General features: G+C 41.9%; 2 protein-coding genes and 2 long non-coding RNA genes across 10 annotated transcripts in view; all 4 read right to left on the bottom strand.

Annotated features, from left to right (window-relative positions):
* Positions 1-225: 225 nt before the first annotated feature.
* TCAIM (T cell activation inhibitor, mitochondrial) lies at positions 226-23,360 on the bottom strand. 5 transcript variants are annotated; one of them, XM_048951276.1, is made up of 11 exons: positions 23,257-23,360; positions 21,437-21,508; positions 14,875-15,010; positions 14,188-14,341; positions 13,047-13,293; positions 11,765-11,887; positions 9,635-9,732; positions 7,117-7,208; positions 5,127-5,359; positions 4,461-4,592; positions 226-1,509 (listed from the first exon to the last, which is right to left on the bottom strand). In XM_048951276.1, the coding sequence occupies exons 2-11, from the start codon at positions 21,463-21,465 to the stop codon at positions 1,284-1,286; spliced, it is 1,470 nt and encodes a 489-aa protein (XP_048807233.1). In that variant the 5' UTR covers positions 21,466-21,508; positions 23,257-23,360; the 3' UTR covers positions 226-1,283. The 5 variants fall into 5 exon arrangements, with proteins under 5 accessions (XP_048807233.1, XP_048807237.1, XP_048807234.1 ...); XM_048951280.1 differs by lacking the exon at positions 23,257-23,360 and adding an exon at positions 22,889-23,237; XM_048951277.1 differs by lacking the exon at positions 23,257-23,360 and adding an exon at positions 22,809-23,237.
* Positions 23,361-26,395: 3,035 nt separating this feature from the next.
* Positions 26,396-71,168, bottom strand: TOPAZ1 (testis and ovary specific TOPAZ 1). 3 transcript variants are annotated; one of them, XM_048951765.1, is made up of 21 exons: positions 70,715-71,162; positions 69,572-69,686; positions 65,933-68,375; positions 63,129-63,196; positions 61,289-61,419; positions 60,086-60,147; positions 57,666-57,778; positions 55,023-55,108; positions 54,368-54,505; positions 49,135-49,198; positions 47,890-48,041; positions 47,524-47,616; positions 47,118-47,233; positions 45,599-45,665; positions 44,211-44,385; positions 42,611-42,711; positions 38,988-39,153; positions 37,958-38,122; positions 31,348-31,551; positions 30,615-30,798; positions 26,396-29,524 (listed from the first exon to the last, which is right to left on the bottom strand). In XM_048951765.1, the coding sequence occupies exons 3-21, from the start codon at positions 68,302-68,304 to the stop codon at positions 29,311-29,313; spliced, it is 4,671 nt and encodes a 1,556-aa protein (XP_048807722.1). In that variant the 5' UTR covers positions 68,305-68,375; positions 69,572-69,686; positions 70,715-71,162; the 3' UTR covers positions 26,396-29,310. The 3 variants fall into 3 exon arrangements, with proteins under 3 accessions (XP_048807722.1, XP_048807721.1, XP_048807723.1); XM_048951764.1 differs by having other exon boundaries at positions 69,572-71,168; XM_048951766.1 differs by lacking the exon at positions 69,572-69,686.
* A 20,894-nt stretch (positions 71,169-92,062) lies between these two features.
* On the bottom strand, positions 92,063-97,058 carry LOC125695910 (uncharacterized). Its single transcript, XR_007378095.1, has 3 exons — positions 96,988-97,058; positions 96,618-96,668; positions 92,063-95,856 (listed from the first exon to the last, which is right to left on the bottom strand). It is a non-coding gene; the product is annotated as an uncharacterized LOC125695910 (long non-coding RNA).
* A 6,323-nt stretch (positions 97,059-103,381) lies between these two features.
* LOC125696377 (uncharacterized) overlaps positions 103,382-144,179 on the bottom strand; it is a 56,322-nt gene continuing 15,524 nt past the window's right edge. Inside the window, exons 3-5 of the long non-coding RNA XR_007378332.1 lie at positions 110,845-110,946; positions 105,345-105,432; positions 103,382-103,425 (exon numbers count right to left, since the gene is read on the bottom strand). This is a non-coding gene — a long non-coding RNA (uncharacterized LOC125696377). The remainder of the gene's footprint in view (positions 103,426-105,344; positions 105,433-110,844; positions 110,947-144,179) is intronic.

Genomic DNA, 144,179 nt, shown 5'->3' on the forward strand with positions numbered 1-144,179 from the left:
AGAATTACCAATAAATGGACTGAAGTAAAGGCCCAAGATCATCTCTGCTTCTGCCTCTGCACTTTATAAAAAGACAGGCTTGATATCATAATGGCTTCTTTTATCACTGGCACCAAAGTGACTTAAAACTGAACCTTTCACAACAGGGAAAAAACAAAAACAAAACAACAGGGAACCCCAACAACTACCTTCCCTCAGTACAGATGTAAATACAAGACAGATCAATATCAGACAAATCTTTTTTATTTTTTCTTTTGCCAGTTGTTATAGGTGAATTAAAGTCCAGAACCGTTAAGCTGTTAGTTCTTCTCAAAGGATATTTTTCAAAGTAGTAGCTCACATACAAAATACATCTTAGCATGTATTACAATGAAAAAGTGTTGACAAATTCACACTTTGAATTTTATTCAAAGAATAAAGTACCAGTAAAGATACACATTTGCTCTACAGAGCCTTACTGCAAGCTCCTTGCTCTCACTGAGAAGTACTTACTCTTGCAGACAATCCCACTCAGACCAGTGCTACTTTTCCTTAGATGATCCATTAAACTACTCAGGCAGTAAGTGCTGTGAATGGGATTTGCAATCTGTTAGGAGTGCCTGTTGAGAGGATGGTCTGTATTATGAAGCAAATGCTGGAAAACAACTGAATGACAGCTCCTTTACAATAAACGCAGACAGCACAACTGGCATACGTTGAAATTCTAAGGCAACAGTATTGGACCAGCACATGAAACTGTACTGCAGACAAAACTTAAGCACTGTTTTCTTCTGCAGAGCAGTCATACTCTGATTTTTATTTTTCTAAATTTAAATTTATTAAGAGGTAGCAATATGGAATGCCAATACTGCCACCAGATAACTTATGTATTCAGTTCCTGCATTGAAAAAAATCCTTTATGACAATATGTAGTGTCTCATTCGAATAGTATTCCCCATGTTTAAGGACGTCTATCTAGCAATACTTATGTATATTAAAAATAAAACACGTGCACATTTCTGCAGTCTTGCAACGTAACAACTTCTCATTGGTAACTATAAAAACGCAGTTTCGCACTGCTACCGTACACCAGGACTCCTACAGCAGTACAGAGAATGTACAGATCTCTTACCTACAGCTGGTAATACTGTGCATTGTGCAAATTGTCCAATCCCTTCCGAGCAGCAGTTAGAAGAAAATTTGAGGATATCAAAATACAGATTTAAATAATTTACTCTTAAAAACACCCATATTTATAGCCTCTTACAGAAAATAAACAATTCATCTGATTATCAGATATGTCCTCAGCTTTTCCAGTTCCAAGGTATACACAGGTCTCCATCCTGCAGCACGGAGTAGAAATGTGAAATGCAAAGGTGCATGCCTTGTAGGTACGGCAGTGATTCTTCCAGCAGTCGCTTACAACAATCTATCATCTGTGCGCTGGTGACGCTGGGCTCCTTGTACAGCCGCTCCAAAGAAAACTTCTCAGCAGAAGTATCCATCAGCTCTTTTTCTGTAATCATCATCCTAGCAAATAGAGATGGCGTACACAGACAAAATTAGAACTTCTGCAAGTATGAAACTTAAGAAAAAAGCTGGACTACATGTGCTCCCAGGACTGCACAGCAGCGTGCCCACACACTTCAAAGCCTTCAAAATCTTTTTTTTTTAAACCAACCAGGTAGTCAGAGAAATACCAAGAAGAAGAACCCACAGAGGCTCCATTTTTAATATGAGATAGAAGTTAATAACCATGAAAGTACAAGCTTCAAGAGTAAAATCGTATTAGTAACTACCCTGCCTTCTCAACTGAGACCAATGATCTCTGTAGGTCTTAAAAAAAACAATGGATGACAGATACAATCATCTTACATGTATTACTAACTTACTAATTGCAGGAAGCATACAGGGTAGTGAAACAACAGCTTACAGATGTTTGCTCTTTTTTAAATTCACCCCAGACAAATTCAGGCTACTCAGAAAAAAGTTAATCTGCAGAATCAAGAGTGTCTGAAACTGTGGATCATATGATCTGAATACAGTGCAGGTTCAGAAAGACTGTAGCTCAGGCACTGTGCCACATTAACACAGCTACACCTCTTCTAGAGTCAGCTGGTGATCAGAACACTGCTACACACTGAGTTTACAGACTCCCACATCTCCTGCTGGCTCTGGACTGGACCAGACCTCAAAATGCAGAAGGACTGGAGCACAGTGCTGCTGTTAGGTCAGCTTGGATTCAGCTTGGTCTGACAGCATCTGCAGCATCAGAGGTGGGATGACTCTGTACCACCAGATTCCAGAGCTGGTGCTACCTCTCATCTAATGAGCACTACTGTGAGAGGAGCCCAAAACTAAGTATGGTCACAGCTACTGAGACCTGCGCTGAATGTCTGCGGAAGGGGCTCAACTCTTCAGCTGAGGTGAGTGCAGGAGCTGCTTGCAAGAGTAGTATCCAAATTCTCCAGCATATCAAACCATACAGAAGCCCAGCTACTTTCCTTTCTCTCAGATTCCCTTTAACAACAACAAAGGAGGCTAAGGAGAATGTTGAGAAGTACAGAATGAATTCTGTCCAAGGAAGGATTAAATGGAAAAGGAATTTTCAGACTCAGCAATATGTTAACAACAGAGAAATATCACATATCCACACATACACCAAAAAGAAAAGGTGATAAATACAGAATAACTGTTTTATGTTACCTACGGAAGAAGAACAAGAGTGCCAAAAGAAATAACCAGGCTGCAGGTTTATAAAACAAAGGATACCTCATTCCTCCTTAACATGCATGGCAAACATAATCCAACTGCACAGTTTGCTGCCACAGGATACACTGGAGCCACAAAACATAAGCTGGCTCAAAAAAATAATTAGATAATTAAGAGGGGAGAAACGATCTAGTGAATGCTCTTAACATGAGATAGCGCTTCCAGCTCCAAGTATTTATTCAATTACAGACTGTTGGAAACTGGAGAGGAGTACAGAGTAAAAAGAACACCATAATTTTGCCCCATTCATACAGCCTTTCCAGAAGCTAAAAGATGACGGGGTACCAGCAGACTCTCGATATGACCAAGTATAGCTGTTCTCAATTATTTTTACACAAACCTGCAATCATCCAACAGACAGAAGAACTGAGATACTTAGCTTTGCCTCTTACATTGTTACAACGCAGCTGCTTATACTCTGAGGGGAGCCCCACATTTCTTTCACTGCTAACCTAAAGATGTCATTTTTCCTGGGCAGTCTTGATTATGAGGAGTAGAACAAGGGCTTAAGGAGAATGCATTACCAGGTGCAAGTGCATGCATTTGCTACAACACCCTCTCAACCTCCACAGACGTACATTTCCATCTGTCAAATATGGGTAGCTGGATAAAGCACCATTCATCAGTTATCATTCACATGGCTGAAATAACCAACCTTCAGAGCTGTGCCTGGCTTATGGAAAAATTCCAGTAAGCCTCCACGCTCTACCAAAGTCCATATCCCAAATGAATCTTCCCAAGGCACTGGATCTTAACTGAGCTAGAACCATAAAGCCTTCAGTAAGGCTCATTCTTAAAACAACCTTCAGAGAACATGCTGGGTCTACACATCATAGATATGCTCGTGACAAAGCGTGATGTTTCAACAGGTCATTACAGGATTTCTCAAGCCAAAAATAAACTTGCACTAACAACATGGGAAGGGACAGTGCCACCCAGTTACATATCAGTGCTTTCTTCAAAATAAAATCTCCACTTAGTGCTCTTAATCCTCACAGGTACATTCAACATATAAGGTCAGCAACAAAAGTACAGCTGTGCTGGATATCATTAATTTTGTGACATACAATAAGTGCTGGTTCTGTGACTCACTATAGCCATCCTCTCTTCTCATCAGCATCTGTGAGAAAGTACCAGGGAGGTATTTTTTCCATCATGCTACCCCTAGTTTTTCTATTCCCCACACTATGCACTAACTAATCTTTTCCTCAATTGAGTAACAACTAGAAATAGTAATTCTCTAGTCAGACTCAGCTGTTTCTACCATTTTCTTGTCGCTATAGAAATAAGTAACAGAAGTTTGTTGATTTTCTTATTCAATATCAAGGATTCTTCCAGTGGGGAAGGAAGGAAAGGGCAGAAAAGAAGGGGAAGAAGGGGAAAGCCTCTTCTGTAGTAAAACAAGAGCAACAAAAAACAACAACAAAAAAAACACATAGGCAAAAAACCTCTATTTCTGAAGGAAACTATTCCTTCAGTATGAAGGACAATCACTTCCTCAGTCATTTCCTAATCATCTCCTATTCGTTTCCATTCAATACTTCAATTCAGCTCAGTAAAGCTGATAGGTAGTTTTGCCTTACAAATAAGTTGCTTTTCCACCACGAGAGCAAAAATGCTATCCTCAAAGGTCTGGCACTGCTACAAGTGAGAGATACGGTGTGCAAAGATTTTCATGACCAAAAACGTATTGAGCTATAAACACTTACTCTTCCCTTCTTTTCAGATTCTCTCTTGCTTCCTGTGCTTTGGCAATAATAAACCATCGAAGGGTTGCTGGATCACAGGCTGTAGGGATGGTAAAGTGTCCAAATTCATGTAAGCTTGGCGTGTATCTATCACTGTAATGAAACACGATGGAAATGAAAAACAAGGTTTTTTTCCCCCCACGTAACCATTTGTGTGTATTACTTACAAAATTGATCCTGAGCATAAGAGTAAGATTATCAATGGATAATCAGAACAGTAGGTAAAAAATTAATCAAGTTTGGTTCATAAGAATACATAAACATCACACATAAGTCTTTCAATTACATTTCATAAGCAACACAGTCAACTATATTAAGTATACATACTCAGCATCATTATATATACAAATAAATGTTCTGACAGCACAAAACCTTTGATTTAACCCAGCACAACAACATAAGATAAAACCTCCAACTTTGACTCCAACTTGAATAAAATATGCATGATTTCCTTCAGCCTCTTTCCCTAATCCATGTAAAGGCACAACACACCTTTAGAAATAAGACTGACACACCAAAAATCTGAAATTATTATTAGTTTTCTTTTTAGTGAAAGCAATAACCAGTGTAATCACAAGAAAAAAGTACAAGTTCCAGATGAAATAATTCTTTCCTGCAAATACTCACCTTTCTAGAATCATTTGCAAGCCTCTCAGACTCTGTGGATGAAAAGGCAGCCGACTGTCAAGCAGTTTGTTATAGAAAGAATCCAGAGTGTCATAGTACTCTTCCAAAGTCAAGAGAGGTTGCAGCTCTTCTACATACATTACTTGTATGCCTCCCAGAAGTTGGCTTATCCGATCTTCCAAGAACAGCAGCCTCTCCTGAAGTTTATAATAATTTGGCAATCTCTCAAAAATCTGTGTGGACACATACATACACAAATACTTTTTATGTTACCAGGCATACAACTTAATTTTAAGAAATGAAAAAATTAACCAGAGAATCTGTACAGTGCAAAAAAAAAAAAAAAAAAAAAAAAAAAAACAACAACAAACAAACAGCAATGGAAACAGCAATCAAGGAATACGTGAAAAAAAAAGAAATATTGCATGTATGCATGTTGGGGTGAGATATAATGGAAAAAGTTCATAGGTGTTTTCAGTATTTATGCTATAAATACACCAATACAACTTGACAAGGTGGATGGATGTCCTCTATCTCTATATACACAGAATTAACAGCCCCAGACCTAAAGCAAGTTATAATCCAAGGCCTGCATAAAATGCGCATCTATTATATGTTGTCATCAAGAGTTCCTTTGCCATCCTAATGTATCAATTCCCCAAAAAGCAGAGATCCTGTGTCACTGGGAGTAGTTCCTTCCAAGGACTTGGCTAATAATGTAGCTTATCTGAAGTCTGGAGGAGGGAAGGAAAGAACCAGACATCTAGTTTACAAACCTCTACCAGAAAGGCTAAGATGTGATCGGACTTGTGAGCCACAATGCAGAATGTTGGTGACAGCAAGAAGGCTGTAAGAAGAAACTCTGTCGTAGTCACTACATACCACTGACCCAGCTATTAGCAGAACACAGTTTTTCATTCAAAAAAATACTTCTGCTGGGATAATCAAGTGATCTCAGAATAACCTCTTTACAGATACAAGAGAGTAGTAGAATCCTAGCAGCTTTTGGCAAGTTAGAAAGAGGAAGCATTTATCTCATTAAGGAACGGACTGGCTTTCTTTCCCCAGTATTAGCAAAATACTTGTATTCCAATGACTACCAATGCAAATCTCAGAGTAGAAAGCTTTGCATTCAACTCCAGTTTCTCACTTCATTAAGTACATAAATCATTCCATATTAACAAAACATGGTTTATCGTCTCCCTCAGTGAAAGGTACAGGCAAAAATCCAAATTGCCACCAGAGAAAACTTTGAGTGCTCAGTTTTCACATTATAACTGACTGGAACTCAGAAATAAAAATATTCTTATACTCTAGTTGGGTGAAACTTCCAACAGAAATTCCTCTAATTATCTCCTTTACATGGAAATATTTTTTGATAGAACTACTGCCAGCATTTTAATTATCAAGATTCAGGAAAAAGTCCTTAAAGTGACTTTGCATACAATGCTTTATTACATAGGATGCCAGAAAGTTTGCTGAATCTAAACTTTACACAGACAACAGCAGAATCTGCATATTCACTACAGATAAATTTCTGCAGCACTCTATGATCTGCCTGAAAGGACAAAGTGAAGAGATGGTTGGTTAGCAGCCATTGACTGAATAGATCCCTTCACAACTCCATTTAAGTCTCATTTACATCAACAATCAGAACAGAATTCCTAAATTCTTCGTGGGAACGAGCTCTTTACAGATGAAGAAATATTCTGCCAGTGCTTACTGCACTTATTGCTTAGAGACAAACAAATGCATAACTTCTTATTTCTGTGATTTCTTATTGCTATCTAATCAGAGATGAGACTGGTTTGTAGTAGAAGCAGCAGTAAAGATTTGACACTGATTGCTGTAAGATAAGATTAAACGTACAAGGTTACGCTAAGCACAGCAGTCATGTTTCTTCCTTTAAATTACTCATCGGTAATCAGCAACAAAATTTTGATTATAGTTCAAAGAAGGATGTCATAACAACAGAAAACAGACACCTTACTTTGGTCCAGTGATGGTGAACATCCATGGTCCCCAGCATTATGTGGCCTGCTGCACTCATACCTGAGCGCTCTGTGAAAACCACCGTGCGTCCTAAAGAGAGAAGAAAGCTCCTTACCAACTCTCATTACTGTAATCATTCACACAATCATGGAAGATTTAGGCACCCTGCTAATGTGTCACAAGCAACACATGTTCTTAGCACATACAAGATGAATAGCTGCTTTCCTTATTCTCAAAATCCAAAAAAGTGATTCTTGAAGGCTCTGGTTCAACAGTTTTCCATACAAACCTTAACTAGCTTTTGTTTTCTCCCTGTTTAAGCAGACAGCTCCAGTAGATTTTTAGTTAACTGGATTTTTTTCTTACAAAGACTATCTGTTAATAAAGAAAAAATAACAGCAAACAGCTCCTTCAAATAATCTGTAACAAATAACACACCCAAGGAAATGTGTGCTGTACACTTAAGATACACAGGAATACAGTAAAGGTAGAAGAACTATTAGCATAACCACTCAACACTGCTTCCACAAGGTTCTCTGCAGCATGCAAGCCATCAGAAATGTCTTCCTGTTCATTTTTTGCTTAAAGATAGAAATAACATAAAAGGCTCAGAGTAAATGTGTCTGGTTTTTTTTTTTAGTACAAAAATTCTTAAGAATTCTTCAGGGTAACAGCACAACTATTTGTCAAAATAAGCTTCCAAAAGAAGTCTTCAGTATAAGGTATTCATTTACAAGACAAGGGTTAATAAGAATATTTGAACTGTAACAAGCACCAAAATCAGAGTGTAAAAAACAAAACATAAATAAAGACACTTCATTACCATAAAACAAACAGATGACAATTGGCAAGCTATGCAGCATGAACATTAAATGCCTGTAACTGTCTAAAATCCCTAAATAAAATGCTGTGTGCCAGTCAAGCTAGGATTCTTGAGATCATAAGAGCAGGTATAGCCTTCATAAAAAAATCATAATGAACAACTGTAAGAAAGGGTTGTAAATCCACTTTTGACATTATGCTGTCCAAGAACTGTAAAGCTGAGACCGAAATAATTAATTAGGAATTTCTAGGATAGAAAAAAAATAGACGAAAAATTGAATATAATGGCTTCCAAATGTGAGACCAGTTATTCTTCAAATGTTCAGATGCCAAAGGCAGATAATTATGTTAAAAAAGTATTTATGGGAAAAACAAAGCTTCTGTTGAACCCATCTTTCTACCTAAGCATACTGACATTTGAGCCTGCTCTCAGCAACTGTGTATTCAAAATCTTTATGAAAGAGCAATGCTGACTACAAGAAATGGAGTGCATCATCCTACCCCAAGGCAAGATCAGCTGCATCTGTATGGTTACTGATGAGTATTTATTAATCACAGAATCCTAAAGTCATAGAAAGGCCTGGGTTGAAAGTGACCACAATGATTGTCTTCTTTCAACCCCCTGCTATGTGCAGGTCGCCAACCAGCAGACCAGGCTGCCCAGAGCCACATCCAGCCTGGCCTTGAATGCCTGCAGGGATGGGGCATCCACAGCCTCCTTGGGCAACCTGTTCCAGTGCCTCACCACCCTCTGTGTGAAAAGAGGGTGAAATATTCAATATTCAAATATGAATATGAGATATTCATATTGTGTGACTTCCTAACACCTAACCTAAACCTCCCCTTGTCTCAGTTTAAAACCATTCCCCCTTGTCCTATCACTATACACCCTCGTAAATAGTCATTAAGTATATTAAGTTATTACTAAAGATCTTTAAAAAAAAATTGAGACTACAACAGGCTCCCAGGACCTCTCCAGTACTTTACATCCTCAGCACATGTAATCAAGAAAAGCTAATTTGAAATCTCATACAGTTTAAATCTATTATTTATTTATTGTCCTACCCACTTCACCTTTTCAGAAAGGATTAAGTGAACCTCCAGATGAAAGCCACTGAGTATCTGAGGACAGGCATAAAATGTTACAGTTACAGCAAAGAGCTCCTGCCAGGGGTCAAACAGCTGTTTCAGTATCAGGTTTAAGGAATATTCGAGTTTTTCCTGAGAAAAGACTTCAGTGTAAGCATTTTATGGAACACACATGATAAGAGAAGATAATACAATTTTAAAGGGCTCCTAGTAAGCGTTCCTTATACTAATTCTTCAAAGATTTACTAGCATTTTTGTCTTGCATCTACCAGGGGTAACAAACTGTTGTTAACCAGTGCACCCTTAATTTGTTTTTACTGCTTAGACTACTGACTTCACCTTGCTCAGCCTGCGTTTACTGAGTAGCAAAATAAAAGCTGAGTGTAGTGAATGTCATGGGAGGATACTTGGTCACTTGAAAAAACAAAAAAACAGCCAATAGGCAATGTAAATTCTGACCAGCTTTTCAGTAAGCCTGACAAGTTTTCCTGCAGCTATCAAAAGCACTCGTGAAAACCAACAGAGTTCCTCTGCCACAGAAGACTCGAGTTAACCTCTGAATCAATACTATATTGGGATGTATGAAACAAGTAATGGAAACATACCTTTGACATTCTTTAATACTTCAGGTCTCTGTTGGACTAAGCGACCTAGACTGTGCAGCTGGCTACAGCGATGAGCAATACCCCAGCTTCTCTGCCACCTAAACAAAAGTCCAATTGAGAGCATTTCCTTCTCAACATTATAAAAACCAAAGAAAACAAAGCAATAAGTGATTTAAGATACAGACAAGAGGTTTATAGATCGAAAAAGCAACATTTCTCTAACACCTATAAAAGCAAAGACCTACTGAAAAGCTGTCCATATCCTATGCTATTTGAAGAGATAAAAGCCTAAATGCTATTGAACAATCTCTCTTGAAGGAAGCACCAATAACAACATGGGATAAAAAAGCAGAGTAAACCTCTCTAAGAGAAGCAAATATAAAAGCTGGTGGACATAACAGAGTTTGAAAATTGAATCTCTTGCTCAATAAGAGGGGAGTTAGTAAGTAAATAGCAATACACAACCCAGTATTTGATTCAGTCATGTGGCATGCAGTTGCTGTTTGCACATTGTGTAATGTTTGTCTAGAGGAGCAAATACTCTGTATTTGAAAGTTGTTTTTTTTTTTTCTGTCCTAGCTAAGAAACCTGTGATTCTTAGTGGTAAGCTGCTTTTTTATCATATTTTACAGTAGAAAAATCTTTGTTTCTATAATAATACCTTTGTTAAACCAAACAGTAGCCAGGTTTTACAGTGGTAACTTTAATAAATGTAATTTTGACATCTCTTCAATCACAGACACAGCAAAGCTATTAATTACATTTCAGAAAGAGCTTAGATCATAGTTGCCCCAGTATGTATGTATGTATATATATATATACACACACACACACATATACACACACACACACACATATATATATAAAAAAAATGTTCTTCTGCCAAACCTCCAACTGTTGAAAAGTGGGAAACTGGTATTCCCATGTTGTACTGGGTTTGGCTGGAATTGACTTAATTTTCTTCACAGCAGTCCTGTGTTTTTTTCCTTTTCTTTTTATTTTTTTAAGCTGTTGACAGCACACTGATGTTTTGGCTGTTACTGCATAATGCTGACACAGCACTGAGGTTCTCCCTCTTTTTTCTACTCTGCCCCCATCAGCAAGTATGCTGAGGACGGGCAGGATTTTTGGAGAGGACAGAGCTGATCCCAACTGACCAAAGGGATGTTCCAAGACCATACGATGTTGTGCTCAGTAATAAAAGCTCAGGAAAAGGAGGAGAAGACAGTGACATCAGTAGTTACAGTGTTTGTCATCTCAAAGAACCATTAGGAATTAGTGGAAGTCTCAAGGAATTAATTCCTTATTTTGGTTTCCTTGCACACAGCTTTGCTTCATTTCACTTGTTAAACTTTTATACTGATCCACAGGATCTCACTTTTGCTCCTCCTATTGTCTTCCTCCAATCACACTGGTGGTATATGAGTGAGGGGCTGCCTTGCGTACTCAGCTGCTGGCTTTGATCAGACCATTACACCTCACCTAGAGAAATCCGTGACTGGAAAAAAACACTCTTTGGGATGGAGCAATTGGCACTGCACCATAGCACTTAAAATGCAATTCAGTCCGTTATATGTCATCCTAATAACTGCCTACTGTTGCCTAGCAATACTATTTTGATACCATATATATATTTATACTATACTTTCGGTAGCACTAGAGGGGGATATAAAAAGGTGGCTTACAGATTCTATCTTCTCCTCAGCCATCCTAAACATACTCATGGAATGAAGCTAACAACCTCATTCTTCAATTTTCAGGCCTCTAAACATCAGCATTAGACTGGAGGATGACAAGTAGCAACTTTCTATTAACATCCTTATTTTTCAGGTTCCTGGTACTTGAATTCATTTCTAAATAATGGAAGGCTAATAACCCCTCAAAAAAAGAACAAAAAAAACCCAACAGTGAGTCTACACATAAGTCACAAACGCTAGCTCTTTTTGAATAGATTGCACCAGGAAACTTTTGTTCTACTGGAAATCTTCTGGAGAAGTCTTACCCAGTATAATAATGTTACTATACATGAGATACAGCTGTTCTGTTGAAAAAAGCCTTTAAAGCTTGTGCATGACATTACACACTTGCTTTGACTGCCTTCGTGCAGATACAATGGATGTAATTTACTACCTGATATCTGAGAGCTGGAGTTGGTGAGAGAGCTCAAACTTTAAACGTTCTAGTTCTTCCCTAAGTGGCAAACTCTTCTTCAGCTTTACAACTGCACTCGCTTCATTACCATCCAACCAGGATCTAAGAAAGAAAAAAAGTAGAATGCTGTATTCTCTCTCAGGCAAACAGTAATCTAACCACCATAAAATGTTAGCAGTAAGAATTCGAGTTAGAAGAAAAAAAGTCTTTTTAAAGTAGAAGACAGAAGCTGAAACAGTTGAACACTTCCCCTTAAAATAGTAAGAAAATGTCATGGCTCTTGTTCTGGGGACTAGGCAATCAAATTAAACAAAGCACTTAGACAGTGTTACAACAATTAGATTTTGAGAGTTGTGAGAAGTAGCGAGCAGCAGATCAGTGCTATTTATTTAGGACAGCAGCTTCAGAACTTAGTGCTTTAATGAATGAAATTCCCAATCGTATCTTAAATAAACAAACAAACCCCAAAACGATCCTCGTAGACCATCAAATAAAGGAGGTGGTACTGAAGGGCCAAGTTACACAACTCTTACAGAGCTGGGATGAACACAGATTACACAGGTCAAAGATTTACTGTTCTTTTTCCAGTAATCGCAACAATGCGACTCGCAGAGCACTTCTAAGGCTTCGAATAAATAAACCATTCTATTTGTAGGAGAAAGTTACTCTTTAATTTAGCCTCATACAGAACTCCAAGGGGGAAAAAAAAATAACACAAACCTGAACAAAAAAGGTTCATTGCCAAATGGCTAGGTATTGAAACAAGACTGTTAATACATAACTGCCTGCGTCGCTCCTTGTAAATGTGTAAAAATCACTAAAAAACATTGTCTACCTGGTAATTCTTGATTAACTGTTTTACAGTAGCACAAGCACAGCAGTTTTCCTTGGGAAATGCTATGTAGGATAATGGATATTTTTTGCTCTGAAGATGCTACCGTCAGAATGGTAAATTTATTTCAAATTGAATTAAGTCTCACTGCTATAAAAAGGGATTTTGAGACAGCATTCTTAGTTTGTTCTCAAAATCACACATGCAGACAGTTCATAAACAACTAACTTCTAAATTGTCGTGCATTTAATGCAAGTTCAGCATTTACAATTGCTTTAATTTAAGGTTGGTACCCAAAACACCACATTAGAAGCACAGTGCTATGACATCTGGCAACTTCAAACATTCCAATCCTGATTTTCATGTATTACCTCCTTTGTGTATTATCATCTTACAAAAAAACCATAATCAAATAAAAGCCTTACATACATTAAAGTTGTTTCCACTCTTTGGGCTTGGTCAAGTTCTTCCTCAGGATCCTTGAATCCAGTAAATGAATAGTAAGTCTTATCCCATTTGATAGGTCTGTTCGGCGTCCTTTTCGCCTCCTTATGGGGCTGAGAGTTCACACTCAAACTCTGAATATGCTCTGTAGATAAACTGCAGGAGTTGAGAATATCCAATACTGTGCTCAGGAGATCTCGTGTGTGCAAAGTAAAACTGACGGCTCGAAACCCTACAAAAGACAAGTTTCACAAAATTAGCATTATTTAACTGACACTGCTTTAAATGCTTTCACATTTCTCTCATACAGGAACTAAAGCAAAGGTGCACATAGGTAGAAATTACTATTGCGTTGTTTTTTCAACATTCACTTCAAAATTGAAAGCATTTGAACCTTTAAAATTACACATTCCCAAAACCATAAACATTTTAAAGCAGCTGAATGATTGGATAAATTGAAAACCTAGCCATAGATGCAGTAAAACCCATGAGAAAGTGTTTTTGCATCAGCTGTGGCAGTTCAACACAGAATTCCTATTAGTACTCATCATCAATTTGCATAGTTTACTACGGAAATGCAGTGGTGTAACAGCTCTTCACAGACTATGAAGAAAAGCTTCAGAACAGAACACTGCACTTGCACAGTGGACAAAACAAAGGTTCAGTATCATCAGATAGAAAGCCAATACTGGAGTAAAAAGCAAAAGCTTCTGAACTGCTCATACTGCTAACTATTTTCTTGAGTACAGTACGATTTTGTTTTCCTTTCCTGAAGTCTCTCACAATTAGCTCATGCTTCTTGACTAAGATACAGAACATAAAACTCTTCAGTTAAACACTTAAGTGGTACTAAAAGCACAACAACTAACTGACAACTATGTTTTCCACTTCATCATACTGTCACTTGACCTCAACCTTAAATTCTCATTCTTTCAAAGCTTTTAAAGTTCAAATTGTTTAACTACTTGAGATAGTCTTAACTGGTCTCATCTAATACACATTTTCATGGTTTGAAAGTCATTGAATTTCATAGTTGAAAAGTCACTGTGACTGCACACAGTTAAGGAATGGCCTTTCTTAAAGAATTTTAATACAGGAAGATACATTCTGCATGATATAAAAGCACCTGAAGTACTGAAGGATTCTTGAACATTAGAAGAGTTTGGTTCTCTTTCTCTTACATAAAAGGTAAGCTGAGTTGGCTTAAAGGACTGAAATCCTGGTTTCTGTAGATTCTCCAAGTAGCCATTTAACCTCTTCAGAGAGTTTTCATTTACTGCCTGTTAAAAAGAAAAAAGGAATTACAAATGTGGCCAGTTCTCATCTAAGCCTCTTCAATCTCACACGTAGAATTTGTTTTTACCATCTGCCAGCTGCTCTTATTGAACAGTCATACAGATCATATTTTCAGCATAAATGAATAATTATATTGCACAAATTCATTGTGTGATGTACATGCTTGTACATTCCTGCACAAACTTCATTTTTAAGGCACTTAGCTTAAAAAAAAAAAAAAAATCAATTGATTTCAAATGTAACATACAGCCTTTCAAGCAGTAAGTATTATAAATCAGACTGGAAGAATTTCATACTGTCATCACAACTAAACAGAAAATATAACCTGTGAATTAGAAAGAAAGAGTTTATTTTTAACAAGAATAGATGCCTTAAAGAAACAATGCCTCCTTTTGCTCTTCTGTAACAACTATTTTCAGCCCCAGTGCTTTCTCCACTCTGACAGCACAGAAAACAGATCACTCCCATCTTTGACATATGTCACATTTACAAAGAAAGCCCACTGCAAGATCTTTACCCTCTCTTTGGGATGCTGGCCAAAGAAATCTGGATGCACAGCAAAGTAGAAAGGTTTGAGAGCATGGATGGCATCAGCTCCTGACAAAGTTCTTGACTGGATAATGCATTGTAGCAATATCTTCTCCAGACATAACCTAACAAAGTAATAAAATGTTTATGTATGATGCAATCAACCACATGACAAGCTGATATAAATTACATTAGAATGTGACAGAATGGAGTAAACATTCTCAGTTGCAAATATAATCATTTAAAAGTGTTACTAGAAGTCTGAGGGCTGGATTTTTTTTACCCTTGGGACTCACCATCCTGTATTAATACAGAGCAAACCTAATAGGTTCCAGACACAGTGGATGCTAAAGGCTGATTAAAGACATTTAAGCACAATAACATTTTCCTCTAAAGTAGGCTCAAATGGTAATTTCCCAGTCATGTAGTTAGAATGATGAAGACTGCCTCCAGTGGTACTTTTTGCAGACATTCCTGAAGCTGCTGCTAAAAACCAACCCTTATATACTTTTGAACTCCCAAGTTAAAACCACAGCCTTCCCATTTTTTTTCCAAGCACTACCAAAGAGTATTAAAGTTTACCCAGAAATAATCGAAAAGGTTCTGCATTTGAGGACCATATGGTCAGACCATTCAGAAACAAATTCAATCTCATTTCCCAAAAATACCCTTTTAAAGGCATCTAGTAAAAGATGACAGCACTTTTTTGTCCTTTGATCTTCATGCAAAGAGAAGAAAACAAGGACAAAAAGGAATTTCAGTGGTATAAAAAGATGACTGCTTCAAGTAAGAACTGAAAGAAAAGTTCTAGAAACAGAGAAAATACTTAAGATTGGATCTATTTGCTATGTGTAAATTAAACAACAGTTCTGCAAAGAGCTTACTTGTGTAACAGAAGACTAAAACTATGCGATAGTATAGTAATAATAGTAAGCAAGACCATCTGTACAAATTGCTATTCACTCAGCATCCTATACTGAATAATAATCCTGGACACAGAAACACGTGAGACTATTTTCTGATTGCTCTTGTTAATTAAAAAAATACCCCCAAAGCCCTAAATCTCTGCTCAGACAATAAGCAGTCTCTCTCCTATGGGGAAATGTTAAATGACAACAGTTGAGTTGTCAAGTAGATGCTATGACCCTTACTTTACCTTTTTTCAGTCAACCTTTCCAGCTATTCAATTAGAAATGTGAAAGCAGTTAAAGCTAATGGTTTCTGCCTCTAAAAGGAAGGCAAATATTTAACTAGCAGCTCGCTGAAAGCAGGAAAAGTTTTGTAGAAAAGTGGGAAGGAAAACTTGTAATGTAAGAAGATCGATGGCATTTCCAACTGTTTTGACTAAAGACAATTCTTCAGAGTGTAGATTAAATGGAAGATAAAAATCACATCATTTAATACGGGCAAAAATTTCTACCTCTTTGATGGCAGCACCTGAGAAAGACTCCAAGACCAGTGTCCTGGTATCAGCGAGGACTGAATTCATTTCCTTCCTAGTAGCTGGTATAGTTCTGCGCATAGGATATTTCAGCTCCCCATGCTGTCCTAAAAAAAGGGGCTAGGGAGGGGTGTGCACAGATAGCTTGGAGGGGACAGAAACAGAACATCTAACCCAAACTTGCTAAGGGGTTATTGCATACCATATTGTGCTGTGCTGAACTACACAACTGGGGAAACTGCTGCTCAGAGACCCGCTGGGCATTGGTCAGTGAGCAACTGCATCACTTGTTTTGTATATTCTTCTACTGTTGTTATTTTCTTTTCCCTTTCTGTCCTGTTAACTGTCATTACCTCAACCAACAAGTCTTCCCTTTTTTCTGATCCTCTACCCCATCTCACTGCGGGGGGAAAGAGTAAACAGCTGCATGGTGCTGAGCTCACTGCTGGGTTAAACCACTGTGGGTGCCCAATAGGGAGCTTGAAGGCTGAGGTAACAACAGATCTGACAAGAGACTGTTGAAACAAAACTGTATTAAACATTACAGTAGTTTAATAGTTGTTGGTGACAGTGTTGATCCTTTCACTCTCAGATCAGTCATGCTTGTTCTCACAGTTGCATTATAGAACACTTGCTGTCTGTGCTCCCTCTTGGGCTGTTTACTATCTCACACTGATCCTATATAACACTGACCTATGTTAAAATTACTGCCTGGGAGATTAATCTGGTATTTGCATTCTGTATTGCCATCATCTCCGTACTTTGGGAACCATCTCTTGGAAACTATTAATAATTACACTCTTTACTGTGTGTTGTGTTTTAACCCAGCAGGCAGCTCAGCACCACGCAGCCTTTCACTCGATTCCCACCAAGCGGGATGGGGGATAGAATCAAAAGAAGTTAAAACCTGCGGGCTGATACAAAGACAGCTTAAAGGACCAGAAGAAAAAAAACACAACAAAACACCAAGAATATACAGAACAAGTGGTGCACAGTGCAACTGTTCACTATCTGATGGCTGACACTAAGTCAGTTTCTGAGCAGTGACCCAGTCCCAGCCAACTTGCCCTGGTTTTGCTATTCGGCACCACACGGAAGTGGCATCTCTTTGGCCAGTTTAGGTGAGCTGTCCCAGCTGTGTCCAATCCCAGCTCCTTGCATCCCCAAACCCATCACTGGCAGGACAGCATGTGAAGCTGAAATGCACTGCTCAGCAACAAGTAAAATACCACTACGTTACCAATGCTGTTTTTCTCCCAGAGCCAAAACTTCGCATCATTCTAACCACTATGAAGAGAACCAATTCTATTCCAGCTGAAAACAGGACAATATCTACCCCTTACTCCCTATCATTAACATCATACTCTGGTCCCACATTTTCCCATATTTCCCAAATAGGTACTATCATCCTTCATGCCTTCTGATACATACCCATAGTATAATTCCCATAGACTACAAGGCATCTCTCTAAAACGTCCACTGATCTTGTGTGGTTTTGCCCATCTTTGGGCTTCATCTGTCCTAACAGTCCGTCAGCTAAGTAGGGAGGATGCTGGACTGCTGCATGCTGAGGCCAGCTCTGGTTCCATCAGAAACCCTTCTTCACGAATCCGAGTGATTCTTACAAAGCACTGAGCAACCACCATAGGGATGGCATAAAGCACTCTACAGCAATTAACTTCACAGAATTCAAATTGCTGGCTATTCTCACCCAACATCAAATCCCCCAGAGGCACACAGAAGGATGGGAACATCCGGTGCATCACTCACTAAGTGTATCCTGGTCCTCCTGCAAAAGAGATCCCTTGATGGGTTTGCCTTTGCTCAAGGCAAGAAGAACCCAGACTGTCTTACCCAGCACGTTTTGCCTGTGCGCTACAGGGACTTTAGCTCCTCCTACAGCATGTAAGAGTTTCGACTGGGCAGAGCCAGCTCAACTCTCAGATCCTGAGGGTTGACTAACAAGGTGGCTTTTGCTAAATGCAAACGTGTCCAATGTTTGAATGCACCAGCACCCAGTTTCTAACAGATCACTGTACCACTTTATCTTACCAGAGGATGGTACATGATAGAGGATGCGACCTCTCCGCTCACTGCCATGCTCTTTCACCCTGGTGTCTATCAGGTTATTTCAGAAATGAGTCCTGTTGCCTGACACAGCTCTTTCTAGGACGCCACGCAGCCCAGGACTTTCCTCTCAAGACCCAGGACGGCGTTTTGGGCAGCAGCACGGGGCACCGGATATGTTTCCAGACAACAGGTGGCTGCTTCCACCATTCTAAGTACACGGCACTTGTCGTGGCAGGTTTGTGAGAGTGTGACATAATCAACCAACACCAGGCCTTCCCTGGTTTCTATTTCAGCCATTGTCCTCCATACCGGAGAAGCATTATCCACCTGGATTCCTTTACTGAAGCACAATTTCATACTCATATTCATATTCTGTGCAATAGTGTTCATGGTCAAGTCTACCCCTTCATCTCGAGCCCACCTATACACTGCATCCCCTCCTTGGTGGTCTGAGGTGTCCGTAGGCCTACTGGGCTAAAAGTAATTCACCTTTCTGTTGCCAGTTCAGATCCACCCAAGCCATAGCAATCCGAGCAGCCCAACCCATTAACTGGTTATTTCTATGCTCCTCAGCGGCACAACTCTTGGGTACAACGCTGCCTGCTGTTGACCACTAGGGCCTCACACTCTAGTAAGATCAGCACATCTAATCTGCCTGAGGAACTGCCTCCTGAAAACTGGAGCAGCTGTTTTCTCGGAAGAACCCCCTTCTGAGTTTGCATGTCTTCACAATCCACACATCCCTGTCTCTATGGCCAAAGTACATTTTTCATCCCACTTCCACATATCCTCTCTAGGGTCATGCAGGTAAAATCCCAGAGTAGTATATGTTGTGCACCCACTCTAACCTCCCTCTTGAGCAGAGAAATGTTTTTTCCCCCCACACACCATCTCTCTTACCCTGAAGAACTGTCATGATAGGTGGAGCCCATAGTTATAGACTATGAACTCTGTGTACATTTTAAAGGGATGGCCCACAGCCTATTGGAATGATATCTTCACACACACATCAAAAGACAAGATGCAAATTATATGGAATGCTGGGTGAAAATTGCCCTGCTATCAGTTTGAATAGAGTTAGGTTTCTTCCTAGTTGCTGGCATGGTTCTGTGTTTTGGCTTTAGGATGAGAATATTGCCAATAATACACTGATGTTTTAGTTGCTGCTCAGCAATCAAGGACATTTTGGCTTCTCTGCCAGCGAGGAGCCTGAAGGTGCACGAGGGAGGCAACAGAAGCAAGACAGCTGACCCAAACTGGCCACAGGAATATTCCACATCATGTGGTGCCATGCTGAACAACAAAAATGGGCTGAGTATGCCAGGGTACTGTCACTAACTGGGGACTGGCTGGGCATCGGGCAGCAGGGCAGTTAGCAATTACATTCTGCATTATTTGTTTATACTCTTTTGTTAAAATTTTTTCCTCCTTTTCTCTCCTATTAAACTGCCTGTATCTCAGCTTACCAGCTTTGCCTTTCCCCCCCCCTCCCCATCCCACTGGAAGGGAGCAAGCCATGGGCTGCGTGGTGCTGAGCTGTCTGCCAGGTTAAACCACAAGTAGCCATCATCTTCTTATTCACAATATCAGGAAGAACTGAAGTAGTAAAGTAGAAAATAATATCCTGCTTTTATAGAGTGCAAAAGCTCTTAACAAGAAAGTGCCACAGTTGCTCAGTGACAAAGGAAAAAGCTGCATCTGCCTTGGCAAGAAAGGAAGCAGAGCACCCTGGATGAAAAGCCCACTTCATATGCATCACTATTTGGATCCAGAAATACAAAACCAATTGCCTCACTGAGGGAAAAGCAGCCGTTTCTGCATATTTTTCTTTTGCAGAAAGTGGATACAAAGAAAAAAACCTCTTTCCAGCAAAGGAAAAAAACAACAAGTAAACCCAATGAGTTATCTATGTGATGGCAGCTTTTGATTAACAGCCATGTAAGAAACCCACTTCCTACTAGGTGCAGCTACCAAGAGGAAGAAGGGGGTTTGTTTCTCTCCTCATCTTGCTTGCATGCTATTTCCCATATCCATTCTCCAGCTATGCTGCACACTGCTTTCAGTAGTTAGGAAAAAAGTTCCAGTGTACCTGGAAACTATTCATCACTTCCATCTGGTACTGCATACAAGCAAGATGGCCAAGTATGGACAACTTCAGTTTCCTTGTTTTGTATCTAAACAACACTGTCGTGCTAGTAGGAAGGCTCAGGATTCCAGCCAAAAGTCTATTTTGAACTCGCTTAAAAGAGAAACGCTCAAAGGCCAAAATTAGTCTGCGTGACAGAAGGGTATATTCACTCACTGAAGGTGAAAGACACAACTCTGAGGCATCCTTCAAGCAAAGTGACAAAATAAATTAATTAAAATGGATGTAGAGAGAGAAAACGCAAGAGAGATGCCTATGGCTTCTTACAGAAGCAGCAATAAATTATTCCAATAGCTTCATTTTGATTTAAAGAGCAGAGAAAGGCTTTGCGTTAAAATCAAGGTCACAACTACTTTGAGGACAGCCATCCCACACCATGAAAGATATGAAACACAATCTCTACCAGCACACATTGTGCAATCGTGCTCCAGGGTAGATTTAATTTATGGATTGAATAATTGCCCTCAGCTCTCTTTTCACTTCTTCTTTACATCTCTCCCAAATTTAACTTTCAGCTTATTGTTTTGGCACTGACAAACTTTGTTAAATTAAGCTCGCTACTACAGATACAGTCACGTATTTTTAAACTCTGAGCTTTAGTAACTCAGTAATACACTGGATATCATATTCAGGTTAAGAATACCATTTCCTCATAACTAAGCAATTCTGCAGCCCTTGCTTTGTCTACAGCCTTTTTGACCACTCACTTGAGAACAAGCACACAGATTTTGGGGATTTTCAACTGTGCTGATAACCTCAAGCTTCACAGATGAAAGAGCCAATGAAATAAGCATTAAGTAAACAACAGCAACAAAAACAGCCCATCAATTTTGCATACATGCAAATCACAAGCAAGCTTGAACATACACCAATTAAGTCAATAGCATTTCTTACCTTCTCACAACTCTCAAACAGCAAAACATTTCAGCAACTCAGTGCTCCGGAAAACTTTCATCCATCCAATCACTTAAAGGGAAAAGAAAAGAACCCTATTTAGTAGTGGACATCAGCATCTCTGCCCATCACTTATCAGTGCATGTTCTAAATCCTGTCGGTAACTTTTAAAGTCAGACAAGCAATACATAATAGACAACTCCAGTTTTCACATAAAAACGTTTCCTGTTTTCCTTGCAAACAGGGGGTCTTACAAACGTTCTGAATTCCTCCTCCAGATTTGATCTGAAGAGGAATACTTAAAGACGTTTTGGGCAGGGAAAGTAAAATCCTTACTGATTCAGGATTGCACGTGCTTCCTACTTCTTCTGTTATTCAGAAAGGAAAAAAATAATGCTTTTCAAGCATCAGCACATTCTAATTAATGAAACTCCACGTTATTTTTCAGTCCTCTAAGTTCAAAACCTTCCAAATAAGTGTGTTTTAAAATGCATATGCCAAGTATTTTTTGGGACCACAACGTAAAGCCAAGGGAACAATAGCACCTGGGAGCATCTTGATAAGTTTTGAAAGAAAACAGTGATTTCTGGACTACACATCCATAACTGAGCATTTTCCAACGGCAGACAAACCATTCACCTATCGGATTATGTACCACCTATCGGAGTGCAACCATGCACCTAATAATCGTTAGGGATTAGGATCCCTATTGGCAATGTTTTCTTCCCAAGCTTTCAGGGCACTTCTGAGAATACTTTTCTTCATGCTTTTCAAAGTAAAGTGCTATTTTGATGCACCTGGGAGCAAGCCATTGTCTGAGAAATGCCATCCCTGCTTGCCATACAGCAGGATGGTTGCTGTGACGCTGCGCCAAACAGCTCAGCTTATACTTGCGTTTGTGTCTTGCCGACACAAATACGCATAATTAGGGCAACACTGCCACATATTTCAAGCAGGAGGTAAACACACACTGAGCTAAAACCTCCCCGGTTTATAAATCCCGTCTCCTGATTTCCAGCCAGGTGGGCCAGACACCGACCCTTTCATTTCCAGCGTCCTACCAACAGCCCCGAGCCGTGAACTGAGCGCATTGACGAGCTCTCCGGAAAGAAAACGCTTTTCTCTCCCTGCGCTTTCAGGGAGGATTTGGACGGAGGGCGGAAAAACACCGAGAGCCTCCCTGGTGTGTGCCGGCACTTTACGTAACCAGACCAAAGCATCGCTGTTTCTTGTCCGCGATGCCCTACGAGCGGCTCAGGAATCGTTCCGTATCTCAAAGCTCCGCGCTCTTACACAGTTCCACCTTCCCCCCCCCACCCACCTCACCTACACGCCAGCTCCCAGAAAACAAGTCACCGATCGCGCTGCGGACCTTCTGCCCAAGCCTTCGCCAACGCGACGCCGCGCTGCCGCTTCCATACCGCGAGCACGGCGGTGAATCGGGCCGTTTACCCGTGTCGGATTCTCGCGGCAGCACGACGGAGAACCACGCGTCAACAAAAGAGGCGACCGCGTTCGGAGTGCGGATTCTAGCGGTGCTCGCCGAGAAAAGGAGGCTACGGCAACCCGACCGACGGCATTTTTTGGGGCTCCGACGGCGCGGCCGAAGGTTCGGCCGCGACCGAGCGCGTCAGGACGGGCACGGGGCACAGCCCCCCGGCGGCAGCGCGCCGCTCGCAACGAAGACGGCACCTCCGGGCGTTGCGCCGTCAGAGCACGCGGCGACGCGACGGACAGAAGCGAGCCCCGCCGCTCCTGGCCCGCCGAGCGGCCCTCTCCCGCGCAGAGGACGCCGAGCCCCGAGCCGCAGCCCCGCTCACCGCCGCGGCCGGACGGCTCCGCCGCCCTCCTCCCGCCGCCCGCCGGGGCTCGGCCCCCATCGCCCGGCGCCGCCCGCGGCCCCGGAAGAGGCGGCTGGGGGCGGGGCGCGGCGGCGGCAGCGGGCGAGGGGATTCCCGCCGCGGGAGGGGTCGGTGCGCGCATGCGCCCTCGTTCCACCGCTCGCCTCCGTCCTCTTGCGCCGTGAGGGCGGTCGCGCAGGCGCGGCCTTAGTTCCCCCAGGGCTGTGGGGGAGCGGGCGCTGCGGTGCGCAGCCTGCCCGCCCAAAAGCGACGAGGGAAGGGCTGCCCGCGGGTACCGCCACAGTGGGCGTTAACGCATACCTGACAGTAACCTACAGCCTTCGGGACTTTACATGCGCAAAACCTCACCTTTAAGTACACATGCTAACCCCTCTCCCCCCCACCCCCCATTTTTTTCCTTCTATTTTTTAATTCTACATAAAGAATTATGGTGTTGCTGCTGGTGTTGAGCATTTTCACAAAATGCTTTAATTCTGGGTGAGGTGAAGCACACAAAAGAGCCAATGGTTTCATGCCTGACCCATTAAAAGCAGCAACCGCTCCCATAAACCTGAGTAACAATCCTGCATCCATTCCTCCCCCGTTTCATCCCATCACAGATATGCAGCCTTTTACCTCGCAGCATGCCTACAGCTGTTACACTTTCCCTTGGAAGTGTTCAAGAACCGTGTGGATTTGGCACCCAGGGACGTGGTTCAGTTTGCAACATACCTTGTTTTAGTCAGCCTAAAGCTGTAGGACTGATCTGACCAACAGACCTTCTTAACACCCACGTTTGGCTTCAGCAACCGAAACTCTTAGTCCCTGTTTCTTAACCTCTTACAGTCCCCAACTGACTGCAACAAACTCTTCACCTTTGCATTTTTTAGTTACTCTTCTGCTCTCACTCATGCTTCCAGAGAGGTGATGCACAACTGCCTGAACACTGCCAGCAAAAAGCTGTCCTCAGGAGATGAGAGGTGGCTGCCCTGCCCTGCAGGGAGACCTGAACGAGAGCCACCTGAGGAGCAGTTCTGGAAAGACGTTTGAGTAACGAACCTTCTGCATTCTCACGTCCTTTTATCTACTGATTATTTTATTTACTTAACGGTTCTGGAAATCAAGCGTTCGAACAAAATACCTTTTCAGTTGTCATGTCCTTGTAGTCATTCATTCCATGGTGAAATCTCAGATTGGATCTGTATCTCTCAAAAGGAAGTAGAAGCAATGGTTCTAACGTCAGTTTAATGGTTTTCTGTAAGAACCAAGCTCCAGATTGTTAGCTCAGGAGTAACACAAACTCCAAAGCATTGTTTCCTTCTAGTGTTGAATGCTTTTCTCTAAAAAAATCCCCACAGAAAATATGTAACTATTTTCATACAACGTGGATCATAAATTAAAAGACTAGTAAGCTTTAAAAAGCACACTGCTACACAAACTTCTTTTGACCCTCCAAATTCTCTACCTGCACACTGTAACAGGATCTTACTGTTGGGGAAAGATGGGGAAAAAGATCTATTGCTGCAGAGTAGAACAAAGAGAGATTAACTGTTGGGGAGTGTAGCTATCTGCATGCAACCCATTGCATTTCTGAGCAGAAGAGGCTAAAAAGTGGACTGACAAGGCTTAGGAACTATCAGTAGCTTGGTGAAGCTTTAAATCAACAGTCTCACAACCCTTGGGGATTTGCATAATTTTCATAATGTGAAGCATGTTTTTGCCTCCCAATTGAAGCCATTGGTTATATAAGCAAATTGGTTGCATAATTATGCAGATGGAAAAATAAATTTAATTGATTCAATAGAAAAGCGTGCTCTTCATTTGTTTGTTTCACCTGGGATTTCTTTAAACTCAGGAAGGGAAAATATAAATTGGGAGAGATAAGCAGCAGGTGACGCTGCCAGATTCCTGCTCCATTGTGCAGGTCCAGGACAACGACCTTCTCCCATCCTTCTGAGTACAGGGATGAACTCCTACTTTTAGCCCAAAGTCTCACCATTTATTATGAACACTGCCACCAGATTCAGTGGGACCAGCACTACGGCTTTATCTATACCTGGTTCTCCTTTGTGGGTTTGACTTGCCTGTTTGACATGACACATCTCTGCAGGAACAGAGTCCAGGCGTGTATGCCTGTCAGCAGAAAGGCTGTGGGTCCATAAAAACAAAGGAGTACTCTATACATTCAAATGATTCCTATCAAGTGATATACACATTTCTGTGTGGAAAGCGTGGTTTTCAAAAGATATCATTAACATGGGAAAGTGTATTTGACTGGCTCTCTACTCCTACCAGAAGGAAACTTTTAACCACTATGATAAAAAGTAGCTACAGACAGGGCCTTTTTCTCATTGCCCCCTTATTTCTGTCCTGATCCTCAGCCGGAACATAGTCAAAAAGTGGTATCGACTTCTCCAGTCCCATTTCACCCAATGGCACAGAAGCTGTGAGGCCAGCAGTGCCACTATCACGTTTTGATCAGGTCATTTCAAAAGAGTTATGCACAACAGGTAAGACTGCAAAATGTAGACTTGAGATGTGCAACAAAGCAGACGAAGATGCAAAATACATCCAGAGAATGTGAAGGCATAAAAATGTGAATTAGCAATAGCTCTGCCTACACATAGGCATATTTTCCTAAGCTGAGGAATACTGCATTAATATTTTGGTAATTAATGTGTGATCACAATATCAGAGAAACTTCAATTTAATGTTCCTCCTCATGTAAAAGTCTCAGTAACACACTATTAGTATTCAGCAGTGAGCTGAGCACAGCACATAGGTCTGTCCTTTATATCCTCCGCTCCAGTCTGCAGTTAGAACTGGAAGCTGGCCATACCCACAGCTGGGAGCTTCAGCCCAATTTACTCATGAGCATTTGCTACATTATGTGCTATCGAATGGCAAAAAACTGCATAGTCTGTCTGATTTCACACATTCCTAACTTCCTCACACAGCATATCATACTCCAGATCCTTGTAGTAGCTATTAAACTCTTCACTTCTACATTGCCATTGGCTTATTCTCTGGCATACCTACGAATATTAATTACAGGGATATGAATGGAATTAAATATCTCAATGACAATACAGATTCACAGACATTTTTGGGTATTTCACACAAAGATTAAAACATTTATTAACTTCTTAACAACTCCAAAATGACCCTCCCTCCCCTCTTCTTCTACAATATGAAACATCGTATAAACCAACAAGTTCTATTTCCAACTTCTCGCTTCTTCCATCAAAGATGTGGGTTTTGAAATATCCTCAAAACTATCAATGCTTTGAAACAAAACTGTTCCAAGTCTTCCAAACGACATTATTCTGTTTTAGTCATAAGAAACTGTCCATACCTGCAAAAGTAATAGTTCCAAAAATATACACTGTAATCAGTGAAAACTGAAGAAAGATTTCCACAGAGAAAGACATTTCTTGTGTTTTCACTAAAAAAGCAGTGCAGAAGCACAGCTTTTCTAGATGTAGATACTAAGTGCAGCATAGGATTTTTTTCCCCAATTTTTCTCTCTCCATCTTCAAACAGGCGTACATCTTGTCTCCTACATGGGGGAAAAAATCTAATAAAGCAGTTGTTTTATTTCTAACACAGAGGTTCTTTCATCTACTAAGAAAGTAACTTATACCTGGGGAAAAGAAAAGACATGGGTACTGTCTATTGTAGCTGACTTGGCAAAACTGTATCATTTTTGTTGTAAATAACTTTATCCTTTGGAACATTTCCTCATCCTTTCAGGCCTGTTTCCATTCCGCACTGGAGTTTTGCTCACCCATTAACTTAGCAATGGAGTTTCTGCTGCCAAAATGCTACTGAGAATGTTGATCAATAAACCTTTCTGAAGTTCTTATACACATCAAAAAGACCAGATATGTCCAGTATTCCGAGTGGAATCAAAAAGTGTGAAGTATAAGCCTTATAATAAACCTCTTTACATTGCCTACTTGTTTATCTTGGTGACAGAGAAAAAGCCAGTCCTGACAGAAAGCTGGATTCTGATGCATCAGTTACATCTTCTTAACTTCTGAGCAATGATGAAGGGAGCTCACTTTGCCTGTTAATATAAGACATGACTGAGATTGCATCACATCAGCTGAAGATGATACTCAGAAGATGGAGACAAAACACTGCATAAACTTTCCACAGTTCCAAGCTAAGCTACAATGTCAATGACTAACCTCCGAAATACAGAACAACTTTATTTTCCTTTTTTTTTTTTTTTTCCTGGGGATGATCTAAGCAAAAATTCAGGGTTACTTATAATGGAAAAATAATGCTGTCTCTAAAACATCACAAGCTTTGAATCTGTAAAGATTACTAGGAGTATTTTGTCCTTCTGCATCTCTCAAACATAGTATTAGTCACATCTGGCACTACTTACAGAAATGGGGGATTTAGCTGAGGTTCAGATAGTTTCTGTCTAATTCCAAGCAGGATTAAGCTACAAAGGATTTCACTAAACAGAAATTAGCAGAAATGACTTCGTTTCTCACTGCTGACTACACTGCTTGTTTAGTTTGTTGAAATCACCAAATGGCAGAACTCAAAGACAAGTTGAATTAAGTGTCAATTGTTCCTCAACAGAAATTTAGAGGTATGAGGCTTTCAAGAAATGTCATCTGATTGTTAGCACTGAATCTAACTTTTTGTTTTAAGAAGGAAGGCAAGCGAGATCTCTGCAAAAGAAGAATATGCTGCCAAGCTCTCTCCTCCAAACAAAAATACATCAACCCCACTCCAAAATCCTCAACAACCATCCTGCACAAAGATCATGATGACTTTCCCAATTCAGACAAAGGACACCTACATTAATGCTGCTAGAACTGAGAAGAGACTCATGCTGCCTCAAAGGAGGGGAAGACTTCTAAAGCACTGTGGGCTTAATGCCATCATACTGACTGTCACTTAGGACAGAACAGGCTTCAAAACCTGTAAGCTTCCATATGAAAACGAGCAGAAATTCTCAGCACAAAAGATCTCCAATGGGGATGGAAAGCAGACCAAAAGCTGTACTGTCGTGTTTGTGAAATTTGATTCTGGACACTACAAAAGTGGAAAGCTTGGACAAATTTCAGCTTTAACAAAAGTGCCATCAATTTGCCATTTAGTCCTTTTTATGAGGCTGCATTAGTAAGTGAACTCTGACTGAAACAATTCATGTCCTAGATATGATTCAGGAATTACAGGTGGAAAAATGAGCTCCTGGAGTAACAGGAATGCCAGAACCAGCTTGCTAGAAGCCTCCATCTCATCATACAGTTGGCAGAAACTAAAAAATGGTAAAATTAGTTGTCAGAGGTGAAGGCAAAAAAACACTTGCCTCTAAGAGCACCATCAAGGGAGAAGTGAGTTTTCTTTTTCAGTGAAAGGGCACAGCTATACAAACGGGAAGCCAAACAGATGCTATTATCAAGACACAACTAAACCTTCAGCTAAAAGCAACTCAGGTAGACTCACCATTCTGCAAAAGAAAGGTATCCTAAGTCAGGCATGTCTAATGTGGTAAATGATTTTCAGGTCATTTCATTTTCACTACTTTTTAATGGGCTTTTGGAATAAGACATTGAAGGTCTACGGGGCACATGGATGGGACAACATCCTCACAAAACCATATAAACAAAAGAAAAGAAAACATATTGTTTCTACAAACTATGAAGCAATGTGGAAAACCCTTCACTTAATAGAAGTAGAAACACTCAACCAAAGTCTGAGAATCTCCATAAAAAAGGAGAGTGAAGGTTCTAAAGATGCAGCTTTTTTATCACCAGTGATGCCATCAAAAACATCTATGTAAACTGGTATCACAATCCAGACAGCTGGGAAAAAAAATTACTCTCTTTCTTACCGTCTGCATTATCATCAATATAAGTATTTAAAAGTACAACTGAGTTTTGAAGCCTTGCTCTAAGTTGGTAAGGCACAGTCTGAACACAGTGGTAACTGCCTTTAGTACTTTTTATTATTTGTAACAATGATTGCTTTAAGCACTAACCCTCAAAAGACTCTAGCAATTAATGACTACTGAAACAGCCAGACCTTCCCTGCCCATTTCATATTCTCCTTAAGCCATTTTAGAGCAGATGTGAGCTCCAAGCTGTACACTTCTTCCATATTAACGTTCACGGTCATATGCCGAAGAAAAAGCTTTGGATCAGATGTACGAGCAGCCTGGATGAGTTTCTCCCTTCCTGCTTGATAGTCACTGCTATTCTTAACTGCCTGGTCTTCACATCTGAAAGTGAATTTTCACAAATAGAAAATTATACAACATGCACATCCAACGCCTCATGCTTTATATTGGCAACAAGATAACAAAATCATTACAATAATGCTTTGTGTTCTCTGCACTCGTTACGGATGCTAATTTCTAGACAATTTTTAGCTGATTATTCTTAAGAATTTAGACAGTGAGGAGAAGTCATCTTTTTAACATATTTTACAGTACTGAAATGTAAAGAATTTAATGCCAGTGCAGAGCAGGTCTGCAATTTCCACATCTCGTGTAAAAATGCTCGACTATGGGCTGGCAAATGCAGTAAAAGAAAGTAAAACATTTTATGAACTTGAAATTGCCAGTATTTACGTAACATGCATCACTCATGTTTAGCATGTGACCATCTCTGGAATGAAGATGTGCTAAGCGTCACGCCTATGGTTGTGAAAGAGTACAACTTATTCATTAAGCAAAAAAGCAAAGGTAAAATAACAATAATGCTGAGTCAACCAATCTCATAAAATAAGTTGTAGGTATAGTCCCAACAAGAGTGCTTCGTGGTTTATGGACAAGAGGTAAAAGTAACAAAGCAATTTTTTATCTAATGGTACTCAATCTTGCAGGGAGGGGAAATAAAAAAATACACTGAACTTTCATATTGTTCTATTCCCTAGAAGAAGAATAAATTAAAATGGTGTCGTGTACTTCCCAAAGAATTGCCAAAAAATGTTACATTTGCTTTATTAATGGAGTTAGCTTTTTGACCGTGCCCTTCCCCAGACGTGTTCAACTACAATACCAGGATTCAGGTACTGAGCTATGAACCTACGCTGATTTTGAACACGCAGTAGTACACCTGTAATACATACATCATACTCAGAAAGGAAACACAGGCCAGCATTACTCTGGAACAACTGTTTTTCTGCTACACATATAGAAAACAAAACCAAAAACATGGACTGTTCTTCAACCAGTTTCGAAACAAAGGATTCAAAGAAGTTGAGAAACAAGGATTCTCCTTCTCAGCCAGTAGAAAATAACATGTCTTGTTAATTACATCTTCACACAGATGAGTACAAATAAAGAAGGTACATATCTGACAACATACCTTTTCAGTATTATTTGAAAAGTCTGAGTAGTAGCTCCTGGACTTTGAATAGCACTGGCATTTGAAACGAGGAATAATTCAATGGCCAACAGCATCTCAACCTCAGACACATAAAAAGGAATGGGCAATATTTTGTGACGTAGATTTCCCTGCAGTGGTGGGTAGCAACCCAATGATAAAGCAGCTGAGAATAAAGGCAGAAATGTAAGAAATTAGGATTACCAATACTGAGCATGGATCTGTTTTCTTCCTTACATTGCTAAGAATGTGGGGGAAAAAAACACAAAATCTTAAAGGATTTTACTGTTCCATCTGTGAAATGGCCTGTTTTGAGAAGACAACAGCAAGTATTTCCTCATAACAATCACTGTTGTAAATGTCACCTTTAACAATGATTAGCAATAATTCAAGCTTCAAACAGGAGTATAGGGAGATCTAGTCTGCCTAGATGAAAATGTGAAGATGATGGACATCTTTAACATTCCAAGGTTCACATTTTGAAATTCTGAAATCGATCATTTAATTTAACTACAAGTACCTTTATTTTGTGCCAAGTAGTATTCACTGACTTGTATTTCCCAAAACTCATTCTGGTTACAAATAAATTCCCAATGGTGACACAAAATGCTGTTTTCTCCTTACAACAAATACTCTCACCCACTTCGCCCCAACAGACTGAGCTGTTAACGTTTTCCAAAGAATACCAGAGAAGCATGTCTGAAAAGCAACTTACTTTTGTAGTAGGTTCGAGCTTTACTCCACAAACAACTTCTTCCCAAGCCTGTGATTAATCCTCTAAGTAAGAAAAAATCAACAGCAATATTTTTTGAAAGCATGAAGTCTACTGCAGAAGACAAGACCCCAAGGTTCTTGCTCTCATAACAGGCACTTAACAGCTTGTTAAAAACGTGGCTGTACTGAGAAACGTCTACAGTATCTGAAATGAAATGAAAAATAGTTACCAGTGAATTCAAATACAATCCAAGCCTACTTGCAGAATCACTTCTCAATGCTGGGCATCAGCCCTCAAACCAAGCATTTTGCGAAGTGGAAAAGGCTGAGAAAACATACGGTAACACACGAGTCATAGAACGGCTGGGGTTGGAAGGGACCTCAAGGATCTTTTGTCTTGGGAAGAGAGGTGCTCCAGCCCTCTGATCATCTTTGCCACCCTCTTCTGGACCCTCTCCAACAGCTCCCTCTCTTTCTTGAACTGGGGGCTGCAGACGTGGACACAGTACTCCAGATGGGGAGTAACAAGGGCAGGGTAGAGAGGGACAGTCGCCTCCCTGTCCCCGCTGGCCACCCCTCTTCTCATGAAGCCTAGGAAACAAGCTGCAAGAGCACACTGCTGGCTCGTGTTCACTTGTTCAACACCAAGAAAGACTAGATATCAAGATACCAAGATATCTAGAAAGACTAGATAAAATGGCTGAGAAGCAAGATGGGCTGCTGGAGGAACCATCTGCACTGATTAATTGGGTAAAAGCTGTGGTGCAATCAGAAACACCTGATGAAGATCACTTCGTTAATACCTGGAATTTTGTTCTTGTTTTAGAGAACACATGCACATGTGAACATTGTTTCAAACAAAGCACAGGAGAACAGCTAAATGGGAAAATTACTAGCACTGAATGGGAAGGGATTTTACCAAGGACATCAGAAGCCTCCAGTTAGGCAGAGGAGGGCTATGAGATATCGCACTGAACTGCAGGTGAATTACAAAAACCAAAAGATCAACAAATCCAAACCAGAGAGACAGCTCCACAATGCCTCAGGAAGGAGGGACAAACTATTGGGACAGTTTCTTTTGACACTGAAAACCCTGACACAAAACTTAACTCAGGCTAGACAAGACGGGGCAGTTCGGGCAATTAGAGACGGGTGGGATGAGGCACCAGGTTGCCCCTGGCGACAGCATGTGATGTCACGCCAGGGTCTCGGCCACGGCAACCAGCCCACCCAAACCAACGCACACCTCTTCCCTGCTTGCCCCTGTAAGGCTCTGCAGGTGAAGAGGATGGATAGAAAGCCAGTTTTGCTGCTGCTGCTTCACTTCAGTACAGCAAACACCTGCCCAGCAAAGTGCAGAGAGTGGACACCAGCCTGTGGCACCCCTCACAATGAGAAACATGGCTCACGACGCTGGTGGCACATGACACTTTATGAGGCTAGACAAGACGGAGGCAGTTAGGGCAGTTAGAGACCGGTGGGACGAGGCACCGGGCCGCCCCTGGCAACAGCCCACCCAAACCAACAAACACCTCTTCCCTGCTTGCTCTGGCAAGGCTCTGCAGGTGAAGAGGGGGGACCAAAGGCCAGCCTTGCTGCAGCCGCTTGGCCCCACAATTGCTAATATTCGGCTCCAGGACAGCAGGAAAGTGCAGCAAGCGGACCACAGCCTGTGGCAGCCTTTACAATGAGAAACACGGCTCACCACGCTGGTGGCACCACACCAACATCCAGCACCCAGCACGATGAGATCAACGAGCTGTGCGTGCGGATCATGTGGCTCTGCCTTAACACCAAGGAGGTAAATACCAAGGACTGTGTGCCCAATGTTTGAATGTGCCAGCACCCAGTTTCTAACAGATCACTGCATCACTTTATCTCACCAGAGGCTGGTACGTGATAGAGGATGCGACCTCTCCGCTCACTGCCACGCTCTTTCACCCTGGTGTCTATCAGGTTATTTCAGAAATGAGTCCTGTTGCCTGACACAGCTCTTTCTAGGACGCCACGCTGCCCAGGACTTTCCTCTCAAGACCCAGGACAGTGTTTTGGGCAGCAGCACGGGGCACCGGATATGTTTCCAGACAACAGGTGGCTGCTTCCACCATTCTAAGTACACGGCACTTGTCGTGGCAGGTTTGTGAGAGTGGGACATCATTAACCAACACCAGGCCTTCCCTGGTTTCTATTTCAGCCATTGTCCTCCATACCGGAGAAGCATTATCCACCTGGATTCCTTTACTGAAGCACAATTTCATACTCATATTCATATTCTGTGCAATAGTGTTCATGGTCAAGTCTACCCCTTCATCTCGAGCCCACCTATACACTGCATCTCCTCCTTGGTGGTCTGAGGTGTCCGTGGGCCCACTGGGCTAAAAGTAATTCACCTTTCTGTTGCCAGTTCAGATCCACCCAAGCCACAGCAATCCTAGCAGCCCAATCCATCAGCTGGTTATTTCTATGCTCCTCAGCAGCACAACTCTTGGGTACAACACTGCCTGCTGTTGACCACGAGGGCCTTACGTTCTACTCTATGATTTTATGATTCCAGACACCAGAGGGAAACGAGCACTGAAAAGAGAAATGCCAGATAAAGAGCCATTCTATATACAAAAGAGCAGATCAGCCATCAGGACATAAAAGCCAACATCCACGTCCACCTCTGGATGTGAAGTGTAAGCACAACGGTGAGAGACTGCAGAACCAAGGCAGCTGAGGGGAGAACCTTGCACACAGACGGCAGGATGAATTCATGCCAGAGGCCAAGAAGATGTGCAGAGCTTTGCTGTACCACAGGCATCTCTGCACACACAAGGTTTTTCACACACCAGCACAAGTGGGAAAATGCAGACTCAGCTGAGCTGTGCTTCAGCCCTGAATTTGGCTGAGCAGCAAACTCAAGAAAGCCGCAAGTCAGATGGCCTCAACACAGGCAAAGAGAAGTGCCAACCCAAACCTCTGCTGCAAAAACAGGCTGAGGCTGAGAAACCATCAGGCAAACAGAAGTGTAAAACAAAACACCTGGATGTGCAGGGGAGAAGAGACAGATCATTCCTAGCAATGGACGACCCCTTTGACATTGAAGACACCGAAGATACGCTTGCGCTGCCAAAAAAATTGATGAAGCAAGCAGAGCCCACTTTCCATCGTGGCTCCTTGCCTGCCAAAGTTTGCCAGCAGAAGCAGCTTTGGAACCTTCCCTCTCTACGTACATGCAGGACACCAGCCGTGGTAGACCACAGCAGCAGAAGTATCTCTTCCACGGGCCACTTGTGGCCCATCCACCACTTGTGAGTTCTGAAACACAGCGGCACTTCATCTCTTCCTATCAAAGAAAACACGACACTGAAACAAAGAAAGACAGAAAGACAGTTGCAATAAAGGATGGACTGGAAGCCGGGACTTCACACTGCAGTCCAACTTTGGATGACCAGAGAATTACTAGCATCGAATGGGAAGGGATTTTACCAAGGAAATCAGAAGCCTCCTGATAGGCAGAGGTGGGCTATGAGATATCGCACTGAACCGGGGGTAAATTACAAGAGCAAAAGATCAACACATCCAAACCAGAGACAGAGCTCCTCACTGACTCAGCAAGGGGGCACAACCTATTGGGATAGTTTATTTTAACACTGACACAAAACTCTTACTGTTGTGGTTTGGTGATTTTTTGTTGTCAGTATTCCACATCAGCACATCACGTGGAGCAGGGGGAGTTAAAAAGTTAAAGTTCTGGTCCCATTTACTGCCTCCTATGGGCATTTTGAGTATCCTGAGGGGAGGGGCGGCATCCCCGCAGGACCTGGCGGGAAGAGGAAGCGAGGTGAAGCTCCGGAGGACCCCAGGGTCCGCCTCTCCTTCCTGCCCCGGCTCAGCCGTCTCAGCTCGCCGCGGAGCAAAGCACGTGCTTTCCCTCGCACCGCCGTGGTTTGACTCGCACTTTGCATACTCTCGTCTCTCTCATTTTGTTCCATTTGGTTACATTCAATAAATTATCGTTCCTCCTCAGATCGCTGCCGTTGTGTTTTCGCTTCGTTAAAACTATCTGCTAGCTCTCTGCCCTTCCCCCTCTCCCGAAGCGCACGCGGCCCGGGGCCGGCCGGGTCGCATGGTAAGCGTTAGTACAGCTTCGTTGTTTTCTCCTTTCCCCCGGGCCTGTGCCCCCTGTCACGGACTTAGATCTAGGGATAAGCCCGTGACACTTTGTGGGGCTAGACAAGACGGGGGCAGTTAGGGCAGTTAGAGACCGGGTTGCCCCTGCCGACAGCACAGTGATGTCACACTGGGGTCCCGGCCACGGCAACCAGCCCACCCAAACAAATGCACACCTCTTCCCTGCTTGCCGGTGAAAGGCTCTGCAGGTGAAGAGGGGGGACGGACCGAAGGCCAGCATTGCTGCTACTGCTTGGCCTCACACCTCAAAATAGGACAGCAGGCTTCACAATGAAGACCGCAGCTCACCACGCTGGTGGCAAAGCACCAATGTCCAGCACCCAGCAAGAGGAAATTAACAACCTGTGCGTGCTGCTCATGAGGCTCTGCATCACCACCAAGCAGGTAAATACTAAGGACTGCCAACGACAAAGGGCAGAAACCCAAGCCGTGTGAACCGGTGAGACAAACTGTGACCTGCTGGTCATGGATGTGACCCATTCAAGCGTGTGACAACTGAGCCACATGCGGATCAGAGTCAGCTCAGCCAGGGGCTGGTAGATGGGGATGGGGAACAGAATAGGCCCTGCATCATCCACGATGGCACCCTCACTAAGTTTGCAGGCGACACCAAGTTGGGAGGGAGTGCTGATCTGCCGGGTGGGAGAAAGGCACTACAGAGGGACCTGCAGAGACCGGATCGATGGGCCAGGGTAAACCCTATGAGTTTCAACAGGGCCAAGTGTGGGGCCCTGCATTTTGGTCACAACCAACCCAGGCAGCCCCACTGGCTGGGGGAGGAGTACCTGGAAAGCTGCCTGATGGAAAGGCACCTTGCTGTACTGATGGACAGTCAGCTGAATATGAGCCAGCAGTGTGCCCAGGGGGCCCAGAAGGCCAAAGGCATCCTGGCTAGGATCAGGAATGGTATGCTGAGCAGGACCAGGGAAGAAATCCTGCCCATGTACTCAGCACCAGTGAGGCCCCACATCAAGTACTGTGTTCAGTTTTGGGCACCTGTTTGGGTACAGAAAGGACACTGAGGTGCTGCAGCAGGTCCAAAGAAGGGCAACAAGGCTCGTGAAGGGCTTGGAGAATATGCCCTACGAGCAGCAAATAGAGGAACTGGGGCTGTTTAGCCTGGGGAAGAGGAGGCTGAGGGGAGACCCTATTGCTCTCTTTAAATACCTCAAAGGTGATTGCAGAGGGAGAGAGGGGCTGGTCTTTCCTCACTGCAGCTGACAGGATGAGGGGAAATGGCCTCAAATTGCACCAGGGGAGGTTTAGGTTGAATATCAGGAAAATCAACTTTATAGAAAGGGTGGTTAAGCACTGGAATAGGCTCCACAGGGAGGTGGTTGAGTCACCATCCCTGGATGTGACTAAAAACCATCTGGATGTGGTGCTCAGGGACATGACTGAGCCGAGGGTTGTTAGGGTAGAGGTAGTATTGCGGTTGGATTTGATTTTTAAGGACTTTCTGGCAACCCGAGCAATTCTATGATTTTATGATTCCAGACACCAGAGGGAAACGAGCACTGAAAAGAGAAATGCCAGATAAAGAGCCATTCTATATACAAAAGAGCAGATCAGCCATCAGGACATAAAAGCCAACATCCATGTCCACCTCTGGATATTAAATGTAAGTACAACAGTGAGAGGCTGCAGAACCAAGGCAGCCGAGAGAACCTTGCACACAGACGGCAGGATGAATTCATGCCAGAGGCCAAGAAGATGTGCAGAGCTTTGCTGTACCACAGGCATCTCTGCACACACACCAGCACAAGTGGGAAAAAGCAGACTCAGCTGAGCTGTGCTCCAGCCCTGAGTTTGGCTGAGCAGCAAACTCAAGGAAGCTGCAGATCAGATGGCCTCAACACAGGCAAAGAAGAGAAGTGCCAACCCAACGCTCTGCTGCAAAAAAAGGATGAGGCCGAGAAACCATCAGGCAAGTGTAAATGTAAAACGAAACACCTGGATGTGCAAATGAGAAGAAAGAGGTCATTCCTTGCAATGGACGACCCCTTTGAGATGGAAGATACACAGGATATGGCCACACTACCAAACAAAATGATGAAGCAAGGAGAGCCCATTTTCCATCATGGTTCCTTGCCTGCCACAGTCTGCCAACAGAAGTTGAACGAGCAGCTGCAGCAGGCCCCCTCGCTGCCAACCATGTAGCCTGCCGTGCTGCAGGTGGACAGTCCCCGCCAGCCCATGCCACCTGAGGCCCACTCCACCCATCTGACAACGTGGGCAAAACCTTGCTGCCTGGGCACCGAGAAAGGGGTTCTGCACTGCAGTTTTGTATCAATGCCACACCTCAAGGAATGGGACTTTTTTAGGACATCTAAGCACACAGTCTTCCAACTAAGCTAATACCTACAAGCAGAAAGAACAGTAGAGATTAACTGGTTAAACTGTCGGCTCTTAACACAGTATGTCTCTTTACTTACCGCAACCAATTTGGAAACCCGGCAAGTTCTGCAGAACTTCAAACGCCTGCCTGTAGAAATTCTGCCTCATGTATTTGTGCATTAGTGAAAATAACAGGTTATGTCGCTCCACGATGTCATTTTCAGTGCAGGGCCACAGTGGTGCATTGGTGATCCACTCTGACTCTGTGACAAAGAGCAGCAGTATTATTTCTATGTTTTAAAACTGCTAAACTTCTGACATTTGGCTGACAAAAGGACACTATGAACTGTAGTAGAAAACAAATCTCTCAACTTCACAGTAAATGTAGTTTGAATCATTACCAATTTGTCCCTTAGCACCAATACTTTTCAGATGTATTCTTAGAGAGTTAGAAGTGTAGGCAGAAATTCATTCAATAGTATACTAGTGGAATGAACTGTAAGCAGTGTATATAAATATATGTGTGTATATAAATGTGTATGTATTTATTTATATAAACTTGGATAGCAAATTTAGGTGATGGACGTTTTTATGCAACATCTTCTACTCTTGTATGTACTTTTGAGTTTTTTCTTTCAGTGGGGCTGAATTCCAGAAAGCCTGTAACTTCTTATTTTATTGAATAAAAATTTAATATTTAATAAAAGCTGTATTTACAACATGAATATACTGCGAGGGGGGAATAAACCCCCTGCAATCTTCCAAGCCTGAACTTTCTTTTGCACTGAATTTCACCTTGCTCAAAGGAAATCTCCATTGGGCAGGTCACTTCCAACTAGCATTCTCTTCTCTACCCCCTCCATTATGTTAACTTCTGAATAGAATGGCATGGACATTAGAATACTACGAAAACTTATCTGAAAAAAAGTTGTATTACTTATAGTATTTCTTTCACATATCAAGCAAAATGCTAAATAAAAAGATGGATCACATTTTATTTTTGCTGCCCTGGTATTAATACATTTACTTAATAACAAAGATGAACTTGTAAGTTTTAATTTAAGTCTTTAAAAAATGGGATTGTTCAAATTTAAATGCCAAAATCTTGTTCTTTTAAGACAAGCTCACCTCTCAACACCCACGTTGCTCCATCTAAACTTTCTGTTTCAAGAAAAATTTCTGCCGCATTATTAACAATTTGACATCTTGATGCTGATCTCTCTGCCCCAGTAACTCCTTTCAGAACTGTAAAATGTATCCGTAGTTCTTGCAATTTATCCAGAACCTTCCTTCCCTACAGTAATGGTGAGAAGAGAAGGGGGAAAGGTCTGAGAAAGCAATGATAGTCATAAACGCAGACTACTTACACAAAATACTGATGTGTACAAATCTGTCACCAAGTCTGTTTAGTAACATTATCCAAACTAACGGTGAAAAAGAAATGAATTGCACAGTAAAAATTCTAATGAATAGTAGTGGACGTTTTGATTCTGTAGACAAAAACCCCAACATCCACTGTTTAATAGCTCCCTCCACACTATTACCAATAATATTATTTCTACAGTATATGTTCCTAGACAGTATTTAAATAAATTTTGTAATTTATTTGTATTTGCTTACTTTAATGCATTAATATCTTTAATATTCTCAGCCTAGTCAGCCCTGCGTATCCAAACAGTAGTCTTGTTGCTTGGAGACAGATCTTCATGGAAGATCTTGTACCTCAAATCTGCATGTTTTTTCAAATTTCATCTGTTTTATTAACTTTAATCAATTTTTGAAAAGAACATTCTCCTTAGAACCAAGAAGCATAAATTTTTACCTTTGCATCAAAAATATGAGATAAAAGAGTCCAATATTCACAAAGGGACAATGGTCTGAAAAACACTTCTAGAGCTTTAGGGTATCTGAAATATTTATGAAAAGGCACAGAGTACATCCTAAACCCAAAATTACTTTGGCCACAGCAGGTAGTTCAAACACTTCATCCTATCCCATTTTCTGGATTGCTTTTTGAAAAAGCAAGATATAAGATCAAGTAGATAGTAACAGGAGTCCATAATAACAGGATTATGATATATAGATAGATACAATGGAGGGAAGCTGGTTGAAAATAAATAGTAATAACAGTTTTACTTCATCCCTGAAGCAGAGATCAATTTGGGAGTTGTCAGTACTGATAGAAATCATTCAGAGTGCAAACTCATTCACACTCCAATGTGGTCAGTGCAGGCCGTCTGCAAGCCTACTTGAGAATTTTGGAGAGTGATCTGTTGAGAAAACGATTTGACAACAAACGCAACATTCTCAAAGAATCTGAATCTCTCCTGGTGCAACTTGAGGCCATTCCCACCAGCACTATTACCAGTTATGCAGGAGAAGTGGCCAACCTCCACCTGTGTTGCAGCTTTTGCCCACTGCCCTTTGTCCTGTCACTGCACACCACTGCAAAGTGCCTGGCCCCACTCATTTGACTTCTGAATTCCAGATGAACAGTTATGAGATTTCTTCTCAGTCTTGTTTTCTGTAGGCTGAATAGTCCCAGGTCTCTCAGCCTTTCCTTGTACAGAGATGCTCCAGGCCCCTAATCATTTTTATGGCCTCCACTGGACTCTCTCCAGAAGTTCCATCGTTTTTGAGCTGAAGAGCCCAGAACTGGACACAGTAATCCAGACATGGCCCCACCAGGGCAGAGATGGGGAGGATAACCTCCTTCAACGTACTGGCCGCATTCCAGCAGGACCAGGATACCACTACTGCCCTTCCTGGCCACAAGGGCACACTGCTGGATCCTGGCCAACCTGTTGTCTACCAGGACCCTCAAGTGTTTTTCTGCAGAGCCCCTAACCTGGGCTAACGCATGTGGTTATTCCTCCTCAGGAGCAAGACCCTACAATTACTTTTGCTGAATCTCATCAGGTTACTCTCTGTCCAACTTAATACGCTGTCCAGGTTTTGCTGACTGGCAGCACAACCTTCTGGCATGTCAGTCTCTCCTCCCGGCTTGGTATGATCCGCAAACTTGCTGAGGGTGGACTCTATCCCTTCGTTCAGGTAAATGAAGACGATGTTGAACAAGACTGGGCCCACTAACTGATAGTTACAGGCCTCATGATCAACACTGGATGAGGCCTGGAGTATAAAGCATTCTGTGAAAAGTCCAGTCTCTTAGTACTGGTAATTTTTGGTATGTGATAGCAGGAAAGGATTGTAAAAGGTGAGGTCCAACTTTCTGCAAGATTCACAAATCCAAACCTGGTTAGAAGTATGAAATGAGAATCACAGAGTGGCTAGGATTGACACAATCTAAAGGAAGGCCGCAATGATATCTCCTTGAAGTTTTCTCTTCCCAAGGCTGACTGAACCCAATTCCTTCAGCCTATCTTCACAGGAGAGGTGTGTCAGCCCTGTGATCCTCTTCACGGCCCTCCTCTGGGCCCTCTCCAAAAGCTTGACATCCTTCCTGTGTTGAGGGCCCCAAACTTGGATGCAGTACTCCGGATGGGCCTCATAAGGGCAGAACAAAGGGGACAATCACCTCCCTTGTCCTGCTGGCCACCCCTCTTCTGTTGGAACCCAGGATGCTGTTGGCCTTCCATGCTGTAAGAGCACATTGCTGACTCGTGTTCAGATTTTTATCCACCAGGACCCACAAGCCCTCCTCAGCAGTGCTACTCTCACAGACTTCCCTTCCCAGTTTGTATATATACCTGGGATTACCTTGACCAAAGTGCAAAACTCTGCACTTTGTTGAACCTCACTAGTTCACAGAGGCCCACCTTTTGAGTTTATCAAGGTCCCTCTGGATGGCATCCCCTCCTGCTGCATTAACCACCCCGCTCAGCTTAGTGTCATCAGCAAACTTGCTGAGGGTGCTCTCAATTCCATCATCTACATCACTCATAAAGATGCTAAAGAGTAAAGACAGACCCCTGGGGAACACCGCTCCAACCAATTCCCTATCTACTGATAAGGACCCAGAGACCCAGAGTCAAGAGAAGAAAAGCACTTCTAGTAACAATCTGGGTGATGAGCATTTCACTAAGCGCAGTCAGTAGCAGCCCTGCTATGACTCTCTTCTGTCTTCTTGACCTTAGTCTACCCATTCCACCTGAAGTCAGGCTCAGAAGAATCAGGGCAGGAAAAATTCCTTGAGTTGGATGGTCTCAGAATAGAAAAGTATTGCCAGATGGAAGAAAGTAACATTTCTGCAGGACAGCGCTACTCGTCCAGACTCACCCCTACTGCAGAAAAGGAAAAGCTGAACCTGAACAATCAAGTTTCTAGGTCTCAAGACAAGGTTATAATGAACTCTATCCAGACAGAATTACGTTCATTTATTTGTTTTTGTTTTGAACTGAACTGCATTCTTCTAGCAGGCAGTACGAATACCTTGTATGTCTATCACTAGAAGGAAAACAATTTCTACAAACTGTGTGTCCTTTGCTGTAGGAAAGTCATAATTACGTATTACATGAAAAATAAATCAAAAGCATATTCATTCTCACAAGCAACTCCTTCCACTCTATTAACAAAGCAAACAAGAAAGAAATCCCAACACATGCGAAGTTCGAAGACTACTGGTCAGTATACTTTGGTCAAAATACTCTGATCCAGATAGGCAAGTGGGAAGGATGTTGACCATGAGAAGGCAAGTGGCACGCCACATTAAACTAGAGAAACAGTTTAATATCTAATAAATAAATGACTCATTCTTTTTCTTCAAGTCAGGTTACTATAATCCAGTGTACCTTTATCCACTGCAGTACTCTGCGATAAGAATTCATTACATTTATCCCAGCCCTTCCAATGAAAATTCTGTCTGCTTCATTACACTGGGAATTTTTTATTACTAGAAAGAAAAAATACAGATTATTTTTGTTTCTACCAGTAAAAGAACTTTAAAGAACTTACAGATCACAGCACTCGCACACATTTTCTGAAATACGAGGCATTAAATATAATAATTTTTTTAAAGTTTGACAACCAAAATTAGACTAAACAACAACAGTTTATCCAGACACTCTTTGACAGTACTCTAGTTTATCCATAAGCTGCCTGGGCATGCAATGGTATAGCTTATGAACATCATCATTTTTAAAGTAAGCTTTCATTTTCTGACGCATTTGAATGACAGCAATTACAGAACTGTGTAATTGCAGGGTTTTCCAAACCATCTCATTTAACCACTTTGGAAGCCTTGCTGGTACTGCAGAACAGTGGTCTCCAGTGTGGGGTGGTGCACACACAGTCCATTCAGGTATGGAAAAAAAATTTTTTTGTACCAAAGTTAAGTTAAATAAAATTATCTCTACCTCATCTTTTTTAATTTACATTTTTGTGCATGTTTTAGAATATACCTAATATATTAGCGCAGTGGTACATGTACATAATTTACAAATAAATAAATAAACATATGGTATGTTGGGGGCAAGTGTAAAATTCTTTTTTTTTTTACTGATGGGTTGCCTAAGAGCATGGAGACCACTGCTCTAAAGAAATAAGACCAAGTTTCAAGTCCCATCAAAGCCTTCTATGTGTTTCACAGCCAGATGCTGTGATAGCTGTTTTGTAGCATGAAAGTCTGTGATCAAAAAGGTTGTGTCACTTAATTGAAATAAGTCATCGGGTCTTATTAGTTAATGCAGGTTGAAAAAGATCTAAGTCATCCTTTACACAGAGCTGTAATATCCCACTGACACAGCACTGAGCCTCAGCCTCCTGCAATCTTACTGGGAGGAAGGATGCAGACAAGCAAATGAAGAGGCATATGAAGAAAAGGGGGACAGAAAACATGCTGCGTATTAAAAAAGCTAGAAGGTGTATTGTTGACGAAGCCCTTGTGTAAATTCTTAGTTGCTTAGGGTAACAAATAATTCTGAAAATCTAAAATGCTACAACCAAACCATAACAAAAGATACATAACTGATGTAACCCCAGTCAATGCATTTCTATATATACAAGTATATGAAGTTAATTTATGCTAGTAAGAGTGCTGCACTTCAGAGGACAATACTGAAATATACTTTCTTGCCACTGTTCTGAGAACATGACATTATCTCTTAAAACCATCAGTACTGCTTTCTCTCCTTAATAGGAGAAAGCTCAAATCTGTGCTCTTCAGAAGGGGTGGGCCTTTGACATCAAGTGTAAGCACCATGGACTTCACTAGAAAATGGTTTCTATTCATCATTTCACCTGTTTGTATTTGTGCCTGAAGAAATTCTGAATGTTGTATACAATCAGATTAACTAATATGAAGAAAGCAGTCAGTATATGTTTTGGCTTTTACCTCTTAAAAATTCTACTAATAGGATAAGTAATTAAGTGTTTACTTCAACTTAGTTTTACCTGCATCAGCAAAATCACAAAAAGGAACTCCTGGTCTGTCTTTCTCAGAATCTTTTGTTAGTATTTCAGTAATACATAAAGACAATTTCTGAAGATCATCAGAATTTTCACATGTAGCTCTTGCATTAACATACAAAGCTGCCAACTTGGCCCAATCATTCTTTTCCTTGCAATGCTGCGAAGAAGGCAAGTGACAAATATTAGCAAATTTGTTTCCAGAATACCAAACAGAAAATATAATGGAATTCAAGAGATAACTAAGATATAATTAAGCAGAAAACAGCAAGATTAATCTATAGCTCGTGTCCTATGAAACTACTGAATGTATTCCGATGACATTTCCCTTAGCTACCCTTTTTGAAAAGAAACAGATCAGAGAGTCTCTATCAGTTCACATGAAGAGTTTGTAATGAAATACAGATGTTTCTAATGATGCTATGATTCAACCTCAGTACTTTATCCTTTTCTCTCTGAAAATTCATATTTTTATTACGTATTTTCTCAAATCATTACAATTTTATTAGCACCACCAACCCAATTTCCTTTCATCAAGGAGTAAGTTAACTTGAATCTTCCTAACAACATGGACTAAAAATAATGTGTGGTCCTCATGAGACACTGATTACTCCGGTGTAACTCTTCTGAGGGTTTTAGGACTCAGGTTATATTAATGTGCTAATCTAATGGCATACACAGAAGAGTTAAATTTAAAACAAGTGGTTTGGGCTACAGATAACTGCAGTGTGCTGTGGTGCAACATCTGCAGGTAAGCCAAGTGAGCTGAGATCTGTTACACACGCATGTCAACAAGGATTTTGTCAACAATAGAGATTTTTGGGAACTGAGTGGACCAAGCTGCAAGCAGTCCTGATCCCCTCCTTAAAGTTTGGCTTCAGGATCTGTGCAGTAATATGTAAGCTATGCTACAATTGTCCATAAGAAATAATCTGTTCTTCAATCTGAAAAATGCAGAGACCTACTGAGTAAGTTACTCTCTAGCATTTTTATATTCTTCAAAATAACCCACCCAGTGTTACCAACTACATCCTTTTATAATTTGCCTTTTTATATAAGGTATGAGCTCTATCCACTGAATAAAGCATTAAACAATTTCTGGTGAGGAAGAATACATCACTACCAATTACAAGCACAACAAACAGTTGCTTAAAATTAGGCGTAAGATAAAAGCTACAAGTATGCAAATTAAAATAAAAACTGACATCACAGAAAAGTCAAAGACAGCTTTTCCCCTGCATTTTAATATTTCCCCACAATAGGCTCACATTAAAAAATATTATCAATAGATTAAAAAGACATAAAAATAGCTGTTTTCCATAGAAGTCATGGCTTCAGCATTCCAAAACACCTGAAACATGCACACACTGTACCTGAATTTCTGCCATTACCAAATTAAAGTCAAAAAGCCAGTCGCTTTTAAAATGCATCTCCTGAAATCTTCAATAAGAAAAAAACGTTAATGCTTAATTTTAACACATCCTAGTGAACTAAACTACAAGGAAGTGATCAACCATTCATTATATTTGGACTAAAAATGATGTAATTATTTATTTGATTTATTACAAATACAGACTGAACACTGAATATGGACATTTACAATCATATCAGAACAAGATAGTGTGTGAATATACAAATAAACGGAGAGAGATATTTTCACAGATAATACTCCCTTGTCTCAGTATAAATGCAACTGAAAAGGTAGGAATAAGACTTGAAATACATTAAGTAAATGCAGACTGTATTTTATATGTTTCTGACACAATGGTTAAAAAAAAAAATAGCTCATTACACAAACTCAAGTGCAATTCCACTTCAAATACCTAGGAGTGGTTTATTCTGATGCTGCCACTGGAATAAGAGATAAATCACCTACATGTGAATAAGCTCAGACAAAGTACTGCTTTACTGAAGCAGTAAAGCTGCTCACTTTTCACAGACACAAACTGTCTCAGTTTTGTGCAGAAAACAGACATGTACTGAGGTTACTTGGAAAGGGCAATTCCTCTATGAATGAGAATCCTAATCTGAAAAGTGAAATCACCTCCAGCTGGTGTGGTAAACTGATAAAACTCAGATATAATTAAAATAGATAAAAACAGATAAAACACTGGGATCCATTGGTTGGAAGGTATTCTATAGGAAATAAGAAAAGCAGCAAACAACTTCTAGGGTGTTCTCCCTTAAAACAGTGTCAGGCTGTTATACTACAGTAAATGCTACGTGTTTGGTTCCTCCAAGAACCAAAGCCTGTAAAATGAACCACTAAGTCATTTATTCAACTTGTGCGTGTGTATATGATGCACATGATGAAAAATATATTGGAGCAAGTAACTGGGAGGCATCAACAGTTTTGAAATCACACATTCTGCTCAGCATAATCCAGCAGCACTGGAAAAAAACCACCCCCCTCCACATTCATCGTGGTACAAATGTTTTTGCAGACTCACAGTAAACTAGAAAACAACTTCAGATGATAAATAATGCTCTTATTGTCTACAATTTGTTTTTTTTTTTTAACTGAGGAAGTATCGTTCATTTATGTGGCCTAAAATATATATTAAACAATTACACTTCTACTACTGTTGGACAAACTTGTCCCACAGCTAGGAAGAGCATCCCACCAGAATGCACTGTAATGATCAGTACTGAAAAAACTAATCATAACTGCAGCCACAGTCCAAGTTTTTGAATAACAATCCTTGACCTCTGAAACACAGTAGATTGACAGCATTTTAAAATACAAGTAGGCATAATATGGCAGTATTTTCCTCTAAAGCACTAAATTTGCATTTTCTTATCACCTTTAAAGCTTTTGTGTAGATTTATAAAATCGAACTGGAAGACAGAACTAAATAGATGTAACTATAAAATAGTTCCTTAAGGACGTACCTGGATTTTATGTTCAGAACAATATCTATTTCCTGGCTTGGAACTTCCAATTGGTGAAGGAGTTTAATTATGTAGTTAAAATGTTCATACTCAAGAAACATACCAGCATCAACAAGCTGTAGTATCAAATCGAGAGGAAAAGTAAGCAAACAAAAAAAGAAAGTCATCATGTTTATTATGTTAATTATCTCCACAGGCAGGCCAGTATGAATGGGAAGAACATGTTACACAGTGAATCTCAGTCAAGAACCAAGGGATAAATGGAAGTCTACACTAAAATTCAGCTAGCCACAATTTTACTTTTTAACAATATTACTGAAAGAATATTTAAGACATATCTTTCTATTTTAAAACAGGCAAAGTATTTCCAAAATTCCTACAAATAGTAGCACAATCAAGCTCATACCTTACAAAAGGCACTGATCAGTGTAGGAACAGCATCTCTTACATTCAAAGAAGCCACACATTCAAAAACTCTCAGAAGAACTTCTAAAGCTGGCTAATTTAAAAAAAAAAAAAAAAAAAAAAAAAAAAGCTCAATTAGTTTTATGATTTTGTATCCTGTTATCCTGTTCAACTAGAAAAGTAGCAATTATTCAAACAGAAACTTCTGATTCTTTTTTCTCCAAGAACTGAGTACTAAATGAACATTTTACAAGAAGTGCTGTAGCATTCCTTAAAAAAAAGAAAAAAAAAAAGAAAAAAAAAAGAAAACCCCCCAAATGGAGAAAATGTGGGTAAAAGATTTCCAAAGTATTTCAAGGCCACTTACTAGTGTATTAATCTGTGCAGTTACATTCAACATCTGGAATAATTCTTGCAACAAACTTTTGTTGAGCAAACAAATGAGAAGATCATTCAGCACTTGAAAATCAAAATTCTCACCACGGGCAACTTCTCTGTAATACCTGACAAATATTTGGACTGAAAAAGCAATTAAAATGGTTTTATTTTGGGACAACTAATGCTACTTAAGCAAATTATTTCCTAAATCTTTAAATGCAGTGTAACAACTCTTAATCATCCAGGATACTGCGGCACAGGGATATGTAGAAATATGTAGGTTCAAGGAATGTACCATGGTAACATCACTAAGAACAAAGTGACTATTCTGAAATACCTCATGTCACTGAGCTGAACTCCCTAACTCCTTTAAGGATTCAAAAAAGCTTAGCTGACTTAGAGTAGCAGAAAAATGCACAAAATGAGGCTAAACGTGGCAGCACACCAAGGCAGTGAGGCTCTTCCAGATGCTGTAGGAAGTGAAGTGCAGTGATGCCATGGTAGATGGCCTTAGCAGCCATTCCAGAGCCAATCGTAATAGATGTGTGCTGTAGCCCCTGAGAACTCAAGTGTTATCTGCATTACAGCACTACTTCATCAAAGGAACACAGGACACAGCAGAATCATATGTTCACATCAGATGTACTACACCCCCTCTACACTTTCAAAAACTTAAGTACAAATAGAATGACTGCTCAGGCTAAAATCAAGTCTTTTTTGACTGAACTCAAAGGTTCACACTGATCTGAATCAACTCTTCTCTCCAAAATGTGAAAACTGGAATTGTTTGGACATACAGCAGTGCGAAAGGACTAAACTAAAGCTGTTTGGATGCTATAACAGCACTTCACTTAAAATAGCTTAATTCTAAAGTTCCTGGATTTGTAATGTTTAGTCAAGATGTTGCTAAAAAGTGCCTTAACAAAATCCTGGTTGTTAAACCTTGCCCCAGTTACTCATATCTATTCTCAAGCCTAGTTCCATTCAGGCTGAGTTCATTTCTTGGGTAAAACAGATTTGTAACAATCTCCTCAGATAACTGCGTACCTAAATACTCATCCTTAATGTGAAAACAGAACATGAAAACAGACAGGTTCCTCTAAAATGACAATTTTATTCACTGTAGAAATAAATGTCACCTGTTTTTCTCCCAAGTCTCTCTATTTAACTTGCTTTAAATAAGCTACGTATCAGATACACATAAAAAGCTACCTGCAAGTAGCTGCTACCATACCTGCACGTTTCAGAAGGCCTGATTCATTGATACTAATGTATGTCTTAAGTATTGCCATGCAAATCTAGAAAAAAAATTAAAAAAAATAACATTAAATATGACCTCAGTTTATGCCAAACAAATGAACTACCCAGAAGTATGAGCTCTATAAGGAAGAAACCTTTACACTGCTTTTAATTATTTAAAATACTGATAAAAGCTGCAAGAAGGTAACTGGGTCAAAGGAAAACAAATCAAGCAGAAAAATAATATAGACAAAATGTTTGGGAAAGGAGCTGCTAGGACCACAACTGCACGCGTGTGTGGGCATACACTCAGCAAAGAAAAATATAATTTGAAAATATACTTTCTTTGCAATTAGTAAAATGTGGCATGCTCAACAAACAGAATGGGAAGCAATGAATTGGAAGTGAAAATATGAGAAACAAAAATTCTATAAATGTACTGACCACCATGAAGACTCACTCATAACGACACAAAGAAACAAGCTGGACATTCAGTTATCATTTCACCATGGACCCACTTATTTTAGAAATCCTACACTCATGTTTTATTTCGTACTGGAACACTCACGTCTTAACATTGTAAGCTGCTTCAAAAATACATTAACCTCAGGTTTGGGATATTTACACATTTTGCTGCAGATGAAAAAGGAAAGTCCACTGAGATTAAACACAGAGTTCTGAATCAGAAAACAAAACACAGCAACACCCCTTCAGATACCCTTTGTCACTTGTGGAACATCCACAGTCTTTCCACCAAACAATTTAAAATTGGTCTTATATTTAATACTACTTTGTGAAACACTGAAAAATCAAGTTTCTCCCTTCCAGATTTGTAAACATGTTATCATAGAATTGAGCTCTGCATATATTTAAAGGTAACTCTGAGATGAGGCAGGACTCACTCATTGAGTTTGTTACAGTGAATGAATTATCACAAAAGCAGGAGGTACTGGCTTCTGGCCAAGACACCTTTCTTGTTTTATATAACCATTAACCTTTTCAGATCAAGTTACATGAAGATTGTACATTAAAAACGTTGATTATAATATTACTTTTATTTTGAAAAACATCATAATGTTGCTGAATTGGTCTAAGAGATCCCTTATGGAAAACTGCTCTGTCACTCTGCAATGGGTTAACCCAAATCTACAATCCCAAGTGGCCAAGGGCACTTCCAAAACAAACTTGAGCACATGCTTACAGTATGTAAATCAATCTCGTTTCTTCAGGAATCTCTTATCCTTCTCCTCCTTTGGACTGACACCCAAAAATAGCCAAGATTGCATCTGCAGCTTTGAATGTTGCAATTATTAGTGAAATTGCTTGGAAAATCCAGTCGTAGTATGATTTAATCATGGGACACAACACACTACACGTGCAAAGGAAACAGACTGTGTGCTTCATTTAGAGATTCTAGAGGGCTTCAGCTAATGGTTTTGATTTAAAGGTATTACTGAATATACAGACCGCATAAAATGGGAGAATCCTGAGTTTTTGAAACTTGAATTTTGAGTTAATCATAATAAATTTAAAATGAATATTCATGAAACTAGAAGGAGACGATTTTTGTTTTCAAAAAGTAACGCAGATCACACTATTCTACCACTGGTCACCTACTGCAGATCACACTATTCTGTCACCTACCACTTGATCCAGAAATCATTTAACATGACAATTTAATAAAAACCTTAATAAAATGGTTGTGTATCTTTTATAAGCAACTGACTGCCCAGTAAAACAGCTCTACTGCAGTCACACGGAGGTGCTTAAATTACAAGAATGAGCACAAAAACCCATGACATCTTTCAGCTTCTCCCAGTGTGCACTCTGATGTTTAGTAAGAGGGAAAATCCCATGCTGCAGCACTGCTTTTGTTAAGAGATTCATTTCTTACAGGGTATGAGCATCTCTGAAATGCACAGTCCATACTAACTGTGGCTGAAGATCATCAACAGGACTAAAAATTATTTGACGTTGGTTACAGTTGGTAATAATTGATCTGCACCAAATAAGTCTCTTTATTTAAGAAGCCAGATTAAAAAGCATCAGCCAGCTGTAATGCTTTATTGGGACGAAGTTCCCTGCTCCTCATCAGCTATCTAGACACTGCAATCTATGATCCGTTGCTGCAGATCTGCAGATGGAGCAGGAGCTGTTCTCATGCTAATAAAAGACAGAAGCCCTGGTCATCACAGCAGTTGCTGCTTCCCACAGCCTGATACGCACAGGCTCTCGCTGCACTTCCTTGCAGGTATAGTTGGGGTTCAATCCCACGTGTGCACGCTCTCAGAGAAGATTCACTCCATCTTTCTTTGTGCAGCATCAGACTCTAAACACTGTGCAGTGTGTTGCCCTCCACGTCTTAGTGACACAAATTTTCAACCATTACGTCCCTATGGATAAGAACACCATCTTCCTCCTGCCCAAGCCTCCGTGAAAGGTTCTAATTGTGCCCAGAAAGCAGCAACCACTCTCCAGCTTAATTTGAGGCCTCTGAATGTAATGAAAATAAACCCATTGGTTTATTGGTCAGACTCTCAAAAAAAGATTTTTCATATTTTAGATCAGCCAATCCAGGGGGTCTAGAGGATCTACAGTAAAAGTCTCAATGGTTAAAAGTATCACAGCAGGATGTGATATGCATCTACTGTACTTGCAGACAAAAGTTTAACCTCTTTCATGCAACCAAGGGGAATAAAACATGAGAAGTTCCAGCACCTTGAAGGAAATGGATTTAAAAAAAAAAAGGATGCTGGGCACCTTTTACCTCCAAATACTAAAGCATTTTTCCTGCAGTAAGTGGCAATAAAGGATACACCCACACTGCAAAACAGCAGATGTCTGGTACACGAAGAGGAGATATTTCCCTGTATTAGTAACTCATTATTTTAATCAATTAGTTTTGCATTCCTACATTAAAAAAAACACAAAACATGGCCTTAAATGGGTGACAACACTGCCGCTTACAACAAGCAAAATCAGCACTAACAACTCATATTTTTGCCATTTTAACTTCAATGTCTAAAACATTTGTTGTCACTATTAATACGTTTCTTTTAAATTGCAGTGAGATGCCTTTGCATACATGCAGAAGTTTTTTGTTTTCTTTTTAAATACAGCAACCCCACGTAACTTTCTGAAAATGCCTACAACTTCTGAAGCTCTTAAGAGCTGGAAAGACACTGATGCTGAGAAACACCTGGGAATCTCAACAGAAGACTAATGTTATTCTATGTCAAACAATGCTCCAACGGCACCTGCACTTATGAGACATCTGAAACAATAGATTACTTAGTTTTGTATGGCCTTTTCAAGTACGAAGTGATCAGGATTTTTCAGTCTTATTTCCTATAGCTGCTGAATTGACAGAACAAAACTAAAAAACTCAAAAGGCAGCTATTCTTGGAAGGCCAGCCATGCCTAAACCTAGTTAAAGCCATCACCTTACCTCTGCAGAGTATTTAAAGAAGCCTTGATAGTCTTGTTTACTTTGCCTAATGCAAAAGAAATTTAACTGTGAAATGGAAGGCAGCTTTATTTAAATAAATAAAACCAGTAATTTGCAGAACTCCTTGAGCTCAAGAGTACACGGATTTTCAAAACAAAGGATGTTTTCAAGAATTAAACCCCTGTTTTGTTGTCAATTAGGACTGTAAAGAGTACTAAATCCTAGCAAGTTAGGCGTTAAGTCATCAACACTTAATGAAAATGAAGGAACTTCCACTGCGGGGAAAGACAGCCTTCTTCGAAAATTCGGGTAACAATCACTGCTGGAAACTTAATTCTAACCACGCAGACTAGTGTTCTGCTTAATGGATCATAAACAGCTTTATTTCCCCTGAATTTGACACGATGACTTCTTTGTTGCTGCTTTACCAGTCCTCCTTTTATGTACTTTGGTGCCACCATGAGGTGTGCAGCCAATTATCATTTTAAATAGACCTATTCAAAAAACCTCCAAAACAAAACAAAACGAAAATATACTTCCAGACTATCAAGAAAGGCAGGTTATGTTTGCTGGGCAGAAAATGAGGTGTGCTGCACCACAACTAAACTCATTTAATAGCTCAACACAAATATTATTGTTCTGTAGCACATACATACAGAAGCACTACAAACTACAACAATTCATACAAATTAGCTGAAAATCACTGATATCCACTGTTTCCTGCCAAAGACATTTCACAACTGAGACAAAAAGAAAACATTTCATGATGAATTATTCTCAAATGATCCTAGCATTTTTAAGCTGTCATGTAAGTTTTTTTCCAAGAGGTTGCAAAGCATTAGGAAAAAAAAAAAAAAAAACTCCACAAAAAACAGCTTTTCTCAAGACATAAAAAGGAAAAACACTGAAATTGGAAATAACACCAAACTGCACTCACTTATTTTAGAAGTTCTGATACAGTAAGTTTAAGATTTTAGAACAGCATTTGCCTCAATCAGGTTCAATGCTTATTACATTATTTTTCACATTTGCATTCTTTAATTTCTTGCTTACTGACACTCAAGATAAAACTGTAACTCACACCAATTAGATGCTAGGGAAGAAATAGTCTTGTGAGATCAGCTAAGGACAAGTTTAGGTAGGTGTCTGTACTTGTTTAGTTGTTTTAGTATTTTATTTCCTTCTAAATGACTTATATAACCACCTAAGTCTCAGCCAATTCCAAAATCTCATTACATGACAGCACAATTAGTTTGCCTTCCACAGTTCTTGGAAGCAGCACAGACTCAATTTATCGTTAAAGGGTTTGAAAACACAGCTACTTTGCTCACCACCATAAAAGTAATATTGTTTGCAAGTGGAAAAACTGCTGCTCTGCTTGTGAACCAGACGTGCACCTGCTTCACAAAGTTTGCAGAAAGTAATATATCACAGGTGGCTTTTAAGAACATACACGAAGTCTGGGTTTGCTTGCAGGTCTCTGATGTTTGCATGGAAATGTCTCAGAATCTTCCCACTTACTACTCTATACTGGCATGCCCTAATACCTGCTCTTTTGTTGATGTCTGTACTCTTCAAAAATCTGCAAGTTCAAAGCTACACCATTTAAAAAAAGGAACAAACCATAAAACATCTTCAAAAGGTCTTCTGAACATCATTTGACCCATCAGTCTCTGACATTTAATCTCCCTCAAAATATAAACGAGGACAGGAGATGCTGATTTGCATTAAAACCAGTTGCAACTTACAATCTATTTCTTTCGTCACTAAATCTTCTTACCTTTTCATGCCCTGGTTTAGGAACATGCCAAAACCAACATTTTGATCTTTCACAGCCACGCAAAGTCACAAAATAAAATCTGCAGTATCTACGGGGCAGGTTAATCATCTCCAGGAGCTGCTGGACTGAATGGGAAGCCTAAAAACAAAACAAAATTAAAACAAGCAGAAAAAAAGCAGCTTTTTTTTTTTTAAAGCATGCATGTCCATTTTTTGGAGATTTTCAGAGTATCTAGGTACGAGAAGAATAAAAACAACAAAATACTGCATGGCTCTGGGGAACTGTCTGAGAATTCTGGGTAGGTAAAATTCCTTTATCCTTTCCAGCACCCAGCAAAATGGATGATGCAGTCTCTCCTAAAAATACGAAACTTTCTCAGCTTTTCAGTTCTACAAAAACAATAAAACAAAGAGCATTATGCATGTTTTGTTTAAGCTGGAAACAGAATTCAACAAAGGTTCACTGTGAACATGTCTCATCATCACTGACTGCGTTCCCAGAAATTCTATTTATTCATTTTTAACATTTTAGAGGACTAGAAACGTAAATATACATAGGTTAATAATTTCTTACTACATAAAGAGAGAACTGTCTCAATATTCATACTGAATTTACTGCCAAAGTATCAAAATTCATTAAGGATTCAGCAACTCACTTTTATATTTTTGTCTGTCTTCCCTGTCTCAGAATCTCCGTAAGTTTGCAGGGGCAGTGAAAGACTTCTTCCTGAGAATCTATCATCTAGAAATTAGGATAAGGACAATAAATGGATCACGTAATAAAATGAGTCATCATGAAACCACTCTCATGTATCTTATTTCCCTTTGTATTTAGGAATCCTTCCAGTCACAGGCATGATTAATGAAAATTTGATTAATACAGTCTAAAAACCAGCAATCTAACTTAAGAGATTTCTTAATTATCCTGATATGAAGTAAACAAACTTCAAGAGAAAGGACTTGAGGTTAAACTTTTGAATTAAAAACTTCCCTACTTTGTGCGAGGTTTCTTATCCTGAAAAGAGAATGAAAGATGAGAAAAGAAACTGAATCAAAATATCCAGAAGTTCCAATCTCAAAAGGAAAAAAACCAAACAAACCTTTAGCAGTGATCCTTGCACTACCGCATCACTAACAAGAATTTTTTTCCAGAACTGAAATAAAATCTTTAATAACCTACATGTTTAAGCGCTACAATGTGAAGCTCAAGTCCAGTGGAAGTTACTGGTTTCTTAACCGTGAAACTTGGGTTTAGATCCTTAATTATTGCTGATGCTGGAGCTTTCTTCTTCTCAAGAATGAGCAATCTTGCAGTATTAATGGAAGACACAAGTTCAAATTCTTCAATTTCATATTTAAATAGAAGGATGAGCTTTCGAATGCCTTCCTTCCTGGGGTGCCCATCTGGCCTCTTTAAAGAACTGGGCATTCAAAAGGCAGGGTGCTTTCCAAAAAACTACAGTTTAAATAAAGAACATCCAATAAACAGTCATGTTCCAGTGGAGATTTGCACTCTTGATCTGTGCATCATTCTAGACAGACAGGACAGTCGTAGGATGGGAAGCATACATATAACAGAACAATTAGTGACAGAAATGTTAAGTACTGTCATAGCAGCACGATTCTGTGCAGCAGTGATAGGGAATTTAGGAAAGGAAAGATTTAGCCACAGAAAGAACATTGAGAAAACAGTCGGCTACCAGCTGCAGAAATAAAATGCCCCTGAGAACTTTTAACTCAGGAGTTTCCTCCCACAATTCTAGCTCTCACACAACAATGGAATCATCAAAGTTGGAAAAATGACCTCTGAGATCATCTAGTTCAATCATCAGCTCACCCCCACTATGCCTACTAAACCATGTCCCTCACTGCCACATCTACACACTTCTTGAACACCTCCAGTGATGGCGACTCTTCCGCTCCCCCAGGCAGCCTGTTTCAATGCAATACCACTATTTCCAAGAAGTTTTTCCCAGTGATCAGCCTAACAAGCCTGTCCCCACTGCCCGGAGTTCCTGGCCAGGTCCTTGGAACAGTCTGCACTCTCTCTTCCCACCACATCAAATTAACAGGGAGCAGATCTTAAAGAGTTGATCCTGCCTTCATCGTTCAAACAAACAAGAAAAACCCACAAAAAACCTGTTTTACTCTTTCCTGGCACAGATGCTCTTGCTTTGGCAGCTTTTTTGACCAATGCTAAGGAAGCTTTAGAAGAACTCTTCAGAAGATTTATACACTTTTAAAGCCAAAGCCACAAGCAAGTTTAAACCACTGTAGTCTACAGACATATTTCAGTCTGTAATTTCATATTTACAGACATATAGTTGCTTCTTAGAGCATTTATGTTTCTTGCACTTCCTAAAAATACTGGTAAGATGATAAAATCACACTAAAAGTTCAGGCTGGCAGTATAATCTGAAATTAAACAAGAATGTCTGACACCAATCTCGATTCTAAAAATCCCGATTTATAAATATCCATATTAACCAATAATTCTGAAAACACAATATCCCAAAACAGGTGCTGCAAAGGAACAAAATGCATATCTGTCCATAAATAAAGTCCTGTTTTCGTCCATCCTGTGTGGCAAATAAAACTACATGTTTATGTAAGGCTAAACATCACAGTTCTCATGTGCAGAGAAAAGAGAAGGAAACCATGACTACAGCTGCACTGAATTAAGATTTCTCTATTAGCAGAAACACTTCAGTGGTACACTGCCCCAGTCATGAAATATACTAGGTCAAAATTAAATGCTGCTTATTAATTCTAGATCATTTCCTTGATCCAATTTAGTAAATGCTTCACAAACATTTGAGTTGGCAGAAACAAGAAATTTGTGATCGTTGGCAAGGTGGGCAAACTCCTTTGCCAAGAAGTGCTGACAGATAGTAATCAATCAAGAAAACCTGTTGTCACATTCTCTGACCATAAATAAAGAAAAATAGGTTACTTGCTAATAACAATAACATGGTTCATACACAATCTGTCAAAATCCTAAGAATGGAGACATTATTGTACAATTAAAGTATTTGAAGACTATAAATAGCAAGATAAAATCACTGATATCTGACCCTACCGAATAAGAAAATGGTTAAAAAATCCCAAACAAGAAACAAGTGAACAACCCAATAAACAAAAAATCAGGCTATCATGAGAGCTTACATTTATGCTTCCAGATGCACAATTAACAAAAAATGACTTTGGAAACTGAAAAAAAAAAAATCCTTATAATTTTGTAGGTAAGTAACACACGTCAAAATAAATTTTGGAGCTTTTCTCAATAGAGCACACAGTACCATTCTTCCAGGGTTTCTGCACCATACTTTCACTGAAGTCGCTCACGTTCGGGGCATGCAATGGCATTTCTGAGAGCAGTTCACAGCTCACAAGATCTCTGTATTTACAGTCACTGTTGAGCATTAAAAAACAGATATAGCCAAATTACAAAAGGTGCTTCTTCCATATCAGAAACAAATATAAGGAGGTATTAAGTGCATAAAAAATGACAATTTCTCCAAGAATTAAAGTGACACTAAAAAATTCACAGTAAAGTTGAATGGCTGGCAGTCCCAACAACGTTACTTTCATTACTCCCACAGCTTGGTCCAATCTTGTTATAGTATCAGCTGAGATTATTCTGTTCTGGAGTGTAATTACATAAAAATCTGTGAGTAGGAAGGGCACACATGAATCACTTTTTTTTTCTTCTCACTTAGCTGACAGGAAGTTTGTGATGATTTCTGCCACCTTTGAAGAAGCTCTACTTTTCAGTAGTCTGTTACATATAATATCTGACAAAGAAGTAATCCACAGAACATCTGAACAGCCAACCATTTTCTTTCCTAATAATTGACTGTATTCAAGAGAACTCAAAACCCATTCTGCCTTTATTCCCATACATATATATCCTAGGTAATTAGATTTTGAAGATGTTTTGTTTTCCAAAATAAGGTACAAATATTGCTAGCAAAATGCTTAATGATCTCTTTCTTATCTGTAAATAAAGTCATAGAAAAAAAAAAGCTCTTTAATCAGATTTCTCCCCCTTCAATTAATAATTTAGGCTAAGTACAAATGACACCACATCATGCTTGCTATTTGGAGAAAGAAACTGACTTGCTGTTTTCTGTGAGGGTCACACTCCATTTATTTAGTAGCTCTTAGCCAGGGTAACTCAAACCGTTCCTGATCTGCACAGTTTTTAATACAGTTTTTAGGAAAAATGCTAATGCGGATGACAATAAATTGCATCCACCACGTCCAAATTCCTCAATAGCAATCCTTCTTTCAGTCAGTACAGACTATTATTCCCCACCAGAGGGAAAACAAGGTGCGTGCACCTAGCGGCCCAGAATTTTGCAATCACCGCATAAAATGTTTTTTAGCATATCTCTGTCATGCCAGCCTTAGAGCTGATAAAACAGGATTTTAACAGCAGCCCACCTTCAGGATAGCAGTCTCAGCTCTTTTTAATCTTGACATCAAACTACACATAATTTTGCCAAGAACTCTAAACTGTATAGCTGTACAATCTGTTTGCTTACTGAACTGAAGTCACCATTAGAAGCAGAGTTTGTTAACAAGGAATAACAACTGTGTTTTCTTCTAGATGAAATTTTGCAATGGCAATGTTTTCCAGTAAAACTAGAGAAAACAGTTTTACTCCAAATAAAGGATTAAACCCTTCTCTAAGTGCAGAGTGCTGCGTTTCAACTATGACAGCACATCTTAGCTCTAATGCTCTGTTAAAGAATGAAATGAATTACTGTGGTATCCCTTGCACAAACTTTTTTATCCAGCATAATCTACTTTTTCTGTAGCACAAAGAGCCATATATGCTATAAAGGAAATCTAAAACACTTAAACAGAAGGAGGAGCTTGGAGCTTCCAGCTGATTAATGAATAGATGCAGCATTTTCCATTTAATGCACTCTGTGACAGACTTCAGTCACAGAAATGTGAGTGGTGCTGAAAAAAAGCAATACTATATGCTAAAGTTCTTTGACTACTTGTGAAAATTACTCTGAAATGTCTATGATTCAATTTCTCTTTTGATTACCGGAATATTCCATAATTTAAGTATAACTTTGATATTTTTTTCTACAGAGTCATCTTCTGCTTCATTTTTTTCCACTGACACTGAATGGAGGTTGCAACTGAAGGATTCTGAATTGTACATATGCAAGTCATACATACAGTAAATGGTGTAAGCACCACTTGAAGCTGACATAACAGTTAAGCACATGCTTAACTCCACATGCCATATTTTTAAGTGTCTTTTCCATTCAGGCATTTGTCAGCCTGAATTTGAATGAAATCTTTAAATCCTCTCATGAATTCTGTCAAGTTCAAAGAGATATAGAAATGAAAGCGTTATTTTTATTGAATTCTAGCAAGTACTATTGTGGCTGAAGATACATCCATCTCATACTACACTCATACAGAGATGCCGGAACAAGTGAGACTCTGGCACAAAGGGAATAAATTTAGTCAGCTGCTGGAGGACAAAATATCTTCTGTTGTCCTGTTAGGCTTTAACTAGAATATTGGTATAAACTTGTAGTTAGCACACAGAAATTATATTATTTCACTTTTATTTTCTTACATAACAGAAAACATTAATTAAAATGACGACAGTGTACTGGTGAAAATATCATATTCCATTTGTAGAGTGACTAGGGAACATCATGTTACCTTAAGGACACAGTACATGTACCTTTTTCCAGCTTCGCTTTTTTCTCTTGGTTCCACAGCAGCCACTCCATGTGCAAACTTGAACTGTAAAGATATTTAAAATAAACCTTTATGGTTTGAGTTTGGTTAAGTCTGAGGTTTGGAAAATACCTACAGCTAATCTCATAGCACTGAAATACAAAATACTGGGATCCTGACTTTATAAAGCCTTAACACTATGAAGTAGCCCATCTTTGGAGTGGCCTGGCAGAACTGCAACAAGTACTACTTAATCAATAACCTGTACCATTTGACAGCCCCTTGTATCCTTTCTAAGAGTAGGGGAAAAAAGAGTGCTGTTCACTTTATGAATCAGACTTTATGAGTGCCAACTCCATTTGCTGAAGGAAACATTTATATTCCTCTTTTAAACATCGATTTTACCAAGGAAATCAATTCTTTATTGTTTGATTACCTCACTCGTGCACTTACCAATCTTCAGCCATCTGTACTTTGCAGTTTAACTTACCCAGTTAAGACCATTACCCACTCCAGAAGTAGTGGAAAATGACAGACACTATCAGCACCTGTGTCTGAGCGGCAGTGAAATGCAAATTTTAATCCATTATCAAATAAGTAAATACCATAAAACTTCAGCAACTCTTAAAAAATCCTAGGCAGCTTATCTAGAAGAAGGAGGTGATAGAAGGTAGAAAGGTCAAATAACGTCACTGAGCATGAAAATTGCTTAACGCTCCCGCAGATTGCCAGGAAATCAGTAAGTGAATGTCATGGAAGGTTTGCCCCACTAATCAACCACAGAACACTTCTGAGATGCAGGATGGTTGCATAGCTCCCCAGCTTTCAAACACCACCCCGTTCTTCCAAGACTGTGTGGTGAGAAATATTTGACACCAGCTTTTATGGTATGTCACTTACGCACAGAAGTGTCTGTGTGTCCATTGGAACAGTCCCTTCCAAACAGAATTACTGTAAAAACTGAGATGACAACATGTTGTTTCATATCAAATTTGATGACAGGTTATTAATGACAGGTTAAGAAAATTAAGTTCCATCAAGCAAAAATTCAAATGTCAATAGCATGTAGTAATCGTAACACTCTGAAAATAATATTCCTTTCATTACAGGAATCTAAAAGCGCTGATGAAACAGCACCAGCAATAACAACCGCCCAAATACACGGATTTCTTAAACTGTTCAGTGACAAAGCATAATTTCTCAGTACCTTTTCATCTAGTTCAAAACTCTTTAGAAGTTCATCCAGTTCTGTTAGTTGTCCATCTTCAAAAGAGTCCTCAGTAAAACTTCGCATAGGACTGTTTCCACTGGAGGAATTGTGGGTTTTAATATCTGAAGCTGAGAATGCACAAACACATCGTCTGTTTCCCATACTATAACCTAGACAAAATTACTTCTCCTACATATTTTAAAAACTTAATACAATGACATTTAAGAACCTGTAGGACATTGTAAATGCAAAATTTGTATGTAAAATTATTCCACTTAAAGCATGAGCCCTGTCAAATAAATATTAAACTGAATCTGCAATTAAAATTCCAATCGGGCTGTAGGCTGTACGTTCTACAGTAGTAACTGCAGAATAATACAACAGGTTTATTTATATCACATTTAATTCAGTATTTTAAAAATAAACTCAGTTAAGATTTATTGTTAGAGAACAGCCCAAGATATATATAGCAATTTGCTAAGCAAATAATGACTTAAGTCTTTACTGGAGAAAGGGATAAGTTAATTGTAATGACACGATGCAACTCGGCAGTAAATACAGGCAGCTATGAAAAACTCAAAATTCATGTAAGCAGTATTCAATGCCAGGAAATGTCAGAACCTTCTGTAAGCGCTGCAGGAAATGAAAGGAACAACTGACTACAGTTTTCTGAAGCAGCTCTTTACACACAATAAAAGAGCTTTCCATTAGAAAAAATTCTTTGTTTCATTGGATGACTGTCACCAGTCTGTATCATCATCGATACACATCAGCAAGAAGACAGTGTACATAACATTTCTACTTGAAAGACAAAGATGACTGACGTCATCCAGATTGCTCAACCCTAACTGCAGTATTTGTTGCCATTCATACACTGTGAAGCCACTCAGACAACCAGCCATGACATCCCTGTGTAACACAATGCACCAATGAAGTAAAATGTATTTCCAAATGAACATGTAAGTTGCCAGTGATAACCACTATCAGTCATCTTTTTTTGTTCTGTACAGGTCATTTGTCTTTTAAGAAGTCATACATCTAGCATAGGTTGATATGAATGAGGGTACTTAAGTGTGTGACGAAATGCTACATTAATCAGACCTGGGAAGAAGGAGCTGCTTAATCTATTTCTTTGTTTTCAGCACAAGAAGACTTAAAATTTTTTGGCCTCTAATTTTACTTGACTATGATGTAAAACAACAATTAGTTTAAACAAACACAGAAGTTACTGAATAGCACAGGACCTGCTTCCAGGTTTGGTTTCCATCACCTTAATTCTGCAGATGCCACCATAAGTACCCTATTTACAAGATAAGAGGTCTCTAGCTGTAGACTTGCTCCCTACTTCTCCTCAGAGGTGTTGGTGCCTGAGCTCTTACCCCTCATTACCTTTCATTTTTGCCTTCTAATCACTAAGGCATTAAACCTTTTCTCCTCTCACTATTCCCAAGGAGAAATTCACTCCTTTTTCTCCAGGACACTACTTCTACCCAAACTTACTCCTTCAGCACGAACTTACCACACTAATATGAAAACACTCAGTGTCCTACTACTGTCTAATCAACTAACAGAAATTTTTGGTTAAAGAGCAAGGGATGTCAAAAGAGTACAATCAACAGACAGGAATCACAGAAAACGATGTTCTTGAAAGAGATTCGTATCATTTCAAAAGACCTGCATTTCATATAATTGGGAAATCACTGTTACAATAAAAGACGTTATTAGCTGACACACTCTCATTTTATATGGAAAGTATAAATCCTAGGTTTTCCCCCTGAATATCGTCGTGGTTACTTTCTCCTTGATTTCACGTTCAAAAACTTCTAAAAATGCTTACCTTTTAGCATCAAATCCCATGAATTTTCAGCATCATTCAACTTTCCAGATTCTTGTATATTAATGTCTCTGTTTTGAACAAAAGGTATACTTAACATTCTCATCTTACAAAACAGAATTAATCCAACCAGTTCTGTACAATTAAAGTTCGCACTAATGCTTTTAGCTACGGACAGATCCTTACTTACAACACTAAGCTCGTTAGAGTGTTCTTAAATCTCTTTTGGCTGTTCTATGCTTATTCCCATAAAAGTACATGTAAATACAGTAAGAAAAGCTAAGACATTTCCAAATCCCAAATCTAAAATCTCATCACCTCCTTTCACCTTTGCTTAAAGTATTGAAAAAGGGAATTCTCTTCTATAGAGTACATTATTGAAAGAGCGTACTAACAAACCAATTCATGAGTTTGAAATAAAGAAATGTCATTTGTAGTAATTTTACATTCAAGATATTTCGCATAACAATGAATCTTAAAGACAGCAAGAAAAACTTCTGTTTGCAGAAAGATACTTAGCTCACTTATTTTATAGACTAGTTGGAAAAAAGAATGGCAATTTGCAAGAACCTATGAAAACAATACTTCCCCAGTATGTGCAACTTTGAACTATGCAACACTGAGGTACAAATACCTACATAGGTCTACAAAAATTACTAAGAAGATTTTAATTATGCCCCAGCAAGTCTGCAGAGATAGGAAGGATTCTTCTCAGAATCAGGTTCTCTGTAAGCTTTTTCCTTTCTCTCCCATGCATTTATTTGATGATTTTGCTTATAATGACTATTCTTTCAAATCGCAGTGCAGATAGTTTCAGAAAGCTATCACCATCACAAACTTTTTTTTTTTTTTTTTTTTTAAATGGAAAATATATAAGAGAGTCAAGAGCCTGAAATCTTCATGTTCAGGTCAGAAGCCATTTCCAAATCTTTACCAGATTCTGCTGCGTAGTGTGGAACATTTATGGGAGCCACATCGTAAGATGTCGTCAAGAAGGTGCCTCCATCACATACAGCACGTTGCATCTATCACCAGCTTGAGAAATCTAAGAGCACTGACAGAACCTTAAGAAGTCGATGCATTTTAGAGTTCTGGAAATGAGGACAGACTCGGTCATCAGAATTTGAGTAGTGAATGCAGAATGATCTTGCATGCTGTTGCTGATTAAATTTAAACAAATCTCCTTACAGCACAAGCTGTGTTAACCAGTGTAGCTCAGTTTGTTCTCTGCATTTGAAAAAGGATTAAATTTTGGGAGTTTTACTTGAAAGGAGGAAAGTAAAAAGCAGAAGTGTCCTAAAAGCAAGAAAGGGTACTGATGCTCTGTCAGAGGATCCCAAAGGGAATACTCATACTAACAAATTTACTATGACACAGCCTAACTACTTCTTAAGAAGTTGGATGCTCCTACTAAAGACATATCATCTGAATACTGCTCTTCACAGGCTTGCTTAAGCAGAAGTATTTTTATATTAAAAAAAGAAGCTTAATATTCTCATGTCTAGAAAACTGGTTGGCACACTGATTTCCTTGCTCTCTCTTGTGAGCTTAGTGACAGGAAAAGGATAAGAAGTGCAAAGATACACAGAAAAAACCAAATGCAGTTATTAGATGGTGCAACATTGGAAAAAGTTAAATTAGCGTTTAAAATAAAGATAACCTAAAGCTACCCAGAAAGCACAGAGAAAGAAAATAAAACACCCATCAATAAAACCCCCCTAATTTTCAGATGAAATTCTTGTGTAGTTCCTACCTAAAGAATTTAATCTTGAAACTCCTTTATCAAAGAAAAGTATCGGAGCTTAGAGAGAAAACAAGACTACAGAGTTGATGAGTTAATCACAGAATGGAATCGTAGAATGGTTTGGGTTGGAAGGGACCTTAAATATCATCTAGCTCCAACCCCCTGCTATGGGCAGGGACACCTCCCTCTAGGCGAGGCTGCTCACAGCCCCAACCAGCCTGGTCTTGAATGCTTCCAGGGAGGAGGTATCCACAAACTCTATTCTGGTGTCTCACCACCCTCACAGTAGAGAATTTCTTCCTAATACCTGTATCTATCCTCTTCAGTCAAATGCTATTTCCCCTTGTCCTGTTGTTACATACCCTTATAGAAAAGCTCTCCCTAGCTTTCCTGTACGCTCCTTCACATACTGGAAGGCCTATCTCACAAAGCACTATGGCTTGATTTATAAAAGCTTGTTACCCCACTCCCATGACTTTTATTATCACTTCAAAATACAGAAAAAACACAAATGCCTACAAATGCATATGAGACACTTGGTGAATAAAGGATCCCAAATAACTGTAACACGTCAACCAAATTACAGATTTGAGAATTATTCATGTGTGATTGTAGAAGAGAAGTGTGGATAGAGAAACTGAGAATGGAACACTACTGTGGAGACAGTTGCTTACTCATACAGACTGAGTAAAAGAATATGCTACACCTCGAAAAAAGACAAATATTGTACAAATTTACATGTAAAATCTACTCTTAAAGGGATACTGCTTAAGTCAGATACTCAAAAATAATTAGTTATTAAGACAATTATCATTAATAATCAGCTTTGTTTATATTTCATATTTCATTTCATCTATACCAATGCTTGAGGATTAGGTATTCCTTCCATTCAGAGTTTATCCTAGTTCTTTAAAACAAAACCAAACCAGAAAAATTTATTTGCACTCAGAAAACTACCGTACCACAATCAAGCTTTGACACTTCGGAAGACTACAACCAAAGCGTATCAATACGAGGTTGAAGTACTTAGCATTATTGTCATAAAGCAGAACAATAAGCATACCTAAAATTACCATTTACTGAATGACTGTTTTCTGAAGTATCAGCACACTCGGGATATTGCTTTTCCTCTTTAATGAAGATGCTAGAACAGCATGCCTTTGCAGGACAATTTTCACTGTCTGTGACTGTAAACTCTTCTTCACCACTGGTTCCAAAAAGATCAGGGTCATCCTGGATCACATCAATGACAAGAACATCTTTGTTGTATGCTTCAAGAACATCTGGAAACCTTTCACTTTTGTGTTGTGGAAGATTGACTTTTGATTTGCTATCATCATGTATTTCTAATGCAACACTGTGGTCAACTGCGTCCCCTGAATGACAGGAAACCTCTGATTTCCATACAAAATCAGTACCACAGAAGTCAGGTGAAGATGATTTTATCTGTCTCTCAAGAGGACATGGGTATAAAAAGACAGGATCGGGGAGTGTGGACATCTCATCTGAAAGCTTTTCAGAGCCACTGTGCCGAAAGTCCTTACTGTTGACCTCATCAGCTTCTTTCTTCCTGGAAGCTGAAGATACAGCATCACTTACTACAGGAAGAGGCTGCTGCTTCACCTTCACAAAGGTAGTCTTCTCATCTCTTTTCTGACTTCCTGAAACACTAGTGCTATCAAGCTCTGGTAGACTACAGGTTTTACTCTCAAATGAACTGACAGGTTCCAATGTCCCAGGTTCAGGTTTGTTTCTGCGTAAAGGTATTTTGAAATTTGTCAGGTTTTTGGTGTTCAGTACTGTTGGTTGTTCTAATTCAGAAAGCATCTGGTTCACAACTGCTGCTTTATGGTCTAAGTTGACTCTGCTTTGTTTTCCTTTAGACGCACTATTCTGGTCTGCCACAGACGGGTTTCTCTTTGTTTCAGTTCCTTTATCTTTTGCACTTGTAAAATTTGAGGTTGCTTTATTTTCTTGCATATCATCAGGGTTAAAAGACACAGCACTTTTAACCATATTAACTGGTGATTCCACATTTTCATTGCTCATTCTACAAGTCTCATAAATACCCACAGAAGAGGATTCTGAGATTTCAACTGAAGTTAGACAGTCAGCACTTAGATCCATTATTTTATGTGCAGGTTCTTTGTTAACTTCTGCCACTGATGTATGCAAAACCAACTGTCTCGAATTCCCTGCCACAGAACTGTTTCCTATAGTTTTGACACTGCTTTCATCAGAGGACTCTGCAAAGACTGGACTTAAAATTAGTTTTCCTTCTGAGACAGACCAACGACTTTCAGGGACCCATCCAGAAGTCCTGGCACAAGATTCAATAGGCCAAACATGTATGCCAGTCATAGGTATTGCTCTTTGACAGGTAAACTGCTGCAAATTCTTCTTAACTTTATTTAATTTTTCATCCATCATGCTGCTGTGATGATTAGAAAGATTACGAGCATGAGTTAGTGCTCTCGGGCTACCCGAAGTAGGAGAATAGCACTGTGATGCCACAGTGTTTGAACCTTCTCTTTCTGCTACTGTAGACAGATCAGATGTCTTCTCACAGCCATCTTCAAATGCAAGTAATTTAGTACTCTTCTTTCTCCTATTCTTTCTACTCTTTTGTGCTTCACAAGTACTGCTTTCTGTACTTAGATGAGATGCACAATCTGACAGAGCTGTTTCTTTATTATTTAGTCCTAAGGTTGCAGAGGAGTCTGAAGAGGCAACTGCAGCTTCTGCTGGTAACTCACACTTACTGCATTCATTACTGACATTTGGGAAAACAGTCTGCATGGCTGACATCTCAGTGATTTTCATCTTTTTTCTACTCTTTCTAACAGCATTACATTTTTTTTCACTTGAGAACTTACTGTTTTTACTCTGGTTGCACAAAAAATGCCCTTTATGCTGAGCTTTTACTTCTTTATTAAACACTAACCTATCTTTTATGAGTGATCTCTCATTTTGCATTCTATTAGTGCTGCAATTTATATCACTCTGTTCTTTATCACCAGGACTACTGGAATTCCTCTCATCCTGGGCTTTATGGAAGCATCCTCTTACATTAAAGGTGCTGATACCTCCATTCACTGAAGATTTTACCAATGTATTGATGCAACTACAGGCCTCCAGTCTTACAAATGGATTCTTTCTTGTTACATCAAGCAAGTTGTTACAGCTGTTTAGGCTGTTTCCACTATTCTCTGTATCATCATGTTCTGCATTCATCACTTTTTCAGCTGCAGTTAGGCTAAGATTCTGCAAGCATGTGATAGAATCAGTTCTGGGTTTCCTTTTTTTAAACTGTACACCAGACTTTTTAGCTTCAGGATGACACAGAAAAATATTGCTTTGTGTCCCACTTAATGCATCAACTGCAGGAGATTCCAAGAAGTGAGATTCCTTTTCGCAGGGATTTTCTGATCTCATTAGATTTGCCTTACACTTCTTCACAGCTTGTATACCTGAGCTTTGTTTATTTTTTTTCTGTTTTTTCTTTGCTGCTCAGAAACAAAGCAATCTTATTAAACAGCATGCTAAGGGAAAAAACAGCAACCTTATTGCAGAATTGTACAAAAAGAACAAAAAACAGTCAAGGTTAGTAAAGAGCATAACACTATATAAGGCAAACACATTTCAGTTGCATTTCACCATTTTTTTTTCTTTAAGTAAGCACTGTTAGCAGCCTTAAAAGTATCAAATTATGTTGTCTTCAGAAAGCTACAGATAAACAACAGAACCTGAAGATGTTGAAAGGTCAATGGAAGCTGTATATTGAAAATGGGTGGAAACCCATTACAGCAAGTCTGCCAAGAAAATGCTTATGGCATTTGCACAATCAGCCTTACAAATCTTTTGTTTACACAGTACATTCTCTGTAATAGAAAAGCTTATAAACATAATAATACAACCATTTATTTCAGATATATAGCCTGATTAAATGCTTAAGACTGTCCCAGATCCAAGAAAATTCCAGGACTTGCAATTTTGTAAAATACTTTTTACTTGAGAGCAAATACAGATTCTGTAAACTGTAAATGCAAAAATACGAAGAATTAACTTGAGAACATATTGGTAAAATTTTGTTAAGACCTCAATTTTCAAAGTAAAACAATTTTAATATCTCATTTTTTCAGGATACGGTATCTAGATTAATTATTAGTAAACTACAGCAAATGTTTGTCATTTGAATATATTCATTTTTAAAACAGAAAGAATGTCTTACAGATAATTGTCCTGAAAAAAGGAGATTTTTTTAAAACCCTATTCCAGAACTGTTCAGCTGATATCATCCTCTTAATATCACAAAATAAAATCTAAAATGCTTACTCAGGGCCTGCTGCTCCTGATACCTCTTACTTCCACTATTCACCCCCAGGTAACATGGTCTACTCTCTTTTGGGCTAAATGACCACTTTTCTACTTCAAAAAAGCTTTCCCCCATCCTAAAGTCCCTATCTCAAGAAGTGTAGAGATAAGAGCTAAATGACTGGCGACATGTTAACAGGCTCTTTAAGACAGGATACACACCACTCTTTCCTGCCTGCATGACTTTGTCCCTCAAAGTCACTTCCACCTGCAGAAATAAAATTATCTCCTATTTTTAGTTTCTAATGAGGTCTTACCGAGCACCATCCCTTGTCCTGAAAGCCCAAATTCTAGACCTGTACTTCTACAATGGGGGACAAACGCTTACCACATTCCTGCTTGCTATCTGCTCCTTTCTGAAGGTCTGAGCTCAGCTGATGTTCTAGGATGCAACACTTGCGCTGCTCTCCTCCAATCTCTGATTGTTCTTGGCCACTTAAGCCCTGCACACATAGCAATGGCAATGAGTCTTCCTCTGTCAGACTTGCAGAGTTTTCCTTGGACTCCACACACTGTGTGTACAGCTCTAACAGGGCAGGTCCTGGCCCTTGTAGTTCTGATTTCACCAAAGACTGCCTGCCTTTCTTTGTCAAGTCTCTCTTTCCTCCCTTCTTTGGCTTTTTCAGCCTTTCTAAGGAACACCCATCCACACTCTCTGGGTTACCTACCACTTCCTGAGGTTTTGGTTCAGACAAGAAAGACTCCTCAGTCCCCAAACTCTTAAGACCTGGGATTTGCAGATTCAGTATCATTAAAGAGGCAGTGCCTTTCATTTCAGTGCTACACGCACCCTTTCTAGGCTGCAGCACCTCAGGTTCTGACAAACAGGAAATAACACTATGCCCCTCTGTCCTCTCAAGATCCTCCTCCAAGGCTGGGATTTGCAATTTCAATTCCATATAGGAATGCTTGCGTTTTTTTCCTGAGGGTCGCGTATTCTCCTGGAAACCAGAGAGGTTTGGTCTTTCTGGGCTGCCTGACAATGTCTTCCGCAAGTCAGTTCCTAAGCAAAACGACTGCTGACCTTGTCCTGTCTCTCTGCCTACAGTCTTTTCCAAACATGCTCCCGCCACTATGGCTGCTTGCCCACCTTCACACACAGCACTGTCTGATACCTGCAGAGCATAATCATTCTTCCTTTCAGAAGACACCCTACTCTGTATCCCCTTGCTTTTCTTACCACCTGGCCTCTGCCTACTCTTAGCTTGCTCCTTCTGCACAGACAGAAGAAAAGTCAACTGCTCAGAGGAATCTACAGAGAGTGCAGCAGGTTGGGAACGTGAAGGTGAGGGCTGCTCGGATTCCCTCTCTGGCACCAGCTGAGGACTCAGCTCGACTATCACCTGCTTCCCTAGCTCACACCCCACCTCCGCAGCCCGGAGAGCAAGCAGTGTCTCAGCCCCGACCACCTTCCCAGATCTTAACTGCGGCATTGTGGGGGACACCACCAAGCCCTGCAAACCCCACACACCTGCACACCTCTACCAGCACGTTGCCTAGCCCGGGCCCTGAGAAGTGCAGGCCCGAGCAGGAAGAGAGCACAACCTTCTCCTGCCGCAGCAGAGCCCGGCCCGAGAGAAGCACAGCCTGCGAGCCCACAGCCACCAGCCAGTTCCCACCCCACGCCTCCCTGCTGCCTCACAGACAAACAGCACCACCGGCTCTGCCGCCTCCCACCCCCTCCCCCGCACTGCGTGTTCCTCGCCACTTCTCAGTTCACTGCTCCGGCTCTCAAGGCCCAGCGCCTCCTGCCAGCGACGAGCAGCTCACGGAGTAGAGCGGGCTTCAGCCACGCCGCGTCGCGTCATGGCGGCCCGGGCGGCGTGAGGGAGGCTCCGCCGCGCCCCTGTCAGGCCCGGCGAGGCCGTAGGAGCGTGGGAAGGCGGCAGCGTCCATTCGCCGGGCGGGAGCTGGGGCAGGGCCGGGGCTGATGTGCCTCTGAAACACCAGGTGGCTGCAAACGCCAAAGTCGTCCAGACCTGAATGGAAAAAAAAACAAACAGATATCCCAACTCTTTTAACGAGGGGGATGCACTTGGTTGCGTACTGGCAGTTTACATAGGCTTTGTATTTCAAATGAGGCGTTTTGGGACAAAGTAGATGAAATAGTCAGACTATATAGTCAGAAAACAGACAAAATTGACTTTTAGGCTTCAAATGTAGCAGTATCTCCAACACAGATTGATGCCAACTAAGTTTCAGGACCATTTACTGTGCGAGAATGTGAACACAGAAATTACATTACAAAACGCTGTTGTGGAAAATGCTAGGAAAATCATAAATGCCAGAATTTAGGAAGGTGTCACTTTAACACCAACAGCGGGATCAGCATAAAGGCAGATAGATGTTCATAATCCGAGGGAGCAGTCTGTTTCTGCCTGGGGATCATCCCCAGGATCTGTGCACAGAAAAGAGTCACAGAATTATAGGGGTTGGAGAAAACCTCTGGAGATCATCCAGTCCAACCCCAAGAAGTTTGTTGTGTCTCTCCTTTCTAGAAGTATGGTGCTGCAAAATGGAAGAACTTGAAGAGTATGGGCGTCCTTGGAGTCCAAGCCAACTAGCGTTGGCCTGCAGTACAGCTGTGGTTAAATTGGCCTGTATCTCCATCTACAGATAGGGATAACATATCACTATCCAAATAATGACAGGAACAGTGTCATGGGCAAACCTCTCCAAAAGTGAGGAAATTAAGTTCCATATAAAAATGAAAAAGAACTTCTTTACTGTGAGCGCTGGAACAGCCTGCCCAGAGAGATTGGGGAGTTTGTTTCTCTGCAGATACTCAAAGACCCACCTGGACTTTTCCTGCAATCTACTGTAGGGATCTTGCTTCAGCAGGGATTTGGACCAGATGATTTGCAGAGGTCTCTTCCAACTCCTACGATTTTGCGATTCTGTGAAATAAAAGACAGGCTTGAAAACTTTCTCCTTATAACATTATATTGCATGTATATGGTGAAGTAGAAAAAAGTCAGTGAGTGACACACGGAAACTTACCAAAGCAGAAAATACAGGATTTTTAGCTTTTCTTTTTTCCCTTCAGCTTGGTGCTGTGCTTCAGATCGTGGCGACAGTAAAGACCTGGGCTAACTGCGCAACACCTACCATCTTGAGTGTGCTGCAGGGTGCTTGTTAGATAAAACATTCATCACTGGCAAAATTCAACCTTCTCAAGCTCCAGTGTGTCATATAGACTGTAATTTTAGTAGCGATACAACAAAATGAACCAAAAAGCAGTATTAATGGGAATCTGGAAAAACAGCATTTGAATTAGCTTATTGCTTTCTAGTATCATTTTTGAGATTTAGCATCCAGTTAGTTATTTACAATAATGAGAACTTTAGTCAGACCAGATTTTTATGAAATGGAAAAAAATGTACTTGAAATGAATACCAATTAAAGACATTCTTCATGAAAGCCCTGTGGAAAAAAAAGACTAGAGCCTCAGAAAGGACATTCTGAAGCAGCTGTGGATTATGTTAAAAAACAGACTGCATTCAGTCAAAAATATTGCTAAGGAGAGGTAGTATAAACATTATCCTTCGGAGTTGAATCAAGGTAACTGTCTTTTAAAAATGCCTAAAGTAAGAGGCAGAGATTTAATACAAAGTCATACTATTAAAAACAAACAAAACCAACGGTGTGAAACATTTATTGAAACTGTAGATTAATAAAGTATAAATGACTTAAAAATTAAATAAACAGCTTAAGGGGGGAAATGAGTTATTTCCACATTTGAACATTTGAATTAGTAATGCTACAGTAGATGTTTAAACTTATATTCTGAAATTCTGTCTTATTTGGAAATAAAGATAAATGTTTGCCTCTCCTATGTTTTGTAAGTGGTATGCTTCGTTACCATATCTAAGCTTTAAAGCTGGTTCAGCTTTTGCTATCTGTTTCTGTGCTTCACTAGTTTCTTGTTCATCCTAGACACTTTAACAGTCACAGAAATACTGGATACTGTGTGTATGAAAATAAACAGGGAATCCTAGTGTCTAAAAATATATATTTTTTCAGAATAACTGATATACTCAGAGGTGACTGTCAATTTCCAAGAGAGACAAAGGAATTTATGTGACTCGATTTATGTCAAGCCTATGAAATTACTGTTTTTTCCTTCTCTCAGAGAATCATAGAATGGCTTGGGTTGGAAGGGACCTTCAAGATCATTGAGTTCCAATGCCCTGCCACGGCCAGGTTGCCAACCACCAGATCAGGCTGCGCAGGGCCCCATCCACCTGGCCTCCAATGCCCCCAGGGATGGGGCAAGAGAAGCAAGTGTTTGTGCTTAGCCTCCCCAACAACATTATTTACATTACCACTGTGGAGAAGTTGTGGCTGCAGATCCAACACTGATATGTTCGACCAGCTTTCCCTGAGTTTTTGAAGGGCTGATATTTAGAAACACATAAATAACAGCTACATAGGTGAGTAAATCCCACTCAAATTTTACTGGGCTGTATTTTAAACATTACTGATACACTCACCTAGCAACAGGAATTAAGTCTTCTTTAGGGAACTGGAAACATTTTAAAAATGAATTGTCTTGTGAAAAACGTCCCACTGGACTGCTTCCTTTTGCACTGCTTACATCTTCATGCTTGGCTGAGGGATAGATTTGTTAACTCCAGGAAACCTTAGCATGAAGTTTTCATCTGTGCTGTAATAATTGAGGCTGAGATGTGAATAATGTGCGTAGTCTGTTACATTCCCAGAGTATGCCAAATTAATCCCATAAGAAATACAACTAAAACCAAATAGGGGAGAGTTTTAGTCCAGGATGTCTAAGAAAGTATCCTTCTACAACCCCAAGAATTATTCTTTTCTATATTGGTTTTCCAAAGTTAGCACCCAAAGATACTAAGCACAAATGTGATTTTTAAGCAACTTCTTTCCTCCTTGCCTTCCATTCAAATACATAGGCATTTTGGAGAAAGGTTTATTGCCTGCCAGTTGAATTACGGTGTTTCCAGATATATACACCACTCTCTACAACTGTCTTCGATTCATACTAAAAGATGTTTGTCTGCACTGTCATCGTGAACTCTGATAGACAGCAGTCGTGTTTGGATACCAATGGATGCACTTGGAAACCAGAGCTTACTGCTGACATTGTTAGAAATAAATATAGTAGTAGTACAGCTATTAATTGATGTGCAGCCGCTGTGGTGTTGAAAGCAGAGGTACCTCAGTGGAGATGTGTGATCTGCTTTGCAAAGTAATTACACTGTGTGACATATGAGGGTAGACTGTGTGAATGCAGTGAGTGGCTGGTATTTCAACCATTATTTTGGTTGCTGGTTTTTCTTTTATTATAGGGCCATACAGAGTAGATTAAAGTAACTGTGTTTTCCACTAGTTTAAAATGAGACATGGAGGAGAAAGGACAGCTGGTGTATTTCATAATGGACCATCTGGCTTTTTTTGGTAAATCCTCCGATTCCTAATTTATTATAGAATTACAGCACGAAAATCAAAATTATTGATTGTGTGGAATCAATGTTTCCCTCTGGCACATTTTGTGCTGCTTCAGTTTTTGGCAAAGAATGATCCTAAAAGGAATAAGGACCTCTCACACAGAGCTTTTGCAAAGCTTGAAAGTCATCTGTGCCATTTGCATTAAATATATACATACTTGTAATCATGCTGCTTGACCAGCTATCTTCATGCTCATTTCTGATCTGAACGTTGTAGAAAGTGGCACTAATCAGTTTTAAGTCCCCATGAGAGAATTGCTGCTTTAGGTTAAAATTCATTAATTTCATTGCATTCATTTCTTTCTCTAAAAAGAAAAAAAAAAACAACAACAAACCATCTCCTGGTTGGAGTTTAAGAAACTAAGTAGCTGGAATTTGAAATTCAGAAAATACAGGTATAGAAGAGAAGTTAATCGATCAAACAGGAGAATACAAATTAACTCCCAAATTATATTTAAATTATCTAAATAAAACATACCTTTGCTTTAGCTATATGGTACACAGCCACACACCTACCACTGAATCTGCCTTCAGAATCAGCTTCTTTTAGTGGCTGGATGAAAAAAAAATGTTGAACATAAGAGGAAGGCATCTGCAAGTACGTGACACCTCCATCTCACTGCCAAAAAGGACTTGGAAATATGATTTCTGAATGAAAAAAAATTGTAAAAAGGAGAATTGAAATTTGGTGGATCAGCACTAGAGAAGCCATGGAGTTAGAAACAGTAGCAGTGGAATAAGAAATAAGCAGAGTGTAATAAAATAGTAAATAACCTGGGAAAAGTAAATTGCTCCAAAAAAAAAAAAAAAAAAAAAAATTGCCCTTAAAAAGAAAGAGTGGTGTGGTGAAGACAGAATGTCACAGGATCTTCTTTGTGGTTCAGATTGACTGAAGAAAACACGAAGGCATCTTCAGCAGTACTCTTAGGAAAAAAACTACAAGAGCCTTCAACTTTGGGTGGTGACACTGATCAATGGCAAACCAGAATCCAAATCCTAATTAACCTTGCTGCTGGACATTGAACTAACCTCAGTGACTGACTCCTAGCTTCAGTTTCTTGCACTGGGGCCATTAAGACCTTACATTGAAGCCCACTTAATAATGTTGAGGTGGCTGACACAATGTGGAGCCTTACAGTCAGAACAGCTTCCTGTATCTTTATTTATTTATTTTTTTTCCCCCTTGGACACTTCATCCATAATCATCAGATCATTCCACATCCATCAATATATCCTACAATTTTGCTGCTTTTAAGCCCGTGGAGTGTATTTGCAGTTACTGTATGTTTTCAGAACTTGAATGGCACTTTTCCTGAGCTGCAGAGCTAGGAAATGATTGCTGCTTGCCCTTTTCTCTTTGGTGACAATACTACGCTCTAACAACGAAAATACCTTCTGCAGTTGATGAGAAATGATTTTTTCAGTCATGCTGACTGAATTGAGCAACTGACTGATTATAAAACTTCCTCCAACAGAAGCAGCATACAACTGCTTTAATGTGCTGGTTTCTAAACGTTACCCACTGGCACAACCAGGGTAAACTATGGAAAGAGATTCTCTTTCAGAAGTTCTTTCAAAAGCTTTCTATTAGAAATAAGGCTGGCATTAAGTGATTATACATTAATAGCAGTGTCACTGCTCAGTGGACAAGTCAGAACAGTAGGGCAGTTAATTTTTTTCTTGTCTGCAGTGCTGGTGTTGCACATGGCATATGTGTACCCATTTATTTCAGTCATTCCTCTCTGGCTGCTGAGTAGGTACTGAACATTGGGCCACTTCATCCAAATTTGACTGTGCTGGGATGGAGACCACAGAGATATTACATTTCATGGAAACAGACATCCATGTAGATGAGAAATGATCCATGGAGAAAAAAAGAGATACTAGGCTTAGTCTTTAGTAAGTACCAGTGTCCACAGAAAGAGATGTCAGGTTCCAGATCTTGTCCTACTGCTGACAGAGCTGTGGGTTACAAGCTCTTCTGTAGGGCTACAGACAGGACTTGCTGTCAGGGGACATCTAGCTTATGAGAAGGTGCATGCGAGCAGAGAGCTTTCATAGGAATTACACTTGCTAACTGGGGCCTCCAATACAGGAAAGACAGGGAGCTGCTGGAGATGGTCCAGAGGAGGGCCACAAAGATGGCTGGGGGCTAGAGCACCTCCCCCACAAGAGGTTTTATTCCCTCTTTATTCCCTTTGGAGGGATGGGAGATTCATGATCCTTGAGGTCCCTTCCAATCAAGCCATTCTATGATCCTTGTGGCCAGAAGGCCCTCAGTGTGTTAACAGTTTCCTGAAATCGGGGCATTGTGGATAGCAGCTGCAAAGTGACATTACTCTTTGCAGCCTGAATAAGTTACTGGATTTCTGAGGAAGCTGTGAGGAAGGAAAGGCATGTCCCCTTCTGGTGGTGACACTGCTGCTCGACCTGTGTCTGCCATTTTGCCACTGAAACCTGGCATCAGCAAAGTAACCTCAGCTTTGTGGAAGGGATTTGAATGAGCTGGCTGCTACTGCCTTGCTCTATGCTTTGCTGGAAGCTTGGAGCAGGCTGAAAGAACAAGAAAATGCATGGAGGTGATAGGACTTTCACAATAATTTTTTTCTAATAGTAATTTCTTGTTTATATCCACCATCATCAAAAAATAACTGCATATGCTTCAAATTTAGGAAAGTTGCCCTGCTTAACCAACACATACCTGTGTTAGGTATTATATCAGGCTTCTCAGTTAATCCAGATCTGATAGGAAAAAAATTCCTTGCTCTGTAGCTGGAAACATTTTAAGTGGGGAACCAACACTGATCACAAAAAGCATAAAAACAAATGTAACTTGGAGCTTGTCTGATGAATTTGCATTTAAGGAAGCAAAAATACAGCTTCATCTGAGACAGTATGATTCAGTGCTAGCTTTACTTTCATATTAGCACGTAGCTAAAATAGCTGCATTCTGATCTCTTGTTTCCTTCTGAGCATCATGGGAGACATCTTTTATTCTGGCCACAATACTTCATCCTTCCTGTCTGCTGTGACCTCCTAGCAAAATTGCTCCTTCCAGTCTGTGCTGATTGGCATTAACCTGCCTGCTGGCTGAGCTGCTGTGAGCCCTTGTTGCTCATAATCAGACTGCAGCTCAGAAGGACACCAGGAGAGGCACTGTCAGAGCACAGAATATTTTTGTGTATTCTTGCTACCAAAATGCACTGTGCATTAAGAATGTGGTACACCGTTCTTGTGTTCTTCCAGAGGCACACAGAAATATTAATAAACCAAAGTAATATCTCCTGCCCATTTTTGCTAGTTAAATCTTATTAATTGTAACCAATCTGTAAGATAAGATGGATATAATGTTCATCTTCCAAGAAATCGGAATTAAGATCTGAGATATTGGAAGTGAATTGTTGAAAACTGGAACAATTAGAGAAGAAACATGGTCTGTAGTTTCAATTGTCTTTTAAGCTAATTGTACCTGTAAGTAAAAGAGGGAAGCGACACAGCGTCAAAAGATCTAATATTATTTCTTGTCTGCAGCTAACTTTGACATCTAAGTCAACCATCTAACGTTAACCATGTGATAAGTCTGAATTCTCAGAATTACTCCAACAAGTGAACCTCCTCCTTGGACCACATGAATTTACAGGAAAAGCATTCTTACATGTAGTTTACGCTGTGTAGTAAAATTACAAATAAATGTAAATATCTTACACTTTTAAAAAGTTGTTCTTGTAGATATAAATGCCTTCAATAGCAATTTTTACTTGCAGAATATGTTTGTTCTTCATATTCTATTTTGAAGCATGAAAAGAGCCAGGTGATGGTTCACATTCATATTGCATACTCAGGCATCTGAAAAAACACAAGTGAAATTTGTTTGTTGCCTTCTGTGTGCTAAGAATGATGCCTGAAATTATTCAGCTGATCGTGTCTAAGCCAAACTGGACTGAAAGCACCACCTTTGGAGGGATATACTTGCTGCCGTGTCTCTTCACAAGATCTAATAACCTTTGTATCTCATTTTCACATAGCATTTTGCCACTTAAACACACTCTGTGGTCCTCCCATTTTGCCATTCCTAGCCATTGAGCAAATTCAAAGGTGTACCCACATTCAAACGATTATTTCTAGTTGTGAGTCTGTTTGGGAATTTCTAGCTAACATTTTACTTTAGTTTAATTGCAGACTTCCATGAACACACAGTATTGCCTTACTTTAGAGGCTGTATTTGCTAAAATGGACAGATGAGTTACACATCTCTGTCTTGTTTAGAAGGCTGGACACTGTGTGCAGTATTCATTTCTAACACTGCTTCTTCAGAGGCCTGTTTTCTGATATCCTTGTCCTCCCCTTCGGCTAACTGTGGAGTGGGAAGGAGGTAGATGTCAATACTTACCCGCCTCCTGGCAACCTGCAGTGCAGCCAGGCGCACTGCACTGCTGAGAGGCTACGCGTGGGGTCACACAGAGCAGTGTGATGGCTTTTTTGGTATTGGTTAACTCCAGACAAAAATAGCAGGACAAAAGCCAACAAAGACACCGCTGAGATGATAAAAGGAGGCAAAGGTGTGAGGCATGTGTGATGGGCACAGCCCTCGGGTGCTGACCTGGGGCAGGAGGGAAGCCTTGTTCCCAGCCCCATGCATGGTCCCTGGGCCCTGCAACCTGGGCTGACCTCTTGTTTCTGAATGAGCATCCACGCTCTTTGCATTTACCGTGTCTTTTCACTAGGGGGATGTGTGGATTTCAAAGTGACCATAAAGCTGCCTGAAATCAGTGGTTCACCAACAATTTTCACAATGCCCGTGTCTTCTTTTCTGTGAAAATAGATGCTAAAGGAATGCCTGATGTGCATGAAAACTGCAGTTCATACAATGAACCTAAAACCTTGGTTTGAACTCTCACCTCAAGTTTCACGTCTGTTGTCTTTCAAAGCAACACCTATGTAAATGTTCTGGTGACCTCTTAAACTGCAAGTTCTTGGGTCAGGAACTGCTCTCATGGGAATGAGAGTGCAGCACCAAGTAGTGCAAATAGCAGGTTGCCACTGTGTACTATGTGTGCGAAATAGCAGTAGAAACGTGTGCAGGGCAACTGAAGGAAAAATTTAATCATATATGGCATTTAAATATTGACTAATTCATTTAGCACTTGAAAAATATTTGGGGCATGTAAATCTGTCTTCTAATACTGTAAATAACCACTGCTGGTAGTCTCTAGCTGGATTCAGGGAACACTGTTAGTCAGAAAGACCTTCCCTCCTGTTTGCTGTTGCTCACAAGAGCTGGAAACAGAATCAGAAATGTCATTCAGATTATTCAACTATAGTACTCTTAATATTAAAAGGTACCTTTTATGAAAAAAACTATTTTTATTTTGAGGAAATTAAACTATGTTGTATTAAAGTGCCAGAAGTTCTTACAGATAGGAATGCATGTGATTGATATGCTCATTTGCTCCTGCTATTTTATGAAATTCTCAAGATAAATTGTTTTCCAGAATTACAAAGTGTTTTAGGAGAAATGTTGGTTGCGGAGACTAGATTGGATTTTTCAGGAGTGAATGGCAAAGCTGTGGACAAATAGTGATGACAAAGTAATATTTTGATATGATAATAACTCTAGACAGAAAGTATTTAGCTGAAGAACATAACAGAGGACACTTTCTTGATTGCTGGGAACTAGTATTAAGTTAGTTCTCCCAGAAAGCCTGAAGACACAAACAGATCTATTTTAACTCAGTCCACTGGGGTAACCAGGAAAAGTAGAAAAATAGTTTATTTAACAAAGTGAATTAGGTCTCTTAACTACATCTGCTCTCTGCCATCTTGAGCTGCTTTATGGCATGAACAGTCGCTTAGCTGATACCAAATAATGCCTGCAACTCAGTCAGAGGGTCCTGGCAGCTAGATCTTTCAGTCAGTATAAAACTTATATGCTAGAGTCATATAAGATCACCGAGTCCAGCTGCCAACCCACCCCACCATGCCCACTGAGCACGTCCCTCAGTACAAAACGGTTCTTCAACACCTCCAGGGATGGCGACTGCACCACCTCCCAAGGCAACCTGCGCCACTGCCTCACTGCTCTTCCTGAAATTTTTCCTGTATCTAACTCAAAAGATAACATCTTAAGATAATATTGTTTAGTTCATCTCTTCCGTATATTATTCAGGGATCCTTAGCGCTTGGAGATCTTGCTTTGTTTCTAAAAGAGATCCAAGAGGTAAGGTTTTGCTAAACAAACAAAAAAACACTAAACCTAAACTCATAAGAATTTTACTAAATAATAGTATTTCTTTCTACAAGCAAAGAATTTGTTCATTTTTCAGTAATGTCTTTCAGGCCCTGCCTGTACCACACACAGGGTGAGGAGATCCCTGAGGAAGGACAAACAGAGGCATTTCCCATAGCAAAAGAAGTGTGGTTATCTTAGCGTGCTGCCAATGCTCTTTTGGGGTGCAGAAATCCTGTCCTGGACAACACTCTCAAGATGAAAGTTCCCCAAACTCTGTTAAAAGTTTAGGCTCCTCCAATGGATGTTTTTCTGAACAGACAAAAATTTCTGGGTGAAAAAAAAGAAAAAAAGCCTGCCAAGATTTTCCAGCTGGCTCTGGCTGTTAATGTGCAGAGGAGGCACGATGTTTTTCATAGCTAATAAAGACGTTGATGCCCTACTTTATCAGGAAGCTTAGTTTTGACTATGGGAATGTGACTAATACTTCTACAGATTTAATGCTGGCAAAACAACACAATCAGTGCTAGCACACCAGCTGAGATCTCTCACCTAGCACCACCTTCTGTGGAATTAATGCTTGCCTTCTCCATAGCCTAAATATCACTTGCAGGCCCCACCTCACATTACCAGGCTAGTTTTAGCATCAGAGGCTTCTTGAAAATTCGTGCCCATTAAGTTAGTCCACAGAAATTAGAGATCATTGTAACACAATGACTTTTTGGATAGGACCTTAAATCACAACTTTGCATCAGGCTGCACTCTGCTTTTTTGCCAAGCCCTCCCAGCCACCAATAGCTAGTAACTGCTAGTAATATCCTGATTAACTTGCTGTACAGTTAACAAATGTACAGTTAGAAGAGCAGCACAGTTAGGATGACATTTTACAGATTTATAGTTAGAAAGATTATCATGGTGTAAAGAGACAATCAAAAAAGAAATGCTCACCCATATCCTAGGCTTGTAGTAGAAAACTCCAAAAGCAGAGATCTCAGGAAAGAGACCATTTCCAATGGCAGTCAGCCCTCAAATGGGGTCTAGGAGAGGTGCAGCCAGGCTCCAGCCCTTCCATCACATAGGCCTTCATCTGTGCTCCATGGCTGACTCAGTGCTCACCTCAGGTGATCAATCAGTGCTTCAGGCTGTGATCAACAGTTCCTATATGCTTACCATGACTAATCACTTTATCTTAGCTGAAAAGAAGAGAGAAGGAGCAGGAACGTGACATTTTTCAGCCATTGGTGCTGGCAAGATCTCGTCTAAAGTGTGCTTGTGCCCCACAGTTGTTGCTGCACTGGTGGCCCCAGATGAGGGATGGAGTTTGCCCCAGTCCTTTGAAAGGGCTTGGACTGGTCATATGTCTGGTACTTGTCCAGTAGTTCGTGGTATACAGGTCCTTGTCTGCTGGCATGTATATATGCTCTTAAGGGAAAGTGTTAGAAATCCTGAGGATGCTGCAAATTCAGCTGTGCACACACAGAGTAGAAGTATTCTGTTTGTACGTAAGCATAGATAGTGGGCAATCTGAATTTCCCTTTGTGCCATTTTGTTATGGTTGCTTAAATCTTTGCACTACTTTTTAGGGCAGCCTTCACATCATCAGCATGTTTTGTGTGCCTCATCTGAACACCCTTCATAGTGCTTAATCTCTGAGTTTTAAGTACTTGTGAGGAGCACACAGTATATGCAAGACACATTGGATTATTCTTTGCTTTGAAATAGGACCTGATTTTAAAGACTTCCTTATCAAGGTCACAATAACAATATATTAGAACTCTGAGCATTACTTAGTAGGAGAATTTTAACCCTGGAGTCAAAAGACCTAATTATCAGTATTGAGTGTAATCAAGTAGAATGAGCATATAGGAAATCTTTGCAAGCAACACAACAAAGCAGCTCAATGTTGTTTCCCTTGCAAGGCCATGGCCTTTTCATCACATTGACTGCACAGATATAGCTGGGCTTGCAGTGTTTTCTTCCCTGTCTTTGTGATTATCACTAAGCAACTGGCCCCTCACTGTTTCTCCACTCAGAGCTGTTTTATAGAGATTTGCATCATTTTGAACTTTCTCTTTTTTACAAACTGTATTACAAATTAATGGGCTAAAAGGAAAGTGCCTTGGATGAGTGACATTGCTTTGTAGAAGAATTATGGATTATATTATCTTCTCCAGCTCTCTATGGAGAGAACATGAAAAGCTTCTCCGCAGCCCCCACAGCATCCTACTGCTGCTGAAATCTTGCAGGTTTGGAGGTGTTTCAGCAGAGTCTACAAACAATGCATCAAATGGATGTGCTTGTACATAAATCTAGACATTGTAGTTCGACAGCTGAGCAAATCATATCATACCAGAGAAATTTAAGACTCGAGATATTCTATGCAGAAATCCAATTAATATGACCTGTTTGTCCTCTGAGGTTGAAATCTACTGCAAAAAGTATTTCTGTGCTGCTTATGGTAGCTTGCTCCCTAAGAGAGTGGATCTCTTTACAATCCCAGAGTGCAGGGTTGAACAAGAGCAAGTGCTGGATTCTGCACCTGCCCCAGGCCATGCTCTCCTGCGAATCCTGATGCCATCAGCCTATTTGCCTCCTCCTGATGTTGTGTCTGGAGGCTGAGCTCACTGCTGCCATTGGGCATGGACAGAGAGCTGGGCCTGCCCTGCAGACCAAGGCCAGGGCTGGGCCCTCGCCCCACAGGGAGAAATTGTTCCATGCTGGAGAGTCCGGGAGTCCCATTGCAGATTCTGAAGTATGAAGAAGGGAGAAGAACTTATTCATTTTGCTTTTTTATTTTATTTTATTTTAATTGCTTAGATTTGTTTTATTATTATTTTCTATTGTCCTTTTAAATTGTTTGTCATCCTGTCCTGAAAAAAGTTCTAATGGAGCAACTGGAATGGACCTTCATGCTGAACTTCAGCCCTTCTTCTAATCCAAACCAAAGTCTTCTGCTTCTCCAAAGGAACAACTGCCTCTGTAGTTTCTCTGACACTTCCTGGAGGCTGCAGGGAGCTCAGGGCTGTCTGCTGGACTCCTCCTGATGTCTGGATGCAGCAGCTCAGAGGATGCCAGACCAGTCCTTCCCTCTTCCTCAGGGCTTGCCTGGAGGTTGCAAGGAGATTACAGCTGTCTGGACTCTTTCTGTTGTCCCTGTGCAGTAGCTCAAAGGATATCAGTCCCATCCCAGTCTTTCCCTGTTTCTCAGAGCTTGAGAAAGAAGAGGTGAGGGGTCTTGGGGAAGGATGAGGGATAGGGAAGAAAGGTGTCAGAGAGCAGCAGCTAGTGCAAGGGCTCTGGCAGATGGTGACAATTCAATCCTGAGATTGAAACTGACACCCCCTGGCACACCGCTGATGGATGTGGCAACGTCTTTGGGCAAGCATGATGTTATAGTGCCTGCCCTGCCCTGATGGAAGTGAATTCACCTCCACTGGTTCTTCCTCTGGGGGTAAGTCCACCTCCATGGGCTCGCTGTCACCTTCAGGTGGATCAGTATCTATCGTCTTGGCTTTGCTGGTGCTTCTTCGAACCTTTTAGCTTCTTTGGTGGAGGAGGATCCATCCTCCTCCAGAAAGGCTCCCACAGTGGGAGGGAAAGCCACTCTCCAAAGTGTTCCTTGTGTCAGTTGTTGCTGCCACCAAGGTGCAAGTTGCTGTGCAACTGGTGTTTTGTTGTCAGGGTCCCCATATTTATACGGGTCATCAGCTTGTGACAAACAGCCATGACAGTGTAACCCTAAGAATGCTCCATGATGACCAAAATGTGGTGTGTTGGGCAAGGGGAGTCTGTGGCCTGAGAGTTGTCTTGATTGCCACTAATGGGATTCCATAGGACCCTATTTTCAAACCAGTTTTATTTAATGTTATTACCGATGACTCCAGTAAAGACCTGGAAGTTATATTAAGTAAATTTGTGGAAGATGCTAAAGGGAGTATTGAGAGATAAAATTATTAGAAACTGTACAAAGAGGGCAACAAGATGGGGAAGAGTCTGTAGGGCAAGACATATGAAGCGTGGCTGAGCTCCCTGTGTTTGCTCAGCGCAGAGCAGAGATGAGGGGAGCCCTGATGGTGGCTGCAGCTGCTCACAGGGAGCAGAGGGGCAGCGCTGAGCTCTGCTCTGTGTGACAGCGACAGGGCCCGAGGGAACGGCATGGAGTTGTGGCAGGGGAGGGCAGCTGGGGGTGAGGGACAGGGTCTGTGCCAGAGGGCGGTGGGCATGGAACAGCCTGCCCAGGGCTGTGGGCATGGCACTGAGTGCCGGAGCTCAGGGAGCGTTTGGACAGTGCTCTCAGACATTGGGTTTGGGTTTTGGGTGGTGCTGCATGGAGGTGGGGTTGGACTCAGTGATCCTTGTGGGTCCCTTCCAACTGAGGACATTCTGTGGTTCTATGACATAGACCTTTCTGGCACACTCGCTACCTTTGTTGCAGAAATTGAACATCACACATCAGCGATAGGAGAGGTAATTTTCAGAGATATACCTAGATTTCCATTCTAAACACTGGGTGTAGAAATGAGAGCAGCAAGCAGTACCTGCCCATACTCTGTTCCTGTCTTACGCTTGTTGAATCTGCTTAGAAAGAGTGGCAGCTTCCTTTAAAGATCTAACCTCTTACTAATAACAGCTTAGATTGTTTCTGGATATCACAGGACCTGCATAAAGCTCTTTATTAACTGTATCAACAAATAAAGACAAGAGAAAAGGATGTCCTGGAGATTTTTCAGTGTGGATTCCATCCCTTTTTTATTCCACTATGAAATTAATAAATTTCCTAGAAGGGTTGAAGCAACTTTGCTACAAGAAGAATTGAAATGATTTATAACAAAGCAGCAAGATGCAAAAGAGATATGCAAACTTGCAGTTTCATAAGGACACATACATAGTGTTTATTAAATGGCTGTTGGTGACATGAGTTATTTGCTTAGTCCCTGGGTGAAGCTGATCGCCTTCAGCATCAAATTCTGGGAACCAGGAAAAAGCAAGTGACTCACCTCCCCCTTTTTGTGCTTTAATCCGCGACTGAATGTCCTGAATATACAGGCTGGTGTGTAGTAAAAGTCTGTATTTTTAATTCAGGATTCAATTCAGTAGCTGGTAAGGATTGTGGATTCATCCTTACAGTGGATTTTCCTGAACAAGTAGCTGGAAATTGTCACATTTTAGTTATCTTTACAACTTGTGATAGTTTCATTTGAAGAAACCTCCTTTTTCACATGAACAGGAGCTATTTTGTAAGGACTATGAGAAGTTCCAAGTCTGAGCTACAGGCAGAGCAGGAGACATGCCAAGCAGAAACACCAGGGCAAGTGTGCTTCTGCCCCAGACACTTGAGCCATGAAGCCTGAGTCTGCTGACACCTTATTGGAGCCTACAGGGTGACTTTCTTCCGTGGCACATGCATTCAGTATCCAGGTCTCTGCGCTCCCTCTTGCCATTCCCCGTGCTTTGTGTGTGCCATGTACTAAGGTAGCTGTGCTCATGCCTGGAGTGGCAGAACTTCCCTTCCAGCAGCGCAGCAAGCCTCCATTTATTTTTAATTGCTCCCCACCGTGTAGGCCAATTAAGGATGAAGCCAGCAGGGCAAGGATCACTCACAAACACTTTGAAGGGAGCAGACCCAGCATTTGCTTCGCCGGAAGGCTGCCATTCACACATTTGTGCAAGAATGCAAACAATTGGGCTCACACAGTGGGATGGAGCTGCCTCGTTCAGTCTGAACCACTTGCTAGTGCAGATGGCAGTGAGAGTGGCAGCACCGCTGAATATTATCCCCGGGGTTAGAAACTTTCCAAATGAGATTTACATTTGTGACCCTCCCCGTTTCAGCAGGAAGCACTGCTAGGGCAGCTTTAGGAAATGCCTCTCATTGTCAGCTTCTGTTTGAGCTCGGGGTTTCATAGCCCTTGAGGTTCAGCAGGCTTAAGTACTTGATCTTTTGATAATATGAAAGGGGAAATGTTAGAGGATAGTAAGCACTGCTTCCATTTTTGGCTCGTGTATCATGCTCCCATAATTATCCCCTTAAAATTCTTGTCTGACATTTCCCTAGCTTGAGAACATGGCAGAACAGGGACTTGCTGGGAATCCTGAATAGATTTCCAGGAAATCCTGGATGGAGGGTTTGCTGGGTAGATAGGAATTAGCAACCAAATGTTTTAGATGCTGGTGGAAACGTGTCTGCAGGTGTGGTTGGTGATGCTGTGAGCTCTGTGCACTGTCCTGGTTGTGGAAGAGTTGGTATTCATTGACAGGTTTGCTCAAAACTGGGAAATAACAGCGTATGCAGTATCAAGATGTGATTGTTAGAGTGGGTCTGCATCAGCTTCTGACCATGGCTTGTGCATTATTATTTGTTAATTTGTAAATTTATTTGTACTTCTTTTTGTTGTTGTTTGTTTATGTGGAGGGGAAGGCCCTAGAAGAGAAATGTTATTAGCAGAAAGCCTCTTGTGAATGGATTGAAAATTGTGGCTGCAGCTCATATCCATCCACAGAGGGCTTTTCTAGGGAAAGACGTTCTCTACAAATTTTCATTATGCCTCTCACTGGGCATTTGGCTGGGGAATCCCTGTGTGCCCAGAAAGGCTCATCTCAGGCTGCACATGCTCTTCTTTGCACAGCAGTAATATAAAATGATGCAGCTCGAGTGAGACTGCAGTTCCAGCGTGTGTGGCTGGCTTCGATTTTACATGTAAGACGTGCAGCCTTGTTCTCCCACATTACAGAAACATAGCACTCTCACTTGTGTGTAAATCCTGTTTTTTCCCCAGAAACTCCTCTAGGTGCCTGTGAGGAGGTGTGGGTAAGGTCATTGCCAGGTGTTGGGTCACCCCCAGCTCCCTGACCCTGCTGTGCTCCTTTTCACTCCTCTCCCTGCTGCCCTGCCAGCAAAAAAGCAGCGTGCTGATATCCCGACAGCAGGCAGGGCGAGGCATTTCCCAACATATAGAGCCCTGGAGCTGCCCTCCTTAGGGGGATGCTGCAAATGAGAGAAGGGCTATGCTGCTAAAAAAAAAAAAAGGAGTTTCTGCTGTTCATTTTGCCCTGATCCCATTTTGTTTCTTGCTGTGTGACTGCTTTATAAAATCTCCCTGCATACAGATTTCTGGAGACACTGCAGCTTTCTGCAGAAAGTCGTTCTGAGGATCAGGGAGCTGAGAGCTGCTACGGCAAGCTACCTATTAATGTTGCTAAGGGTATGAGTTTTGTTACATTAAATGTGTGTCAGCAGTCAAGTAAAATTTCAATTAAATTTTATCCTCCATGACACCAAGAAAAGCACTGTTATCTTACAAAATATTCCCATCCCTGGTGGGTGCAGCTTTGTGCTGATTTTTAAGAAACTAACCATTCTATGCCAAATATGTATAATGTGAATTGCTGCTTTTTTGTTTCCCTTTAGATACCTACAGCATGACTATAAATACACAGTAATAAAAACTCAAAATTCTTAAGCAGTCTTCTCTGAAAAGAACTGCAGTTTCTTAAATAATGTCTAAAAGGAGATGTATTTGTGCATTACACATATTTCATTTGTGTGATGAAATAATATAATGCCTGCCTGTATTTTAATCTGGCATCTGGTCACTGTAGCGCACAGAGATAGAGCAGTTTTCTGATTGCAGAGCTGGGATTCTCCAGCAGATGCAGAATTGTTTTCAGCACGGCAGAGTGCTGTAGCCGAGGAAGAGACAAAGCTGTTCATTGTCAGACAAGGGTTTATCTCTCTGGTTGCCTGTAGCGTACGGTTTGTAAGTTAGGATATGACTGAGTGTCTGTATTTGTAAGGCTGCTATAGAAATCTGTGTGTGCATTTGGAATGCAATTTTTCAAAAGAAAGCTGGATGTGCACTCTTGTATGCAGTTAGTCATTTCACTATGATGCTTGTATCATGAAAGCTCAACAACTGTGTTACAAAAGAAACAGTATTATGATCATTTGTCTTGCTTTCCCCAGGATTGACAAATTCATAGTGTATCAATACATCAAAAGAAGTTTATATGGTAAAGCTGTTATATCAGAAGAAAACCAAAACATCAGATAAAAGCAAGCTATCCTATATTCATAACACCTAACAGCATTTAGGAAGAGAGCATCCAATTTAGACCAAACCCTCTAAACTGTATTATATCAGCTACTTTATCTCACACTGCGGGTTTGGCTTGTTATATTTGCTTCCCATGTTTTTTGCAAGCTTTGAAAGAAAAGGTTTGTTCAGATTTCTTAATAAGATCAGCATCACATTTCAGTGGACAGAGAATGACTGGGTCTGCATTACTACGGCGGTCTGAATATTTCATTGAGAGAAAAAAGCTTTTGTCTATGGTTTAGAAAATGCTCTGTTGCTTTTCTGTAGCCAGAATATTCCTTAAAGTAGCTGAAATGAGGAAACAGAAGAGGCAGCCTGCCATGACAATCCATGCTGCTTAAACAGCGTGGAAAATACAAGACTGACATCAGGCTTCAGAGCTACCCAGAGCAACTGGTCATCTAGGGAAAGAGGATGGGACTGGGCATGCAGGCAGGGGTCAGCTGGGAGAGAGGATGGCCAAGCTGCAGGAAGGAGTTGGAAAGGAAAGTCAGGAAATTTTGGAAACTTCTGATGGGAAAGAGATGGCTTTGGCCGAAACTGTCAGCTGGGACTCTGAGGACCTGGGTTCAGTATTCACTTTGGCTTGGAGTCCCAGCATCACAGTAGGTGAAACAACTTCAGTATTTCTGTCTTTTCCTTGCCCGTGGTGCCTTAGAGGTATTAGTTCATCTGTACACAACAGCCAGTAGGTGAGGCTTTACACACAGCTGGAAATACAAGTCAAATTGCTCCTCAAGACCATCTTTCCTCAAGATGATCATAACAGGATAAAGAACTTTTGGTCTACAAGAGATCTATGGATCTCTACAAAGATCCACAGATCTTTGTGGAGTCCTTTGTTTAGAGAAAGGGGTCATGGAAAAGTGGTTTAGGGCAGAGAGGTGGCCAGAGTTGAGGAAGCATCTGGACACAGACATGGGCACTCCCAGGTGCATGGTCTGATTTTTGGGTGGTCCTGTGTGCAGCCAGAAGTTGGACTCGGTGATTGTTATGGGTCTTTTCCAACTCAGATATTCTCTGATTCTGTGGAATTTCCATGGGAAATTCCCTGGTAGCATTCCTGTCTGCTCAGGCCTCCATCACTTTCCCAACAACTTTAACTTTTATCCTGTCCTGGCACAAATATTTTCCAATTAATTTTTCATCTGATTTCAGCATATGTGCAACATCCACTATCCAAAAAATGTATGTTATCTATTGCAAGAGGAATTACTTTTCTTTCCCCCATTGACATCAGTCACAGGTGCAAAAATCTTCCCGACCCTGTGAGGGGGTTATGGAGCTGCAGAAGCAGCACTGCAAAAGGGCTAAAGGTGTTCAAAGTCTGTATAGACTCCAGTGAGCACAGAGGCACTCTTCCATCTTTATTTTCACACCATGCTGAGGGGAGAGACCACCAAACTGAAATCAGCACACCCCAGCAAGTGCCTGGAAAAGCAGAAAGGAGGACGTGCGTTTCAGAGGGGATCTGCACAACTAAAACTCCATTGTTTTGATTTGTACAAATATTTCAGTTTTGCTGAAAAAAAACAGGCATAGAAGGGATGGTCTCATCTTCATGCTATGCCACAAGAACACTATGAGATTTTTTTTAATCTTTGTTTTTTTTGAATACACACTTTTATGGTCTAAACACGAAAATAATGGATGTCTCCTCAAAAATCATTGTGCCTAAAATGCTAGCAGAGATGACTTCTTACCGAAATTATGGTGTGCTTTATTCCAGCATAGCCCATGTTATTAGCCCAAAATTGCAATTGATGGAACAGCGTGCCAAAGATTTTGTCACTGATTATCATTCTTTTCAAGGGAGGATGCTTGTGATTTGGGCTGAAATATGTTAATAACTGTAAACCGTCCACATGTGAAGAACTCAGCACTTCACTCTCCTCCCCATCCCCCCCAGAGCAGGCAATGTGATACACCACCTGGAAGGCACTCGCAGAGGTAAGGTGCATGTTCCACAGCATCTCACAGACTGAGTGATGTGGGTAGCAAGGTGCTGAAGGATGCAGTGCTGCTGCTGCCTTTGTACACCGAGCAACCTGGGGATGTGGGCTGGAGGGAGCTCTGCTGCTGATGTACTGAGCGGCTCAGCTCTGCGATGCTTCCGTACCAAAATGACAAAGTTTGCATGCAGATTTCTTTGTTTCTTTACAAATCCATCCTTGCAAAACAGCAGCTTAAACACACACGAGAATAACTCAATTATTTTCATAGAGCTTTAAAAAGATTGAGAAAGAGGGGGAATGCTGACTGCTCAGAGTGTTGCAGAGCTGTTGCAGCCTATTCATCCCAAATATCCAGTCGCGGTTTAATTCCTAGATGCACTGTATTCCTTTTCCTATATAATCAGCCTAATTTGTCTTCAGCTGCAAGCAAGTGAACCAAGCTTCATTTAGTCAAGCAAGCTAAGCAAAAACATTCTTTGCTCACAGATGGGTGAGCCAGCCGATATCTTAAGATAAATGACGGGAATTTTGTGTCCTTTTTGCAATGAGTGGAAGGAATCCTACGGACAGAAGAATGACAAAACAAATTCTGTCCCTCTCTGTTTTTAATTAGTTAAACAGAGAAAGACTAATAGATCTCATCCTGGAATCTGGAGTCCTAATTTGCAATATTGGATGTTGTTTTGACTTAAACTGGCACTTTTAACAAATAGACTTTTCACTGGAGGTTTTCAGAAAGACCATGTGTAGTATTAGATGAGAAGTACTTAATTAATGTAGGAAAGCGCCAACAAACTATCAGCCAGCTCTGACTTGTCTTGGATTTGAAATAAAAGGTATTTGCTCTGTGCTGCCTGCCTGGCAATTACCACTAAATGTGTATGGATTTAGGCCAATTCTTAATGAAAAAGGGGCCAGCTAACAATAAATGTCCCCCATGTTGCCTTGGGTTGCGCTGATAGAGCGGTGAATGAATCAAGCAAAATGCAAACATGAAATCTGGCTGACCCCAGGGCACCCAGGGGAGGCCGGTGGTCGGCTGCAGCACTCCTCATCTTCATGCCCTGTCCTATGGCACCTGCAGTACCCAAATCTGCTGTCACTTATCTGTCCAGCATAGCCAAGAGATTTGCAGAATAGCTGTGAGAAGGCATCGTGTTGTCCAAAGGAGCACATGCACAGGAAAGCGCTGAAAATTCAAACCCTTTTAACCCCCGCAGTCACAGTGAATACTAGCAGAGTGAGATGACCATTTTTCAGAACTATCCTTGCTCCTGATTGCATTCAGCAGAAAGCAGGCAGGGAGGTGCCTTGCCAGGCTCCAGCATTTTCTCTGTGAATGAGCAAATGCTTCAGAACTATTTAGTCTGCCTCAATACTGCATCGCAGTGCTGTGCTCCCCCAGCAGCAGGGCAGAAGTAGAGTCACAGAATCACAGAATATCCTGAGTTGGAAGGGACCCACAAGGATCATCGAGTCCAACCCCCAGCTCCACACTGGACCACTCAAAATTCAAACCAGGGACCTTAGCTGCCCCTCATACAACTTGCTTTTCAAACCCTTCACCATCCCTGTAGCCATCCTTTAGACACTCCCTCATAGCTTTACATCCTTCTTATATTGCAGTGCCCAAAGCTGTACCCAGTGCTCAAGGTGAAGCCACACAGAGAGAGTGGGACAACCCCTTGCCTCAAGCAACCTTTCCTGCTCATCTCCATCTTCCCAGGAAGAATACATGCAGTGGAGCAAGAAAGGACAATGTGTGTCCCCTGCTCTCAGCCCAGGGACACCAAGGGCACAGTGATCCCATCTGCCTGGGGCTGCAGAGAAAAGAGGCAGCATTTGCTTTACAGCCTCCAGAGAAGAAAACTCTGCAGAGATGAAGTTAGTTTAGTTCTTCCAGAGACTGCAGAAGGAACACAAATACTGTGAAAAGCACAAACATCCTACCAGCCCTCAGGGAAAAGGCTTTTGGTCACTAGAAGGAGGGGTGACTGCCTTGAGACTGGTGAGAAGCCAGGCAGCTGGATCTCCCTTTTCTGGCTCCCACTGTCATCATGATCCCCTTCTCCATTGCAAGCTCCTTTAGGACTCTGAGCAGCCAGAAGCCAAAGTGTGTACTGCTCCTCCCAGAACACTGGCAATGCCTGAGTATGCTCTGAAAGGGACACAGAGAAGAAGGAATGGGTTGGCAGCACACAGTGTCTGCAGGGAGGGTGACAACTGCTCACCAAATGCACTGGCACATGGTGGGAAGGAACAGCACTGGAGGAAGTGAAGGCCTCTTGTGCTGGAAATGCCTGTCTGAATGTTTGTTCTCTGCACGGTGTGAGAGATCATTGCCTCTTTTATTTGTCTCTGAGATTCATTTTTTCTGTTCCTATCATAACCACTGAAGTTTTCTAATGAGTACCATCACTGGCATCAAATGAAAGCAAGCGAACAATGAGTTTATGCCTTCAGATGCAAATAGAGCTGCTTGCTCCTCACATGCAACTCCCACTGCACTTCTGAGTATCTGCTGAAATCCAGAGGTCATGTCACTACCAAGATAGAGTCCCAGGAAGAAAAATGGGTGCTGCCGGGCTGTTGTGTGGTGTAAATCCTCCTTCTGTGAGGTTTGTGGGGATTGTCCAGGCGCGCCCTAAATTATCTACTTAGAAAATAAATTCTGTCTAGGTTAGCCAAGCATAGCAGCCAAATGAGGATTTTCCTGCCATAATCTCCAAGGCAGAGGAGTGGAATAAGCTGCAGCTCTGGGAAGGGCTGGTCATGCTCCTTGCTGGCCACTCAGCAATGGGATCACGCTGTCACCTGCAGCCCTCAACTTTGCCTAGTAGCAGTGCACAGCCAGCAGCCCTCATACTGACTGACTCCAGGTGCCCTGGGGGAGCAATCTTCTGCTTCTACCTGCAACGCTGCTTGCCCCTATTAATCCCCTCTGTCCCAGTGCCAAAACTCAGCCCACTGCCATTTGGACCAGCAAACTGCTCTTCTTTCTGTTTTTGAAAAAGCAAACTTTTCATGTATTAAATATTTGCAGGTACCAAGTAGTGCATGTAACTGAAGAAAGTGGTTAATTTTTGAGCACAGGGGGTTGTGTGCAGTATCAGAATTCATTTTGCTTTTTTAAAACAGACATCCAATTGCCACTAATACAGTTCAGACATGAAGCAATATTTATACCAGAGAGAAAAAAAAATGCATTGATTGACCAAAACGTGCTATGCCTCTGAACACTGTGCAGTGATCCAGCCAGCAGCAAAACAAATAACTTATCGTAGCATTGGAATTACATGCACGTAGTGGGAAATTCTTCTTTCGTTGTTCACAAAAGGACTTGATCACATGCTATTATTCCAAGAGTAGCTGAAATCTCTGCAGGCCTTTGCTCTGTAATCTAAAAAGCCCTTTGCTTTATACTATCGTGGGCTTTGGCAGCTATAAGAAAATGCAGAATGATGGCTGTGCTTGTATTGATTATCATCCTAATTCTGCTTCCAGTGGAGTCCATCACAAACCCGCCTCAGCCTCCCATGGGAGTGAGTGCAGGCTGTGTATAATTGCAGTTGCTTTAATATAAATTTACTTGACGCTTGAAATGCTGCATTCCTGCTGCAGTTATGCTGCTGAATGGCATTGGATTAACTGACTCCTGGGAAAAGGCCGAGACCCCTCTTGCTCCCATGCTCTGGTTTTCCGCCTGAAGTGGGTCCTGCAGCCCCATGGGGGCTTTTCTCCACTCCACCTGTGCCCTCTCCATTCTGTCACCTGTGAGATTCCTCCGAGGTGTCACATCTGTGTGATGGACGCACTGCCCATTGGCAATTGCTCATTTTGACACCCTGCATTACTTCTCTGCTTCATGTCTGGATCCTTACACTGTTATTTATTTTACAACCTCTCTGCTGACTTCAACTGTCAGTCACTCCAAATTCTCTTTGCTGGCCACCTCTTTGGCTTGCTTTGCTCAGCTTCCATCCCCACTTCTGGGTCACAGCAAATAAGCATGCTTTGCTTGAATGCCTTCTTCTTCAGGAGGAGCAGAAGGTTACATCTCATATTCCTAAAGCTAATCAGTGTCCTTTATCAGTTCCTTATATTGTCCAAACACAGTATGTATGGCCATTTAGTCTTGCCAGTAAGGCACTGTCTGCTGACTTTCATTCACTTGGCACAAGGGGTGGCTGCAAGGCCATGGCTTTATCCAGAGTCTATTTTAGTTTTGTGGGCTGGGTGGAGAAACAGTAATGGAGACATTTCAACCATTGCTAAAAACCCAGATCACCCTGATGCTTTGCTGTGCAGAAGAGCCCACACCAGGGAAATTCACCTCCTCCCAGCTGTCTTGCAGAGTGTGCCCTAGAGCACAGCCTGTGAACAATAATCTGTGCATTGCCTACTTCTGCAAATCTGAGCAAGCTAGTGAAAACTGATAGGAGATCCTGGGTGCCTCCGTGCACCTGCTAATTATGAACTGGAACCTATGCTGCTTATGGAATCACTTTTCCTTCTGTCTGCAGATCAACAGCTGCCAGTCAGCGTGGCACCCAAACTGTGCACAGAGGTGCTAAGGGAAGGGGAGGAGCAATGTATCATCACTGACTTGTTTTTCTTTGCAGATAAATGGTTCTGCCCTAGAAGAACTAGAATACTTCAAAGCATCACTTGCAAATGCTGATGAGGGGATTGATGGGTACTGGGTGAGAGCAGGTAAGACTTGAGAAAACATGCATCTCCAAAGTAGAAAAGTCTCAAATTTGTGTTCTAGAAAAAGACTTTTCTCTCAGCTGAGCTGTTGCAGACAAATACATGAACAATCTCCAGCTAAGTATCAGCAAGTTACATCTATCCTGCAAAAAAACAATGAGACTATGAGACAGCTGTGGGGGAGGGCTGCACAAGCCAGTGGACAGGTATGTTCAAAAGAGTGATTACAAGGCCTCCCCTCAGCTCCTCTGCTCTGGGCTAAACAAACCAATGAACCTCAGCCACTCATACATCTTGCTCTCTAGATCCTTCTCCATCTTCTTCCTTCAACCCCCTCCCCAAGCCAGTTTGCTGGAGGACCAGCTGTCCAGTGCCCAGGCCTGCTGAGAAAGAGGCACTGACACTAGGGCAGGCCAGGGCTGGAAGTGCAATGATCATCCATTGGGTCTAGAGAAACTTTTTGTTGTTTTGCGAGTTTTGTTCTTCTGACAAATAGGAGTTATTTGAAACGTATTTGCATAGCAAACATGCATTAAAATGCATGAGGCATGCAGGGCTGTGGCTGGTGGAAGAAAAACACATGCAATTCATGGAAACCATAGATTGTTATGACTCCAGAATTGACATATTTATATGCTTGGCTGTTCTTAGATTTGTTATTTTCTATTTGTCAAATTGAACGTGTGATACATACATATCATGACAGACCTTCCCTACCTTTCACTGAGGATCTTTCAACGCAACCAATGCCACACCACTGGTTTCAAAGCAATGACTCCCAGGCAGGGACTGGATGCCCCATGGGAGATCCCACCCAGCCTGAAGGAGGAGTACACTTGCCAACATAAGATATTTCTTCAGAATTAATTGGGCTACAAATCACAGCCAGGAAACAAATACAAACCCTGTGTGACATGTCCAACTGAGACAGTATTCTTAATCCTTTTGCAGTTATCTAAACACAGAAAAAAAAAAAATTAAAAAAAATTAAGAACTGCTTAGCAAAGGATCAAAAAACATTTACTGAGGCACAGCACAAAGAAATGAACCTCATGAATCTGCCCCCACAGGTTCTTCACTGGCCAACAGCTGGCTCGCTGCAAAGACTCAAATTATGGGATAGGTTCTGTTCTGCTGATGAAATATCCTGTCATTTTGATTGTACAGACAGTGGGACAGGCTGCCAAAGGATGCACTGATTGACCACCTGTTACAGCTGGAAAGATTAGAGTGGTGAAAATGGGAAAAGAAGCAAACAGGGAAGGAATGCTCACCTCTGTCTGAAGAGGTAGGTTTGCAGGAAAGACTTCACAGAGGAGGGATCTCCAGCAAGAAGCCATTCTCCATCGCAGTCAGCCCTTAAATGGGTCTAGGAGAAATGCAGCCAGGCTCCAGCCCTTCCATCACACAGCTGAATCGCCTTCACCTGTGCTCCATGGCTGACTCAGTGCTCACCTCAGGTGATCAATCAGTGCTTCAGGCCCTGACTCAACAGATCCCATACACCACCAATGACACTGCCAGACATGAGGCATGGGCTTCAGTGGTCAGGAATGTGGCAGGTGCATGAGAGCTGTGAATGGGGAGAAGCAGAGAAGTGCCTTTTGTCCAGAGTATGAGGCCATAAACTGACAGCCTGTAACTTGGCAGAGGTGTGATAGAAGAGCCTCATTTCATGTGTGAGATAGTAGAAAGAGAAGCTGTACAGCTTCAGGCAAGGAGCTCTCTCTCAAAACAAAACAAAAACATACAAGAAAGATACTGTATATTTTTAATGTTTGTGTGGCACTCAGAAGCTGGAAATCGTTGTAAGAGCCACATATTAGTTCCCTAATGTGTAAAACGGTGACTAATGCTATTACATTCTGTCATACAGAAGCCCTTGGGATGCAGTTTCAAAGAGACGCAACAAATAACCACAAAATAAAATTAAAAAAGAAAAAAAAGAAAGACGGGGAACAAAATCCCTCCTCCCATTTCAGTGCAGATGTGCCGACTAACAGTTGGCTCACCTGGGCTCTTCTTCCTGCTTCACCCTTCTGAGCTGGGACTGCCCCTTCAAGCTCACCCTCCACCAGCACTCCCAGCATCACTCTACTCAAGCACCTCCCAGGTTCCATCCCAGGGATCCCTAACATCTCTCACAGATGGAGGAGCCTTGCCAGGCCCTGGCTGAAGGGGCTGGAATGCACAGTGGTGTGAAAAGCCCACCCATAGAATACAAAAAAACCTCTAGGATTTTTTCTCCCTAAGCCCATGTATAATAAGCTGAGCTTGATGAAATGTGCTGGATGAATGCATCCTTCGTGTGGCTGTTTCTAGAGGAGTGATTTTTTTTAATTTCTCCTTTTAATTAGCCAGGCTTAAATTAGCAGCATCTACTGTTGATATTCCTCCGTGAACAGCGAGAACATTTTCAATCAGGAGCCTTATTAACATGCATAAAAGTGATTTGTTTTGATTTCAATCTGGAAGGGTCTCTTTCCCCCAAGTTTCCATTTCTGCTCTAAACGAAGGTGGAATCACAGTGCAGTGGCCACATACACATATATGAGAGCTCCTATTACCTGGGGAAACCCTTTGCAGGGAGCTTCAGGAACTCCCACCTGGGCCAGCAGTTATTCTGCTGTGTTTTTCTGTGCTGAAACAACAGCCCAACTTGGGATGGAGTAGGCTTGCCCAGGCTGCTGTGCTCCATTGATGGATTATTAAAATGAACACAACAAAACTCTTTTTGGTGTTTTTTTGTTTGTTTGTTTTTTGCTTCCCAGCAGCTCTGAGACTCCTCTCAGTGACCTCTTCCTCTTCCAAACAGTGGTTTTGAGCAATAGGAAAATATAGGTGTTTTTCCATCAATTCCTGAGCTGCTGCCCCAGCATTTGTACACTGATGCTACAGAGGACCAATGCAGCTCTGTGTGCAGAAACACTCCCCATGCCTTATATGATGGAGGCCTCCCCTATGCAAATGGAAGTAGGCGGTGGGTGCAGAGCACCATGCTGTCCCCAGGTATGGAGTGGGTCCTGCTCCTTGCCCAGCCCCAGGCTCACATGCACAACGCCCACAGCACCTGCCGGTTCAGCTGCGGGATTTTCCTTGCATTCAACAGATGCACATTTTAATTTCAGCTCATCAGAAGTTTTCCTCACTCCCAATTAATGCCAGTTTTTATGTGGCTTTTTTTTCCCTCTGAGAAAATCCCAGTTTCTCACTGTTAATCTCAGTTACATTCAGTAACAGTGCCTGATTCTTCTTCTTCTTATTTTTTCAATGAAAATGTTTCCTGCCTGGACTTTCTTCTTCTAAGAATGTGTGAGAAAAACTCCATTCTTATTTCCTAAGAGACTCAGTGGACCCTGGTCACGTGCTTAAATCAGAAGACAAGACCATATTCTTCAGATGAAGGTTACTCAGATTCATGCCAGGTTTGAACCACACAGGTTGCGCACAGCAGTGATTCACACTGCATAGATGTGCAGTAGGCCGGGTGTGCAAGAAATACACCATGGCTCCTCATGGGCAGAGAGTGCTGCCTTTGGGGGTTCTGTCCCATCTCCCATCACTGCAGAGCAGTTGTGAGGAACCTGGGTATAGGAGCCATGGGACAGACTGGTCACAGAATTAGAATATCCTGAGTTGTAATGGACCCATGATGACCATCAAGTCCAGCTCCTGGACTGATGGGCTGCTGATAGACAGAGTGGAGGATGTTAGGTTGGCACGATGACAACATGCTGTGGTGCTACAGCCCTTGGATGTGGTCAAAAAGCCTGTGAAGAAAGGACTCCCGAGACATTGCCCTCGAATGGAAGAGTCTTGTGATCACGAGGACAAGAGCACTGCCTCTAAATGACGTCTGTTTTCACAAGTTGGAAGGACAGGCTTTTGATGTGTTTCCAGTGTGCCTTTCTTCTCCTGCATCTCCTGCCCCAGGGTTTCCTGGTGAAGGAACTGGAGCTCTGTGTCCCCAGAAATTAAAACAAAAACTGGCTTCTGCGGTATTTCCTGAAATGTGTTTTCATCTCATGGAATCTGTCCTAACAGCAGCCCCGAAGCAGCAAAGGTTTCATTTTCATCTAGAAGTGATCATAAGCAACATCAGCAGGGAATAAATACACAAAGCCACGCTGCAGGGATATTAGCTCACATGACAAGGCAGTGCCTTTTGGTTTACTGAAAAAGAGTGGCTTGCTCCATCTCTGTGTGTTTTGGGCACTTTGCTCTGCTTGTGGAGAAGTGAGACCCAGAGCTGCCCAGGACAGAGCAGCCTAATGAAACCCAGCAGGAATCCCATCTGGGCTGCTCTGCTCCCTTGCCTCCAGCCCACGCACCTGCAGGCTCACCTTCACATCGTGGGGGATTTGAGTTACATCCACCAAAGCACACATTTCACCCCCACGATAGGACATGCGATGCCATTCCCTCAGCATGGGAATGTGCCATCAAGAACAGCCATCAGCACCGCTTCCCTTCCCCTCTGACCAGGCAAATGAGATGCTTCCACTCTGAATCCAAGGCTGGAAGACAACACACCTTTAATTCATGCAGTAAAACTATAAGGGCTTTTTTGGCACCACGGCTGCAAGAATGCAATGAAATGCTGCTGGGTGCAGACTAGCTGAAAAGGGGAAGGGATCAAATCCCACTCCTGGAGGAAAGCAGCCGCTACTGTCACTGCAGAGCTGTCATAGGAGATGCTGCCACTGTGCCCCTGAGGTGGGAGAAGACAAAACAAAACAGAACAAAAGTTTAGGTGGAACAACCAAATAATGAATGAGATTTATTGAAGTTTAATGAAGAACACGGCTGTGCAGTGTGGGAGTGCTGGCCATGGAAACAAGCAGCTCCAATGCAGGGGCTCCCAGAGCACATGAGATTTTTATTCCCAGGGGTTTTCCATAAAGCATCTCTAGAGTTGAAGTAAGTGCTGCACCATGTGGCTGTCACTATGGAAACGAGTATTTTTACACGGTAAAAAATAGTCCCATAAAGCTCCCATAAGCTGCTGGTGCTAAAGCCACTCGGTGAGCCATGTGGCTACAGGAGAGCAAACAGTGCTGCTTCCAGGAGGGTGGTGGTGGTGGCACCTGCTGGCATTGGAGAAAAGAGCACCTGACCTCATCCAGTTCTACCACCTGTGCATGGTGCCAATGGGGCCTGCCCCTTTATATGCTGCTTTATAGCCTCTATCCTGACAATGTAATGAGCTGCAAGCGTTGCCAAGCCTCTCCTGCAGACTTGGTGGCTGATGCTTGGTGCTATTCTCTAGTGTCACTCCACTGCACAACAGGTCGGTTCAGCTCCACTTATTTGTACATTGGAAGCATGATGGAAGCATTTGTATATTGGAAGCATGATTGGAAGCATGGAAGCATACTGGAGGACCTCTGGACAAATGTCAGGCACTGGAACGGGCTGCCCAGGGAGGTGGTGCAGTCACCAACCCTGGAGGTGATCAAGAAATTTTTAGATGCTGTACTGAGGAACATGGCTTAGTGAGTAGATACTGGTGGTAGGTGGACAGTTGGACTAGATGATCTTGGTGGTCTCTTCCAGCCTTGGCGATTCTGTGTTACGGTATATTTTGGGGAAACTATCCAGACTGCAATACTTAACAGGATCCAGAAGGCACTGGGAAAGTCTCTGGGTGTACCCTCCGATTCCAGCTTTAGGGCTACCCGAAGCCCAGTGCAGCACATGTTCTCCATCCCAGTCAGAACTCCAGCTGAACAAGAACTGTGGGCACTTGCTTAAGCATTAACATTTACAGAAATGTAAAACTCATATTGAGCTATTTATTCTGTGCATTCACCTTTCATTGCAGTACGTGCTAAAATTAAGTACTTCTAACTGCTGAATGGAGCAAACAGAAATTGCTTCCATCATCTAAAGCTGACAGCCGGCTATTCAGCCCTCCATCCTCCCTACTGGATGGCATGATTGGGTTCCTTAATGACGAGCAAGAGCGTTTGATTTTCAGCAGCAGTACCACATTACGGCACGCATTAATTTGCTAGGAAATCATTTTAGGAGAACATAAAGTGTGATAGATTCCAGTTAGAAACACTAAGTACAATAAAGTACAATAAAGGCCCCCCAGGTACCTCTGAAATGTGACATCCCAAGAAATTCCTTCACAAAAGGAGCTGGAAACAAGCCGCCTTACCCATACCATATCTCCACACCTCATAGTTAAGGGAAGGATGGAGATCATCCACCAGGTCATCTGTCAGCAGATATTAAGCATTAACCTATTTCAAATGTTATGTGTATTTGCAGACAGGAACTGAATAGGTCAAAGAGGCTTCTGGTTCACAAAGAAAGATGAAATGGTATTTAATGCTGCATCTGAATAGCTGCCCATGTAAATAGAATATGTGTGCAGGAGTAAGAGAGGTTACGTTGTTGTAACCTTCTGTTTCTAAAGCCCTGCATTATTTTATCCTTTGAAACAAACCTTAGGTGAACAAACCATACAGCTGTCTTACAGGTAGCGAGCTTTAAAACCAGGTTACAATAAACAGAGACCAGGACACAGAGGACACATTTTGTTAGCAGAAGACAAGTTTAATAAAACAGAATTTTACAATCACATTGACATCGTCATACTCATTCCTGCCAAGGTGCCTGAACTTCAAACATTCCCTCTCATTTCTCATTAATCAATGTAAAAACACCATGGCTAACTAGCAAGAACAGGCTGCCCTCTCCTAATGCATGAGAAGTGCCCCATACAGCCCCCATATGCCCTTCATGGTGTAGGCTAAGGGATATTCACTATGGATGAAATTTGGGGTTGCTTCTGTACAAAGCTCTCCTGAAGGGGAAGATGAGGACATGTGATGCAGCCACCCATGTGCCTCTGTGCACGTGCATTTCCAGACTGTCCGTGCTATTTTTGATCTCGTGTGTATTCTCACTCTCCCCTGCATCTATCTTCCTGCCAGCATCACATACTGAGGATGAGACTGAGGTAGTTTATACTACTGTCTTGAGCTGAATTATGATAACAAGAAAATAAAACTTTTATAAAATCCTTAATTACTTCTATGCTACCTTGTTTGCTTTCTCTTCTGTTAGCTTTACACCCATGCAAATGTTCATGACAGACGGGAGAGCAGGCAGCCAACACATAGGAGCGCACAGCCAGTCTTTCTTGGGGAGGGAGGAAAGGGAAAGCCCCACCAGTGAGAAGCCCCCACTGTCCTGCATCCCAGAGCAGAAAGCTGCTTCCACAGATCAGAACCAGACAGCTTTAGTGTCATTTCCAAGGAATGTGGCCACAGCATCCTTCATAGAAAGAATGCATTGAGGTGTTCCAGCAGGGCAGGGACCACAGCCATCTCTGCTGGGAGATGTGCCTGGCATACAGAGACTGCTTCCATACTTCTTCCCCATTCACACAGCACACAGGAGCCTAAGGACTGGACCCACAGAGATGTTTAGGGGGCCTAACTTCCATTCCAGACTTCCATGGGAGGCTGGTTACCTAAACAGGAGTAGAGCGCCTGATTACCTTAGCAGGTCTGGGCTCCCCTGGCTGTGCCCGTGCTGGGACCCTCACTGCTCCTCTGGCTGGTGTAGAAGTGTGGTGCAGTGCCACCCTGGTGTTGTGAAGTAGCCGTTCTCCGACTGGTGACGGCCTGATTCACAACACCAGCTGCTGCACGGCACCTGGCAGGGCCCTGCGTCCTCTGTGCTCCATCCTCATCCTGAAAAGCAAAGAGAGGGTTACATCTGTCCATCCCACAGGTTGCACGCTCCCACCTGCTTACAATGACACTGAAGTACTACAGCTGAACTTCTTCCCCCAGAAATGACAGACAGATTCTGCACTTGAGATCTGCTGCACTGTAAGACTGGCTGCTGTAGTGTGATGCGGGTTCAGCTACATCCTCATGATCCACATCCTGTGTTCATCTCAGGAGGCTCACAGGCAGGGGATGTAACCTAGAAACTCAGCCCAGCCCCAAGAGACACAAAGAAACAGGCTGCTGCATTTTCACTGATGCCAAGATGCTGTCAGAAGGAGAACGGTGCTGCGGGGAGCATGCGGCCTCTTGGGCACTGTGCTGCTGTTCAGCCTCACACCCTTCAGCACATGCCCTGCCTGGGGTGGGTAGTACACCAGCACGTGCCTGGCCTGTCCCCAGGGTGGTGGCATGAGGAGTACTGCCTACAGGCTTAAGGGTCCTGCTGGAACCAAGGGAGACTCAATCTGGAGGCCCTGTGCTCCCCTGCATGGCCCTATCCCTCAGAGATGTGTGGAAGTTGAGAGATGCAATTCACTGCTGACCACCAAAGTCTTCAGATTGATTTCCCTCAAAATGCTGCACGTGTGGTACAGTGACTCACTTGCAATGCTCAGGTCGTTCTCATCACCTCACGGGCTGCTAACTTATCCACACTATGAAGCAAACAACAGGCAAACACTCGAATCTCGTATGTGCATTAAGGACTTTCCTTAGCAACCAGAGCTCAAAATAAAACAGTTTCTGTCACCCAGCTTGGGACTGCCTCTGTGTTGAGGACCAAATGCAGGAGTCTTTAAGCAAAACAGGGAGAAAGCATGCGATGTGGAGCCTGGCACATCTCCAGGGAGAAACTGCTCCTTTTTAACAGTTCTGGAGCAGGTTTGGTGTGGAGACAAAACTTTCCACTTTTCTGACTGAAGGGAGTTACTCATGTGCTTCCCTATTTGATCCAAAGGAAACCTCATGCACTGACTTTTCACTGCGGAGATGGGGTCACGACCAGTGCCTAAGCAAAGAAACTACAAACAAGTGGAGTAAGGGGAGACCTCCCAGGTTCTATATTGGAGCTGCTGCACGAAACGGAGATGAATCTGACACCTCTGCACGTGCGTGCACTTGTAAAGCCTCAGCTATGTCACGCTTGACAGAGGTTTTCTTTAAAGAGCAGTTTCTGAAATTTTAATACACAGTGCTACAAGAAACAAAACAGCGTATTCATATTTTATGCAAGTCTATTATTCAGCTTCAACACGGGCAAGGAAGAGCCTGAAAGTGGAAGCCGTGCTCTGGCTGCTCCTGAGCAGCAGTGACTCGGCAATGCTGGCTGAAGGTGACCAGATGCTGACAGGTCCCTCCCTGCGTGCCGCGGCACTGCGCGTGCTGGCAGGAGCACACTGTGTCACACCAAGAATAATGCCAAATGCATTCTGCACATTCCCTGTTCCATGGGAACACTGAAGTCTGACAATGGTACTGTGGGTGGGAACAGAAAAACAAATGATACGAGCTTTTTTCAAGGTTGTTTAAATCCTTATGAAACCTTTCACGCAATCTGCGTCCAAGTACAGCAGAGCTCTAAAACGAAATCAATCTCCTGTATGCATCGCTCGCTGCCCAGAAGCCAATTTAAAAGCCTTTTCCACTAAGAACCAGTATTATGCACTCTGCAAGTGAGAAATGAACACTTAACCCAAGACTCTCTCTCCCCTTGCTGCACCAGAGATGGATGCTGCCTTTCTGCCCTTACTGTCACTGTCAAATAGTCCAACACGGTTTTAGAGCTCATCTGATCTGCACCCTTAGTACAATTTTACAGTTTTTAGTCACCTGTGGGCTATAGTTTTCATGTTCTCTATGTGGTTCAAAAGCTTTCTTACCATTTTCACTCGTGTCCAATTTCCTCAGCAGCTGAATAAGTGGCAGAGGAAGCACTGCACTCTCCCATGCCGGCTGGTGCTGTGAGCCCTGAGGAAAGACAACAGAACACATTTACTTTGGGATGAGGCTAATTTGTATACATTAGGAGAAGAATCTCATCTCCTATAAACAGGAAAAAAACTTCTTTGTTTTTGCAGGGGGGGACAGATATGAGATCCAATAATGCAGATCACCCTCTCCAGGAATTAGCACTTTTTTTGGTTTAGCATCAGGAAAGAACAAAACGGAACCAAGAAGCTGCTTTCTTCACTCTGAACTGCTGCCTGGTGAGCCTGGTCCTTGGGTCCACACAGGACAGCAAGCGCAACTCCTCCAGCACAGCTCTGCTCTCACTGCTAATATTCCATGCAAATAGATTTCCTTGCTTTGGTCACAGCAGTCTATTAATTCAGCCCGCTTGTCTGGTACATCTTTATCCTCCGCAGGTTAATCCTGCCAAATTCCTTTGCTGTAGTACATGTCACACAGCATATAATATCCAACAATGCAATTTTGCTAATCCTGTTTTATCAGCTTTGTTGCTCTGTCTGGTCAATCCAACAGTGAAAAAACGCACGGAGGGTTTTTGCCAACATCTCCCCCTCTTTCGCCCTCCCCCCTCCCCAACTTTGCATGGTTTCAATTAAATGGTTTGAGAGCAGAACACACTGTTTGGATATCCGCCAATGTCCTTCAGACGCAGAATGTCAAGGCACTTAATTATATAGGTCTCCAAACTCTTTCAGATGCCCCACCTACCCAGCCTGCTGCATTTACTGAAGGCAAGTGTAAAAAATCAGCTCAGATCTCTTTTTAAAACACTCTCCACGCATTAAGGACTGGAAGATGGCTGAATAGCGACGTATTTATCGCCCATTATCTTACCGAAAGATTACACAAATGAGTGAAGACCGTCTCATTAACAGTTCTTTGTTGTCTTGTTTACTATTTAGTGGACTCATTAACATTAATTATTAGAAGAGGAACATCAATTATTGCAATAACCTTTGTCAAGCCGACTAAACTGACTCAAACAGCCAATGAGCCGCGCTTGTCAGGCAGGATTTGCATGTGCAAAGCGAAGAGAAAGGACAGCCGAAAGCGCTGCGACCGCGTGTCAGCGTTCATTCCGGCACCAGCAGACCTCCGGGAGGAAAATAAAAGGCGAAAGCCATGGAGGGCTGGACTCCAGCAGGCTCAGCTCCACGGGGGAGATGCAGAGACATCCCTGCTTCCTCTTGCGCTCCGCACGCCGTATTTATTACACTGATTATTTTAGCGCGGGGACTTTGTGGCCCCCAGCAGTGCAGCACGAGGCTCTGTAACCGAGGCAAGCTGCAGGCTGGGTGCCGGCCGGATGCTCACTGCCTTGCCAAGGGACGTTCTTGCACCTTATGGGATGCTATGGCTGGGGTAACCCGCTGATTTCTTCTTCCTTGAGGAAACCAACCCCAGGTGTGGATCTCCTCCAGACTTAGCATTGCAGGAGTACTTCAAATCCTCCATTTAGTTCAGTAACTCTGGCAGGAGTTAAATATCAGCAGCAGTGCATCTATAATTTAGAAGACTGCCAGGAAGAGGGCTGAGTCACTAAGCTGGATCCATCACCTCTAACTGTGTTTCTCAGGCTAACTGCAAGTGTCCGCTTGTGCCCAAGAACAAAATGAGCCTTTTTGGAAGGACCCTGAGCCAAATCCATGGCTCGTAAGATTGTATTTGTACACAAATAGATACAAGGGCAGCTAGGCACTGCACTTCCTGCAGATGCTTCCATAGCTCCACGCTACGAGCTGCTGAGAGAGAATAAGCGGAGTGCTCCCTGCGCCAGCCAGGTTTTAAAGGAAAAAAAAGCTTTAATTCTGGGGAAGCCAGCCTGTGACAGTCACACTGTGTGCAGTGCTAGCAGGAGCCCTTCTCCAGGTCCCACAGCGCAGCCCCAGCAGGCCCAGCGCTGCCTCCACCAGCACTGCACTGGCTTTGTGTGGGTCTCCCTGCTCGAGTGCAACAATTAAGCTAAATTAGCAATTCTGCCCTGCAGCCTTGTGGGCAGAGGGAGTCCACAGAGATGGTGCAGGCCCTTCCCTCGGCAGGAATTGTGCTGACAGGACAGTCCATCCGTCTTGGCGTCTTTAGACAGCTGTGCTTACCTAGCAGAATGTAAACATCTCTGAACTTTGCTTACTGGATAAAAGGAAGCATTAGTTTCCTATTGCATTTCCTCCTGCAAGATCAATCATACATGCAGGCTAGACAGAGCTTCCCTGTGTTTGTAATTAATCTCGTAAAGGAGGAACATCTCCTCTCCATCGATTGCTATATTTGTATGCAGCCTTCCTGCGAGACAGAGAGTGGAAGAGGAAAATAAGGGCGAGTAGCAGAATAATAATCAGCCGATCCCTTAATAAGGGCCTCATGTGCTGTACAGACACAGCAAGATGCTTCTTTGCCGGTTCTTTGTTGGAAAAATCACCTTCTAACAGAGCGACTGGGGACCTCAGCGTTGTTTCTAGATGTCCTGATGCCAGAGGAATGTGAAGTTCACAAAGAGTCTGGGGCTCTTTTTCCGACTTCTTTTTCCCAATCTCATACAGGTGTACTGCAAACAAGCCCAATATCTCCCAGATATTCTGCTGCCTCTTGCAACGTGTCACTGCCTGCAGGCACCACAATTTGGTACCACACCGGTTGTACACCAAGCTCTCTGCACAAAGGAGACTCCCACCAGCAGCTGTTCCAGAAATAGGTATCATTTGCATTTTCCTTAGCAAATACAGAAATGTTTAAACCCCAGACTAAGGAAATATTTGCTAAAAAAGCAAAACGAAACAAAAAACACACTACAACCTGCTAGATCACGAAGAATCATTTCCTCCTTTCTGAGCATGTACAAGCACTGCACTCCTGAGGACAACGGCCTTGAGCCACTTGGATGGAAATGGGGCAGCAAGTGCTCTCCTGCAGCTCCTCAGCTCCAGATCTGACCTGCTGCTACTTTAGATCTATCTGTTTCATTGCACAAAACACGCCGAGCTCGCTGACATTTACATTGGGCCAGCACACTCCCAGTAATGAGAAAACAAATAGTCTCCCAGACATGGTCAGAGTGAATGTTCTCTTCTGGTAGGCACCATACTAGTCCGGGCTGTCACTGCCTGCTTTGATTTAAGGGAATAATAAACAGATTTGCTTTTTGAGTGCGACACTTGGACGAGTCAGAGCCTTTCCATGACTAACAGCAGCAGGACAGTGCTGTTACAGTTCACTGCAGAGCCCACCCTGTGATACCTCAGGGAACCTGTCTTACAAGCTGGGAGATGAGGGCCTAGTGCCCGTGGAGTACTGAGCTGTGCTTCCTGACAGAAAAAAAACAACCACTGTACATTTAAGGAAAATGATGTACAGCAACAGAGACAGCTCTTTGCAAAATAAAGTGTAGGATGGGTATTATCTGCTGCATGAAAAGCACCGTGGAGCCCTGGGCAGCCTGGTCTAGTTCCAGAGCTGGAAGTTAGCGGCCCTGCCTGTGGCCGGGGGGTTGGAATTTGATGATCCTTGGGGTCCATTCCAACCCAAACCATTCTATGATCCTGTGATCATCTAATCCAGCTTTCACACCACGCTTACAGAGTGCAGTACTGCTGTGGTCCTTGCTGAATGCTCTGACATGATGCAGCCCCTTGCAGGACAGGCACTGAGCATTTATTTTGCATCATTCCTTTTTAATTTAAATTATAATAGCTTTTAGCCCTGCAAAAATTAAAATATTGCCTCAAAGGAAAAAAAATCTGGAATATGCCCAAAATGCCTAAGTGCACTTTTTTCTTTTGGAGTACTTAACGGCTCACACTTAGATATAGGCACAATTTTCAGAAATAATTGGATACTAACCTCTCCATTTTAACATCTCTTTGTCACACAACACTCACATCTATGCCGTAACGAGCTGGCTTTCATCATGGAAATCTACAGCCCATTACAAGATTGCCTGTTCACTGTTCAGAGGAATCATCAGCAAAATTAAGTGACAAATGAGCAGTCTCAGTCTCTCTGTTTCCATCCCCTTGCTGCCTGCATGGCTGTGCACCTCACCTGAACGAGGGGTGCCAGATGAGATGAGCAGAAGCATCCCTCTGCAGCTCCTGACCCAGGGGCAGACACTGAAAATCCTGGATGGGATTAAGAAGCCTCCCACCCTGCCTGCCTCTTGTCACCTGACGCTGCTGAGCACCTTCCCTGCTGGTGCAGGATGCAGCTGCTCCCACCTTGTGCCACACTCAGCTGCTGTGATTCAACAGTCCATACTGGAAAGAAATTGCATTTGCTCAGTTTCTGCCACCCTTTCTCACAAGATGCCATTTGCAAACACTGACTGCTACAAGTGAGCTGTTGTTCAAGCATTCAGTGTTAGGGAAGGTACAAAAGATACAGTCTGATATAAGACATAATCACAGTGAATGCTTCTCTAAAAGGAGAATGGTCTATGGAGGGCTGGGCACTGGCTGTAACCCAGGAAGCTCAGAGGAGCTGAGTGTAACCCTTTAAAGATGATAATAAAGTCACTGTGAGTTCTAAGTAAGACTTGCACAGAACAAAAAAGGAATTTTACTATTTGTTTTTCCTTTCTATCCTCGTGACCACCGCTGGCCTTTGCTCCTACAAGAACTCCTCTCAAGTCCAGACAACCAAGAAATGCAAACTGCTCTTCAGGCTGCAGTAATTTCTCAGCAGCGCTGAGAAGAGGCTCCTGCTCCTCCCCCCCCCTCTGCCTTCGTAAAACTGAAGACAAACATTAACTTTGGTTCCTTCCTTCAGCCAAATGCTGCAGGTACCTTTGGTTCCTTTCTGCCATATGTTTTATAGACAAATTGTAGCTATGGACAGAAACAAATAAAAGCGCTCCTTCTTAGGGAAAATAGACCCCAAACTCCAAATTCTATCTGCTGTCTGCCAGGCTTCTTTCACAAGCAGATGCCCTTCTGTTCTCAGACTCTGCAGAGGCTTCAGACGGGCATTTCTCAGAGCAGGCAGGAAGACAATAACAATTAAAAGAATTATTCGGTTCTGGTGAAGCCAGATAAAGACCACGCTCAGAGCAGGAACTCAAAATTACGTCCCTGATGAAATGTAGTTTCTGGTCACAGTCATTTCCTCCTTCAGAGCAAAACAAAACAAGCAAAAAGACAACAGCACAACAAAAGAAAACTTGTCCCCAAACAAATCAAAGCAAAAGAAAAATAAAAAATCAGCCCCAAACAAATCTTAAGGACAAGCTTGCAAGAGCTTTCCCTGTGCTTTGCAGAGACTGCAGCGTGACCTGCGTTACTGCAAACCAGCTGCACAAAGCCACCTCTTATTTTGTTACCAAACCGGGTGGAAAAGCATGAATCAAAGTGCAAATACTTCAGAGCTTTAACGTTAAATCTGCAAACGTGACAGAAAATCACATATGGTCAGTCGTACCACAAACACGACGCCGCAGTCCTAAATCCAGCTGGTCTCCTTTATCACAACAGGATGCGTCTGTCTAGCAGTAGTCACCCAAAGAACAAAGTCATCTCGTGTCTGGAAGATAACAAGTTGGAAGGAGTCATGTTCAAGGATTTCAGCTTAATTAATAGCCATAGATGTTGTTATCCTCTGCCTCTAGCTTTGCTTTTAGTTTTTTTCAGACACACTCTCATTTAACAAACAGAAAACAATCAAGAAAATTAAACACAGTAACTCAGTTAAGCATTTTTTTGGGAAACAGACACAATAAACATACATTTTAGATTTTACTGTACAATATTTATGTCTCCACAGGGGGACAGGACTATTATGGCACTAATTTGTTTAACACAAACAAGCACGACTATTCTGAAAACGAGAACTGCAAAGAGATGCATTTTAATCTGTACCCAAAGACAGAGCTGACAAAACATACTCACACGTGCAAAGGGAGCGCCTGGGAACGAAGCTAAGCTCGGGTTATTTGCACAAATAGGTATTATTTTTCCCCCAGCAGAGATGACAGTAAAAGTACTCCTGTCACCATCACAGCCTCCTGCAATGCTAATGTTGAGTGTCTGTGTGTGTGCATGTGCGCAGGCAGCTTTTGTTAACGTTTGTCTACCAAATTATAATAGGTGTCTTTCCTTGTGCGCTGGCTTGTGAGATAGAGGTTTCAAAGACAAAACCGAGCCCTGCCTTTAATACAGCGTTATCAGAGGCATCTCCCTCGGGGAGGTGTTATGGTCATCGTGCTGACACCAAGATGAGATATGCGCTTCTTTGAGAGAGACTGCCACAAAGCGCTTCAGAGAATGGCTGCTCAGCTAACGGATGTGCATAATTACTGCTCGCGATGGCAGGTTTTGACAGGCAGACACCAGAGGTAGCACAAAGACATGCAATGGTGCTGCTGAGCTTGCAACTCGTTCACTTGGCATCCTCCCAGCTGAACTCCTGCCAGAAATACCATTTTTTATGGCACGCCCACAGGTATTTAGAGACCCCAGCCTGCAGCTCCTCTCTCAGATCAGCATCAGAAGCAGATGTGTATGCCCAGCCTGCCCTCGCCCACATCACAAATGGATGAAGATGCTGCTAGAGGAGGAAAACTGCTGGAGTGTGCCCAGAGAAGGGTCACAAAGATGATCAGAGTGCAGGAGAACCTCTCCTAATGAATAAAGGTTGAGAGAACAGGTTCGTTACATCTGGAGAAGAGAAGGCCACAGGGAGACCTCACTCCAACATTCCTGTACAGTATTTAAAGGGAGCTTATAAGTAGGAGCAGGACTGACACTTTATATCATCTGATAGTAATAGGACAAGGAGGAATGGCCTTAAACTGCAAGTGGAAAGATTTAGGTTAGATGTTAGGAAGAAAATTCTTCACTCAGAGGGTGGCTGGCACAGCTGCCCAGAGAAGCTGTGGTGCCCCATCCCTGGAGGTGCTCAAGGCAGGGTTGGATGGGGCCCTGGGCAGCCTGATCTGATGGGTTGCAGCCCTGCCCATGGCAGGCGGTTGGGTGGGCTTTCAGGTCCCTTCCAGCCCAAACCATTCTGTGATGCTATGAAACACCATCCATCCCTGGTGTGAAAGCAGTCACCATCAGCAGGGTACTGCAACAGTGGAGGAAGCCCAAGTCCAAAAGTGTAAAATTTAAATTTATGGGCAGACAGGTCGTTGCTGCAGAAATACTTCTATGGAGGCCAGCCAGCCTAACTCAGAGTGAAAGGATGGGGATCACGTCTCGCTTTCAGTGTCACGGCTGTAATGTATGCATTGGGTGAAATGGAGAAGACAAACTCATGGAGCATGTTTCCCCATGCCTTGTCCCTGCACCCCCACACAGCTGGGGACAAGGATTGTGAATCCATCTGTTCCTGCCCTGCAGGTACACCTGTCTCAGGAGTTTCCATCCAAACTGACCAAAGCTGTCTTTGAAAAAGTTTAGAGAACCGTGTGCGTGGTACATCAGTGTGCACTAGTTCTGAAGATGACATGGAGGCGTGGGAATCTCAGAGCTCAGTGTGGGAAAGGCCAGCATGTGGCTGGGGGGCAGCAGGAGCCCCATCACACACTGCAACCATGTTTTGAAAGGTTTTATAAACAAATCCAAAGGAGGCTATTGCATCTGCCATTCTGTGTACAGAAGGCATAAAAAAAAATATTGTAAATGGGGTTAGTAAATAGAAATCAAACTGCAAATAATGAAACTACATAAATAATACAGCAATGATGATTAGATTGCTGTATTTTGAGTGGATTTGAGGCAGATGTGAAACAGGTGGTAATTATTTGCTACAGAGTAACTGCAATTTACTTGAATTAACTGCACAATACATTTTGGCCACAAATGCTTGTACTAATGCACTGCTTTCTGAACTTCTTTGAAAAAAAAAATTAGTAGCAGATCAGGTTGCGTTTTACTACAGAACTTGCATTTTCTTTATCCTCAATAAAATAGAAACCTTCAGGCAGACCCTGAGCTCAGGCAAGCTGCCAGGACAGCAAAGACAAGCAGGTCCAGGCAGAAAATGAACGCTGGCTCTGTGCAGGAGCTCCCTTCCAGCTGGTTTCACCCCAAACACCAACACCACAGCCCATGCCATACAGTCAGCCCCAGCCTGTAAGCTTCCTCAGCACTACAGCACCCTCAGCACATACAGGCTTGTTGCCTGTACTCCTAAAGTCGCCAAACTCCTAAAAATTAACACCAAGCGACCATGAGATCCTCGGGCGGTGGGAAATGGCAAATGTGCTGTTATGCTCCACTGGAAATGTTACCATGCTGGCAGAGGAGAGAGGCTGAAGGGCGACAATTAATTATCACATTACCTCCTGCTTGGTTTATTTTATTCTTAAAATCTGTATCTGGAAAGCCCTGCTTTAGATCAAGCTGTGCCAGGAGCTCATGCTGCTGTGGCTCGGTTGCCCAGCCACAGGCAGGCCCGCTCCATCTCCCCTCCTTCCAGGACCATAAACTAATTACAGCCATGCTCCAGCAGAAGCTTCCTGTTGGGTTGGCATGCCATCCTTTCAGCGCACAACCATGAAAAATCTTAATTTGCTTTAGAGGAGTCTGCTAGTCACATTAATAAATTACAACGCCAAAATAAGAATAGCACCGCCTGGAAAAAAAGCAAGCACTGAGCAAAAAGCATTACAACCGCTGCACAAAGCACGTATTTGCTATATTTAGATTTTCACCCTACAGGCTGATAATCCCAAAGTGGAACAAGAAACCTGCTGAATCACTACAGTGTAAAACGGCACTCTTTTGAGCAGCACGTGCTTTCAGTACGTGCATTACAGGAAACCCACACCTTGTGTTACAGGAAACCCACACCTGGCTCAGGCACACAGCAGGACTGCGGGAGCGCTTCTGCTAGGGCTCAGCCCCGCCGGACCCATACACACTGGTGACAGCAATAGAATGTGGGGGGGAAAAAGTGCTGACCCTCACCAGAACTCCCATCACTCGTGGTATGGGGCTCCTGCTCGCCTCAATGAGCGGTGCTGCGGTACCATATGGCCGTCTGCAGCAAGGCTTTCAATAACGCCTTCTTAAAAATAATACCCTTTTTCTCTCAACAAGCTTTACAAATCAATACAGAAAAAGAACACTTGAATTAAGCAGATGCTTACGATGTTCCTCCTGGCAATTTACGTGATTTATTGAGTTATACTGCTATCGTCGTCTTTTTTTTTTTTTCCTTTAAACCAGATTAAGTCTGAACAGCAGCCAGCAACTAAAACATTTTTCCATTTTTTTAATTTATATTTTATTTTGTTATATTTTTAGTTAAATAAAACTTTGGGAAGAGTACAGTAGCTACAAGACCTAAGAGCCAGGATGTGCAATTAATCAGATTTGAGAAGCAAGCACCATTTATCTCCATAAAACAAACAGAATCTATTCTATTAAGAAAATCCATTCAAATCACAAATGTGACTGCTGCTAGTGAGAATATTTTGCTTGGCAAAGGGCCAAAAGGTTCTAAAATTATGTATTCTATTTTTATGTCCTCCCTGGATTGGATTAGTTACTAAGGCAACTGAAGAGTTCCGTCCTGCTGGTTAACAGCTATACTGTACTCAGCTACTATATAAGTCTAAGCACCCGCAAAGCAAAGGCAGCACGCTGCTCTTTGGAGGCTATTTGTTAATGGGTGGTTTTGTACAACCAACCTCCCTTCCTCACATTTTAAATGCAGGTAATTAGATCTGGGCCTTGGGCTTTTTCAAGTTTCATTTCTGGGTTGTACTTTTAAGAAAAAAGGAGGAAACCTCTCCAAATGAGCATCCTCCTTGACAAGGGAATTTGATCACTTTTCATTTCCTAAAGATGCCACAAGTGAATCAGAGAGATGTCAGTGCAATGCACGCTCTTTGGTGCACTGAATAGAAATAGGACATGGTTTAATAGAAAAAGTGACAAGAAAGATAAAGAAGATGCCTTGAAACAGCTCTCACTCCCAGAAACATACAGGAACTTTAGCATAAAGGCACACTATCTGCAGCACCCTTTAAGTACCACATAAAGGTCCATAAAGGTCATATTTTTAGCTGATCCACTGCTCGCAGGTTTAATTACATGCTTTCTTCATGTGGATATACCTTTGTCACCGGGGAGGAGAAAAGTACTGCAAGCCTCTGAGGACTGCACTCTGTTTACTGATGCAGAAGCCCTATAAAAGTCCCCTTGTGCAACTTCACAAGTTGTCTGCCAAAAGCACCTTGAACAGCGTAAAATCCAAAGCTGATGGGCAGCTTGAGGGTTGAGTCCTTTGGCTTGCGTGTTCCTTCTTAACAACCTCAGACAGTCAGCTAGGTCCAGTCTTCTCCTCTCCTTTTGCAAATTCAGAACCATTTGAAGATGATGCTATTCTGAAGGACAAGAACACATGTTTGTGCAACAGCTGCCACATTGAGCATTCTGGGATTGTTCAGACCAGGTGAACAAGTCTTCAGTCTGGAGAAGAGGAGGCTCAAGGGAGACTTCAACCCTCTTTACAACAAGCTGAAGGGAGGTCATAGTGAGGTGGGAGTCAGCCTCTTCTCCCAGATAACAGTGGTAACAGGACAAGAGGTCAGCGACAGGCCTCAAGGTGTGACAGGGGAGGTTCAGTTTGGATATGAGGAAGAATCTCTTCTCAGAAAGAGTGGTGAGGCAATGGCACAGGCTGCCCAGGGAGATGTTGAAGAACCTTGTGGATGTGGCACTGAGGGATGTGGTCAGTGGGCATGGTGGGGCTGAGTGGATGGTTGGACTAGGTGATCTTAATGGTATTTTCCGACCTTAAGGATTCTGTAATCTTTCCAGCTCAAGTGCAATGAGGTCAGGTTAACTTCCTTTCTAGGCTACAACAAAAAGTAATAATACCACAGCTGATAAAGCTGGCAAGTCATTTCTAACTCAGGATGCTCCACGTTGCCAGGCAGGATTTCTCTTCCCTGTTCAAACCACTAGGAAACACCTGGTTAGCAAACAGACACACTGGGCCATGTGTCAGTCCCACAGCTGCCTATGCAACCTCTTTCTTATACACAATGCATTTAAGTTCATACCCATAAATAGATGCTATCGGATGTTGACAGGGGTAATTGAAGTGCTTAAATCAGCTCCTCTGTAAATCATTTGCATTCACTGGGTCTCAGCCATGCCCTTGTTGTGCTCTGCTTCCTCTGCTCGTCTTGATGGACAGCACATGAACTGGGGCACTTTTTGCTCCCTTGAATACTTCATCACCAAAAAGAGAGCAGCAGAAGGTTAGCATTCAAAGGGATCTCTCTGCGTGGCTGGGAGCAGCCCTGTCAGTAGGCAGGAAGACCTCTGACAGCACCTCTGCCCCAGCACCACGGCTTCCTGGCACACAGCTTCTTGCTGCCTCAAGGCTGGCAAATGCACACAGCTGCTGAGAGGTGCTAAGGCTGACCCACAGCACTGAGCTTGCTATTCTGGGAGCTGGTTCAGGGCACTCAGCCTCTTCTTTGAACTTCAGTCAGTTCTTCAAGCATTGCACTCCTACAGTTTTTCAACAAAACAACATCTAACGAACCCTCTGTGGTGTTTAAAGGAAGCCTTTTCCAATGTGGTACTGTACCACAAAATGGACTGCTGCTGAACCTAGACAGGAATGCTCCAAGTAGATGCATTTCATGCACAAAGCACACTCATTTTAAGCACTGTGAGCACCCAAGCACCTGCAGCAGGAACTCCTGCAGGGTCCCCCTGCATCAGCCAGCAGTGGGGCAGGAGGAAGGCTCATTGCTGGGAAGATGCGAAGGGAGTGAGCGGCATCTCAGCACCCCCTTAACGAGAGCAGCTGTTTTAAACCATCTTTAAGTACGGATGCTGAATAGCTGTACCAATGAAATGAACTCAGAAAAAGGGGCAGTTAAAAATCAAAGCAAAAATTACGAGATGCTGACCTGCAGCTCCAGCAATGGAAAGTCAGCATTACTAGCAGGCATGCTATATCATGAAAACTCAGAAGCAGGTCAGTGCCCCAATGCAAAACAAACAACTAAAAAAAGCACAAAGCAAGACCTTCACTATTTTTTTTTTTGTGGTCAACTTCTCTTGTTTCAGCAAACCCTTGTCTTAATGTGCACCAACACAGCAAATGTAACCAGAGCATCATGGCCAAACAGGACTGCAATAAAAGGCATCAATCCCCAAAAAATAATATCAGAACCAGTATCAGGACCAACATTTCAGCAATGGAACCACCACTTTACGAAAAAACTGTGTTATCATTGCCTACAACCCCACAGGCACACTGTGGGAATGTCCTTCAGAGACGCCCATCCTTCTACTGAGAACAATTTTACCAAGTTTCTAAACAAGACTGAGTTCTTCACTTTTTGGCACAGGCACGGTCCCCTCAACTTTGCAGAGCAGCCCACACCCAGGTCTCCTTGATCCAGTGCTGAGCACTCAGAAGTGCTTACTTTAGAAGAAATGGAGCAAGGAAGCTGAACCTCACAAAGGAAGGAATTCAAACAGAAATGCCCCTCCAAGCATAAATTCCTCCAGACACTGATTTTATTTTTCCGTACAGTGCAAGGCCACACTAATGCAGCCTGCTCCTGCGGGGTGCTGTGTACCTGTGACCCTCCAGGACTTCCTCATGCACTGAGCCTGATGCTGCACACGGGAGTCCAATTGGCATTCCTTGATATTCAAGTTAATTTATTCCTCAAATCACACAGATGAGAACCAGGCTGCTGATTTAAATGGGAGACTTGCAGGTTTGCAAAATCAGGTCACGGGGGAAAAAAGTCCTGTTTTGTAATGCCTGGAAAATGTACTTGTGGGAGAGATGAGGTTTCTAGGGAAGGAAATATGCAGCAAAACTCAAGGAAAGGAAAATGAATCCTTGCTTCTGAATTGAAACAAACTGCTGTCTTAGTGGCATAAGTAAATTAAAGGTGAAGGCTTTGTCAGTGACTGTGCTCTGCAGAAGACAGCTAGAGTAAAAATGTAAGATTTCTGGGACAAGAGAAGTCACAAGAGATAAAGTTTGCATGATTTAATTATCCATCTGGAGGGAGAAATTAAGCTTTTGACATGGAGCTGCATATAAAGAAAGCAATTAGACTCCCTTTAAGAAAATTAAGAAGGGAGTAATAGTTTAAGATGCTACTATGAAATCGTTAGTTATATGCAATGGCAATACACAGAAACAGCAGCATGCTGTGCAGACTAATCTAGATACTCCATGGTTTTATAAGAGTTTCCCTTTTCTAAGGGTGGGAGATCTGCCAACAGAGAGAGGTTTCAATGTGGACACAACTTTGACATTTCACATGGAAGTCTTCTCAACTTCAGGACCCTCACTGCTGCTAGGTATCTTGGACATGTATTATTCACAGCCTATTAACCCCCTTTAAATCAGTATGTGTTTTGAATCTGGTCTTTGTATCAGCTCAACATTTACAGGTACATGCTTAGCTTAAGTTCAAGCTTTTGTGACAGACTTCTGAATAGCAGTATGCAGTACTGGCAGAAGAGCCATCCACTCTTCCTCTTGTTAATGAATACACACATGCGCCTTGGCTCTCCAGGCTCCACTGGCACCACATTAATTCAATTGGGATGAAGTGCTAAGCTTCCAAAGCAAAACAAAAATAATAATAATAAAAATCATGTAAGCAAGCTTCAGGTTTTCCAAGAGGGTGAATCAGCATGAGACCTTTGACCAAGACAGAACACTGCCCCTCCAGGAAACAAGCCCTAAAGTATTAGAAAGATAACTAATAACAAACTTAAGACTTTCAAGATCAGGAATGTGTGTAAGCTCCTTCTCTAGACTGCGCACCAACTTTCTTTAAACTACATTCCCTGGCTTGGAATGCTACCAAAAATTACTGAGCTGTCATCAGTACAGAACAGAGCACTGCTGACCTACTGCACGGTTTTGTTATAGTATCCTTATTTGAACAAGTAACAATTTTGAGGAAGTAAATGTTTTGTTCTACTATCATTTCTATCTGGCAGCACTTCCCAGAGCCAAGAAATTGCTCTGTCATGCATGTAGAAGCATTTGGCTTTGTGCAACAAAAGTCCCCAGAGGGTTAAAAAACAAAACCCAAACTCATACTTTCTGTAATCCTATCAACAAGCACACAATTTGCACACCGAAGAACTGGCCATCTGAATGCACTGAATAGCCAAGTGAGGTGCAAGACTAAGGCAATCATCTTTCCTTTTTAACTGCTCATGCAACAAACTGTTTGAAAGAGCAACAACTATTCATTAATGATATTTTAGCATTCTCTTTTATCAGATATTTAACTTTTCCAAACTAATGCAAATAAATAAAAACAGCATAAGTTTTAGCGCACTGCTATCAGTACATGTTCCTTTAGTTCTATTTTCTATTGCACTCACAGAGCTCTCTTTGAAGCCCTGGAACCTCAATGGTAAAAACCTAATGCGATTTGACCTCCTTTATACAGAAAATGGGTTGATGGAAAGCAGATAATATCTGCAGCTTTACTCATTTCTGACCTTAGTAGTCTTTTTCCTACATTCAGAATGCAAGTTCGGAGTGGAAAACTGCAGCTTTCCCTTTTGTAAACCAGAGCTTGACTTAGCGCTGGACTTTCCAGCTTTTACAAGTGCAACTTCAGCAAGCACCACAATGGCTGAGGTTTCTGTGAAGAACCTTCCTCTGCAAACACTGCCTGCAGGAACTCCTCTCTGTGCCACCCCAGTGGTCCAGAGGGAGGAGGACTGCGCTGCTGCTGCTGTCCATGATGCCAAGTCAGTCCCATCACCCTGCCCACCCCTTGCTTTTTGTGTTCAGCCACCCTGTGTGTATGCATCCCATGATAACAACACTCTGCAGGAACCACGATGTTGCAGCTTGCGTGCACATCTCCCTGCCAGCTCCTCAGTTCCAATAAGCATTGGTTATAAGGGAGGAGCAGTATGCCTGAAGAACTGAAATGTATTAATGTAGATCTAATAAAGGCTAGTTTTGGAGTCTTATAAAAACCTATATGCTCTTTTGAATAATTAGTGCTGGCACTAAGCCCTTTAATCCAATAAAGCTTCATTGTATCAATAGCAGACCTCACACAACATGCAGATTGTACAGCTCCTGTACAGTAGCCCACGTGAGGGTGAACGAGCTGTCAAGAATGTAGGTTGGGACCAGAATCATCCCCAAGGCAAAGCATTTATTACACCACACCACGTTTCTCCCTTGTAACATCTATGGGCTCTTAGCTCACTGCAGACAACAGGATGAGCACCATAAGTGGGACATCTCGGGAAACTCAGGCCACCCTACGTTATGCTCTGCTTTGCACTGCCTGGTAAAACAGAACCTCTGCTGTTGTAATAACCATGATGACTATGCAGGCAAAGGAGGATGATGGCTCTTAGAATGAGTTACCAACCAAAATGCCCTAAGGCAAGTGGTCTCCTATGTTACAGAGGCTGCGTTCAGCGAGTGATGGGAGTTGTAGCAGCTCTGGCTTCTTTATCAGAGCTCTGGCCAGAGGTAAGAGAAAAACAAAAGCTAGGAGAACATAAAACATAGTATTCCAACACTCTAGGCTTCAGAGGGATGTTATGGGGACATGCTAACCCCATCAAAACAGCCCTGTGCTCAGAAATGAACAGAAAGGAAAGCCCTGACATCTCCTAAAATGAATCAACTGCCACAGGCGTACAGAGAAACACTCTGCAGATTGAAAAATAAAAGGATATTGCTACTGTGCTTTTAAATTACCATCTGCTGACCCAAGCACCAATCTTTTGGCCAGGTCAGTGAGACTGGCGGCCTTCAGTCACATTGCTGCAGTCACTCCCTGTTGTGCTTTGCAGCATCTTTCCCCTTGCCCCATTCCATGACCCTCTTTCTAATTGCAGGAGATTCAGCTGCACAGAGAAATTCTACATTGACGGATGCAGAATTTAAAACAATGCAGGAACAAAAAGAACCCCATACAAATAAGTTATGAAGAAATCCAGTGTTTTTAACACCACCCTTCTCCCAGCCCTAGGCATAAGCAGCCATTCATTCCACACAGGCGATAAAGCTATTTGTTGCTGGAGGACCTCAGGGGTTCAATACCTGATGTAAAGCAGATGATTGCTTCCATCGATTCAGCCAAAATACCCGAGTGGAGCTGCATGCTGTCATGACCACAGTGCATGCATGATTTTTGATGGTTTAATAAATAAACCATTGATTACAAAACAGAGCCTGATAAATCCTGACGGGGCAGATTTGCAGCTGTACCTCTCCTCCAACTCCTACAATTAATGGCTTAGTACTGTGCTATGGTTAAGCAAGGACCAGCTCATACAGCAGCAATAGCACATTAGCAACATTTATGCAAATGTGCAAAATTACTGCACCCTGTGTAAATGACAAGGTCACTCCTTTTTTGGCTAAGATGTTCTTGTCTGGGGCTGTCTTGCTACAGAACAGAGAATTTCCAGCACCAGGGCTTTAGCTGCCTAACGACAAGACATGCTGAGATGCGGACCAGCTGGGCTCCAGGTGTGTGTGGGCTACAAGGTGGGGAAGGGATGGTCCCACTCCTTGCCACGGGTTCACAAGAGAAACATCACGTAAGGCACACCTTGAGAAACAGTACATGGATAAACCAGGAAGAGATCAGGACCTCACACGCTGCCTTTCTGCTAAGCAAGGGGAACTACAACCTTGCTGTAAACGGTTGCTCAGATGGCCTACTTCTTTTCCTGAAGTGCTTGACTGAGAAGAGCTCAACCAGTGCAGTCTTGCTGATGAGAGAGAAAACATGCTGAATCAAAAGCTTTCATCTGTCCCTGCACACACAGCTCCCCAAACAGGGAAGCAGAGCTGGAGCCCAGCAATGCACACAAGTCTTCAGCCCCAGTCCTCACCACTGTGCTGCAGAGAATTCACTACATCTTTCTGTAACTGACAGATACATTCTTGGAAGAACATATCCAGTTATTAAGCCAGGCTAATATATGTCAAGTGACCAATGGACTTGCTTTCGTATTTACCTACTAGACTCTCCAGTCAAAGGAAGGTCCTAAATACAACTGGTGCTTCTACCAGAGTCATACTTAACTTCACAGTATTTTAACAAGGTTGCAAGTGCTCAATGACATTCTTTTACAGTTTCAAGGCAAAAATCAAATTCTTAAAACAAATATATTGCAGAGGAGATTGGCAGAGAAAGGAGAGAAAAATGAATTTATTATTTAGTTTTATTTATTTTTAAATCGATTCCCTCCAGCCCTTCTGGAGACAGAATACACATGATGATTAAAGAAAAAAAAAAAGAAAAAAAAAGCAGCTGTATTTTATCATGATAAATTCTTGTAATTTAAAAAGGTGGCTTTGCCCATTTCAACTCAAATGGAAAACAAGCTTTCGTTGGAAACAGAATGCACAGATCTACACAATATGTTAAATAACATGGGAGGTATTACTGAGTAATGTCCATCACAGACTACTCATCTGAGTTAATTCTGTTTCCCAAATGAAATAAAGTGCAACAATAAATAATGGCTAATACATAGTTCCATGTAAAGTCAGGACCAGTCTTTTCTTTCATTAAATTTAGTACAGTGTATGTGCCATGCATTTTTAATACCTTTAAATAATTTAGAAGAAACAGTGCAGACTAAGACTGACAGGAAATAGTCTAGGCTCCTAATTTTAGGAAACAACCTATAAATGAAATTTCAGGAGGATGCAACTTCTTGATTAAAGCAAATTGCTATTGTCACACCCAGAAAAAAAATAAAGTATTATGTCCTGTTACTCTAATTTATTACATTTATTGCTATAATTTAGGAGAATACAACAAAGACAACCAAAGCATCACAGCCCAGGACATCATTGTGCTACATTATGCCCAGACTCTGCAGAACAGCAACAACCTAGAACTAGAGAAATTAAAGCAGAAAACAGCACCTTACTAAACATACATCAGCTTCTGATTTTTTTTACAGGCAGAAGCAGCAAATGCATTTCTGAATCCTTCCATTTTCTTGCTGGATGATTCTTAAGCATCTCTGTCTCCTCCCTACCCATCACTCATGACCCTTATTTCCCACACGCCGGATTTCTGTCCTGCTGGTGAATCTGATGTGCCTGATAGAGCAAGCATGCAGGATGCTGATTAGCTCCATCACCTTTAAAGTTTCCCCAGCCCATTCCTCAGGCAATCTCATCTGAATGCCTATCTACTGCTCACACATGTGGCTCACCTCTTACTCCAGGAAGACCTGCAGTGAATCAGGAAAGCTCTCAGCCTAGATGTTGAAAAGCAAGGATGTAAAAGCCCACCTGAGGCTGGAAACCAAACCCTGGTGTGTGTTTGTACATCACCTTGCAAACTTGTGACGCAAAGGTTTGCTGCCCTGACGAAAGTGCCAGGCAGGAGCAGAAGTACAGAAAGAAAGTTACAGTGCATGAGCTTATGCAGGCAAATAGTATAATGCAAATGAGTAACTATACTCACACAAGCAGCCTCCATGAATCCAGAATCATATTTGTGTTCAAATACTCCCTCCCACGGCTGCAAAGTGCGTGGGGAGACTGAGAAAGTCAGCCACAAGCATAAGAATTCATACAACTTAAAGTCATCTTTATTAAAAACAAATGGTACATATTCATTAAAGGAGCCGACAGTTCCTTCAGTCAGTACACTGAGACCAAGCTGCTGCAAAGCAGGCCAGCAGTTTTTCATCCAAGGGCAGACTCTCACGTGCTGCTCTAAGCATCCTCCTACCCCTCGCCCTCCTCAACTCAGCTCCAGTCTGCTCCTCACCTTCCACTTTGCTGCTGCAGCAGCATCCTCAGCACCTGAGGTCCTGCAAAACATGTTCAATACCACAGATGGAGGGCTCTCTACAGATAATACCTCTGTAAGTCACATCTTACAGCTTGCATTAATGCCAACTCAGTTCAGTAGTCCCTTCCAGCTGTTGAATCGCTCAGCGAAGGAAACACAGCCGAGGCTCAACCACATGCACAACAAGTAGTAAATTCTTCTACGCTGAACAACACCTTTTGTCCTCAAAGAACACTTCATTTTTTTTAAAGACCAAACAAAGTCCCATGTAAGCAAATGGGTGAGAAGTTTAAGTTGTTATGAAAGAAATTGGATGAGTTATGTAAAACCTTTGAGTCTGGAACTTTTAATCAGTTTGTACCACATTCTGAAAGATTATGTAAAATAACTTATCTTGCTACAAAATGCAAGTATATGTGAAGAAGTAATCATACATAAGAAGGAATAGATTATAGTATGAATCTGATTTCACTGTACTGAAAGCACTCCAGCGTTTACAGACTGACACCGAAAAGAGAGAATTGCAGCCATTACATTGTACCCTTGGAATAAGTTGAAAAAAAGCTGCTGCAGCCTCAGCCCAAGGGAGATGAGTGTTTTGAAAGTGGTATAGCTGCACTTAAACTCAGCTTACAGTACTACTTACACAGCCACTGGATACCACTGGACTTCATGGGTTCCAACTCCATAACTCAGGCAGCATCACTCACGTACAGGTCAGGCATTCTTCTCTACCTTACATGCAAACAATTGCCTTATGCATCATTTTCCTCTGAAGCCCGCTATGCACAGCAGCCTTCCTGTGCTGCAGGCACCTTTGGAGGCGAGCCCACTCAAAGCCAAACCTCAGCCACGTCTCACAGCAGAACAGGAGCTCCTCATGGATGTGCACTCTTGTTTCATAGGATGCTGTTTGGTAGCATCCTGAGTACTGGCGGTATCAAGACCTGGCAAGACCAAGCTTCAGCATGCAGTGTAAAGGAGGCAGGCCCCAAGGCACCAGTGCTCCAGGCACTCACTGCTTGTGCTGTCACATGCAGATCAGCAGAGCCCTTCCTGCCTCCAGGAATGTTGCTGTCCTAATGCAACTTCCAAAGCACCTTTGTTTTCATTGTCTTGCTCTGTTTTGCTGCTTTCATCCTTGAGAAAATGCAATGGGAAAGCTCTTCTGGTCCTAGGGGAAGAAGGGAACAGCATTTCCCCTTTTAAAAACCGAACTGTGGATAGAAAATAAATGAAGTGTAGAACAACCAAGCTAATTAACTTACTTGAATCCTATTTTTTCTTTCTGCAATGAATACCAACGCACACACCTTGTACCTGTCTTCTCCTCCAGTCTTCAAATAGGTACACACTTCCCTTTTCCTCCACGCACATAGTCTCTGTCTGCCAGCCTTTGCTCCAATGTTCTGAATTTCTCTGCAGTTTCAAACCTTATTAAGAAAAGTCTGCTTAGCAGAAAGAAGCTTCCCTCCTTTCCCTGCCAAATCTCCCCCTCGTTACCAGCCTCAGACACAGTGCGTGGTACTGAGGGAAGCTGTGACAGATTTAAGGCCCAGCCCCTGATGCCCACGCAGTGCTTCAGACTAGCACTTTGGGACCAATATTACTGGGAGGTTCACAGTTTTCCTAATTGAACATGGAGTAATGGCATCTCTTTTTCATCTGAACTCAGCAGCAGAAGGCACCTTTCTGGGGAAAGGATATGCAAGTACTCCCTGCAAGTAACAGCAGAGCTTCCTAAACAGCTTTTCTATGAGCAATATACAGCACAGAGCTAAATAAATCCTTTTTTGGTCCTCACTTGAGGCGACCCGCGTAACTTGAATCACGGCTTTATTATCTAATAAAACCTCCCACCACAGTAACTCAGCCTGTGCGTCCATGCACAGAGATGAAATGTGTGCACATGGGTGCGCGCACGCATCCATATCGCGTATCCCTGCGCCTCACCATCTGGCATTGTTCTGGGGATTAACAAACACAAAGTTAGGCTTAAAATGCCACATACGTGCCCAGGGAAGGAGCGCTCTTATTGATCGCTTTAACAACCTACGTACAGCAGCTGTGAGAGACGAAGAAAGCTGGCTAAAGCTGTGTGTGCACGTTAGGCACTGAAAACACACACTGATCAAGTCGGCAGGCGCAGAAAGTTACAGCGATGTGTTTCATGTGGCAGAAGTAAGTTACAAAATAGTATGACTGATTGAGGCTTGTGTAGGTCCAGAGGAATGGAAATATGACAAATGCTAATGCGACAGAAATGTCAAAATTGATGAGGAATTACACGTGCTAGAGACTGAACAAAAAGTAGCTGAGATTAAGTCAGACAAAGATGAAACGCCAGATTGACTAAAGCTAATTATCTGGACAATTAACGGCATGCCTGCGACTCGTTCTGATTATTGAGAGCACAGCCTATTTGAGAAAGGACAAAGCTATTTGCAGAAGTCCAGGCTGATTTCCTCAGAAGAAGATGCTGGCAATGAAGTGGAAGAAATTCTTACCCTGGAGATCACTAAGCCAGCTGCTAAAATGCAGTGTGGCCACATCACCTGGTACCAAAACCACACCAATCACTTCCTTGGGCTGTCATTAGTGTCAAAATTCAATGCACGGCTCATTTCTGAAGCTGATAATTTGACAGTGACCCTAAATAAGGAAAAAAAAATGTAAGTGCTTTCAACACATGCAAAGCAAGATACATAAAAGTTGTTGCTTAATTTTATCATCTATCATTTTAAGGAGATCTTTATGTTCTTCTACGTATGTGCACTTAAGAGCTAAATATGGTTCCCAAGCACTTCGTTTTACGTGATGACACTTCTCAAACCATCCAGGACCAGCCAGATGCAAATATCTGCTCACTCATCAGTTAAAGCAAGGAAATAGTAAAGATGTTTAACAAAAACATTTCACTTGTCTCTCTTAAAACAAACAAACAAACAAAAAAAGCATCTATCTATTTGGGATTAGCCTGTCGCTGTGGAATTATCTGAACCTTTCCCTACACCCCTGGCTCAGGACTGAGTTGGTATCTGGAATGAGTAATACCCAGTGTGTTTTAAGGACCATGTTTGTGACAGTAAAATGCATGGGATCCACACTGTGCTGAAGACACAGTATTATATTTTAGCATTTTTTCTCCTCCTAGTGACATCTCAGGAAATACTATGTGTTCACCGCTGTCATGAAGCATCACATCCATCAGCCACGAACCTCTTGAGCAGCAGAGTGAAGTGGCTGTGGCCCACTCTGGTGTTTGGCCAACGGGTTTCCCTGCAGGCAGCCCTTTGGATACCAGAGGTAAAGCAGAGCAGCCGTCAGGCTGAGCAAGCGTCCAATCACAAACGTTGCCAGGGCTGGAAGGGCCAGCAGCAAGCAGCTCCCACCAGCCAGGAAAACTCCCAGGGCTGGGTTTATTCATCTGGGCTCTGGCACAGATTGAAGCAGTTCATGCTGCTTTCAGTACTTGGCTAATACCTTTGCACTGTATATATATATTCGTCTTGGAGGTTTTTGCATCATTTAACATCTCAACGTGTAGGAATTGCCTTGATCCCCAAATGAGGATATACTTCAGCACAGGGATCAAACAGTTGAGCTGCTCCTGCTGCTGATTTAAATGCAGTATTGTTCCCCTAAAAAGCTAGCAGCCACAGGACAGCACTTGCTGCAGAGCGCACTGCAAGCTGCCACACTTCTCAGGACAGACGCTTTGTGGGGCTGACACTGATTTAACACACTATGCCTAGATTAATATATATATATTTTTTTAAATTACTATCTTCATTCCAGAGCAGACAGTGGATGTTAGTAGAGGGGAAGACATCCAACTTTGCAGCAGGGAAACCTGCTCTGAACACATGCAGGAGAGCCTGTTCCTTCGAAACATGTTTAATCTGTCCCTGGATGTCAGTGGTATGAAGACGCATTGGAGAAGCTGTGCTTCCCATTTTATTCTCTGCAGAAGAAGGGCTAGAAGAGGGAGCAGAGCAATGCTCAAGGCTGCACAGCTGAGGCACCAGCTCAGCAACTGGTTTGGCACGCATACACAAAAAAGATTTGGTGGTGAAACAGTACTGGGCACCAGCCCAAACTCCGAACTGAAGCAATTTTGGTACATCCCCAATGAGCTCTGAAAACATGCAGAATAGGCTGCACATTAAGCCCTGACTCCCACACGCAGTGGTGACAGCTACAATGAGAGTGGTGACAAGCACACGCTTATCCCTGCGGTCCCTAGATCTTGGGCTGTGCTGGCCTGTTTAGTGCCTACACCTAGTGCTATGGGAAGAAAGTCTGTGATGCAGACTTAAAAGGAATTCTTTTCATCAAGATGAAAAGCACCCTGAATGCTTTTGCTCAATGGTTAAATAATATGCTTTAGAAAACATTTTATCTTGCTAACAGTTAAGGGTTTTACAGGCATTTAAAAAAAAGATATATATATATAAGTATTTCAAACTTCAGATGGGCCAGGTCTCTCTTTTTTGGCTATTTTAACTGATTTTCAATTTGAGATGGTGATTAACATCCAGGTCAGAGACGTAAGCACAGACAGAAACTTCCAGCTTATCAGGCCACACTGGTATTTGAAAAACATTCTCATCTTCTTTGAGCTTTCATTTTAGTTTGCCAAAAAACAGAAGTCACTTTTTTCCCAAGGGAGAGTTGACATACACAGAATTTCAACACAGAGATATGATGGAGGTGAGGACAAACACACAAGTACAGTTAAGCTACCACTCCGCACTTAAGTCATGGCAGGGAGATGGGGAGCAAAGTGCACTGCAGAGCTTCAAGAGGAAAAATAGCTGGTACGTCTCTCACAGCCACTGGAGTAACCTGTTTTGCTCTTTGCCTGCAAGAATTAAGGCTCTAAAATAATTTTACTTTCCTTCAGAAAGAGTATGTCAGAATACTGCATGCTTCTGCTGACCTCACGGGATGCAGAGGAATCAAGCTGATCCACCACAGTGATGCCACTCTCCAGCACTATCTCCCACGTCTGTGCTTTTAAAGGTTAAAAAAATATATTGTGATTTCGAAAAAGGATATTTCCCCCTTATCTCAATGAAAGTAGTTGGGAATTTATAGAATCTCTATACTTGTAGAAGCAAGGCAGAGATGGATCGTCGCAGGACTCCAAGTTTCTTTAGAGACTTGTCAACTCTGACTACAAAGGACAATCCTGTATTCTCCAAAACCCTGAGGATCTCAACTAGTGGAAGAGGTAACGCAGAACGGGAAGTTCCATCTTCTCCAAAAACTCTGCCAGAGCACGCTTCAGAAGGCAAGCATTTTCAGACAAGGTACATTTTAAACCTCAGAACGGGAGAAGAAAGAGGTTACAGGCACGTATTTGATTTAAATTATGAAATCCTACTCCTGAAAATAAATAAGGTACACACACACAAAAGGTGGCCCAAATTATACTCCTGTTGTCCCATTAATCATATTTATTGCAAAAAGTCTAATAATGTTATCTTTGGTTCCAGCTCCAGCAGCCCATAATTTACCATAAGCACCTTTTTTCACTATGTGAATCGGGTACTAACACTGTCTCTTCCAACCTCTTTTGTGCTTCTAAATTAGAAAACCCAAATGTCGCTTTTTTTCAGATATGAAATGCAGGCAAGGTCACCGTAAAATAAAAGAGCAATTAACTTCACAAGCAAACCGCTGTACAGGAGTGAAATGCGGTACTTTGAAAAGTAGGGAAAACCTAAAAATATTCTTAAAAATTACATCTCTCGCTCAGGCTGAAATGACAAAACAGCTCCAGAGATTCATGTCAAACCATGGAAAAGATCCCGCCCCCCGCAATTTGTTCGCTGCTCTTTTATCGCTGTGGGGTAGTAAAGCCTGCTGCTTGATAGCTATGATACTGGAGAAGCTGGCTGCCTCCTCCCCACCTCCAACCCGCTCCCCAGATGAGCCCTAAGCAGCTAAGAAACATTAGCACAGAATTTCTCTCTTTTTTTTTCCCCTCTATCAACTAAACGACAGAAGTTTGATGAATTCCCTGCATAAAATTTCGCATGAGATAGCAAGGACAATGGACCAGCACAGAGCTGCCCTATCTGAAAACACAAAGAGAGAGCTAACTTTAAGGGTTTGGAGTTGATAAGTGTATTAAAATACAAAATTATCTTGGCTCTAACCCTTCTCTAGAATCAGCCAAGATTTTATAACTCGGTAAAATTAAATGCGTTATCAACACACAACTGCCTGCGCAACCCAGCAAAGATAAATTATCTCATTACTGCCATAGAAATCAGATGAGGCGTGCATAGTAAGTGACATATTAAATGCAATTATAAAACCCTACTGAAGTGATGTTAGTGACCTGACACATGACAAGAAAAAAAACGAGGCAATGCAGAATTACGGCTGGAAGATGTGCTAATATTATTCCTGCACAGTGAACACCAGATACAAAAATACTGCCTAAAGTAAAATCCAATAATCATAACAGTTGGAAAAATGTAAGAAGTGATTAACAGGTAAAGAAGGAAATACCTTGAAGAGGAGCTGTTATTTGCTGATGCTGTGATCCACAATTGCCCTGATGCGAAGTGGCCAGCAGAGCCACCTTCCCACATCACCTGCCTCCATCCCCTAGCATGCTACAAAATTACACTCAGTGTGAATCTCTTATTTAACTCTAAAAAACAAAGAGCAAGGGAACAACACAGCCCAAACACCTCCGGGAGGCCACCATTCCCATGACTTGTCAGCAGTACAGCTGACCTGAGCCCCTCCTGACCAGTACTTGTCAGAAGCGTGCCAGAAGCCCCAGTGCTACCATCAGTGTCAGTTCATGCTTCTCTGTTCTGTTGCAAAGTTTCTCTTAAGGCCTAACCTACATTTTCCTTGCTGCAGCACACTGCTATTTCTCCTGCTCACAACAGACAGATTACAGGTCACTCCCTTCTCTCCTGCAGACTTTTGCACCTGTCAGGGTCACACAGTCTAGCAAAGAGACCTGATAACAGCTTGGATTGTTTCAGCTTCTTGTCCTACATCACGTTTTCTAAATTCCTCCTCATTCTTGTTGTTAACCTCTGTCTCCTTCTGTATCTTTCTTGAAGTCTTGTGACCCAAAGCAGGCACACAAATATTCTTGCTCAGTCTTTACCAGTATCAGGCAGCTCTAAAGGATCAATTCATGCATCCTGTGCACACAACCAAAATAATCTCCTCGCAGAGGTCACTGGTGACTCGTGTCTAGCTAGCTCCTAACACTTTCTAACTTCCAGAGTACAGAAGACATGCTTTAGGAATTGTCTCCTTCTGGGGCAGTCAATTTTCCCCACCTAATGCTATCCCTCTCACTCATCCCATAGAGCTGCTTCCCATCTGGCTCACTCCGTTTTCCTAGAGACCCTTCCTCTTAGTAGCACCACAAGGAGACAGGCTGGTGAACCATGCAAAGCACTCTGTCCTGCAAAGCGTACAAGTCATGGAGACAGTGACTTAATCTTAGTGCACTAGACGACTAAGAGCAGCTATATTTTATATTAGTGCTACGTGCTTGATCCAAGGCACAACTGGGAGTACTCAGTCCTCCATTGGTAACTGGTCTCCAACTCAACGCTCAGCAAGCACACAGCTGGGAGACAAACATGCAGCCCCAAGCCTACTGTAGAGCCAGTGTGAAATAACCTGGCCAAGCCCCACAACACTGACCCAGGACATGGTGATGTTTGCTCACAGATCATCAGTAACCGTTTTATTGTTTTTAAGCTACACCAGCTCCACTGAGATTTGCTCTTAGATTCATTATGCGTTCCCTGTCCTCTACGTAGCAAGTAGTCAAGGATATCCAGCTGTTTCAAATCTTAAGTCGCTATTATCATTGTTCAAATTACCATCTGACATCTATTTATATCAATAAATATCTTTCTGCCTTCTTCGTACAAGTGAAGCATGCAGTGCTTCGGTCTCATTCTGCAACAGGAAGACTGTCCCTCATTCTGGTCTGAGCAAAGCAGTTGTCTGCTCTACCCAGTACAGACAGGCATTTGTGAAACGTTTTATTAGTGTGAAATCTTAGAAGTAGTAAGAAACCCATTCAGTCCAATAAAAACTAAAGGTCAATCAACACACACTTGTCCCTGATTCAAACCCACAGCTTCCCATGCTCTCTGAGATTACTCTGTTGACAGCCTTGTTTTATACACAGGAAGCAAAGAGGCTGTCATTACCTGCAGGAGGCAGAGGTCTGAAGTAAGCTCAGGCATTGCCACAACACTCGTCTTCCTGCCCTCCTTGATCTGGCTCATTGAAATAGAAGGGTGGAAAACGTGTGGGGAAAAAACTTGTACTCCTACATACATTGAAAGCAAAGGAGAAACACAACACGCATGTTCTAAATGCCAGTGTCAGAAGATCCAAGGTTTTTGTTCACTTACTGGAATGAGTCAGCTTGAGATGCTTTCCTTCCTTTTAATGCAGCTTTCAACTGTCATAAGCATCTTTGTGAGTGGCACCAGTAGGTGTTAGATGTGGAAACAACCATGCCAGAAAAGAGTGCAATGACTTTGAGCACATTGCTTTGTTCTGTAATAAAATAAGCTGTGCTGTTCACAAAGAATTACTCTTTATCAATTGCTTTACTCAACAAGACAGGCCAATACAATTCCTGTTCTTTTTCTTCCTCTATACAGCTTGTTTTCATTCCTCTTGGAGGTCAGGAAACAAATTACAAACTGACTGGCTTGAGTCTCCCATCATACAGAGGGGTAATCTTGTTTCACTGTAAGCATGTTGCTGGAGCATAGCTCCAGCTTTTTTGTATTCTATCTTTCTTTTTTTTTTTGAATTTTAATACATGCACTGTAACTATAAAATTACTTTGATATTTGAATTTACTAGTGCCATCAGTACAGATACCTTTAAGTGCATGTTAATGCATGAAAATAAAGTAAAAAAAATAATTTAGCATGCTCAATTCTATTTGTGAACAGCATCCCTATCCTCAGGTTTTAGCTTTTGAAGGTTACAAAGTTTAACTGGATCCACTTGGTGATCTACTTATGTTATCCAGCAGGTATATTTTGAACCACTCCTTAACTCCTTTGTGCCATGCAAGACAAGTCAGCGAAATAAAGATATGTTACTGGCTGGAATCAGTTCTTTCTACTGGGAGAAAAGATTGATTTGCAATAAGAATTAGAACGAAGTGACAGGAAGAACTTCAGAGGTTTTTGACCTTATAATAAATTAACACTTTACTTGGAAAAGTTTAAATACAGCCTTTACTTCATACTTTTACATGACAGACCATCACATTGTACTGCAGGAGATGGGAACCATGGGGACACGGTCAGCTACCACGGCAGAGCTAAGAATGAGGTCACAGCCCTGTCCCCTCAGCACGGACCACCTCCCAGGCAAGTGGTGCACAGTGAAGATGTGCCTCCTCTGTGCTGCTACCCTGGCCCCACAATGGCAAGGCAGCCAGAGTCCAGCTGAACCCTGGCTTTGTCCACAAGAGAGGTTCAGCTATAAGGAGAGTACAAACAATAGTGCTTGAGATGATGGCAGGCCCTTATGCTTTTTCTGCAGCAACCAGAACTTACAGCTTGAGATAAGCTGCAAGAGGGCCTGGTGATGGCTCCAATTTCCACCCCCTGCATCTTGCCCTGAGCAGCTTTCACAAACTGCTTCCTGTCCATACAGAAGAGCAACCTGAGGCCACTAGCTCTCAAGGGCTGCAAAGACACAAGCTCTGGGAGCCAGGCTGCACGTGTTCTGGATCTGCCCAGCATCCCCTCACCTCCCCCAGGTGGAGGAGAGCAGGCCTGCACCTTCCATGCACGGACAGCTGCACTCAGCTCTGCACCAAGTCCCTGCGCACGCTTCACACCAGAATGGGCACAGGCTTTAAATCCTTAATCTCCAAAGTTTAATCAAACAATCTGCAATAGGTCGACTTTCAGAGGGGAACTAAAGGCAATTCCTTAATTAGATTTAAGAACTGCAACACTTGAAGTTAAATCATGCTTAGAAACATGGAAATTGAAAAATGGTAACTAATGGGATTTACAGATGATTTCCTTTAAAAGTCAAAAATTATTATTGCACACGTGTACCCTAAGGACCTTTCTGTAGGTGTTAAAAATATCCCACTTAACAGCAGACAATGAGAATATATCCACTTATACAGTAAGATGAACAAAGCCTCTGCCAAGACGTTTTTAATAAAAATAAAGATCCCCAATTATAGTCTACAGCCTGCAATCCCTTTCACCTCTTCCTCCACTTACATCCCTGTAGTACTTCTGCAACCAAAGGTGCTGTCATGGGCAGGCAACGCAGAGCCACACACCCTAGCCCCAACCTGAGTGACACTGATGTGGCCAGCTGGAAGAGGGGACATCAGGTCTTAGCTCAGTGGCAGGGATGTAGAGCACTCACGCTCTTAAGTATTTGTTTAATTGTACAGCAGCATACGATTCAATGCAAGTTTAGTATGGTTTAAAAGATACAGGATCTTCACACAAATTAGAAGAGAGTCAGGTAGCAGCAAATTTTGGGCTAGTCTTCAAGTTGTGAATTTCTTGAACGATACCACTGATGTGCAGGAATTACTGTTTGCAGTTTAATACTACACTACAATGGGTAATTCACAGGATTTTCAGAAAAACAAGTGTTTGAACTCTAATCTTTCCATGCAGTATCTTTTGTGTGCGCATTCTACGTGGGCTCACCTTGCAAAGCTTTGTGCTCTGTGTTTCTTCGCTTACTCATCACTGCAAGATGTTATTCCTTTCCCAGCTCTGGTCTGTAGGTCACTGCAAGGGCTAAGCTGCACTAAAGCATCAGCATCTCTACCAGTGCCAGAACCTGCCAACACACCTCTTGTTCCACTGGAGAGCTCATCCTCTTGTGAGCCCACTGTGGAAGCTGCCATGGATGTGATCAAAATTGGGCACAAATCCTGCACTGAAGTACTGCATCCCATGTTAGTGATTGGAATGACTTTTTTTTTTTTAAACATCTGAATTCAGAGTCTTACAGGGGACTCCAAATAGTTCTAAAGGCAAATGTTTTAAATTTCCTTTTGAGAGTTCATTAATAATATTTACCATGAATTGTCTTGCTTAATAAAGCAATTAGCAATAAATTCGAAAGGAGACAGAATTCTACTTTAAATTAACAGCCTAAAACGAAAACAAGGAATATCTTTTATGACATGGATATGGCATGGCACAAAATAAAATACTGGAACAAGACAAATTGCTGCTGCTTTTTTACACAGATTGTGTTCAGAACTGTCAGGTAAAGGAGGAATAAAAGATTGCAACTTAGCATCTTTTACCTATCAACAGGCAATTCTTCCACTTTATAGAATCACAGAATCCATAAGAGTTGGAAGGGACCTTTAAAGGTCATCTAGTCCAACAGCCCTGCAATGAACAGGGAAATCTACAGCTTGATCAGTTGCCCATGGCCTAACCAAGCTTTGCCTTCGAGGGACTTCAGGGACAGGGTACCTGCCACATCCTCTGGGCAATGTGTCCCAGTGCCTCACCACCCTCACTGCGAAAGACTTCTTTCTTGTACCTAACTTAAATATCCCCCTCTTTAAGCTTGAAACCATTTCCCCTTATTCTGTCACTACAGACCCTACTAAGAACTCTGTCCCCTTCTTTTCTGTAGCCCCTCTTTAGGTACTGAAAGGCTGCTCTCAGGTGACCTCACAGACTTCTCTTCTCCAGGCTGAACAGCCCCAGCTCTCTCAGCCTGTCCTCACAGGAGAGGTCTTCCATCCCTTGGACCATTTCTGTGGCCCTCCTCTGGATGCACTCCAACAACTCCATGTCTCTCCTGTACTGAGGACTCCACATCTGGACACAGTACTTGAGGTGAGGCCTCACCAGCACTGGGAAAGGGGCAGGATCACCTCCCTCAATCTGCTGGCCATGCTTCTTTTGCTAGCTGCCAGAAGCCATCAGTGTGCAGCAGCTGCCTGTGCACCACAGTGATTACTGCTCTTAAAGAAGATAGGTGCCCCCTGCCCCTACAACCACTGGCTGCCTTATCAGGCAAACCAAAGACTGCTCATCTCAGCAAGTCCTTGTATCTGCAGCTTCTTTGGAGCATGACAAACTAGAAGCAGCCAGTAAATGTATCCCACATCTCTGACAGATGATGATATCCAAACTCTTCTTCTGCTCTCCAGCAGCCACCTTCTTCCAGCATTATTTCCAAGAGAAAGCCACAAGTTTGACACTGCAGCATCAGAACAAATGCGGCTGCAGTCTGCTGGGCAGGTAACCCAGTCAAACGTTTCCCCAGCTCCCTGTTCCTGGTCAAGTGCTAGAGGAAAAACCAACTGTCCAGGAGCCACAAAGCAATAGTTTTGCTTTTACATGATTCCACCGAAACATTAGGAAAACCTCTTGCTTGACGAGGTAAGATAACATGAAAGCTCTGGAGAAAAGATTCAGCAGTTAAAACATAGGTAATGACCAGACACTGCATGCATTCAGATACACAATGTCATTTACAAACTGATTTAATGCCAATGCCATTTCAGTCCCAGTAAGAACACCGCTGTATCTACCTGACTTTAAGAAAAGCTAGCCGATTCACTCTCCTGAAAACAGCCTGCTCTGCAGCAAGGACTCTGGGTACCCTCACTTCACTCAGTCTCACAGGCACATCTCTATCAATATTTGTTGTTTATGCCAAGTTATGAATGTTTTCAGCATCAGAAACTTCCTAGCTCTTTCTGCCAGACTCCAGTAAAATGTAAACTCAGGAGTTCATTCCACAATTAATGAATTATAAACAATATTCGGTGATGTGAAATATCCTGGCTTTGCAGTATGGAGATAATCTGAGTACAAGCCTTATTCCCTGTATTACTAACCTAGTGGACGTAAGTATTGTCAGCAGCCTGTCCTCAGCATTCTGACTGATGATAAAATATACTTTTCTAAACCAAGCTACTGTTCACATTCAGCAGCATACACGTTGCTTTTCTCTCCTCTTTTTTTTTGTTTTTTAAAGTTTATGCACATGTAACTTACGACCAGGCATTTTTTCACAAGTTATGCTGATGGAAGACTTGCTTTATTTTGTTTTTGACTGAAGTCCTCTGGAAACTACTCAGAATCTTACTCAATTCTGCTGTTCTTATGTCTGAAGTGCAGCTTTCTTTCAATGTACATATTAAGTCATTCAATTCCTGCACTGATGTAAGATCAGAGAAGGTATGGATTTGTCAACCGTGTATCAGTCTAATTCCCCCTTACAATCCTTCAAATGAAGCACTGAGATTAAAAACCATCTACCGAGCCACTAGCATGCCTTGTAACTAACATCTGCTTTAATTCAGTAGCAAAGACGCGGGACACACAGAAGCAGAGGTAACCTGCAGCTCTCACAAATAAGGCAAAATGTACAAGCCGGGCAAAGCTTTACTGATCTTCAATACAGGGGACAAACAAGACTTTAAATGCCTAGGCCAATGTTTAATTTTGAGGAAGCCCTAATAACATGGTGGGAGTTACTATGTTCCTTGTTAAATAGTTATCTGATTTCTATTAAACCCAAGACTCGACTCTCAAATAGACGCTAATACAAGGGCTGGGAGCCTCCACAAAAGCAGAAAAACCTGTGTATCTTGATCCTGTATCACGAGTAGATGTCTCTAAGGGTTCCTCAAGGTGCATCACACCTACCATCATAAGCAGCTGTGCAATACTACTTGAGTTTAAATAAGGTCCCCCTAAACATGCAGGACATTCAGGCATCAGTGCTGAGGACAAGCAAGTTTATGGGGGTCAGGTCATTCTTCAGATTGACAGCACAGACACACAGTACCAGCCCAGACTGCTGCAGCACTGAGCTCTGAACAGAAACACAGCAATAGTATACATTACCTCATCATCTCTTCAAGAACAATGCTGGAAACAGCTCACTATAAGCAGGCTCTGTTACTGGACAGTTATGCAGTTAGGTCTCATGACAAAAGACTACAGTCTTCAGGTAGCCATGGCGAGGGCTATTGATTATGTTAATTGCTGAAATCACTCTCCTGTTTCAGATACCCATAGTGCACAGCTGACGTCATTAGCAGGAAGTAGCAGGACTGTGCAGCGGGAGGAAAGTTGATTAAGTATCAGGGTAAGAGGAAGGAGAGCCATGGGGATGACTCAACCATGAGGTTCTCCCACATCAAAGGAAAGGCATGCTTTTATACATATTGACAGGAAGTTCCAGCACTCAAACACCTAAAATTCTTCATTATCTCAAACAGCTAAAACAGATTTAAGCTTTGAAAATCCTTGTTTTTGCTTCTATAGTCCTGAAGTACAGTACAGAACAGAGCAACACTCCTGGAACGCTGCAGATGCAAGATGAGCCACGTGTGGAAAACCTGACACTTTTCCTCAGGAAAAAGTAGAAATTTTATGAAATACAGCCCTATTTTCTCCAGCGAGCAGTAACCAACTCCTTCAAATCACTGAGGAGAATGATCCGCAATTTTCCTCTACTAAAAGAATGCAGTGGGTTTTTGAAACATATGCACCTAACTGTGGCTTTCCATGAGTATAATTAATCTCTAAAGCAGCTAACAAAAGAAAATCTGTTCTAAAACAAATCTAGGGAAAAAAAAAAAAAAAAAAAAAAAGGATCTAAAGCTGAGCAAGCATAGAGAAGAACAAAGCACAAAAGCAGCTCCAACACTTACGGCAACCCACACGTACAGAATCTGTAGACGAGCCTCTTGCTAGGAAATGCATTTATATGGATCATTATCTTCACATGATACCTATACATTTGAGAAGCATTCAAGTGACCGCATTATGCACAGCTCCATAAACCACTTGCATTCACATGTGGGTGGCTTAAAGAATCCTGAAATTATGTAAACAAGATGGGGAAATCGGGGCTTCCTGTCTGGGGAGAGAAAGAATAGAGGAGAGCGTATGCAGAGAGCGGGGCTCTTCCCATCTATTGTTTTACATAAAATGCAAAAAGAAACACTTGCAGATGAAGTTAAAAATATCTTCTTGGCTTAATAGAGGACAGATGTAGAAAACATCAACCCTGCCAGTATGCAGAAGATTTCATAACCACCTTTGCTGTGCTGCTTGGTTGATGCAGGAAGAAGCTGGGAGAAGGCAATATGAAGAAAACAATAAAAAGACTTTAGCGTAGGTGTGGGAAGTGGGAGATGGATGTGAGAGCAAATTGCTTTTAAGAACTGCCTGGCTGAAACAGGAATTTGCACAAGCTCAGTGGAGCTGCAAAAGCTTAGGAACCACAGCAGTTCCCTAAAGGCAAGACAACTGTCTCTACTGAAAGTCACCCAGATGCAGCCCATGCAGCTCCCCAATTTTTGCTGTGTGAGACATAGCATAGCTGCACTCATCACTACCAGGCCCAAGCTTCCAAGGCCAACTGACTGCTGCCATCATCAAATCCTCTTGGCCCACCCCTCATCTCAGCTGACAGCCTGAGGGCCAAGCCTACAAACGCCACCTTTTGGTGTCACATCTGGGTGGGCACCACATGCTCTGAGAACCCTGAGGCAGTTCCCAGGCACTGCGTCATGGCCGTAGAGGGGTATTTTGCACATGTTTGGTAAGAATCCTGGAAAGAGATCCCACAAGCACTTGGTGGATGCTGTATTACCAGCTTCTGTCTCTCCGGTATTTTTAAATTCTATTTAACAGAAGCCCTTTTGACAGGCTCCTTGTGCCCACATGACCACCTGCTCAGCACATGGCCAAGGATTGGGAAAGACCCTGCCCTATCACAGGGAACTGGTTTCTGCTTCCTGCAGATAAGGAAGCACACTATACAGTAATATCCTTTTACGATACTGTATAAAGCCTTAATTACAACCTCATGCTTCCACAACAAATGTGTCACATGTTTGATGCATGCATAAATGTCAGCTCTCAACATTTTTTGATGTGGCAGAGTTTGTAATCAAGGGTTTGTGCTATTCGGCAAATGAAGTAATAGAGCATTGCCACAGAACACAACTCTGTAGCTATTTCCTAAAGGACAAATCAACCAGCTATGTGAAGACGATCATCTGCATGGCCAGAGGTTTTGCAGAGCTACAGCAGGAACTGAAAACCCATTCTGAGCTCTAGTCAATGGATACAGCCAGAAAAGCACTTCATTTGGTGAACACCTGGCAACCGTTCCAGTCCAGGTAATCAGTAACTCACTTGCTTCTCCATCTGTTCTGCCTCTCTTCTTTTTACAGATATTAAAAACAAAAGCCCACACTTAAGTAGGACCCTTGGTGGTAGCCCCTGAAGCCAAGATTTTTCTTAAGTTGGACAACAGAGACGTACAGTATGGGGCTTACAGCCACTTGGCCAACAGCAGCCTTTCATTATTAACCATGGAACTGGGAACTCAAGAAATTTCTTTACAATTCACTAGAACCTTCAGCTAATTAGGTGGTCAGTTCAAGTGCACTTCTCTGAGACAATCATACCAGTGAACTTAATGGTTTTTGCTAGGAATACACAGAAATAAAGCTGCATGTAAAATCATTTTTAGGTTTACTTAGTTTAAAACAGATGAACGTCTTTGATTTCAAGCGATGAAGAAAAACACACCTATCTAAAAACACAACCAAACTAAAGGCACTAAGGCACTACAGTGTTTAACCATGTTAAAACCCTTCTGGCTTTGGTTCATCCCACAGTGCATTACATTCCATTGACTTCAGAACAGCAAACAACTTTTCAGGCATTAGCAGATAATAACCATCAGATATAACGCATTCCTGGCTTTTCAGCAAGCTGCTTTCACTGAGCTGAAAGGAAACCTGGATTCACCAAAACAAAGGTAATCCAAGCTGGTATAAACACATACAAAAGTCTCTCAATTTTGAGTCTCTGGAGAAAATACTCTTGTTTTAAAATGAGAACTAAATTCACTGATTAGGCAAGAAAAAAAATCTAAATCAAGAAAGATGAGAGGAATAGGTTGTTTGCTCTTTTGCACCTGAACATAACCATTAAACAGCTTTTAAATAACAAAGCTGTCACAGTAAACAGTATTCTAGATGATAACACAACAATAATAAGTAGACTCCACATCACACAAAGGTAGACTAAAGGTGACTATTACTCTTGGATAATTAGCCCCAGAGCTGCAACATCTTAGAGTGAACCTGCAGCATCACTGCACTGGCGTGCAACAAGATATCCTGCCCTTGGTTAATCACATGTGACTTCATCCTGTCACACCCACAGCATTAAGGATGGGGATGTTCTAGAACATTTATACAGAAAACATTAAATTAAGAATACAACACTGTGCATGCCTCACTACCGTGGCTTACAGCACAGGAAGTCAATTTCAGAATTAAAAGCTGTAAGAGTCATAAAGTACAAAAAATGCTCCATTTTCAAAATCAAGAAATTTGATTACACAAAACCTATTAAATTTCATCTATAGATTTTACCTTATGTAATTGTGAAAAGAGAAATCTGATTCTCATGAGTGACAGGCTTATCACAGGTTTAATTTCAAAAAAGCCTACTGGAAAGAAATACAAATGGAATACATGGAATAAATAGTGTTTAAGTGTTTTTGTGTAAAATTTATCAAGCAGGAAAAATATTTAAGATCTGGATTCAAAGCCGTGCTGTCACACACAGTTAGGTACACTGGAAGAAGCTGGGTAGATGAAAGTTCTATACAGAGAACTGCATTCTGTTATTACTTTGAAGATGTTGCATAATAACCTAAGCAAGTGAACAAAGAGGCGAAGCAAAAAGGGAGCACAGGTTAAAATAAAGACCAGGCTGTGGCCTTGCCAACTTACAGCACATGTTGCCATGGAATTTAGCAGCCAGCTGACCAAGGTTCCATTACCTAAGGAACACCCTGAGAAAACACAAGCTCATATCTCAACAGTCCGCAAGGCTAAAAGACAAGACTTAGCAGGTGAACAGAACTGTGAGCAGTAGATATGACTATCCATACAATCCATAATGCAGCTCTACACAGCAAATCAAACTGCACTGAATCTTTCAGTAAGTGGTACCCCAACCACGATGATCTGCCAAGATGAGAAGTTAGTCAAGCTACCATTAGATTTACTCAGCATCTAGCTTCTTCTATGTTAAGATAGATGAAAAACAGGATTAGTGAAAAAAGATCAAGACAGTTTTGAAAACTAAGCCACTTCCCCCTCAATAAAAAATTGCCTGGGAGCACTGATCATTGATTAGGGGAATTCTGTCCCTAGTTGGATGGGGGAGCATTTGTTTATGTTGGTATTAAGGTATGTTCTACTAGGCACAAAATTTAGAGAAGACACTGAATAACATTCCATGGACCTGTCAGCTACTAAATTTTTGCCTTAGCAATAATAGTTTCTATATAATTTACAGTAGTCAAAATTATTTTCCATTGATAGCTGAACAAGCAAACAGTTTAAAAATCACTAAGAATATTACCTTTCCAAAAAGAAAAAAATATTTCAAATGCTTATACATTCAATAATGTATGTTTCACATGTGACAAAGCAGAAGTACCTCCCATTTCAAGACATTCTGAAACTAGCTGAAAGACAAACCACATAGCACATTGCTCAAGATCCATGCCCCACATGTCTATGGGACAGCTCAAACCTGGTGGTCCTTTGAGACTTCAGCACAAGAGCTTGTTCTAGCAGGGGATCCAGTCATCTCGCTTATGTTCATGTATCAGCTAGGGATCATACAGGATGCACTGAATGCTTGCTGTGTCCCCATTCAATGTATGCTCACAGTACTGGTCTAAGTACTCTTACCACACTCAAGTTTGAATGAAGCCTAGACAGAAGTTGAGGCTTCTGCCCAAGCAGCTTCGGAATGAAACCTGCTTGAATGTGAGCTCAAAAAACAGACTCTCTCCCTTATACTAACAGTACCTCCAAGATCTCATGCAGAGCCTAGCAAATGCTCACACAGCACTTTGCAGAAATGATCACACTCTACATCTTGCCTGGGAGTCATCAGGCTACACATGATCTGGGGTGCAGAGAACTGTAAGTATCTAGAGAGGAGCTGGTCTATGCGCTTGAAGCCACAATCCTTTAAAAGCTACAGCAGAACTGAAAAGATGTAACCCAACAAGGACGAAAAATTAAGTAAAGGACACCACACTGATCTTTTTGTTCTTATTCTTATGCGTGGACCACTGAAACTCTCGTTTACAGTCTTTACTGTTAACAGTGGTGGTGGCTCTTCATCTTGAAGATTACTGGTATCCAGAGTCAAGAACTACTTCAAGAAATATTTTTAATTCTGAATAGGTTGACAGAAATCCATAGGACTCTGTTTACGCATTACATGTCTGCATACAGTCAGCACATGAAGCTTACCAAGCAGCACCAAGTTTGACCAACCATGCTCTTTCAAACAGATTATGAGCATTATTTCACATAGGCACGCAAAAAAGTAATGATCAACATTCTCCCTAAAAACAAGGCAATTCAGAAATGTCACTTCCGTTGTCACAGTTGATGTCACTGAAGTGTCACTTAGAGTTAATATTTGCCTAATCAAGTCAATTATGGAGTAATTAGGTATTTAAAAGGCTCTTGGATTTGACTTTTGATATGAAAAAATCTGCATATTCCTAGATGTTTTATGAATTTTAAATGGTTAAAAGTTCAACTCCAAGAGCAAGGAGCCTTCAACACACTTACAAAAACAACTCCAGTGTTTAAACAGAAAATAATGCATCACCTTGCTGGCTGGTATGGGTTATTAGCACACATTGTTACAGAGATTCAGCTAGAGTTGAAAACCCAACTGCTCTAATGAAAAGCAGAGAACTTCCAACGCTTCTACTGTGGAGCCACGACCTTACAAAGAGTTGGGCCATCCTCCATAACTTGGAAGGTAACTGATGAAGGCCAGTGGACAAAGCAATGCAAACACATGTAATGCTCAGGCCTGGAGACCCAGCCTCTTGCTCCCAGTCTGGGGGTACA

Source organism: Lagopus muta, chromosome 7 (assembly GCF_023343835.1).
Source record: "Lagopus muta isolate bLagMut1 chromosome 7, bLagMut1 primary, whole genome shotgun sequence".
NCBI lineage: Eukaryota > Metazoa > Chordata > Aves > Galliformes > Phasianidae > Lagopus > Lagopus muta.

Excerpts from the sequence above, each read along its gene's own strand:
- TCAIM (XM_048951276.1), bottom strand. The coding sequence starts at position 21,465 with ATGTTTTGCTGTTTGAGAGTTGTGAGAAG. Across the intron at positions 5,360-7,116 it reads TTCACCATCACTGGACCAAA|ATTTTTGAGAGATTGCCAAA; the intron begins GTAAGGTGTCTG and ends GTGTCCACACAG. Across the intron at positions 4,593-5,126 it reads TTGCAAATGATTCTAGAAAG|TGATAGATACACGCCAAGCT; the intron begins GTGAGTATTTGC and ends GTTTCATTACAG.
- TOPAZ1 (XM_048951764.1), bottom strand. The coding sequence starts at position 70,676 with ATGCCGCAGTTAAGATCTGGGAAGGTGGTCGGGGCTGAGACACTGCTT. Across the intron at positions 61,420-63,128 it reads ATGGGATTTGATGCTAAAAG|CTTCAGATATTAAAACCCAC; the intron begins GTAAGCATTTTT and ends GTGCATTCTCAG. Across the intron at positions 47,617-47,889 it reads CTGCACAGATTAATACACTA|CCAGCTTTAGAAGTTCTTCT; the intron begins GTAAGTGGCCTT and ends TTTTTAAATTAG.